Raw genomic sequence first — 142,803 nt, 5'->3', positions numbered from 1 at the left:
GAGCGCTGTTTGGTTTTTTGTATTCATAATTTTCATGCCCTAAGGTAACATCCCCACAGACAAACAGTAAGAGGGTCACCGTTTAACTACTTTACAACGTTTCTCAACATTCAATCAAATGTTCAGTTCAGTTGGTCTTAGTGTTTTATCTCTGACCAGAGTAGATCTAATACTGTATATGAAAGTAATCTGTCAGAGCTTTGAAGGGCCAGATGGTAAAAGTCTATCAGTATGACTTGATCACAGGGTATTAGGTGGTGTAGTCTGTACAGGGTGCATTATTTATCTATTGTTACAGAAAGCACAGCCTCCCGAGTGGGGCACTGCATCGCTGTGCCTCTAGAGGTCCTGGTTCGAGTCCAGGCTCTGTCGCAGCCGGCCGGGCCCGGGAGACCGATGGGGCGGCGCACAATTGGCCCAGCATTGTCTGGGTTAGGGGAGGGTTTGGCCGGCAGGGATGTCCTTGTCCCATCGCGTTCTAGCGACTCCTGTGGCGGGCCGAGCGTAGTGCAGACTGACACGGTCACCAGTTGTACGGTGTTTCCTCCGACACATCGGTGCGGCTGGCTTCCGGGTTAAGTGGGCATTGTGTCAGGAAGCAGTGTGGCTTGGTTGGGTCATGTTTCGGAGGAAGCACGGCTCTCAACCTTCGCCTCTAAAAACACATTTAAAAAAACAACCTAGAAAGCATACAGTCATAGGCTCTTTTCTGAAATGGCACCCTATGCACTATGTAGTGCACTACTTTCAGCGCACTATATGGGGAATAGGGAGCCACTTTGGGGCGCCGCCATAGTCAATGGGGATAGAGGCAGTGGGCCCACATGTGATTCAGGTATATTTCTCTCATCGCTACTGAAAAAGGCCATTTCAGGATGTATAGTACCTCGTTAACAACGGGTTCTGTTTACAATGAAACGGAACGTTCCCCTTGGAAACCCCCCTTGACGTCACATGCGTTACTGAGTGCTGCCACACAAGTAGGAAAGAGCACAAACTATGAACAGGGAAGTAATTATAAAGAAACGTTTTGCATTCATTCCAGTGAAAAATCCCAACATTTCATGTGTTGGAACTTACAGTACTTCCCATAGAAAGAGAGCGGGGAGAGCGGGAGAGCGAGAGGGAGAGAGAGAGGGGGGGAGAGCGAGAGAGAGAGAGGGGGAGAGCGAGAGAGAGAGAGGGGGAGAGCGAGAGAGAGAGAGGGGGAGAGCGAGAGAGAGAGGGGGGAGAGCGAGAGAGAGAGAGGGGGAGAGCGAGAGAGAGAGAGGGGGAGAGCGAGAGAGAGAGGGGGGGAGAGCGAGAGAGAGAGAGAGAGAGAGAGAGAGGGGAGAGAGCGAGAGAGAGAGGGGGAGAGCGAGAGAGAGAGGGAGAGCGAGAGAGAGAGGGGGAGAGCGAGAGAGAGAGGGGGAGAGCGAGAGAGAGAGGGGGAGAGAGCGAGAGAGAGAGCGAGGGAGAGCGAGAGAGAGAGAGGGAGAGCGAGAGAGAGAGGGGGAGAGCGAGAGAGGAGAGCGGGATGGGAGAGAGAGAGCGAGAGAGAGGGAGCGAGAGAGCGAGGGGAGGAGAGAGAGAGCGAGAGAGAGGGGGGGAGAGCGCGAGAGAGGGGGAGAGCGAGAGAGAGAGGGGGAGAGCGAGAGAGAGAGGGGGAGAGCGAGAGAGAGAGGGGGAGAGCGAGAGAGAGAGGGGGAGAGCGAGAGAGAGAGGGGGAGAGCGAGAGAGAGAGGGGGAGAGCGAGAGAGAGAGGGGGAGAGCGAGAGAGAGAGGGGGAGAGCGAGAGAGAGAGAGGGGAGAGCGAGAGAGGAGAGCGGGAGGGGGAGAGCGTGGGGGAGAGCGAGAGAGCGAGGGGAGAGGGGAGGGAGGAGAGAGAGAGAGGGGAGAGAGAGAGAGGGGAGAGAGAGAGAGAGAGAGGGAGAGCGAAAGAGAGAGAGAGGGGGAGAGCGAGAGAGAGAGGGGGAGAGAGCGTGAGGGAGAGCAAGAGAGAGGGGGAGCGAGAGAGTGAGGGGAGAGCGGGGGGAGGAGAGAGAGAGGGGGAGAGCGAGAGAGAGAGGGGGAGAGCGAGAGAGAGAGAGAGAGAGGGGGAGAGCGAGCGGGGAGAGCGAGAGAGAGAGAGAGGGAGAGCGAGAGAGGAGGGGAGAGAGAGAGAGAGGGGGAGAGAGAGAGAGGGGAGAGGGAGAGAGAGGGGGAGAGCGAGAGCGAGGGAGCGAGAGCGAGGGAGAGAGGGAGAGCGTGAGAGAGAGATGGGAGAGAGACAGAGAGGGGAGAGCGAGAGAGAGAGGGGAGCACGAGAGAGAGAGCGAGTGAGAGGGGAGAGCGAGAGAGGGGAGAGCGAGAGAGAGGGGGAGAGAGCGAGAGAGAGGGGGAGAGAGCGAGAGAGAGAGGGGGGGAGAGCGAGAGAGAGAGGGGGAGAGCGAGAGAGAGAGGGGGAGAGCGAGAGAGAGAGGGGGAGAGCGAGAGAGAGAGGGGGAGAGCGAGAGAGAGAGAGGGGGAGCGAGAGAGAGAGGGGGAGAGCGAGAGAGGAGAGCGGGATGGGAGAGCGTGAGGGGAGAGCGAGAGAGAGGGGGGAGCGAGAGAGCGAGGGGAGGAGAGAGAGGGGGAGAGCGAGAGAGAGAGGGGGAGAGCGAGAGAGGGGGAGAGCGAGAGAGAGAGGGGGGAGAGCGAGAGAGAGAGGGGGAGAGCGAGAGAGAGAGGGGGAGAGCGAGAGAGAGAGGGGGAGAGCGAGAGAGAGAGGGGGAGAGCGAGAGAGAGGGGGAGAGCGAGAGAGAGAGTGGGGAGAGCGAGAGAGAGAGAGGGGAGAGCGAGAGTGGAGAGCGGGATGGGAGAGCGTGAGGGGAGAGCGAGAGAGAGGGAGAGCGAGAGAGCGAGGGGAGAGCGAGGGGAGGAGAGAGAGAGAGGGGAGAGAGAGAGAGAGGGGAGAGAGAGAGAGAGAGAGGGGAAAGCGAAAGAGAGAGAGAGGGGGAGAGCGAGAGAGAGAGGGGGGAGAGAGCGTGAGGGGAGAGCAAGAGAGAGGGGGGAGCGAGAGAGTGAGGGGAGAGCGAGGGGAGGAGAGAGAGAGGGGAGAGCGAGAGAGAGAGAGGGGAGAGCGAGAGAGAGAGAGAGAGAGGGGAGAGCGAGAGAGAGGGGAGAGCGAGAGAGAGGGAGAGCGAGAGAGAGAGAGAGGGAGAGCGAGAGAGGGAGGGGGAGAGAGAGAGAGAGGGAGAGAGAGAGAGGGGAGAGCGAGAGAGTGAGAGGGGAGAGCGAGAGCGAGGGGAGCGAGAGCGAGGGAGAGAGGGGAGAGCGTGAGAGAGAGATGGGAGAGAGACAGAGAGGGGAGAGCGAGAGAGAGAGGGGAGCACGAGAGAGAGAGCGAGTGAGAGGGGAGAGCGAGAGAGAGGGGAGAGCGAGAGAGAGGGGAGAGCGAGAGAGAGGGGAGAGCGAGAGAGAGAGGAGAGCGAGAGAGAGAGGGGAGAGAGAGAGAAGGAGGGGAGCGAGAGCGAGGGGAGCGAGAGCGAGGGGAGAGAGAGAGAGAGATCACTTAGCAGGGAAGGAAAAATAAGGTAGAGAGGGAGGGGGGAGTGAAGAAGGGAAAGAGCAGCTTGTTTGTGGAGGAGGATGAAGTAGCTGGTGAGGGTTCTGACGTCAACGCTGTTCCTCTGGCACCCTGCCACAGGCCCCGAGGTCTGACAGGCCTGCCAATAACGCACACACACACAATGTTGTAAAACTAACCTTGTGGGGACACACCATTCAGTCCCATTCAAAATCTTCTTTTCCCAAACCTATACCCCATCCCTAACCTGAACAACTAAGCTGAGCTCCTAAACCTCATTCTAACTTTAACCCTAAACCCCCGAGAAATATCATTGGACTTTGTGTGGAACCCAAAAACACACACACACACACACACACACACACACACACACACACACACACACACACACACACACACACACACTAGACCGGAGTAAAATACATTGCTGTGTTTCAATTTCACCTGAATAGTTGTATCTGGAAGTCTTTTTGTATTGCAGACATTTTGCAGTGCACTTGTGTTGAATGACTTAGATAATTGTACACTAATATGGATCAAAACAAAGTAGCACACGAGACATTTCCAAGTAGGCCTATTAACTGACCGACACTGATGAATGCTTAAAATACAAGTCATTATTTCTGCCCATTGTTTACACACAGGAACAGTGCCAAGAGATGTTCCCCTGTACAGAGTGGGATGATTCCTTTCCCTGGCACACACACCATCTCCCCTCTTTCCTTTCTTTCATCCCTCCTTTTCTTTCCCTTTAACAAGCTTCATTCCCCTGTACAGAGTGGGATGATTCCTTTCCCTGGCACACACACCATCTCCCCTCTTTCCTTTCTTTCATCCCTCCTTTTCTTTCCCTTTAACAAGCTTCATTCCCCTGTACAGAGTGGGATGATTCCTTTCCCTGGCACACACACCATCTCCCCTCTTTCCTTTCTTTCATCCCTCCTTTTCTTTCCCTTTAACAAGCTTCATTCCCTGTACAGAGTGGGATGATTCCTTTCCCTGGCACACACACCATCTCCCCTCTTTCCTTTCTTTCATCCCTCCTTTTCTTTCCCTTTAACAAGCTTCATTCCCCTGTACAGAGTGGGATGATTCCTTTCCCTGGCACACACACCATCTCCCTCTTTCCTTTCTTTCATCCCTCCCTTTCTTTCCCTTTAACAAGCTTCATTCCCCTGTAGAGAGTGGGATGATTCCTTTCCCTGGCACACACACATCTCCCTCTTTCCTTTCTTTCATCCCTCCTTTTCTTTCCCTTTAACAAGCTTCATTCCCCTGTACAGAGTGGGATGATTCCTTTCCCTGGCACACACACCATCTCCCCTCTTTCCTTTCTTTCATCCCTCCTTTTCTTTCCCTTTAACAAGCTTCATTTGGTTTTTCAACTCGTGCTCAGAGGTTTGCCATTGACCGTTCAGTGTATGAGAACCTACACACGGGAGACTCTGGGGAAAATGGACCCCTGTCTCCGTGGACCCTTGATCCCACTCACAGCCGTTATTACATAGTGATCTAGTTTCCCATTCATGGCCAGTATGTGTGGATAGGAGATGTGGAGCTCAGTGCACTGCTTTGTGGACAGCTTCTAGCAGCTTCCACTGACACACACACACACACACACCTCAATGTTAAAATGTTGACCGCCACGTCTTAGTAAAGCTACATCTTTCACTATAGAACTCCTATACTACTACTGTTGTAACAACTGCAGTAACTACTGTATTACTACTGTACTGCATATCATCAATGACAAGACCATGGATTGACCCATACCCTCTCCTTAGATGATGGGCAAGCCCAGTGAGCCCACGGGAACCCGGCAGCACCAGAGTCACCCGGAGGAGACCGAGGAAGAGCTGAGGGAGCACCAGGCCCTCTCTCCCCAGGACGGAGGCTTTCCGTGTGGGTTCGCCATCAAACAAGAGCCCCCAGACCCCCAAGAGAACCAGGAGGAGGACATGCAGCAGGAACTGCTGTTCAGACAGGTAGGAGGAGTGAGTGTGAGAGAGGGAGCTACCACAGGTCAATAGGATGTGCTAGTGATGTCATCCTACTTCCAGGGTCAGGGCCTACTTCGGGGCGGCATGGTAGCCTAGTGGTTAGAGCATTGGACTAGTAACCAGAAGGTTGCAAGTTAAAACCCCTGAGCTGACAAGGCAGTTAACCCACTGTTCCCAGGCCGTCATTGAAAATAAGAATTTGTTCTTAACTGACTTGCCTGGTTAAATAAAGGTAAAAAAAAAAAAAAAAAATGTTTCAAGATCATCATCAATTTATCATCCCGTCAGAACTGTGTCAGTTCGTCAGGGCCTGGACTCCACAAGGTGTCAATGTTCCACAGGGAGGCTGGTCCATGTTGACTCCAATGTCAGTTGTCAAGTTGGCTGGATGTCCTTTAGGTGGTGAACCATTCTTGATACACACGGGAAACTGTTGAGCGTGAAAAACCCAGCAGCGTTGCAGTTCCTGTCACAAACTGGTGCTGTCTTGCCCATTCACCCTCAATTGCACACATACTCGATCCATGTCTCCCAGGCTTAAAAATCCTTATTTAACTGTTCTCTTCCACTTCGTGAGAGGGATCACACCATTCACCTGGATTCACCTGCTCAGTCTTTGTCATGAAAAGAAGAATATTGTGTATACTCAGTGAACACCTGGTAGGAGTTGTAGTTCTCATGAAATGGTGGTAACTTTTCGGCTTCTTCTTGGCCCCCAAATATGTTGAAACCAACATATGGTAAGTAAATTCACTCGCAAACAAGTATACATTTTGATATATATCTTAAATGACTGCATTTCCATGACTTTGACAATGCACATTTGAGGCTCATTCTCAGCGTACAAAACAAGCACTTTCATATCGGTATTGACTTTATGGCACACACACACACACACACACACACACACACACACACACACACACACACACACACACACACACACAATTATCTTGTTTATCAGTAGTTGTGTTTATTGAATGATTCACTTGGGTAATAATATGCTATTTCCTGTCCCAGCATGCTATGTTTCTGACACAGAGTCCTTCTTTAATGAGAGGAAACCATGCATCTTTTAAATCCACTTCCTCTGCTGCAGATAGATGTCATGTGTTTCGGTTCACCTCACGTAGCTTGACTGCCGCCGTGTGGCCAAATGTTGTAAATACATTATAAAGAGCAGGTGATGTCACAATAGCCATCGGTGGCTGTGTCTGTTGCTATCATGCAATGTTGTTCTATCCCTTCTTTCTCTTTCCACCGGCTCTTTTCTCTTTCTCTCCTCCTTCTCTCTTTCTCTCTCCTTCTCTCCTCTCTCTCAACCCCTCCTCGTCCCCCTCTTTCCTCTCTCTGAGCAGCAGGCCATATTGTTGGAGCAGCAGAGAATCCACCAGCTGAGAAACTATCAGGCTTCCATGGAGGCAGCCGGTCTGTCAATCACCTTCCCAGGTCACCGCCCCCTCTCCAGGGCCCAATCGTCTCCGGCCTCCGCTTCCTCCTTCCCCATCTCTGTCCCGCCTCCTGAGCCTCCCACCAAACCTCGCTTCACCACAGGTTAGTAGTAATGCTCTTCTCTTTTATATCAATCAAATGTATTTGTAAAGCCCTTTTCCATCAGCAGATGTCACCAAGTGCTGTTCAGAAGCCCAGCTTAAACCCTAAAACAGCAAGCAATGTAGATGTAGATTCATTTTTATATATTTCTCTTTGTCTGTCGCTCCTTTATCCCTCCTTATTTTGCTCTGTCAGTTTGTTGTTTCCACTTGTGTGTGTGGATGTGTGTGTGTGTGTGTCAGTGGTAATATGCGTGTGTTCATGCTAATGTCCTGGGTTCTACCTGCAGGGTTGGTGTATGACTCTCTGATGCAGAAGCACCAGTGTATGTGCGGGAACACACACACCCATCCGGAGCACGCCGGGCGCGTCCAGAGCATCTGGTCCAGACTGCAGGAGACGGGACTTAGGGGACAGTGTGAGGTACATTCTAAAGCCTTCAACCATCCTTCTCTTTGCTATTCTCTGTTATAGAATCATTTTTATTTGTATTTGTATTCTTCAAACAAGCGTGAATTTAATTCATTTCTGTTGCTAGGAGTTACCAACTGATGCATAAACATACATCATTGCTTATCCTTTCCATGTACTTTGTCATTTGTGATTCACTTAAACACAGAGAATCCATTTTGTGTGTGTGTGTGTGTGGGTGTGTGTGTGTGGGTGTGTGTGTGGGTGTGTGTGTGTGGGTGTGTGTGTGTGTGTGTGTGGGTGTGTGTGTGGGTGTGGGTGTGGGTGTGTGTGTGGGTGTGTGTGTGTGGGTGTGGGTGTGTGTGTGTGTGTGTAGTGTATCCGTGGTAGGAAGGCCACTCTGGAGGAGCTCCAGACAGTCCACTCTGAAGCCCACGTCCTGCTGTATGGAACCAACCCCCTCCGACAGAAACTAGACTGTTCAGTCACGCCCATGTTAGTCAGATTACCATGTGGAGGAGTGGGGGTGAGTCTTCATCCTCCTTTCTTCTCCTCCTCCTCCTTCTTTCTCCTCCTTTCTCCTCTGCCTCCTCCTCATCTTCGTTTTCCTCCTCCTCAATGGTCAAATCATTAACCCCGTTTTATATTTTGGCAATGAACCCGTTTATCTACTTCACCAAAGTGAAATGAACACGTGGCTCATGGATACAATGTGTATGTCTCTGTGTCCAGTATGAAGGAAGATAGAGGTAGTTTCACGAGTCAATGCTAACTGGTGTTAGCACAATAAATGGGTGTCTATGGTAACAACTATCATGCTAGCTTATGGTCACATGCAAGCTGTTACCACAGACGTCCAGTCATTGTGCTTATGCTAGTTCCTTCTTTCAAATTGCACGCAGACATAAAAATGGTCTCCACAAATTTGTCTGACTCTGGGCAAGTAGATAAAGGGCTGCATTGCCAACATCCCAAAGTGTCCCTTTAACTGTGACGATGATGATGATTGCAGGTGGACAGTGACACCATCTGGAACGAGGTCCATTCCTCTACTGCAGTTCGTCTGGCTGTGGGTTCTGTGGTGGAGCTGGTGTTCAAAGTGGCCACTGGTGAACTGAAGGTGAGTCCTCTCTATCCTCTTCTCCTTTTCATCCCTCTATCCCTCCATTAAGGTTAGGTCTCTACCCTCTTCTCCTTTTCATCCCTCTATCCCTCCATTAAGGTTAGGTCTCTACCCTCCTCTTCTCCTTTTCATCCCTCTATCCCTCCATTAAGGTTAGGTCTCTCTACCCTCCTCTTCTCCTTTTCATCCCTCTATCCCTCCATTAAGGTTAGGTCTCTCTACCCTCCTCTTCTCCTTTTCATCCCTCTATCCCTCCGTTAAGGTTAGGTCTCTCTACCCTCCTTCTCCTTTTCATCCCTCTATCCCTCCGTTAAGGTTAGGTCTCTCTACCCTCCTCTTCTCCTTTTCATCCCTCTATCCCTCCATTAAGGTTAGGTCTCTACCCTCCTATTCTCCTTTTCATCCCTCTATCCCTCCATTAAGGTTAGGTCTCTACCCTCCTCTTCTCCTTTTCATCCCTCTATCCCTCCATTAAGGTTAGGTCTCTACCCTCCTCTTCTCCTTTTCATCCCTCTATCCCTCCATTAAGGTTAGGTCTCTCTACCCTCCTCTTCTCCTTTTCATCCCTCTATCCCTCCATTAAGGTTAGGTCTCTATCCTCCTCTTCTCCTTTTCATCCCTCTATCCCTCCATTAAGGTTAGGTCTCTATCCTCCTCTTCTCCTTTTCATCCCTCTATCCCTCCATTAAGGTTAGGTCTCTACCCTCCTCTTCTCCTTTTCATCCCTCTATCCCTCCATTAAGGTTAGGTCTCTATCCTCCTCTTCTCCTTTTCATCCCTCTATCCCTCCATTAAGGTTAGGTCTCTCTACCCTCTTCTCCTTTTCATCCCTCTATCCCTCCATTAAGGTTAGGTCTCTCTACCCTCTTCTCCTTTTCATCCCTCTATCCCTCCATTAAGGTTAGGTCTCTACCCTCTTCTCCTTTTCATCCCTCTATCCCTCCATTAAGGTTAGGTCTCTCTACCCTCCTCTTCTCCTTTTCATCCCTCTATCCCTCCATTAAGGTTAGGTCTCTCTACCCTCCTCTTCTCCTTTTCATCCCTCTATCCCTCCATTAAGGTTAGGTCTCTACCCTCCTCTTCTCCTTTTCATCCCTCTATCCCTCCATTAAGGTTAGGTCTCTACCCTCTTCTCCTTTTCATCCCTCTATCCCTCCATTAAGGTTAGGTCTCTACCCTCCTCTTCTCCTTTTCATCCCTCTATCCCTCCATTAAGGTTAGGTCTCTCTACCCTCCTCTTCTCCTTTTCATCCCTCTATCCCTCCATTAAGGTTAGGTCTCTACCCTCCTCTTCTCCTTTTCATCCCTCTATCCCTCCATTAAGGTTAGGTCTCTACCCTCTTCTCCTTTTCATCCCTCTATCCCTCCATTAAGGTTAGGTCTCTACCCTCCTATTCTCCTTTTCATCCCTCTATCCCTCCATTAAGGTTAGGTCTCTACCCTCCTCTTCTCCTTTTCATCCCTCTATCCCTCCATTAAGGTTAGGTCTCTACCCTCCTCTTCTCCTTTTCATCCCTCTATCCCTCCATTAAGGTTAGGTCTCTACCCTCTTCTCCTTTTCATCCCTCTATCCCTCCATTAAGGTTAGGTCTCTACCCTCCTCTTCTCCTTTTCATCCCTCTATCCCTCCATTAAGGTTAGGTCTCTCTACCCTCCTCTTCTCCTTTTCATCCCTCTATCCCTCCATTAAGGTTAGGTCTCTATCCTCCTCTTCTCCTTTTCATCCCTCTATCCCTCCATTAAGGTTAGGTCTCTACCCTCCTCTTCTCCTTTTCATCCCTCTATCCCTCCATTAAGGTTAGGTCTCTCTACCCTCCTCTTCTCCTTTTCATCCCTCTATCCCTCCATTAAGGTTAGGTCTCTATCCTCCTCTTCTCCTTTTCATCCCTCTATCCCTCCATTAAGGTTAGGTCTCTATCCTCCTCTTCTCCTTTTCATCCCTCTATCCCTCCATTAAGGTTAGGTCTCTACCCTCCTCTTCTCCTTTTCATCCCTCTATCCCTCCATTAAGGTTAGGTCTCTATCCTCCTCTTCTCCTTTTCATCCCTCTATCCCTCCATTAAGGTTAGGTCTCTCTATCCTCCTCTTCTCCTTTTCATCCCTCTATCCCTCCATTAAGGTTAGGTCTCTCTACCCTCCTCTTCTCCTTTTCATCCCTCTATCCCTCCATTAAGGTTAGGTCTCTACCCTCTTCTCCTTTTCATCCCTCTATCCCTCCATTAAGGTTAGGTCTCTCTACCCTCCTCTTCTCCTTTTCATCCCTCTATCCCTCCATTAAGGTTAGGTCTCTCTACCCTCCTCTTCTCCTTTTCATCCCTCTATCTCTTCTCCTTTTCATCCCTCTATCCCTCCATTAAGGTTAGGTCTCTCTATCCTCCTCTTCTCCTTTTCATCCCTCTATCCCTCCATTAAGGTTAGGTCTCTATCCTCCTCTTCTCCTTTTCATCCCTCTATCCCTCCATTAAGGTTAGGTCTCTCTACCCTCCTCTTCTCCTTTTCATCCCTCTATCCCTCCATTAAGGTTAGGTCTCTCTACCCTCCTCTTCTCCTTTTCATCCCTCTATCCCTCCATTAAGGTTAGGTCTCTCCCTCCCTCTTCTCCTTTTCATCCCTCTATCCCTCCATTAAGGTTAGGTCTCTCTACCCTCTTCTCCTTTTCATCCCTCTATCCCTCCATTAAGGTTAGGTCTCTACCCTCCTCTTCTCCTTTTCATCCCTCTATCCCTCCATTAAGGTTAGGTCTCTCTACCCTCCTCTTCTCCTTTTCATCCCTCTATCCCTCCATTAAGGTTAGGTCTCTCTACCCTCCTCTTCTCCTTTTCTTTTCATCCCTCTATCCCTCCATTAAGGTTAGGTCTCTACCCTCCTCTTCTCCTTTTCATCCCTCTATCCCTCCATTAAGGTTAGGTCTCTACCCTCTTCTCCTTTTCATCCCTCTATCCCTCCATTAAGGTTAGGTCTCTACCCTCCTCTTCTCCTTTTCATCCCTCTATCCCTCCATTAAGGTTAGGTCTCTCTACCCTCCTCTTCTCCTTTTCATCCCTCTATCCCTCCATTAAGGTTAGGTCTCTACCCTCTTCTCCTTTTCATCCCTCTATCCCTCCATTAAGGTTAGGTCTCTCTACCCTCTTCTCCTTTTTAGGTCATCCCTCTATCCCTCCATTAAGGTTAGGTCTCTACCCTCTTCTCCTTTTCATCCCTCTATCCCTCCATTAAGGTTAGGTCTCTACCCTCTTCTCCTTTTCATCCCTCTATCCCTCCATTAAGGTTAGGTCTCTACCCTCCTCTTCTCCTTTTCATCCCTCTATCCCTCCATTAAGGTTAGGTCTCTACCCTCTTCTCCTTTTCATCCCTCTATCCCTCCATTAAGGTTAGGTCTCTCTACCCTCCTCTTCTCCTTTTCATCCCTCTATCCCTCCATTAAGGTTAGGTCTCTACCCTCTTCTCCTTTTCATCCCTCTATCCCTCCATTAAGGTTAGGTCTCTACCCTCCTCTTCTCCTTTTCATCCCTCTATCCCTCCATTAAGGTTAGGTCTCTACCCTCTTCTCCTTTTCATCCCTCTATCCCTCCATTAAGGTTAGGTCTCTACCCTCCTCTTCTCCTTTTCATCCCTCTATCCCTCCATTAAGGTTAGGTCTCTACCCTCCTCTTCTCCTTTTCATCCCTCTATCCCTCCATTAAGGTTAGGTCTCTACCCTCCTCTTCTCCTTTTCATCCCTCTATCCCTCCATTAAGGTTAGGTCTCTACCCTCTTCTCCTTTTCATCCCTCTATCCCTCCATTAAGGTTAGGTCTCTACCCTCCTCTTCTCCTTTTCATCCCTCTATCCCTCCATTAAGGTTAGGTCTCTCTATCCTCCTCTTCTCCTTTTCATCCCTCTATCCCTCCATTAAGGTTAGGTCTCTCTATCCTCCTCTTCTCCTTTTCATCCCTCTATCCCTCCATTAAGGTTAGGTCTCTCTACCCTCCTCTTCTCCTTTTCATCCCTCTATCCCTCCATTAAGGTTAGGTCTCTATCCTCCTTCTCCTTTTCATCCCTCTATCCCTCCATTAAGGTTAGGTCTCTACCCTCCTCTTCTCCTTTTCATCCCTCTATCCCTCCATTAAGGTTAGGTCTCTACCTTCCTCTTCTCCTTTTCATCCCTCTATCCCTCCATTAAGGTTAGGTCTCTATCCTCCTTCTCCTTTTCATCCCTCTATCCCTCCATTAAGGTTAGGTCTCTACCCTCCTCTTCTCCTTTTCATCCCTCTATCCCTCCATTAAGGTTAGGTCTATCCTCCTTCTCCTTTTCATCCCTCTATCCCTCCATTAAGGTTAGGTCTCTACCCTCTTCTCCTTTTCATCCCTCTATCCCTCCATTAAGGTTAGGTCTCTCTACCCTCCTCTTCTCCTTTTCATCCCTCTATCCCTCCATTAAGGTTAGGTCTCTCTACCCTCCTCTTCTCCTTTTCATCCCTCTATCCCTCCATTAAGGTTAGGTCTCTCTACCCTCCTCTTCTCCTTTTCATCCCTCTATCCCTCCATTAAGATTAGGTCTCTCTACCCTCTTCTCCTTTTCATCCCTCTATCCCTCCATTAAGGTTAGGTCTCTCTACCCTCCTCTTCTCCTTTTCATCCCTCTATCCCTCCATTAAGGTTAGGTCTCTACCCTCTTCTCCTTTTCATCCCTCTATCCCTCCATTAAGGTTAGGTCTCTACCTTCCTCTTCTCCTTTTCATCCCTCTATCCCTCCATTAAGGTTAGGTCTCTATCCTCCTCTTCTCCTTTTCATCCCTCTATCCCTCCATTAAGGTTAGGTCTCTCTACCCTCCTCTTCTCCTTTTCATCCCTCTATCCCTCCATTAAGGTTAGGTCTCTATCCTCCTTCTCCTTTTCATCCCTCTATCCCTCCATTAAGGTTAGGTCTCTACCCTCTTCTCCTTTTCATCCCTCTATCCCTCCATTAAGGTTAGGTCTCTCTACCCTCCTCTTCTCCTTTTCATCCCTCTATCCCTCCATTAAGGTTAGGTCTCTCTACCCTCCTCTTCTCCTTTTCATCCCTCTATCCCTCCATTAAGGTTAGGTCTCTCTACCCTCCTCTTCTCCTTTTCATCCCTCTATCCCTCCATTAAGATTAGGTCTCTCTACCCTCTTCTCCTTTTCATCCCTCTATCCCTCCATTAAGGTTAGGTCTCTCTACCCTCCTCTTCTCCTTTTCATCCCTCTATCCCTCCATTAAGGTTAGGTCTCTACCCTCTTCTCCTTTTCATCCCTCTATCCCTCCATTAAGGTTAGGTCTCTACCCTCCTCTTCTCCTTTTCATCCCTCTATCCCTCCATTAAGGTTAGGTCTCTACCCTCCTCTTCTCCTTTTCATCCCTCTATCCCTCCATTAAGGTTAGGTCTCTCTACCCTCCTCTTCTCCTTTTCATCCCTCTATCCCTCCATTAAGGTTAGGTCTCTCTACCCTCCTCTTCTCCTTTTCATCCCTCTATCCCTCCATTAAGGTTAGGTCTCTCTACCCTCCTCTTCTCCTTTTCATCCCTCTATCCCTCCATTAAGGTTAGGTCTCTACCCTCCTCTTCTCCTTTTCATCCCTCTATCCCTCCATTAAGGTTAGGTCTCTCTACCCTCCTCTTCTCCTTTTCATCCCTCTATCCCTCCATTAAGGTTAGGTCTCTACCCTCCTCTTCTCCTTTTCATCCCTCTATCCCTCCATTAAGGTTAGGTCTCTACCCTCCTCTTCTCCTTTTCATCCCTCTATCCCTCCATTAAGGTTAGGTCTCTACCCTCTTCTCCTTTTCATCCCTCTATCCCTCCATTAAGGTTAGGTCTCTACCCTCTTCTCCTTTTCATCCCTCTATCCCTCCATTAAGGTTAGGTCTCTACCCTCTTCTCCTTTTCATCCCTCTATCCCTCCATTAAGGTTAGGTCTCTCTACCCTCCTCTTCTCCTTTGCATCCCTCTATCCCTCCATTAAGGTTAGGTCTCTACCCTCCTCTTCTCCTTTTCATCCCTCTATCCCTCCATTAAGGTTAGGTCTCTCTACCCTCCTCTTCTCCTTTTCATCCCTCTATCCCTCCATTAAGGTTAGGTCTCTCTATCCTCCTCTTCTCCTTTTCATCCCTATATCCCTCCATTAAGGTTAGGTCTCTCTATCCTCCTCTTCTCCTTTTCATCCCTCTATCCCTCCATTAAGGTTAGGTCTCTCTATCCTCCTCTTCTCCTTTTCATCCCTCTATCCCTCCATTAAGGTTAGGTCTCTCTATCCTCCTCTTCTCCTTTTCATCCCTCTATCCCTCCATTAAGGTTAGGTCTCTCTACCCTCCTCTTCTCCTTTTCATCCCTCTATCCCTCCATTAAGGTTAGGTCTCTACCCTCCTCTTCTCCTTTTCATCCCTCTATCCCTCCATTAAGGTTAGGTCTCTACCCCTCCTCTTCTCCTTTTCATCCCTCTATCCCTCCATTAAGGTTAGGTCTCTCTACCCTCTTCTCCTTTTCATCCCTCTATCCCTCCATTAAGGTTAGGTCTCTCTACCCTCTTCTCCTTTTCATCCCTCTATCCCTCCATTAAGGTTAGGTCTCTCTACCCTCCTCTTCTCCTTTTCATCCCTCTATCCCTCCATTAAGGTTAGGTCTCTCTACCCTCTTCTCCTTTTCATCCCTCTATCCCTCCATTAAGGTTAGGTCTCTACCCTCCTCTTCTCCTTTTCATCCCTCTATCCCTCCATTAAGGTTAGGTCTCTACCCTCTTCTCCTTTTCATCCCTCTATCCCTCCATTAAGGTTAGGTCTCTCTACCCTCCTCTTCTCCTTTTCATCCCTCTATCCCTCCATTAAGGTTAGGTTTCTCTATCCTCCTCTTCTCCTTTTCATCCCTCTATCCCTCCATTAAGGTTAGGTCTCTCTATCCTCCTCTTCTCCTTTTCATCCCTCTATCCCTCCATTAAGGTTAGGTCTCTCTATCCTCCTCTTCTCCTTTTCATCCCTCTATCCCTCCATTAAGGTTAGGTCTCTCTACCCTCCTCTTCTCCTTTTCATCCCTCTATCCCTCCATTAAGGTTAGGTCTCTCTACCCTCCTCTTCTCCTTTTCATCCCTCTATCCCTCCATTAAGGTTAGGTCTCTCTACCCTCCTCTTCTCCTTTTCATCCCTCTATCCCTCCATTAAGGTTAGGTCTCTCTACCCTCCTCTTCTCCTTTTCATCCCTCTATCCCTCCATTAAGGTTATGTCTCTATCCTCCTTTCTCCTTTTCATCCCTCTATCCCTCCATTAAGGTTAGGTCTCTACCCTCTTCTCCTTTTCATCCCTCTATCCCTCCATTAAGGTTAGGTCTCTCTCCTCTTCTCCTTTTCATCCCTCCTCCATTCTCCTTTTCATCCCTCTATCCCTCCATTAAGGTTAGGTCTCTCTACCCTCCTCTTCTCCTTTTCATCCCTCTATCCCTCCATTAAGGTTAGGTCTCTCTACCCTCCTCTTCTCCTTTTCATCCCTCTATCCCTCCATTAAGATTAGGTCTCTCTACCCTCTTCTCCTTTTCATCCCTCTATCCCTCCATTAAGGTTAGGTCTCTCTACCCTCCTCTTCTCCTTTTCATCCCTCTATCCCTCCATTAAGGTTAGGTCTCTACCCTCTTCTCCTTTTCATCCCTCTATCCCTCCATTAAGGTTAGGTCTCTACCCTCCTCTTCTCCTTTTCATCCCTCTATCCCTCCATTAAGGTTAGGTCTCTACCCTCCTCTTCTCCTTTTCATCCCTCTATCCCTCCATTAAGGTTAGGTCTCTCTACCCTCCTTTCTCCTTTTCATCCCTCTATCCCTCCATTAAGGTTAGGTCTCTCTACCCTCCTCTTCTCCTTTTCATCCCTCTATCCCTCCATTAAGGTTAGGTCTCTCTACCCTCCTCTTCTCCTTTTCATCCCTCTATCCCTCCATTAAGGTTAGGTCTCTACCCTCCTCTTCTCCTTTTCATCCCTCTATCCCTCCATTAAGGTTAGGTCTCTCTACCCTCCTCTTCTCCTTTTCATCCCTCTATCCCTCCATTAAGGTTAGGTCTCTACCCTCCTCTTCTCCTTTTCATCCCTCTATCCCTCCATTAAGGTTAGGTCTCTACCCTCCTCTTCTCCTTTTCATCCCTCTATCCCTCCATTAAGGTTAGGTCTCTATCCTCCTTCTCCTTTTCATCCCTCTATCCCTCCATTAAGGTTAGGTCTCTCTACCCTCCTCTTCTCCTTTTCATCCCTCTATCCCTCCATTAAGGTTAGGTCTCTATCCTCCTTCTCCTTTTCATCCCTCTATCCCTCCATTAAGGTTAGGTCTCTACCCTCTTCTCCTTTTCATCCCTCTATCCCTCCATTAAGGTTAGGTCTCTCTACCCTCCTCTTCTCCTTTTCATCCCTCTATCCCTCCATTAAGGTTAGGTCTCTCTACCCTCCTCTTCTCCTTTTCATCCCTCTATCCCTCCATTAAGGTTAGGTCTCTCTACCCTCCTCTTCTCCTTTTCATCCCTCTATCCCTCCATTAAGATTAGGTCTCTCTACCCTCTTCTCCTTTTCATCCCTCTATCCCTCCATTAAGGTTAGGTCTCTCTACCCTCCTCTTCTCCTTTTCATCCCTCTATCCCTCCATTAAGGTTAGGTCTCTCTACCCTCCTCTTCTCCTTTTCATCCCTCTATCCCTCCATTAAGGTTAGGTCTCTCTACCCTCCTCTTCTCCTTTTCATCCCTCTATCCCTCCATTAAGGTTAGGTCTCTACCCTCCTCTTCTCCTTTTCATCCCTCTATCCCTCCATTAAGGTTAGGTCTCTCTACCCTCCTCTTCTCCTTTTCATCATTCTATCCCTCCATTAAGGTTAGGTCTCTACCCTCCTCTTCTCCTTTTCATCCCTCTATCCCTCCATTAAGGTTAGGTCTCTACCCTCCTCTTCTCCTTTTCATCCCTCTATCCCTCCATTAAGGTTAGGTCTCTACCCTCCTCTTCTCCTTTTCATCCCTCTATCCCTCCATTAAGGTTAGGTCTCTACCCTCTTCTCCTTTTCATCCCTCTATCCCTCCATTAAGGTTAGGTCTCTCTACCCTCCTCTTCTCCTTTTCATCCCTCTATCCCTCCATTAAGGTTAGGTCTCTCTACCCTCCTCTTCTCCTTTTCATCCCTCTATCCCTCCATTAAGGTTAGGTCTCTACCTCTACCCTCCTCTTCTCCTTTTCATCCCTCTATCCCTCCATTAAGGTTAGGTCTCTACCCTCCTCTTCTCCTTTTCATCCCTCTATCCCTCCATTAAGGTTAGGTCTCTCTATCCTCCTCTTCTCCTTTTCATCCCTCTATCCCTCCATTAAGGTTAGGTCTCTCTATCCTCCTCTTCTCCTTTTCATCCCTCTATCCCTCCATTAAGGTTAGGTCTCTCTATCCTCCTCTTCTCCTTTTCATCCCTCTATCCCTCCATTAAGGTTAGGTCTCTCTATCCTCCTCTTCTCCTTTTCATCCCTCTATCCCTCCATTAAGGTTAGGTCTCTCTATCCTCCTCTTCTCCTTTTCATCCCTCTATCCCTCCATTAAGGTTAGGTCTCTCTATCCTCCTCTTCTCCTTTTCATCCCTCTATCCCTCCATTAAGGTTAGGTCTCTCTATCCTCCTCTTCTCCTTTTCATCCCTCTATCCCTCCATTAAGGTTAGGTCTCTCTACCCTCTTCTCCTTTTCATCCCTCTATCCCTCCATTAAGGTTAGGTCTCTACCCTCCTCTTCTCCTTTTCATCCCTCTATCCCTCCATTAAGGTTAGGTCTCTCTACCCTCCTCTTCTCCTTTTCATCCCTCTATCCCTCCATTAAGGTTAGGTCTCTACCCTCTTCTCCTTTTCATCCCTCTATCCCTCCATTAAGGTTAGGTCTCTCTACCCTCCTCTTCTCCTTTTCATCCCTCTATCCCTCCATTAAGGTTAGGTCTCTCTACCCTCCTCTTCTCCTTTTCATCCCTCTATCCCTCCATTAAGGTTAGGTCTCTCTACCCTCCTCTTCTCCTTTTCATCCCTCTATCCCTCCATTAAGGTTAGGTCTCTCTATCCTCCTCTTCTCCTTTTCATCCCTCTATCCCTCCATTAAGGTTAGGTCTCTCTACCCTCCTCTTCTCCTTTTCATCCCTCTATCCCTCCATTAAGGTTAGGTCTCTCTACCCTCTTCTCCTTTTCATCCCTCTATCCCTCCATTAAGGTTAGGTCTCTCTACCCTCTTCTCCTTTTCATCCCTCTATCCCTCCATTAAGGTTAGGTCTCTCTACCCTCTTCTCCTTTTCATCCCTCTATCCCTCCATTAAGGTTAGGTCTCTCTACCCTCTTCTCCTTTTCATCCCTCTATCCCTCCATTAAGGTTAGGTCTCTACCCTCCTCTTCTCCTTTTCATCCCTCTATCCCTCCATTAAGGTTAGGTCTCTACCCTCCTCTTCTCCTTTTCATCCCTCTATCCCTCCATTAAGGTTAGGTCTCTCTACCCTCCTCTTCTCCTTTTCATCCCTCTATCCCTCCATTAAGGTTAGGTCTCTACCCTCCTCTTCTCCTTTTCATCCCTCTATCCCTCCATTAAGGTTAGGTCTCTCTATCCTCCTCTTCTCCTTTTCATCCCTCTATCCCTCCATTAAGGTTAGGTCTCTCTATCCTCCTCTTCTCCTTTTCATCCCTCTATCCCTCCATTAAGGTTAGGTCTCTCTACCCTCCTCTTCTCCTTTTCATCCCTCTATCCCTCCATTAAGGTTAGGTCTCTACCCTCCTCTTCTCCTTTTCATCCCTCTATCCCTCCATTAAGGTTAGGTCTCTATCCTCCTTCTCCTTTTCATCCCTCTATCCCTCCATTAAGGTTAGGTCTCTACCCTCCTCTTCTCCTTTTCATCCCTCTATCCCTCCATTAAGGTTAGGTCTCTACCCTCCTCTTCTCCTTTTCATCCCTCTATCCCTCCATTAAGGTTAGGTCTCTACCCTCCTCTTCTCCTTTTCATCCCTCTATCCCTCCATTAAGGTTAGGTCTCTATCCTCCTTCTCCTTTTCATCCCTCTATCCCTCCATTAAGGTTAGGTCTCTCTACCCTCCTCTTCTCCTTTTCATCCCTCTATCCCTCCATTAAGGTTAGGTCTCTATCCTCCTTCTCCTTTTCATCCCTCTATCCCTCCATTAAGGTTAGGTCTCTACCCTCTCTTCTCCTTTTCATCCCTCTATCCCTCCATTAAGGTTAGGTCTCTCTACCCTCCTCTTCTCCTTTTCATCCCTCTATCCCTCCATTAAGGTTAGGTCTCTCTACCCTCCTCTTCTCCTTTTCATCCCTCTATCCCTCCATTAAGGTTAGGTGTCTACCCTCCTCTTCTCCTTTTCATCCCTCTATCCCTCCATTAAGGTTAGGTCTCTCTACCCTCCTCTTCTCCTTTTCATCCCTCTATCCCTCCATTAAGGTTAGGTCTCTACCCTCCTCTTCTCCTTTTCATCCCTCTATCCCTCCATTAAGGTTAGGTCTCTACCCTCCTCTTCTCCTTTTCATCCCTCTATCCCTCCATTAAGGTTAGGTCTCTACCCTCCTCTTCTCCTTTTCATCCCTCTATCCCTCCATTAAGGTTAGGTCTCTACCCTCTTCTCCTTTTCATCCCTCTATCCCTCCATTAAGGTTAGGTCTCTCTACCCTCCTCTTCTCCTTTTCATCCCTCTATCCCTCCATTAAGGTTAGGTTTCTCTATCCTCCTCTTCTCCTTTTCATCCCTCTATCCCTCCATTAAGGTTAGGTCTCTCTATCCTCCTCTTCTCCTTTTCATCCCTCTATCCCTCCATTAAGGTTAGGTCTCTCTATCCTCCTCTTCTCCTTTTCATCCCTCTATCCCTCCATTAAGGTTAGGTCTCTACCCTCCTCTTCTCCTTTTCATCCCTCTATCCCTCCATTAAGGTTAGGTCTCTACCCTCTTCTCCTTTTCATCCCTCTATCCCTCCATTAAGGTTAGGTCTCTCTACCCTCCTCTTCTCCTTTTCATCCCTCTATCCCTCCATTAAGGTTAGGTCTCTACCCTCTTCTCCTTTTCATCCCTCTATCCCTCCATTAAGGTTAGGTCTCTCTACCCTCTTCTCCTTTTCATCCCTCTATCCCTCCATTAAGGTTAGGTCTCTACCCTCTTCTCCTTTTCATCCCTCTATCCCTCCATTAAGGTTAGGTCTCTACCCTCTTCTCCCTTTTCATCCCTCTATCCCTCCATTAAGGTTAGGTCTCTACCCTCTTTCTCCTTTTCATCCCTCTATCCCTCCATTAAGGTTAGGTCTCTACCCTCTTCTCCTTTTCATCCCTCTATCCCTCCATTAAGGTTAGGTCTCTACCCTCTTTCTCCTTTTCATCCCTCTATCCCTCCGTTAAGGTTAGGTCTCTCTACCCTCTTCTCCTTTTCATCCCTCTATCCCTCCATTAAGGTTAGGTCTCTATCCTCCTCTTCTCCTTTTCATCCCTCTATCCCTCCATTAAGGTTAGGTCTCTACCCTCCTCTTCTCCTTTTCATCCCTCTATCCCTCCATTAAGGTTAGGTCTCTCTACCCTCCTCTTCTCCTTTTCATCCCTCTATCCCTCCATTAAGGTTAGGTCTCTCTATCCTCTTCTCCTTTTCATCCCTCTATCCCTCCATTAAGGTTAGGTCGCTCTACACTTTTCCCCCCCTTCACAAAGAATGCACTCAATCTCTCCCCCTCATGGATGGAGTTGTGGGTAATGTAGTTGTTGCATCTGGTTCCCAGAACGGCTTTGCTGTGGTTCGACCCCCTGGACACCATGCAGAAGAGAGCACTCCCATGGGCTTCTGCTACTTTAACTCAGTAGCCATCGCAGCCCGGCTGCTCCAACAGAGACTCAACGTCTGCAAGATCCTCATAGTAGACTGGGTGAGCTTGTGCTGGTCCTTTACCTGACCTTTTAAAGAGAATGTGGGTTTTGTAAATGACTGTAGAATTACCATTGGATGTAAGAGGAAGAAAAAATTGGACAATGGTCATCTGATTGGCCATGTGTGCTGTCCATTAGGATGTTCACCATGGCAACGGGACCCAGCAGGCATTTTACGACGACCCCAACGTGCTGTACCTGTCTCTCCATCGATACGACGATGGAAACTTCTTCCCTGGCAGCGGAGCACCCGACGAGGTAATGGTGACACATCTCATGGAAACGTGTGTGTGTGTGTGTGTGTGTGTGTGTGTGTGTGTGTGTTCTCATGGCTATTCCACCCATCCTTCCTCTGTCAGGTGGGCAGTGGTCCAGGAGTAGGTTTTAATGTTAACATGGCCTTCACCGGGGGGCTGGAGCCACCTATGGGAGATGCAGAGTACCTGGCAGCCTTCAGGTAACACACAACACTTACCCCACCAGACATGCCACCAGGGGTCTTTTCACAGTCCCCAAATCCAGAACAAATTCAGGAAAGCGTACAGTATTATATTGAGCCATTATTGCATGAAACTCCCTTCCATCTCATACTGTTCAAATAAACAGGAAACCTGGTTTCAAAAAACAGCAACACCTCATGGCACCATCCTCTCCCCTATTTGACCTAGATAGTTTGTGTGTACAGTATATATTGATGTGTAGGCGGCCCGTGTACAGTATGTATTGATGTGTAGGCGGCCCGTGTACAGTATGTATTGATGTGTAGGCGGCCCGTGTACAGTATGTATTGATGTGTAGGCGGCCCGTGTACAGTATGTATTGATGTGTAGGCGGCCCGTGTACAGTATGTATTGATGTGTAGGCGGCCCGTGTACAGCATGTATTGATGTGTAGGCGGCCCGTGTACAGCATGTATTGATGTGTAGGCGGCCCGTGTACAGCATGTATTGACGTGTAGGCGGCCCGTGTACAGTATGTATGGGCGTGTAGGCGGCCCGTGTACAGTATGTATGGACGTGTAGGCGGCCCGTGTACAGTATGTATGGACGTGTAGGCGGCCCGTGTACAGTATGTATGGGCGTGTAGGCGGCCCGTGTACAGTATGTATGGACGTGTAGGCGGCCCGTGTACAGCATGTATGGATGTGTAGGCGGCCCGTGTACAGCATGTATTGATGTGTAGGCGGCCCGTGTACAGTATGTATGGACGTGTAGGCGGCCCGTGTACAGTATGTATGGGCGTGTAGGCGGCCCGTGTACAGTATGTATGGACGTGTAGGCGGCCCGTGTACAGTATGTATGGGCGTGTAGGCGGCCCGTGTACAGCATGTATGGGCGTGTAGGCGGTCCGTGTACAGCATGTATGGGCGTGTAGGCGGCCCGTGTACAGCATGTATTGGCGTGTAGGCGGCCCGTGTACAGCATGTATTGATGTGTAGGCGGCCCGTGTACAGTATGTATGGGCGTGTAGGCGGCCCGTGTACAGTATGTATGGACGTGTAGGCGGCCCGTGTACAGTATGTATGGACGTGTAGGCGGCCCGTGTACAGTATGTATGGGCGTGTAGGCGGCCCGTGTACAGTATGTATGGGCGTGTAGGCGGCCCGTGTACAGTATGTATGGGCGTGTAGGCGGCCCGTGTACAGTATGTATGGGCGTGTAGGCGGCCCGTGTACAGTATGTATGGGCGTGTAGGCGGCCCGTGTACAGTATGTATGGGCGTGTAGGCGGCCCGTGTACAGTATGTATGGGCGTGTAGGCGGCCCGTGTACAGTATGTATGGGCGTGTAGGCGGCCCGTGTACAGTATGTATGGGCGTGTAGGCGGCCCGTGTACAGTATGTATGGGCGTGTAGGCGGCCCGTGTACAGTATGTATGGGCGTGTAGGCGGCCCGTGTACAGTATGTATGGGCGTGTAGGCGGCCCGTGTACAGTATGTATGGGCGTGTAGGCGGCCCGTGTACAGTATGTGTGGGCGTGTAGGCGGCCCGTGTACAGTATGTGTGGGCGTGTAGGCGGCCCGTGTACAGTATGTGTAGGCGGCCCGTGTACAGTATGTGTGGGGACGTGTAGGCGGCCCGTGTACAGTATGTGTGGGGACGTGTAGGCGGCCCGTGTACAGTATGTATTGATGGCGTTCTGTTCTTGTCTATTAATGTTGTGTGTTATGTTTATGTGTTTTTACATGTATGTCGTTCTGTCCTTAAGCTGTTCCTCTGTGTTATGTCATGTTTCATGTGGACCTCAGGAAGAGGAGCTGCTGCTTTCACAACAGATAATGATTCTAATAAAATACCAAATATCAAAAAACACACATGCACTGAAGTTGCGAAACTGACCAACCACCCCCCCCTCTTTCCCTCTCCCTAGGTCTGTGGTGATGCCCATAGCTAATGAATTTGCTCCTGACGTGGTGCTGGTGTCCTCAGGCTTCGACGCCGTTGAGGGTCATCCTCCTCCCCTAGGCGGTTACACCCTCACCTCCAAATGTACGTTTATGTGTAAAGTAGCACTGGTGCAATGATGTCTGGATCTGTTCTTTTGTTAGCTGACGCCTGAGGTCCAGACACAACATGACAGACAGAAGATGTGGACACCACTCATTTAACAGGGTGTCCACATACTAGTGTCATGCACTGTATTCTTTGCTGCTGTGGTATATACAGTGTATTCTGGAAGTATTCAGACCCCTTGACTTGTTCCACATTTTGTTGCGTTACAGCCTTATTCTAAAATGGATTCAATAAAAAATTTGCAAATGTATACAAAAAAAACTAATACATACCTTATTTACATAAGTATTCAGAGCCTTTGCTATTAGACAAAACATTTTGCTCAGGTACATCCTGTTTCCATTGATCACCATTGATTGGACTTGATTTGTAAAGGCACACACCTGTTTATATAAGGTCCCAGTTGACAGTGCATGTCAGAGCAAAAAACAAGCCCCCAAGAATCTTCCTAGAGCTGGTTGCCCGGCCAAACTGAGCAATCGGGGGAGAAGGGCATTGGTCAGGGAGGTGACCAAGAACCCGATGGTCACACTGACAGAGCTCCAGAGTTCGTCTGTGGAGATGGGAGAACCTTCCAGAAGGACAACCATCTCTGCAGCACTCCACCAATCAGGTCTTTATGGTAGAGTGGCCAGACGGAAGTCACTCCTCAGTAAAAGGCACATGACAGCCCGCTTGGAGTTTACCAAACGGCACCTAAAGACTCTGACCATAAGAAACAAGATTCTCTGGTCTGATGAAACCAAGATTGAACTGTTTAGTCTGAATGCCAAGCGTCATGTCTGAAGGAAACCTGGCACCATCCCTACGGTGAAGCATGGTGGTGGTGGCGGCATCACATCTGGAGGAAACCTGGCACCATCCCTACGGTGAAGCATGGTGCTGGCAGCACCATCCCTACGGTGAAGCATGGTGCTGGCAGCACCATCCCTACGGTGAAGCATGGTGCTTGCAGCATCATGCTGTGGGGATGATTTTCAGCGGCAAGAACAGAGAGACTAGTCAGGATCTAGAGAAAGATGAACAGAGCAAAGTACAGAGAGATCCTTGATGAAAACCTGCTTCAGAGCACTCAGGACCTCAGACTGGGCCAAAGGTACAGCTTCTAACAGGACAACCACCTTAAGCACACAGCCAAGACAACATAGGAGTAGCTTTGGGACTGAATGTCCTTGAGTGGCCGAGCCAGAGCCTGGAATTGAAACAGATCGAACATCTCTGGAGAAACCTGAAAATAACTGAGCAGCGACGTTCCCCATCCAACCTTAGCGCTTGAGAGAATCTGCAGAGAAAAATGGGAGAAACTCCTCATACAGGTGTGCCAGGCTTGTAGTGTCATACCCAAGATGACTCGATGCTGTAATCACCAACGGTGCTTCAACAAACTACTGAGTAAAGGGTCTGAATACTTATGTAAATGTGATATATTCAGGTTTTTTTAATACATTTGCAAAATTTCCAAAAACCTGTTTTTGCTTTGTCATTGTGGGGTTTTGTGTGTAGAGTGATGAGGGGAAAAACTATTGAATCCATTTTAGAATAAGGCTGTAACGTAACAAAACGTGGGAAAAGTCAAGGGGTCTGAATACTTTCTGAATGCTCTGTATTGATGATCCCTCTCTCTGCCCCTCCCTTCACACACACACACACACACACCCTCCCCTGCAGGTTTTGGGTACCTGACACGTCAGCTGATGACCCTGGCTGAGGGTCGCGTGGTGCTGGCATTGGAGGGAGGTCACGACCTCATGGCCATCTGTGACGCTTCCGAGGCCTGCGTCTCCGCTCTGCTGGGCAACCAGGTGAGGGAAGGAGGGAGAAAGGAAGGAAGTGGGGGGGGGGAGTCAGGAAGGCTAATGATAAGACTAGATAATTTATAGTGGTCTGGTGAAGAACTGAAAAGGAGAGGGAATGGATGAATGGTGAAGATGGACTGGTGTGTGTCCAGTTATCAGATACACACTCTCAAACGGTGCTTTGTGTTGTCCACAGCTGGATCCTCTCCCTCAGACGCTTCTGGAGCAGAGACCCAACCACAATGCTGTGTGCTCAATAGAGAAGGTTATAGAAACACACAGTGAGTACCAAGCACAGTTTCCTATCTGAGATTAAAGAGGCAGGAAGTTCTCCCTCCACTTACTCCAGTCTTAAAGGTTGAGTAAGTTAGATGTTTTTGTCCACAAGTTGACCCATATTTCTATTAGATGTACTGTAAATAGTTTATGATTAGTGAATGCCGTAATTTAATTATTTTGTTAGATACTGCTCCTTTTTTTAGCTGAAATCAAATTGTAGCTATCGCGCTAGCTGTTCAGGCCAAACCTAGCATTGAATCATGGGAATTTGTTGCACTATGCAGAAATCCTCTTTCTTCCAAGGCACGTGTTGCTTGGCAACCCCGGACTTGCCAGGGCAGGCCTGCCCCTTCCTGGGCCTGGGCTATAGCCAGTGTGAGAAACTAAATAAATAGGACACTCTGACTCACACAACAGGATAGTGCCAGACAAATCAAGGAATGTGAACTTCAAAGCGTGATGTAGTTTTATTGGGATTTGCAGCGGTTGTTGGTAAGTAATGAATCTGCAAGCTTCTGAAGTTAACTGACTGATCCTTTAACATTGTTCCCTCTCTATCTTCCCTCTCTCCTCCATTCCTCCCTCTCCCCTCTCTCTCGCTCCCTCTCCCCTCTCTCTCTCGCTCCCTCTCCCCTCTCTCTCTCGCTCCCTCTCCCCTCTCTCTCTCGCTCCCTCTCTCTCTATATCGCTCCCTCTCTCTCTCGCTCCCTCTCTCTCTCTCTCGCTCCCTCTCTCTCTCGCTCCCTCTCTCTCTCGCTCCCTCTCTCTCTCGCTCCCTCTCTCTCTCGCTCCCTCTCTCTCTCGCTCCCTCTCTCTCTCGCTCCCTCTCTCTCGCTCCCTCTCTCTCTCGCTCCCTCTCTCTCGCTCCCTCTCTCTCGCTCCCTCTCTCCCTCTCTCTCTCTCGCTCCCTCTCTCTCTCGCTCCCTCTCTCCCTCTCTCTCTCGCTCCCTCTCCCTCTCGCTCCTCTCGCTCTCGCTCTCCTCTCTCCCTCTCGCTCCCTCTCCCTCTCTCTCTTGCTCCTCTCCCCTCTCTCGCTCCCTCTCCCCTCTCTCTCGCTCCCTCTCTCCGCTCCCCTCTCTCTCGCTCCCCTCTCTCTCGCTCCCCTCTCTCTCGCTCCCCTCTCTCTCGCTCCCCTCTCTCTCGCTCCCCTCTCTCTCTCGCTCCCTCTCCCCTCTCTCTCGCTCCCTCTCTCCCCTCTCTCTCGCTCCCTCTCCCTCTCTCTCGCTCCCTCTCCCCTCTCTCTCCCTCCCCTCTCTCTCTCGCTCTCCCCCCTCTCTCCCTCCCCTCTCTCTCCGCTCCCTCTCCCTCTCTCTCTCCCCTCCCTCCCTCTCTCTCTCGCTCCCTCTCCCTCTCTCTCTCGCTCCCTCGCTCTCCTCCCTCTCCCCTCTCTCGCTCCCTCTCTCTCGCTCCCTCTCTCTCTCTCGCTCCCTCTCCCCTCTCCCTCTCTCTCTCTCCCTCCTCTCGCTCCCTCTCCCCCTCTCTCTCTTGCTCCCTCTCCCCTCTCTCTCGCTCCCTCTCCCCTCTCTCTCTCGCTCCCCTCTCTCTCGCTCCCCTCTCTCTCGCCCCCCTCTCTCTCCCTCTCTCCCCCCTCTCTCTCGCTCCCCCTCGCTCCCTCTCCCCTCTCTCTCGCTCCCTCTCCCTCTCTCTCTCTCCTCTCCCTCTCTCTCTCGCTCCCTCTCCCTCTCTCTCTCCTCCCTCTCCCTCTCTCTCTCTCCCTCTCCCTCTCCTCTCTCTCCCCTCTCTCTCTCGCTCCCTCTCCCTCTCGCTCCCTCTCCCCTCTCGCTCCCTCGCTCCCTCTCCCTCTCTCTCTCCCTCTCTCCCCTCTCTCTCGCTAACCTCTCCCCTCTCTCTCTCGCTCCCTCTCCCCTCTCTCTCGCTCCCTCTCCCCTCTCTCTCTCGCTCCCTCTCCCCTCTCTCTCTCGCTAACCTCTCCCCTCTCTCTCTCGCTCCCTCTCCCCTCTCTCTCTCGCTCCCTCTCCCCTCTCTCTCTCGCTCCCCTCCCTCTCCCCCTCTCTCTCTCTCTCGCTCCATCCATCCCTCTCCCTCGCTCCCTCTCTCTCCCTCTCGCTCCCTCTCGCTCCCTCTCTCTCTCGCTCCCTCTTTCTCACTCGCTCTCCCCCTCTTTCTCTCTCGCTCTCCCTCTTTCTCTCTCGCTCTCCCTCTTTCTCTCTCGCTCTCCCTCTTTCTCTCTCGCTCCCTCTCCCCCTCTCTCTCTCTCGCTCCCTCTCCCCCTCTCTCTCTCTCGCTCCCTCTCCCCCTCTCGCTCCCTCTCCCCCTCTCTCTCTCTCTCTCTCTCTCTCGCTCCCTCTCCCCTCTCTCTCTCTCGCCCCCTCTCTCTCTCTCTCTCTCTCTCTCTCGCTCCCTCTCCCCCTCTCTCTCTCTCGCCCCCTCCCTCTCCCCCTCTCTCTCTCTCGCCCCCTCTCTCTCTCTCTCTCGCTCCCTCTCCCCCTCTCTCTCTCTCGCTCCCTCCCTCTCCCTCGCTCCCTCCCTCCCTCTCTCGATCCATCCCTCCATCCCTCCCTCCCTCCCTCTCTCTCGCTTCATCCCTCCCTCCCTCTCTCTCGCTTCATCCCTCCCTCCCTCTCTCTCGCTTCATCCCTCCCTCCCTCTCCCTCGCTCCATCCCTCCCTCCCTCTCTCTCGCTTCATCCCTCCCTCCCTCCCTCCCTCCCTCTCCCTCGCTCCCTCTCCCCCTCTCTCTCCCTCGCTCCCTCTCCCCTCTCTCTCTCGCTCCCTCCCTCTCCCTCGCTCCCTCCCTCCCTCTCCCTCGCTCCATCCCTCCCTCCCTCCCTCTCTCTCGCCATCCCTCCCTCCCTCTCTCTCGCTTCATCCCTCCCTCCTCCCTCTCCCTCGCTTCATCCCTCCCTCCCTCTCTCTCGCTTCATCCCTCCCTCCCTCTCTCTCGCTTCATCCCTCCCTCCCTCTCTCTTGCTCCATCCATCCCTCCCTCCCTCCCTCTCCCTCGCTCCATCCCTCCCTCCCTCCCTCCCTCTCTCTCGCTCCCTCCCTCTCTCTCGCTCCATCCCTCGCTCCCTCCCTCTCCATCCCTCCCTCCCTCTCCCTCGCTCCATCCCTCCCTCCGTCTCTCTCGCTCCATCCCTCCCTCTCGCTCCCTCCCTCCCCTCCCTCCCTCTCCATCCCTCCCTCCCTCTCCCTCGCTCCATCCCTCCCTCCGTCTCTCTCGCTCCATCCCTCCCTCTCGCTCCCTCCCTCCCCTCCCTCCCTCTCTCTCGCGCCATCCCTCCCTCCCTCTCCCTCCCCCCTCCCTCTCTCTCGCTCCATCCCTCCCTCTCCCTCCCTCCCTGCCTGCCTCCCTCCCCTCCCCCTCCCTCCCTCCCTCCCTCTCGCTCCCTCCCTCCCTCTCGCTCCATCCCTCCCTCTCGCTCCCTCCCTCCCTCCATCCCTCCCTCTCGCTCCATCCCTCCCTCCCTCCCTCTCTCTCGCTCCATCCCTCCCTCCCTCTCCCTCGCTCCATCCCTCCCTCCGTCTCTCTCGCTCCATCCCTCCCTCCCTCCCTCTCTCTCGCTCCATCCCTCCCTCCCTCCCCTCCCTCCCTCCGTCTCTCTCGCTCCATCCCTCCCTCCCTCCCTCTCTCTCGCTCCATCCCTCCCTCCCTCTCCCTCGCTCCATCCCTCCCTCCGTCTCTCTCGCTCTATCCCTCCCTCCCTCCCTCCCTCTCTCTGGCTCCATCCCTCCCTCCCTCTCTCTCGCTCCATCCCTCCCTCTCGCTCCATCCCTCCCTCCCTCTCGCTCCATCCCTCCCTCTCGCTCCATCCCTCCCTCCCTCCCTCTCTCTCGCTCCATTCCTCCCTCCCTCTCTCTCGCTCCATCCCTCCCTCCTCTCGCTCCCTCCCTCTCGCTCCATCCCTCCCTCCCTCTCGCTCCATCCCTCCCTCCCTCTCGCTCCATCCCTCCCTCCCTCTCGCTCCATCCCTCCCTCCCTCCCTCGGCTCCATCCCTCCCTCCCTCCCCCCTTCCTCCCGCTCCATCCCTCCCTCCCTCTCTCTCGCTACATCCCTCCCTCTCTCCCTCCCTCCCTCCCTCCCCTCCCTCCCTCCCTCTCTCTCGCTCCATCCCTCCCTCTCCCCCCTCCCTCCCTCCCTGCCTCCCTCCCTCCCTCCCTCTCCAGGTAAGTACTGGCGCTCCATGCAGCGTGGCTCCCCCAGGCTGGGCCTGTCTGTGCTGGAGGCTCAGAGAGGAGACTCTGAGGAGGCTGAGACCGTCAGCGCCATGGCCTCTCTCTCTGTGGCCAACAAACAGAGGTAGGTCACCATAGCTACTATCAGTTCTATTGAGATGCACCCGTTTTGCTAACGCACCTTTCTCTCCTCTTGTTCCCCTTAGCAGGTCGGAGGAGGAACCCATGGAGGAGGAAGCACCATTATAGCGGGGGAAGCATAAGGGCGTCGCACCGTGACTGTCGGCCTCTGCAGCTCGGAAGACTACCTTCTGGAGAGTCTCGACTGTCCCTTTCATTTAGTCCCTCCGCGCCGTGCCTATCACCTTGATTGGCAGCTCCTCTGCCAATGAGAGAGAGGGATGGGCTTCAGAGTAGGGAGTCAATGGGGATACGATATGAAGGACGGAAGTGACAAAGCGCTGCAGCCAGACAGCTCAGCGTGGTCAGCTCACCGTGACTCTGAAGAGACTGAGGCAGCCCCAGAAGACACCCCAGCACCGAGGCAGTGGGTTCTCTGAGTGGAGGCGGATAATAGAAGGCTTACTCCTGAAGGAAAGATCTGCTGCTTTACAGAGCTCCCCCGTGGACAAATACAGAGACAGAGGACAGGACAAGTCTGGCTGTCACACACAGCGTGGACATTTATTTTCTCTCCTGCTTTTGTCCCCCTAAATGGAGGACATACTACTGATGGAGTTGGTGGTTACTGATGAGAGATGGCGGACAACAAAGCCCCTAGGAGAATTGTCGGGCTGTCATTGACTGAGGACAGTAGACTTGACTGTGGTTGGCCGTTGAGCAAGCGGCCTTTGCCGTTATTGGATGATGAGGCTATTGGATCTTTGCCTTATTGATGCAGCTGGTAGTTCTGTGATGGTCCACCAATGAGAGAGTGCCTTTGTGAAGCTCTGATGGATTTCAGGATTGTGTCAGAAATGAAGCCTTAAATGATGATCCTGACCAGGGGAGAGAGAAATCCATTTTCCTGTTTGACAGAGGACGGGATGGTGGACAAAAGGATCTTTCAGCATGTTTACCAGGATTGTGATGTAGACAGACAGTCTCTCACAGACTCTTTTAGAGGTCATTATACCTTTGGATTGATATATTTTTCTGTAAAAATGCTTCAAAAAGGTAGTTGCAAGCAAACATTTGAAACGTTCAACTTCCAGTTGATTCGTAAAGCACTGTTGAAGGTTAGCATTTAGCCTTATGTAGCTTCCCTTTATCACATAACCAATCGCTAACGGAGAAAAGCATGTCTCACCAGAAAGACCTGTCGGTTGCAAGGTTAGAAAGTTATCCAAAAAGAACTAGTCAAGCAAAAAAAAAGCCAAAGCATGAGTTTGCATCCAGCTCTTTCGTACCACTAGTAACAGCAGGCACACACAGTATTACTACTGGCTTTTCATACCAAGCACACTGTTCGAGAGCTCACGGATCAAACATGTATGTCTCAACTTTTTTGTTAAATAATTATTGAATTCCAATGTATTGTTTGGCAACTACCTTAGTTAATAGTTACTATAAACATCTTGTCATGTATATTGAATTGAACATATTGTGAAGCCGAGTGTTAATTTGCCATCTTTGAAACTATCATTTTCACATCAAGCTCGTCAATTGACTATAACATCATCAACTTTTTCTTAATCAACGATCTCAAGTGGGTGACAATTCTATTTTTGGCATGTATGAAAATCTCTAGTTTTGAACATACTTTTTATATTTGCGTATTTGTCATTTTGCGTTGTTACTCTGTACAGTTGATGTGCCACTTGCTCTTAGTGTCCTCGTCATGCATTGGGATGGAGATCAGCCTTTCTACTTTATACCATGATTCCAGCAATTGTCTATTTACTTACAGAATGATCCTGTTTACAGAGAGGTTCGACATGGAAAACCTAGAAATATATTATATCCGTAGCCTACATGAGAGCTATGACGTTGTGAAAGAGAATAGCTGTGGCAAAGATGGTCTCACTCCAGTAAATAACTCTAAAAACCTTATGTGGGGGTTGAGGTTGACTGCACTGTTTTAAACTGGCCCTGGTTGGAGCAGCCCTGCACTCAGCAGCACTGGATTTGGTCTCTGTTCCACACATCACTCTGAACACAAAAAGGGGAACACACTGATTTGTTTTTGTACTGTATTGTTCCTGGCTGCACTGTAGCTAGACGAGACTAGACTAGCATGGGGCATTTTAAAGACACTTCGCTTTCGCGTTTGACTTCATTGGGACCAACCAAAATGACATACCGAGGTTACTTTTGACACCATAACACACTGTTGTTGATTTGATAGCATGGTTACTGCTGTCCTGCCATGGTTACTGCTGTGTTGCCATGGTTACTGTACATTAGCATACCTCAACTTCAGAAAATGTTATGACATCACTTCTTCCTGTCGTAGCTACATTAGTCAGGTTGTCAAGAAACCGGAGTCATGATATTAGTGGGTTGGGATGGTCTCATTGTAGTTCAAACTATTCTCATCCCTAGTAAATAACTATTTTTAGTTTTCAATCATTTTCTTACACTAATTTTGGTAGTGTCATGTTTCTTTTTCATGATTTAGTAAACATTCTATTTTTTGCTTTGCTTTGTGTTTGCTCTCAGATTCACCATTCCTATGAATTGTTTCAGAGCCCCAGGGTTTGGTATGTTCCTTTAAAAAACATTTCTTTAATGTTTTTTTCTTTTTCTTTAATGGCCTCTAATTCTCTGCATGGTTTGTCTGTCCGCATGCCTGTCTGGCTGTACGTCTGTGTAACACTGTATTTGCACAGTAGAAGAAAACTGGAGGACTAAATCCTATCCCAGAAAACCCAGCGTGAATGTCTCTTCTTCTTTTGTGTACTAAGGATACAAAGGACTTGTCAAAATGAATTCCACATTAGATTTTTTTTAAATAATTAAATGCTCAGTTTTTGTAGGGAAATTACCCAGCACTTAAACAAGATAATGGACAATAGACTTGACTGTGTTTAGAGTTAGAGGAATATGGATTAGCTAGGCTAATCTCCGGGTGTATTTATGCTGGCTTCACATGCTCATGGGAAATGGGGAAGTGGAACAATTAGGTCCGACATGATTGTGTTTAAGTGCTTTTGAAGTCGGAAAAATTCTTCAACCAATAGGATTTTAGCTATCTTATCAAGGTTGCTAATAATAAAGTTAGCTATCTTATCAAGGTTGCTAATAATAAAGTTAGCTATCTTATCAAGGTTGCTAATAATAAAGTTAGCTAGCTTATCAAGGTTGCTAATAATAAAGTTAGCTAGCTTATCAAGGTTGCTAATAATAAAGTTAGCTAGCTTATCAAGGTTGCTAATAATAAAGTTAGCTAGATTGCTGAACATTGACAATATGGTGAGGTCGTAGTTGTCAAACTGATTTGTTATTTTTTGGTTGAAAAGGTCAAAGGTCAGTGGTTAAACATAACTCGCCAACCTGGGCAACAACATTTTCAGAGTTTCCCACTTGAAATTCCGACTTGGAGGGTTGCTCAAGTGAAACTTCTCAGTTGGAAATAGGAACTTCCGATTCCACATGAACGTGGCATTACATCCAATCTAGACTGCTTGTCTCTCCCTAAGAGTGTTTCTAGGGTGTTGGTGACAGACACACAAAGTAGACAATGGCTAAAACATCGGACCTTTAAAACACTCCATATGTGGTTGATTGGGAAGGGAATTTTCTGCAGACTCTTATCCACTTAAGCCAGTTGTATTTAAAACCACTGTGGTTAAAAGGAGCTATTCTCGGTTTACATATGTAAATGTTAGTTATTTTTGTTTTCTTTCCATTCCATTGTTACAAATGATATCTTGTTGGGACCGATATGCTTTTGACATTTTGTCTCAGACATAAACTCTCAAATTTATTTCTGAAAATGAAGTTGTCTTGTGTGTTAATTGTGATGCTATATTTATGAATCCAAAAATGGTTACCAGACCTATGTCAAGTCAATATGTTCTTGAGTATCAAAGGCCCTGTCCAGAAACCACAACCGTCCTAGGCACTGGTGTAGATCTGGGCCAGTATTCATAAAGCGTCTCAGAGTAGAGAGTCCTGATCTAAGATCAGTTTGGCCTTCTTGATAATGAATTAAGATTGCTGAACAGAAGACCCAAGATCAGCACCCCTACTCTGAGACGTTTGATCTGTACGACCACTGAAATGATTAGAGACCCGGAGAGAGTTTGGGGAGAGAGTCTCTTTGTTTGCTACTCGCTGGGTGAACCATGTACCTGCAGGGGGGTCGTAACAGCAGTGTGACACATTGTACTGTAACTTCCCCTGCTACTCGCTGGGTGAACCATGTACCTGCAGGGGGGTCGTAACAGCAGTGTGACACATTGTACTGTAACTTCCCCTGCTACTCGCTGGGTGAACCATGTACCTGCAGGGGGGTCGTAACAGCAGTGTGACACATTGTACTGTAACTTCCCCTGCTACTCGCTGGGTGAACCATGTACCTGCAGGGGGTCGTAACAGCAGTGTGACACATTGTACTGTAACTTCCCCTGCTACTCGCTGGGTGAACCATGTACCTGCAGGGGGTCGTAACAGCAGTGTGACACATTGTACTGTAACTTCCCCTGCTACTCGCTGGGTGAACCATGTACCTGCAGGGGGTCGTAACAGCAGTGTGACACATTGTACTGTAACTTCCCCTGCTACTCGCTGGGTGAACCATGTACCTGCAGGGAGGCCGTAACAGCAGTGTGACACATTGTACTGTAACTTCCCCTGCTACTCGCTGGGTGAACCATGTACCTGCAGGGGGGTCGTAACAGCAGTGTGACACATTGTACTGTAACTTCCCCTGCTACTCGCTGGGTGAACCATGTACCTGCAGGGGGGGTCGTAACAGCAGTGTGACACATTGTACTGTAACTTCCCCTGGAGTTTCACTAGATGTCAGCGGAGAAACACATCTGAGGAAGAGAACAATATGAGACCGACCGTTTGTTCGCCGCCCAGATATCTGTTTGGCTTCACATCAGTTATTCATCACAAAATACATCAAAGCCATACATTACCAGGTGTATTTCAACAGCATCGCCATAGGAACTACAACCAGCTATCACAATGTTAGGAGAAAATAATCAAATCTAGTTGTAAATAATCTAGTCTCTTTCTCCTAATGTGAAACACTAACAATACTCGTGTTTCGTTCTCAACACTGAACTGTGAAATGGTGAGGCACTATCCTGATTAAACCAGACTTAATGCTGTGCAGGCTAACCAGGCTTTAACCAGGCTGGTTAATGACTAATATGTAAGGGAAATGTGAGGACAGCTCTGGTAGATACTGAACACCTAAAGGCCTACAAGTGCAAAGGTAATGCTAGAAGATAGAGGCCAATGCTCTATAATAATTTTGCATGTACTGTCGCTTAGCAGCAGGCTGGATGCTTCTAAATCGGTGTGATGCATAATTACTTTCAGAGAGAGAGAGAAGAGGGACACCCACACATCCTTGCCCGTGCATTTCAGTGTACCACCCTACCCCACTCAGCCTGCTCATAACAACTAGGAGAGCCCATGATAATTATCTTGTGTAATGTGTGTGTTAGCCTGGAGGGCGGACATGCAGTGCAAACTTCAAGTGTATATTGTGTCTCTTCTCTCACCTACTCTGGCACAACACATTTACATTTTAGTCATTTAGCAGAGGCTCTTATCCAGAGCGACTTACAGTGAGTGTGTTCATCTTTAAAATAGCTAGGTGAGACAACACATCACAATCGTATCAAGTGCATTTTCCCTCTAAGTATTTGTTAGCTAGTAGGAAAAGTGACTTTCTTTAAGATCCTCACCAGTGGAACACAGATGGACGCGTTCAATAGGAATCTGAAAGAAACGTTTTTATTAGTCATGCACACTCAGGCTCATGGCTGTTTCCTAAGTGATGCTGTAAGCAATGGTAATAGGCTGGCTTTAGCAGAGATGAACAGGTGCTGTAGTGGCAACCAGGATCTGGCAACCAGACCAACATAAGCTTTGGATTGGGGATCGGATCGGTGTTATCTGGTGATTCATCTTGTTGGCAACTTACATAAACATGAATAGTACATATATCTGTCTTTATACTATGGACATGGCCAGATTACCAACCGGGCACAAGCCCCGGGCCCCGGCCTTCAAGGGGCCCCCAAAAATTATTATTACGAAGAGAAAATTCAGCAGTTTAAGAGCTAATTTCCTGCGATTCTACACAGTATATTCTTCTCTCTGCCCTATGGTAAAATGTGTAGAATTTCAGGAAGTCTGCTGGGCCCCAAATGCGGTAGTCTGTCCCTTTTTATAGCAGTAATAGTTCCTCCGGGACCTAAGTTTTACGTCACTGGTTATTTGGATGAGATGATCTGATGCTAGATTGAGATTGTGTCATTAAGTGATTGTAATAGCAATATTAGACATAATAGACACTCCCTTTTTATTATTATTATTATTTTGGGGAAATAACTTTCGACATGTGGCTCATTCACATGGTACTGTAAAGCAGACTAGTATTTTAATATATGAGATGGTTTTGTGGTTATTACTGAGTACTGCCTTGTCAGGCACCGTTAGGCCAGCTCAGAGGTTTTAGGGGTCGTCACTAGTTACCAGAGCCACAAAGTCATAAACCCTGCCTATTTCTTCAATTTCTCTTATTAAAATGTTAATCCTAACCTTAACCACACTGCTAACCTTATGCATAACCTTAAATTCATCTCGTAAAAAAATGTGGGAAACAAAAATAGTGTTGGTCTTTAATTTTTTGCCAATTATGACTTTGTGGCTATGGTAAGTAGTGGAAACCAGTTTTAGGGGTTTTAGATTATTGACCATCAGTTGAAGGAGATCTAGTGATGATACAGGCAGCATGTCTGATGTACCCAGTATGTCTTGTGGTTTCAGGTGAGTAAAGATGTCCTTAAGTGCATAACAGTGTTATTACACATGTTAAGTGAATGTATAAACAAGTAGGGGTAGGCAGGTAGCCTAGTGGTTAGAGCTTTGGACTAGTAACCAGAGGTTGCAAGTTCATATCCCCGAGCTGACAAGGTACAAATCTGTCGTTCTGCCCCTGAACAGGCAGTTAACCCACTGTTCCCCAGTAGGCCGTCATTGAAAATAAGAATTTGTTCTTATCTGACTTACATTTTTTTTTTTTTTTTTTAATAAATGTAAAATAAATAATTAAAATAATGGTATCAGGGAAATAAGTGATGCTAAAGTTACAGATAGAGAAATATACCTACAGTAGTAGGATCGTAATTTGAGCCCAGCAGGAAAATAATCCTACAGCAACTGGAAATGTGAATTATTATATGGATTATCATTAATGGACATTTTATGCAGGGGTTGATACCTTTTTGGTTAGAGCAACTTTCAAGTGGACATGACAAACTTTAGAAGCCTTTTTAAACCTTGAATCCACGACATGTTTGCATTTCCTGCTGTGCGGGGAAATTCTCATCAACAAAAGAGTGATCAAATTAAGATCAAACAGCTGTACTGTGTTGTATACTTAGTGCCTAGCTAGCCAACTGGCTAGGTGGTACGTCATAGTGGGATATGAAATTAGCCATCTGCAACCTAGAATTTGAGTGGAAATGTATCAGTTTTTCACTGTTTATTAATGTGACAGAAGTGTTTTGCACAAGTTTAAATCCTTTAAGAGAATGAGAATTGACATATTTGTGATTGAGTTGATTGACCATCAGTAGGAGACCTAGTGATGATAGAGGCAGCATGTCTGATGCACCCCGTCTGTTTTGGGATTTCAGAATAGAGAAGTACACGTTGTAAACTGCTACATGTGACAATAGGACCCTCTTGCTTCTCCAATAGGGTCGACATGTTGGATGAGAGTAGAAGAGGTTAAGACACAGGGGCTATGCCAGGAATCTGGGGAATCCCATTGATCCCAGTGTGTCCTGGTATGGCTCCGAGCATTCCCGCAAACGTTCTGGGAAACCCAAGCCAGCTACCTGACGGGGTGAAACGTGACACCTGTTGGAACATGGTAGACAGAGACAGGAGAAACTGCACTACGGGTTCTGAGAGAGAGTTAACCTGGGGGAAGGGATCTCTCTCGTTCCTTTCCTTCTTTGTCACATTGTTTTCTCTTTCCTTCTCCTTGTGATTCCTCTCTCTCTCTCGCTCTCCCACTGCATGGAGGAGGTGGAGGTTGCATTTGCCCTCTGACCCCTCTCTAACTTCCTGTGATGGGGCCACTCAGTAGCAGCAGGGGATTGTGGCTGTCGGTGGAGAGGCCAATAAGAGCCCTCCTGAAACTCCTCCAGATCAAGAGCATCACTACCCGAACGCCTGTTCTTCATCCGTTACCCTGGCAACAACACAGCTCAGCAGGAGTTCTCTTGGCCAGAAAGTGTGTGTATGTGTGCGTGGGTAGCCAAGATTCTTCCGAGCTGTTCAGCAAGCCTCCCTGCTGTACGTTGCCATACAATTCTAGCAACTGCTAGATAGATAGAGATGGAGTAAAACAAAAGAGCTGGAATAGTAAATGTTTACTGCATGGCCTAAATGCAGAATTGATTTTTCTCTCTGTCACTGAAGTTAATCTCAAACTGGTCCTTGGACAAGATTCTGTCATCTATTTTAGAAATACCTTAGAGGATTTGGAATGGTGTGTGTGTGTGTGTGTGTGTGTGTGTGTGGACAGGAGTAGGCACCGTTACATTGGTGTGGGTTATATTTATTCATAGTTGTGTTGATCCACAGGCTTAGATGGTTTCATCTCTCTCTGTCTCTCTGTCTCTCTGTCTCTCTCTCTCTCTCTCTGTCTCTCTCTCTGTCTCTCTCTCTGTCTCTCTCTCTCTCTCCCTTCTACACTGGTGAATTAAGAACACGTCTGGGTTTTTGTGTTCTGTTCCTACAACCCACGTGTGTGTGTGTGTGTCTGACAGTGGCCCCATGTTCTCCATCCCTCCTCCTCCTCTGTTCACTGAAGACACTTCTCCTTCTCTTAAAATGAGTGGGCTTTAAGGCTGAACATTGAATGTTGTAGGATCAGTCAAAGTTCGACACATGTACAGGTGTAGGCAGGACAGCAGGCTAGAATCACTCATGCAGATCAATGTCTAACAGGGCATATTATTCAAATGACTCATTGTCGATCACTCATATTGTGTAACACCACCAGTCACTGCAAAAAAAGTACTCTTTCAATAACTTTTTGAATGTATCATTGTTTAACTTCCAAAACACACTTTGTGACTTCAGCTGTATGACAACCCAGGGCACATCTTGATGCTGTTAAGAGCCAGTCACACCAACCCCTGGCATGACTTCGCCTGGAGCCCTCCATGAAGATCACAGCCCCCTCACCAGGTGCTTCAGAAAATGAGGGCGTCTTCTTCTTAGCATTTTAGCAGCGTTGCTTGGCAACGGAAAATTAGCCCTGGCTCTGTCAAACACAACATTGTGATTGGGCAAAATGGTCACTTGTTGTCAGTCGAATTCTGATAATGCCTGTTGATCCAACGACAATGTTTCCCTGCTCAGAACATGTGCTCTTCAACAGGAGCGGGGCTTGAGGGGGGCACTGATTTGTGTGTTCACATGAAAGATATGCCTGTCTTGCTTTGTGTTGTATCTATTCATCACACACACACACACACACACACACACACACCTTGCGCATTCACACTTCTCCTTCGTTGCTATGGCTTCGGGAGTCATATCTCTTTGTGTACAATTGATGTCTGCCCGTCAAGGCTGTTGTCTGACAAAGATATTGTCTTGAAAAGATGAATCATTTTGCTCCACACTGTATGTGCTGCCTTGAGACTACTGATGGAGGGAGATTCATATGAGAGTCCAACACAATTCTCTTCAAATCCAGCAGCTCAAACAACTGAAGACGATCGGGAATCTTTCTGGCTCAACCTTTTTGATCGAAAACATTGACATCCTCAACATCGACATCCTATTTATGAAATGCTCAGACCTGAACTAAATTGCATTGTTGTCGTGTACAGCATATGATACTTCACATCACGGCTGTTGAGGGTTTGCAGTGTTGCAATTCTGTGCACGTTTCATTTTCAATTTCATTTTGATCATGTTGATCATGTTGATTGTGCTTATAGACAGCAAAAGGCAGTACCTCCAATATTTCCTGCTTTTTAAAAATCCAGGAGTCAAGAGAGCGGTTCTTTGCCAGAATACGCCTACACACCCCATGTGTTCTCTTTCTCCCTCTGAGAACACACACACACACTGCATGTTCACAGATACATATACACATATTCATACATAGAAGCATGCATTTCAAAGAGCGATTGAATAGGCTGCTCAGGGTCAGCTCCCCAAGGGCTCCCAAGAGATACATCCCATGGTCTTTATATGGTATGACAGAGCAAATACCACTCACTTACTTTAGATCCTGTTCTAACCATCCTATACCAACTTAAGATATGTTGTATAAAGCACACGTGGGAATTAATAAACATTTCAAATGTGTACTTGTATTGTTTTGTCATGTATCTTTCAATGTGTCCTTCCATTATCCATCTATTACATGGTAGTTAGTGTTTGCAGCAGCAGTAGTAGTAGTAGTAGCAGTAGTAACAGTAGTAGTAGTAGTAGTAGTAGTAACAGTATTAGTGGTGGTAGTGGTAGTAGTAGTAGTAGTAGTAACAGTAGTAGTGGTGGTAGTAGCAGCAGTAGTAGTAGTGGCAGCAGTAGTAGTAGTAGCAACAGTAGTAGTAGTAGTAGCAGCAGTAGCAGTAGTAGTAGCAGCTGCAGTAGTAGTAGTAGCAGCAGCAGTAGTAGTAGCAGCAGCAGTAGTAGTAGTAGTAGTAGTAGTAGTAGTAGTAGCAGCAGTAGTAGTAGTAGTAGCAGCAGCAGTAGTAGTAGTAGTAGTAGCAGTAGCAGTAGTAGTAGCAGTAGCAGCAGTAGTAGTAGCAGCAGTAGTAGTAGTAATAGTAGCTGTGACAGTGTAACTACCGATATCCAAATAAAGGGATATCTTTTTCATATAACATCAGTATTTATGCAGTATTTATTATTACTACCAGCCCTATGAGACGGTGAGTTCCATTTCAGGGTGATTCCTCCTCTGCCTGTAGCAGTGTTCTCTCCACAGACCGCACTGTGAGTCAGTATCACACAGAACCCACGCCTGCACCCACACACACCCACCGGCCGTATGCACACACACACACACACACACATACTCTCCAACAGTTATGTTACAGAACAGTGGCTATGTGAAATCCTTCAACGAGACTCATTTGACTGTTACTAAGGTTTCAGCTGCAGCTGTCATCCTCCTGGGTCTGGTGGGTTCTTGGCCCTTCACCAACTACAGATGCAGGTTATGGAGGTAGTCAGAGGGGGATTCCCACACATTCCTCTCTGTGTGTGTGTGTGTGCGCACGTATAATGTGATTGTGTGCATGTGTGTGCATGCATACAGTATATGATTGTGTGTGTCGTACCTGGCTGACTCTAACTTTATGTGACAGTTGTGGGCCTTTTAAAGAGGCCTCTATCTGAGGTCACAGGGTTCTCCTGAACAGAACATCTCCTTTTGTCCTGGGCGTTGTAAAGCACATTCCACAGCAAGAGGCTGACCACTCAGCAAGAGGAACAGGATTCGCCGCCCGCCCAGGGCGTCCACCAAAATGCCTGCAGAAAAAATACCAGCCCACCTAAAACCAGTAGGATGAATGTTCCAGCAGGATGAGTGTTCCAGCAGGATGAGTGTTCCAGCAGGATGAGTGTCCCAGCAGGATGAGTGTTCCAGCAGGATGAGTGTTCCAGCAGGATGAGTGTCCCAGCAGGATGAGTGTCCCAGCAGGATGAGTGTCCCAGCAGGTTGAGTGTCCCAGCAGGATGAATATTCCAGCGCACCCAGCAGGATGAGTGCTCCAGCAGGATGAGTGTTCCAGCAGGATGAATGTTCCAGCAGGATGAGTGCTCCAGCAGGATGAATGTTCCAGCAGGATGAATATTCCAGCGCACCCAGCAGGATGAGTGTTCCAGCAGGATGAATGTTCCAGCGCACCCAGCAGGATGAGTGCTCCAGCAGGATGAGTGTTCCAGCAGGATGAATGTTCCAGCGCACCCAGCAGGATGAGTGCTCCAGCAGGATGAGTGTTCCAGCAGGATGAATGTTCCAGCGCACCCAGCAGGATGAGTGCTCCAGCCACCGAGTCTATATTATTGTGTACTTTGTGTGCCGGTGTGGGAAGTGTGTCCTCTCTTGTCTTCTATTGTTTCACTAACTGTCGCTGACTGTTTTTGTAAAGAGGGAGGCCGCCCTCAACAAGACTCTCCAAGCTTTGCCGCAGAAAAGAAAACATTGGGATGATTGGCAGAGTTGTCTATTGCAGTTGTAAAATACAAGGTTCTCTTTGAAATGGACAACCTCCCGAGAATGGTAGGAATTGTACTAAATCGGTCACATTCTTCCAATCGTGACACTGCAGAATCTCTAGGACTATTTACATACAGCTAGTCCTGTATTGAATTGAGTGATTTTGGAAAATGATATTAAAATAGAATAGTGAATCATCATGAACCATAGTCCAGATGTAGAGAAGACATAAGAGAGTGAACAGACCCTCTTTCTAAAAGGCTGCACATCTACTTCAGCAGTAAAGTTTGAGGTTATACATGACACCCCCAGGACATGGTGAAACTGGTTCCTTGCTTGCCCTTCCTTTTGAAACACCTACACGCCTCCAAGCCAGAGACACAACAGGGATGGTGTAATTAATACGGGGCCATATTAACAAGACCCCCCAAAAATGATACTGTCTAATATGGGTTCTTGTTGTGCTCTGTCAATGTTCTGTGCTTGCATGCAAAGCATTCTCCCTAAACACATGACAACAGTCCTCTTCTCATTTTGCCCAGTGCCCAACAACTTTCTCTTAGAGAGCACTCTTTCCTTCCCAGAGGTGATTTGAAATGGAATTAATCGTAAATTCTGAGTGACTTAACTGTCTAATAGCCTCTTCCCCCTTTCTCTACATCATACTCTCTCTCTCCCCCCCCCTTCTCTCCATCATACTCTCTCTCTTTCCCACCCTTTCTCTCATCATACTCTCTCTCTTTCCCCCCCTTTCTCTCCATCATACTCTCTCTCTTTCCCCCCTTTCTCTCCATCATACTCTCTCTTTCCCCCCTTTCTCTCCATCATACTCTCTCTCTCTCTTTCCCCCCTTTCTCTCCATCATACTTCTCTCCTCTCCATCATACTCTCTCTCTTCCCCCCCTCTCTCCATCATACTCTCTCTTTCCCCCTTTCTCCATCATACTCTCTGTCTCCCCCCTTTCTCTCCATCATACTCTTTCTTTCCCCCTTTCTCTCCATCATACTCTCTCCATTTCCCCCTCTCTCCATCATACTCTCTCTCTCTCTCTCTGTCTTTCTCTCACCCCCTTCTCATCTCTCTCTCCCTCTCTCCCCCTCTCTCTCCATCATACTCTCTCTCTTTCCCCCCCTTCTCTCCATCATACACTCTCTTTTCCCCCTTTCTCTCCATCATACTCTCTCTCTTTCCCCCTTTCTCTCCATCATACTCTCTCTCTTCCCCCCTTTCTCTCCATCATACTCTCTCTCTTTCCCCCTTTCTCTCCATCATACTCTCTCTCTTTCCCCCTTTCTCTCCATCATACTCTCTCTCTCTCGCTTTCCCCCCTCTCTCCATCATACTCTGTCTCTCTCTCTGTCTTTCTCTCACCCCTCTCTCCCTCTGTCTCTCTCTTACTCTCTCTCCCTCTCTCTCTCTCTCTTACTCTCTCTCCCTCTCTCTCTCTCTGTCTTTCTTTCACCCCTCTCTTACTCTCTCTCTCTCTCACCCTCTTTCACTCTCTCTGTCTTTCTCTCACCCCCCTCTCTCTCTCTCTCTCTCTCTCACTCTCTCTGTCTTTCTCTCACCCCTCTCTCTCTCCCTCTCTCTCTCCCTCTCTCTCTCTGTCTCTCTCTCTAACAGTCAGTCTCTTTTCGTATTCCGGTGAAGAAGAGTATATTTTCCACCCACCCAGATTTGAGCCCTTTAGACACCAATACATTACCTGAATGTAAATGACTATAGTGTGAGCCAGCCACTCTCTGGGAATGTTGCTAAAACATGCAGTGAGATGTTTCAAGATACACAGCACAAAGACTCGATAACGCATACTTTCATTACATAAGTCAGTTACTCTGTCTTTTTCCATACACTTGTCACATACTGTAGGCTACACAGAAAAACATTGGAATCCTTACATCTAGAGTAGCTTCAATAACATTGGTCTAGTTTCACCCGTTCGGGTTAGGTCGAGGCTCAGCAGGTCTTCTGATCCATGGATTTCTCCCCAAACTGCTGGTTAATTCATTCTAATTAGATTTGACCCTTGTGACTCTTGAGGTTAAATAATTCCCATTGATTGTGTGCTGCTTGCTGTTGCTCAGATAGTGGATGGAGCAGAAAGACACTGTGGCTGTTATAGAAGGGTTATAGCTAGTCTCTGTGTCCATACAAGGCCTGAATTAAGAACACATCTTCCTAGTCACAAGGCTGTCAATATTATAGCTGATGAAGGAAGGGAAATGGGTAATGACGTTCAATACTAAGATGTGAATTGTGTGTGTGTGTCGGCGCTGGAGTGCTTTGCGTGGGGTATGGAGTGGTCAGCTGGCGGGTGTTTTCTGGGTAGGTACTGTGGGGGCTAAAAGCTCTGGAAAGCAGTGTGTGGGAAGGAAGCCTCCTCTCTCTCACACACACACACACAAGCCGACACGCACACGCCGACACGCACGCACCGACACACACGCTCGGGAGTGTTAAGCTGAGGGTGGGAGGCGATAGGTAGTTAAGCTTGCTTGCAGCTAGCCCATTGATCAGTATGTACTGAGACTGCCACAACAGACACTGCTCACAGACAGACTGACCAACAGACAGACAGATGGACAGACAGACAGAGGACAACACCTATACTCTGTAGGCTACTGCAGAGCGAGAGAGAGAGAGTGAGATTGCCACAACAGGTTTCCATAGACTGCTGTAGAGAGAGAGAGAGGGAGACGGACAGATGAGAAAATAGAGAGAATTGAAAATCAGATAATGAAAGAACGGTGACCAGTGAATGGAGAGAAGAGAGAGAAGATAAATAATAACAGAAAAAATATGCAAAACAAGACTAAGACAAAAAATGACATTGTGAAGAGAGCGAGAAAGAGTGAGAGAGAGAGAGAGAGAGAGAGAGAGAGAGAGAGGAGCCAGAGCACGTTGTTCGGAGTGTTCTGAGCAGACACTGTCTGGACCATGTGCACAGGTAAGAACTCACTATCTCAGCTGTGTCTGTGTCTGTGTGTGTGTGCATACTGTATGTGTTTGTATATGTGTGTCTTTGTATTTGGAGCACTGCAGACGACTCACAGCTACAGCTGTGTTAAATTTGCCTAGATATTGCTCTGCAGTCAAACAGTCACGCTGCTGATTACTCTGAAATCCTATCAGTACTGTTCCGCTTACAGCACTCTTTCAAAATGAGCTCTACCGATCATGTTGTAGAAATGTGATAAGGATATTTGTCTTACCAATGTCTCCAGTCTTGTTGAGATGAAGGAGAAGGAATCATTTACCATTGACAACAGCTGCTAAGGAAAAAGGGTGTTTGTGCGTGTGTGTGCGTGTGTGTTCACTTATGATTTGTTCCTGGACATTTCTTTCGGAAGCAATGATATTGGAAAAGTCGTGAGTGTGCCGGTGTGTGTGTTGGGGGTATGGTGAAGGCTGAAGAGGGTGGGGCCCAAGATAGGTGGTTGATATTGCCTTTTTTTTAGACTTGTCTAAGTAGATTTCACGTTAGTGTTCCTTATAGCAGAGTTTTGCCACCTTAGAATCTTTGGTGTCTTTTTTGTGTTTCTTTATGAGTGTCTGTGGGTTTAGACTTGGCAGTGAAAGAGCAGGTGTGTTAGGGGGAATAAATAACAAGTAGTCTGCCACTCACGCAAGAAATTATTTTACAAATGCAGATTGACCACACAAATAATTATCTCTCCCTCTCTCTCTCTCTCTCTCTCTCTCTCTCAGTCAATTTCTGAGATGTTGACTTGCATTACCTTTTGACTTCTTTGATCTTCAATTTCTAATTGATTTGAAGCAATCGGTGTGTCATTTACTTGCGACAGTATACTCACAGTCTCGATGAACCGTCTGTCTCCGTCTTCATTATCAGATGTCGAATAACCAACCATGGCATGAAAAACACATTTGATTGTGACATTGGTTAAGCCTATATTGACCTACAAGAGACCCCTCCCACGACTGGCCTGGGGAGTTTCGGAAGTGTTTGCGGTAGACAATGAGATCAGCGGTAATTATGGAGAATGTATGTCTTCTGTGGATAGGCACCAACTTGCCTTCGCGGAAGGCATTGCGAAGCGCGGCACTTCCGACCCATAGCCTTGGTGTGCGGTCCATAAAAGAAAACCCTCGAGGCGCATGGCAGGCAGGCTCAGGATATGGACGGGGAATCGACACGGATATGGACGGGGAATCGACACGAGGAGGAGGAGATGAGAGGATATTGGTAAGACATCATGAGGTAGCCTTGGCTACATTCTCGATAATGCACATTTTACGCGTTTGTAAGAACTTTCCTGTCCACTTCTTGGAAACAGAAGTCGGTTTGTTTCTCAATGTTTTCTCAGATCAGCTACAACTCGACGTGGACCGTTCAACACAATGCAGTCACAAAAGGTAGGCTGGTTGAATGGATAAAATGTTTTCTTTAGCTTAGGGGTTGAGCTACTTTAGTGGTGAGAATAATGGCTAGATTTTCTGAAATCTGGTTGTTCTGAAAATAATGTTATATAATGTTTGCTTGCAGGGCAAAATAGAATGCCAACATTCCAATGCGCTTATCACATTTGTTTATTCTGTAAATTAAACTGATGAAAGTTGTAAGAGTATTCTACGTTATCATTAATGTTGTTAAAGCAATGCTATAACGAAGCTATAGATAGGCTACTGCAGAATTATGGGACAAGTTGTGGTCCGGTGTGTGTGGTAGGTAGCGCAACAAAGTGTGTGGTCTCGCGGCTTGGCGCAGCCAGGGTCTCACGGTCGGACGAAGTTGGCTCCAGATCACTGGAATGCGCCGAGCGTTTTGATCTCTTTTATAAACACAACGGTCGCTCATTAACTAAATGACACTTTTCTATTTTAACATAGAACCGTGAACCAACCATAATGTTAAACGAAACTGGTTTTGAGAAAGGTTTCTGGAGTTAACTGTTTTCTTTTTGCCTTTTGGAGGGGAGAGAATGGACAGCCTGGTCTCATAGACTAGACGTAACATATCAACACTCAAATCAGCATATTTTAAGTTTGAACATATTAACACTCAAATTAGTATATGTTAAGTTTGGTATGATTATATAAGATGGAAGGTTACTTAATGCAAAAATGAAAGGAGGGTGGTATAACACAAACCCAAAGGTTCATCGCAATGGTTGCGTTCGAATCTCATCACGGGTGTCTAACAACAAAGGTTGTGTGTTCGAATCTCATCACGGACAACTTTAGAAATTTAGCTAATTAGCAACTTTGCAACTACTTACTACTTTATAGCTACTTTGCAACTACTTAGCATGTTAGCTAACCCAAAGCCTTAACCTAACTCCTAACCCTAACCTTAAAGGAAAGATTCGCCCATTTCAGAGTGATGTTCTATACATTCCTGGGGTCATTTCATGTGTATCTGAGCTATTGCCATTCTAGCAGGTAGAAATTAGGCCGGTATGACGTAGCATTGTGATAAAGCTGCTCTCACAACACTGGAAGTTAATAAGAATACAACTTTTGGATTGCGAAAATGACTAACGTACATGTCCGATTTCAATACAGGTCGATGTCAATACGGGTGGTTGTCTTCTCTTGAATGAGCTATTACAGTATTCCTACCTTGAGAAATGTGTAATTTAACAGAGGGTCCACCACATTGTCTGCCTCTTCAGTCCAGGGTGCATTGCATGGTACCATTGCATGGCCATTGTGAATGTCAGACTCCACTCTGTGAGGCACATCGATCTGCAGGTTGAACATGGTGACATTGTAGTCTCCTAAATTGATAGTGCAGTTTGTTTAGGCTATTTTGCAGCCAACTAGCTACTTCACATGCTGATATTGACTTTGGTATTATTGTGTGGAGCTACATTTGCTAGATAGCTAGCCAGTCAGCAAAAAGAGAGGATTGTATTGTGGGTTTTGTAGTTGACTTGAGCTGCAACCGATTTCCACAACGATTTTCACTTGTTGCTACCAACCTTATTATAACGATAAAAATAAATATTTGTTCACAAAATATATGGTTTAGCACTGTAAATTATAGGAATTAGTGGTTTTTATTTTAACCCTAACTTTAACCCATAGCCTAGCTAACGTTAGCCACCTAGTTAACGTTAGCCACAACAAATTGGAATTCAAAACGTCAAACGTATTGCAAATTCGTAACATATCATACGAATTGTAAATCATAACATGTACGAAATGGATGATGGACTTCCACAAATGAAAACTTATCATACTAATATGAGCATCTCGGATGTTCGTTTACTATGTTACCTCTACCCCTGAGTCTAGGTTGGAGGGGTGGTATGTGAGGAGAGGGGGAATTCTTGTGTGTTTTGGAATGCGATTACCCAGGGGAGAACCCATGACTGAAAAGAGGGAGAGAAGGGGCCACAAGGAAGAATGAGGCAAGTTCTGAAAGGACGACGCACATTCCTCGGCTTCCTCATTAGTTCTAAATGGCATTTGGGTTGCTGACATGTTGTTTCTTCTTCACATGATACTGTCTATGCTGATGGATCTGCTGACTAACAGCCCAGTGTCCAAGGGAAAGTAGTCAGATGACGAAGACCAACTAGGCTACTCGCACTCTCACCTATTTTACACCAAAACTACTGTTTCTTTCACTCAGGTCAGCCTTTTAAAGAAATAGAAAAAAAGCACATGATTATGCTACCAGCAGCACATTTCTTTGTTTGCACTGCAACATTGTAGATATAGCCTGAGCCTAATGTAAAATGCGTTCACAGTTATAGGTTAGTTTGGATTTCTGGCCTGTTTTTTTTTCAATCCTTTCCAACAGGTGGAGAGGTATGGTAGGCTACTGAGCTACAGGTGTAGGTTATTAATTTGACCAGTTTCTCAGAACAGGAAAATAATCCTGCAGCAACAGGACATTTAAATTATTGTGTGGATTATAATTAAAGGACATGTTTTTAGGTGTTGATACAAACTTTAGAAGTATTTTAAACCGTGAACACACTACATGTTTGCATTTCCTGTGACAAATGGGTGGTCAAATTAAGATCCAACACCTGTACAATGGTTTCGCTTAGGGTCAAAATACCTGACAATGGAATCTCCTAAATATTCCAACTATCCACTGTCATAAAGAAGGTAGACAAAATGTACATTTTATCAACGCATATTGACAGTTAGCCTATGCTCAGTGGTGTAAAAGTACTTAAGTAGTACTTTAAAGTATTTTTTACTTAAGTTGTTTTTTGGGGTATCGGTACTTTACTATTTATATTTTTAACAACTTTTACCTTTACTTCACTACATTCCTAGAGAAAAATAATGTACTTTTTACTCCATACATTTTCCCTGACACCCAAAAGTACTGGTTACATTTTGAGTTCTTAGCAGGACAGGAAAATGGTCCAATTCACGCACTTATCAAGAGAACATCCCCGGTCATCCCTATTGCCTCTTATCTGGCGGACTCACTAAACACACATACTTTGTTTGTAAATTATGTCTGAGTGTTGAAGTGTGCCCCTGGCTATCCGTAAATGTAAAAAACAAGAAAATCATGCCATTTGGTTAATATAAGGAATTTTAAATTATATAATTGAAAGTATAATTTAGCAATTACATTTACTTTTGATACTTAAGTATATTTTAAACTAAATACTTTCAGACTTTTACTCAAGTGGTATTTTACTGGGTGACGTTCATTTTTATTTGAGTCATTTTCTATTAAGGTATCTTTACTTTTAACTCAAGAACCAGAAGATTGCTGTATCGAATCTGCCGTTCTTCCCCTGAACAAGGCAGTTAACCAACTGTTCCCCGGGCGCCAAAGACGTGGATGTCGATTAAGGCAGTCCCCCCCCACCTCTCTGATGGAAGACACATTTCAGTTGAATACATTGTTGGACAACTGACTAGGTCTCCCCCTTTCCAATTGGGTACTTTTCACACCACTGCCTACGCTTCCCCAAATATTTCAAGTAGATAAATGCAGAAATGAAAATATGAGACAGACATAATAGATATCAGTAATATATATATATATATATATAATAGTGTAGCATAAAAGGCATATGTCTACCAGAGTTTACTATGGTTAGAGCAGTAATGGTGGTGCTGGATTAGCATAAAATCATCTGAGATTGTCCACTCTTTGACGCCTGCCTACAAAAGCTATCGCCCACTCACAAATGACAATTATTCCAATGAGCAACCCGATCCTGAAGTGGGATTCTACCAGCTCTCAGCACCCACATCAGATTGGAATGACTAGTCTACCACACATTCCTCAACATTTCATGTTGCAATGAAAAGAGGAGAACTTGTGGTGTGTTTGGTGTGTAGACTTGTGGATGTGTGTTACAGTTAGTGATGTGCAGGTGGCAGTGTCTCCTGTACTGTAGGTGTGTTTGGTGTGTGTGTAGACTTGTGGATGTGTGTTACAGTTAGTGATGTGCAGGTGGCAGTGTCTCCTGTACTGTAGGTGTGTTTGTCAGATGTTTGAGGTGGATGACTTGTGTGCGAGGACGAGTGAGTGTCCATGTGGGCACTGTTTCCCTCCCCATAGGGGCATTGTTTAACTGTTTCCCTCCCCATAGGGGCAGTGTTTTACTGTTTCCCTCCCGATAGGGGCAGTGTTTAACTGTTTCCCTCCCGATAGGGGCACTGTTTCCCTTCCCATAGGGGCAGTGTTTTACTGTTTCCCTCCCGATAGGGGCAGTGTTGAACTGTTTCCCTCCCCATAGGGGCAGTGTTTTACTGTTTCCCTCCCCATAGGGGCAGTGTTGAACTGTTTCCCTCCCCATAGGGGCAGTGTTTAACTGTTTCCCTCCCCATAGGGGCAGTGTTTAACTGTTTCCCTCCCCATAGGGGCAGTGTTTTACTGTTTCCCTCCCCATAGGGGCAGTGTTTTACTGTTTCCCTCCCCATAGGGGCAGTGTTTAACTGTTTCCCTCCCCATAGGGGCAGTGTTTTACTGTTTCCCTCCCCATAGGGGCAGTGTTTAACTGTTTCCCTCCCCATAGGGGCAGTGCTTAACTGTTTCCCTCCCCATAGGTGCAGTGTTGAACTGTTTCCCTCCCCATAGGGGCAGTGTTTTACTGTTTCCCTCCCCATAGGTGCAGTGTTGAACTGTTTCCCTCCCGATAGGGGCACTGTTTCCCTTCCCATAGGGGCAGTGTTTTACTGTTTCCCTCCCCATAGGGGCAGTGTTTTACTGTTTCCCTCCCGATAGGGGCAGTGTTTAACTGTTTCCCTCCCCATAGGGGCAGTGTTTAACTGTTTCCCTCCCCATAGGGGCATTGTTAACTGTTTCCCTCCCCATAGGGGCATTGTTAACTGTTTCCCTCCCCATAGGGGCAGTGTTTAACTGTTTCCCTCCCCATAGGGGCAGTGTTTAACTGTTTCCCTCCCCACAGGGGCATTGTTTTACTGTTTCCCTCCCCATAGGTGCAGTGTTGAACTGTTTCCCTCCCCATAGGGGCAGTGTTTTACTGTTTCCCTCCCCATAGGTGCAGTGTTGAACTGTTTCCCTCCCCATAGGGGCAGTGTTTTACTGTTTCCCTCCCCATAGGTGCAGTGTTGAACTGTTTCCCTCCCCATAGGGGCGGTGCTTAACTGTTTCCCTCCCCATAGGGGCATTGTTTTACTGTTTCCCTCCCCATAGGGGCGGTGCTTAACTGTTTCCCTCCCCATAGGGGCATTGTTTTACTGTTTCCCTCCCCATAGGGGCAGTGCTTAACTGTTTCCCTCCCCATAGGGGCAGTGTTTTACTGTTTCCCTTCCCATAGGGGCAGTGTTGAACTGTTTCCCTCCCCATAGGGGCAGTGTTGAACTGTTTCCCTCCCCTTAGGGGCAGTGTTTTACTGTTTCCCTCCCCATAGGGGCAGTGTTTAACCGTTTCCCTCCCCATAGGGGCAGATGAGGGCGGCGCACAATGGGCACAGCGTCGTCCGGGTCGTCATTGTAAATAAGAATTTGTTCTTAACTGACTTGCCTAATTAAATAAAGATTAAACAAAAAAAATCCATCTCTACACGCTTACATGCACATAACTCCTCCACTTTGAACAGCCAAGTACCCTTGGCTCCGGGTTTCCATGGCAACACACTGCAGAAACGCAGCGCAGGAAGAACCAATGGAAAACTACCGTAGATGAATTGTATTCATTTATTTGATTTTAACACTGACACAATGAATGATCAAGAGTCAGATGCAACACAATGTGATTTGCTCTGAACTTGAGATCATGGCACCATTATTCTTTTCATGGCACTTTCTCTGGGTCAGTTGCTACACGGAAAACCAACTCCCCTTGTTTTTCTCAATGAGTGTCTTCTTCCAAGCCTCCCCATTCACATATATGTCAGAGTTTCTTGCGCCTCCGGACCAGTCGTTGACTGAGAAAGCCCAGCCCCCTAATGCTACCGGCTCCTTTTAAAGAAGTCTGCCATCTCCATGTCACACTGAGTGACTTTCTGTCACACATGCATACTGAAGTATGTGGATTCATTGAGAGATAAAAGACTGCGAAATATAGGATAGGAGAAGTACACGATGGACACAGGTGAGAAAAGAGCCAAAGAACATACAAGTAGAAAGAAATAGGGAACACTGGGCCCTGCCTCAAGACTGACACATCTACAGCTCATTACTTATTGAAAACACTGGAATGCTGTTTCACATGGAATCTCTCTCTTTCTTCCCCTCCCCCTTTCTCTGCCCCCTCTCTCTTTCTTCTTCCACCCCCCCCTTTCTACCTCCCCTCCCTCTCTCTCTCTCTGCCCCCTCTCTCGTTCTCCGCAGAGGAAAGACTGGTGACAAGGAAAAGAGCTGCCACTGAGAGAGAGCGAGAAGGAGAGAGAGAGAGTGTGTGTGTGAATGGTGAAGCTGGACTGAAAGAGATACCAGGAGCCCTGGGTCTGGGAATCAAACACAGTGAGTACAAAACCTGTTGGGGTGAGTGTATGTCATCGTGGTTATGTATCCGCTAGATGTTTTACTAGTTGTACAGGTCTCTCATGTGTGCAGCAGTGTGCATGTGGTTGTAACTATTGTTATGTATGGTAATGTTTAGGGCTTGGTGTCACTCGTACACCCTCTGAGCATATGGCTGTGTTATGAATGAACGGACTTGGCCTCTGGAGGAACAGCATGTGCCATGTTCTATAGGACCCTGACTTTATCAATGGGCTACATGAGAGAGACCTGGCATTGGCTGGGGACAGGAGCCAATCAAAATACAGCATGTTAGTTGTAGAAGTCCGGATGAATGAATGAGTCAGAGATGATGAAGGTGAGTGTGTTGGTGTGCGTGTGTGTATGAAGAGAGTTGTCCGACTGACCCCAGCTCACACACTGAACCAGTTGGTTGATTGCAGGCCCATAGCTGTGAGAACCCCATCGGGACAATGAACAGGGCTAAAATTAGCAGTCAAGGCCACCTGTCTGCAACACGGCCAGAGAGGAAACAGGAAGGAGACGGAGAGGGGGAAACAGGGGCCATTAAGGGCACAGCTCACACTTACCCCTGCAGAAAAGTTGCCTCTCTCTTCAAATACCTTTCACGTCGCCAGCTCTCACAGAGGAGAGAGGGAGGGGAGTGAAATGGGCCATGACTGTTGGTTTGTGCTCACATGGTGGTGGAAAGACATATTCAGTGTTATGAGTTCTGCTAACTGTTTAACATCTTATCATGCCCAGCTAGTTTCCTGGCATGGAGTCTCCCTTGTCTCTTACCTGCTGCCCCTACCTTTCCCCCCAATCTCTAGGACAAGGGGAGGTCTAGGAGAATTCAATCATCATATCATGGGTAGTAGGAACCTAGCCATAGACTGCGTTTGCAGAACTGATTGTAAATGGAACTAGCATTTAAAGCCTCCATCCTAAGAAGCCTGCGAGTCACATGATCCATCTCATGGTGGACTTGACTATTAATTTAGTGCTCTATTCAATCAGATCTGCTTTGGCCGACATCTGCATAGCGGTTGTTTTGGCGGTGTTGGTGGTGGAGCTGTCAAATCCACAAGCGGCTCCTGGCGTTATACCAGAAGCGGACGTTGCCATTGGCTGAACGGAGTCGCATTAACAGAAATCCCATGCAGCCTTCTTTACAAGTTTGAACACTGGATTGTGTATTACGTTCAATGATTTTTCAATTTGAGCGTAATTATTTCTATATAGCCTAAATGTTCTCATTCTGAATTTCTAACGCGTGGGTGTGGCTTCATGACAATTATCTCAAGAGCAGCTGCTCACCGATTTGAGGGCTTCAACCCAGTTCCACTTCCAACACCGCCAAAACATCTGCTATGCGGGTGTCTGCAATCGCTGTTTAACGCTTGATCTGATTGAATCTAGGCCTTGGTGTTGTCTGCTCTGTCCATTATAGCCAGGCAGGTCAGAGGGGAAAACAGAGAAGTCAGTGGATAGCAGTTAAGTTGTCTTGACATTTCAAGGTCATTTCAGATTGAGTCAACATCTGCAGCGTTTAACATGAATTTTCGTTAGCGCTCCACTGGCACGATCGTATTGAATCCTAGCCGCCTGACTGTTGTCTCTATACCCATATATGGCAGTTGACCACCCAATTCACTTACCTGGGACTCAAGATTTCAACCAAAGAGATACAGTAATAGAGGAGGCCACCCCATAGAGGTAGATAGAGGATTCATCATGGACATCGACATTGCCATCATCCACCTTTTTAAAGTAGTCAAGTCGTAAACTGGGTGGGGATTCCTATGGGTTGTAACCTCAATGGCGCTACCCAAGCTGTCACAGATGCTATAATGGCACAGATATAAAGATGAGTCCTCTATCAATCTCTATGGGCCAGCCAGGTTCAGTGGCATCATGGAAAAGTGCTTTGTCACTGTAGTGACTAGTCTACTTAACAACTGCACCTGGATCAGTGTCATAATGATTAAATCAGCAGTTCAGAGCAGAAATGTCTAGGGCACACCTGGTGTCCCTGGTCTAAATCAGTCCCTGATTAGAGGGGAACTGGCTTTGAGGTCCAGGGCATCATATTGTATAATCTCCCTCCTAGTGCGACCTATAGCATGTGTAAAATTCACTCCGACACCATAAAATAAAGTCACACTGCACAAACACATGTGGGGGAGGGGCTACATGTGTGGGGAAAGAACAAGGTTTATCACTATAACCTGGGGATTGCTGTTAGGTTAAGGTGGGGTAGAACCTTGCTCCCCTGTTTGACTTTCCATTCTCTTCAATCCAAGGCCACCAGATTCCCTTTGATCGTCTGTTTCCACGTCACAACAGGCTGATTAAAGGAGAATCAATCTCCCTCCAACTAGAAGTCCTCAGTATAATAATAAAACAGGAACTATTAACCTGGAAGAGATGTGGTCAACTGAGCTCCATTGGCTGCATGTCAGTTCTATGCAACTGACCTCTCTTCTCTGTTCACTGTATAGGTATGAAGCTGCCTGGACCGGATGATGGCGCTGCTATACAGACTGGCTGCACCTTGCAGAAAAACTCCCTCTTTGTAGATGAATGAGTGGCCCAGTCAGGATGACTTACTGCAGGGGTCTTAACACACAGTACTCCATCTCAGAGGCTAAAAACAGACACACCCTTAACAAGGCCTTATTAGATTACTAGTGATCCTCTGCTGAATGTGTTTAAATAAGTCACAAGCTCCCAGGTATTCAGTGCTCACCCAGTGACAAGAGACGACCGTCTTCGCTTGGACTGTGCCAAGCAAGGTTGGCCATTTTGGGTCGGTGTCTGTCAGCTGCTCAGTAGTCAGTGTAGATCCTGTGGGGCAGTCAGCAGCTACATCTGGCTACTGGGTCGCTGATGGCTGCCATGTTCTTCATGTCTCAAATATTGTGCATGTATCAATTACATGTACTGTGATTGATTTAGTATAGCTTGTATTCTGAATTTACATACAGCCATCTTTAGTTCAGTTTGCTGGTAGGTTGTTGACCTGGCATACAGTGTAGAATTCTGTGTGGTTGATTCTACAGCTACATTGTCTGCTGGGTTTTAGGCCCTACTCAAATAATCACTCTAACTTGTCACTTAATCTCACGGTAAGTATTTTCTCCCAATTCAGAGAACGTGTGACAATGATTGTGTATCATCAAATAAATACAAGTTCTAGAAGCAGAGTTGTGATTCCTAATGTATTGAGGTCCGCTGGAATTGGATTGGGCCCTGTTTTGTCTAGAAAGAACATTTTACTGGGTTCCTTTGTTCACTGTGGCCTTAATGTACATCGTCTTAGAAGTTGAAACACTGCAGCACAAAATAAATTAATGCAAAATAATTAATTATTTCTGCAGACACTGTACGCACACTGGTGAAAGCAATTACATCCATGGATTATTTGACAATTGTGTTTAATGACTCATCATAAAACATTCTTCAAAACAATAAAACAATTTTAAATGTCAGTTTCTGTACAACGCTTGCTAAGCAGTTTTATTTATATATAGAAAATGTACGAGGAGTTGTGTTAAAATGACAAAACTCCTTCAAATTTAATGGCAGGTACTCTGGAAAAAAATAACAGCATTCCATCAACAAATATTTTCAAGCAATAAATATGTATTTATAAATAGTGTAAATTTACATCAAGATTAGAAACATAACAAAAATCACAAATCAAACTTTATTCCTTAAAAGGAGAAGTTTTAAACAACCAAATCTGTATTTTGATGTTAATGGCATGTTATAGTAGTCCACATTTTTACACGATTTCACTTGTTTGAGAAACTTAACACAACCAGCGAATCATTTCCTCATCCTTGTTGTGCAGTATGGGGGCCCTGAAAAAACGTGATGCAGGTCTTTGAAATTGTGTCACTCCGCAGTACTATATTCCATTGTGTGCGTCTCAAGACGTTTCCCATATCCAGCGGTTTCATTCTCCGTGTAGACTGCTGCAACAGGTAACTGTCAAAATAAAGCGCCTTAATAGGGTGTTGGGACAACAAGAGCTGCCGGAACAGCTTCAATGCACCTTAGCATAGATTCAACAAGTGTCTGGAACTTCCTGTGTGGAAGCATCTCCTTTCAATATACTTTGCACCCCTCATTTACGCAAGTATTTTGGCTGTGACCTGTAGAACGGTATCGCTTGAGTCGCAACAAAATGGAATATAACGTTGCAGATAAAGTTCAGAATGATGACGTCATCTGTACACAGTGTTTCCATTTCAAAAAGGACATATTGGGGTGTTTTTGGAGCGTTCATCTTTCAGAGCCCACATACTGCACAATGAGGATGAAGGAATTCAATTGCTGGTGGCGGTAAGTTTCTCAAATCCAAGTGAAATGGCAAAAAAACTGGACCCTTCAATAAACATGCCATTTACATCAAAAACATATTTGGTTATAAAAAAAAGCTAAATTCTCCTTTAGGTCAATGTGCAACCCATTTTTCTTTGTGACTTGGCTATTGATTTTCCCCAACATTTTTCCTCTTTTTTTTTTTTTTTTTACCTAATAAACAACCAAAAACTGAACATCATAGCTCCAAAATAACAAAGATAAAACATAAGCTGTAAAAAAAAATTAAAAAAGACAATCACCTAAACTCTTCACATTACAATTTTTTTGTAGATTTTGCCATCCAAAGAGTCTTAAAATTACTATCTACCATAGAAAAAGACCAGTTAGGCTAGTGCTCCTTAGAGGGAAGGAAAACACCTGGAGAATTCAGGAAAACAAAGGGATCACATCTCAGCCTGTTAACAGAATTTAAAAAAGAGAACAGGTTGTCCAGTCAGTAGTCTTTTAGGGTGGTGTTGCCAGTTGTGACAGATACAATATCTACAACACATCTTCACTCAATAATTCCCACCCCTTTCCCATGTCCAATGTTTTTGGATTAAGTTCTCCATTAAAGAGCTGAACCATTGTTACAAGGGGGGGGGGGGGGTGGAGTCCTGTGTTGGGAAGTGCGCTCTCTGGCGCCCCCCAGGGGGAAGAGGGGGGTTGACACGGCGCACTTTACAGGTTGCATAGACACACGCAGCCGCTGCTGCCTCCAGCCGTCGCTGTGGAGACTCGACTTTCCTGAATATCAGAAATGGTCCATTTTTTTCCTTTGAAATGAAAGATCCTGTAATGCTTGGACGCCCCAGAGAAGCTGAAGGGATGTCTAATGTCAAGATGAAGATGAATGCAGAGGGGCCTGGCGAGAAAGAGGGAGTTCAATACCGATTCAGAGCATGAAACAGGAAACAAAAAAAGGCATTTTATAGAATTCCATTTATTGAAATGCACATGGAACTCTTTGACACAAACACTGGCCAATATACCAATCAAATGAGGAAGTAGTCCTTTAATAGGATCTCTACGTACATCCCAACAATGTCAATAGAGCCAAATCAAAGTGTGACTTACTAGTGTGAACTGGTCGTAGACCTGCATGAGATCGTCCATCCGGTGTTTCTCTACAACCACAAAGTTGTCCAGCTCGGCGCTGCCTTTCCGGGCACAGTCCTGGCAGTGAACCACATACTGCTTCTGCTTCCTGGAGAGGAGCTCGCTCCGCACAAACAGCAGGTTAAACACCTCCACCTGGAACACAGTCAACCACCACACACCAATCAGTAGCGCAGTCTATCAACACACGTCAGCAACTTGGGATGGGCATGAGTAATAGATTAGTGGACCTGAGGTGCAAACTCCACCTTGAAGCTGTTCATCCCTACGGAGCTGTGAGGGAACGGCACCACAGTACCTCCAGGCTCTGATCAGGCCCTACACCCAAACAAGGGCACTGCGTTCATCCACCTCTGGCCTGCTCGCCTCCCTACCACTGAGGAAGTACAGTTCCCGCTCAGCCCAGTCAAAACTGTTCGCTGCTCTGGCCCCCCAATGGTGGAACAAACTCCCTCACGACGCCAGGACAGCAGAGTCAATCACCACCTTCCGGAGACACCTGAAACCCCACCTCTTCAAGGAATACCTAGGATAGGATAAGTAATCCTTCTCACCCCCCTTAAATGATTTAGATGCACTATTGTAAAGTGGCTGTTCCACTGGATGTCAGAAGGTGAATTCACCAATTTGTAAGTCGCTCTGGATAAGAGCGTCTGCTAAATGACTTAAATGTAAATGTTCAGTCATATCCCTGTAAGCCGGGATTCATTTAGAATTTTAACACCCCTTGAAGTAGAACATACATACATGTACATACTACCGTTCAACAGTTTGGGGTCACTTAGATTCCCTTGTTTTCCATTAAAATATATATTAAATGAGTTGCAAAATGTAAAGGAAATAGTCAAGATGTTGACAAGGTTATAAATAATGATTTTTCATTGAAATAACTCCTTCAAACTTTGCTTTCGTCAAAGAATCCTCCATTTGCTTTGGCATTCTAGTTGTCAATTTGTTGAGGTAATTCTGAAGAGATTTCAGCACATGCGTCCTGAAGCACCTCCCACAAGTTGGATTGGCTTGATGGGCACTTCTTACGTACCATAAGGTCAAGCTGCTCTCACAACAGCTCAATAGGGTTGAGATCCGGTGACTTTGCTGGCTACACCATTATAGACAGAATACCAGCTGACTGCTTCTTCCCTAAATAGTTCTTGCATTGTTTGGAGCTGTGCTTTAGGTTGTTATTCTGTTGGAGGAAATTGTCTCCAATTAAGCGTAGTCCACAGGGTATGGCATGGCATTGCAAAATGGAGCGAGTCTTCCTTTCAAGATCCCTTCAACCCTGTACAAATCTTTACCACCACCAAAGCACCCCCAGACCATCAGTTTGCCTCCAAATGCTTGAGATGGCGTCAAGCACTCCTCCAGCATCTTCATGTTTTCTGCGTCTCATGAATGTTCTTCTTTGTGAGCTGAACACATCAAATTTAGATTTGTCTGTCCATAACACTTTTTCCAATCTTCTTGTGTCCAGTGTGTTCTTTTGCCCATCTTAATATTTTAGTTTTATTGGCTAGTCTGAGACCTGGCTTTTTCTTTGCTACTCTGCCTAGAAGGCCAGCATCCTGGAGTCACCTCTTCCTTCACTGTTGACGTTGAGACTGGTGTTTTGCGGGTACTATTTAATGAAGCTGCTAGTTGAGGACTTATGAGGCGTCTTTCTCAAACTAGACACTAAATGTACTTGTCCTCTTGTTCAGTTGTGCACCGTGGCCTCCCACTCCTCTTTCTATTCTGGTTAGAGCCAGTTTGCACTGTTCTGTGAAGGGAGTAGTACACAGCGTTGTACGAGATCTTCAGTTTCTTGGCAATTTCTCGCATGGAATAACCTTCATTTCACAAAACAAGAATTGACTGACGATTTTCAGAAGAAGTTCTTTGTTTCTGGCCATTTTGAGCCTGTAATTAAACCCACAAATGCTGATGCTCCAGATACTCAACAGTCTAAAGGCTGCCAGTTTTATTGCTTCTTTAATCAGAACAAGTTTTCTGCTGTGCTAACACAAATGCAAAAAGGGTTTCCTAATGATCAATTAGCCATTTAAAATGATAAACTTGGATTAGCTAACACAACGTGCCATTGGAACACAGAGTGATGGTTGCTGATAATGGGCCTCTGTACACCTATGTAGATATTCCATAAAAATAAAAAAAAAGTAGTTTCCAGCTACAATAGTCATTCACAACATTAACAATGTCTACACTGTATTTCTGATCAATTTGATGTTATTTTAAAAGGCAATTTTTTTTTGCTTTTCTTTCAAAAACATGGACCGGTAGTGTGAGAGCGAAAGATATATAGCCCATTCAAACACAATGAATAACAGATTCACTACATGGAACAGTTCCCCAAAATAAACCCAATGGAGTTTGTTCTGTCGTGTCTGTCCTATATCTGAGAGATAAGAACTATCTATATATATATAGTGCCTTGCGAAAGTATGCGACCTTTTGCCACATTTCAGGCTTCAAACATAAAGATATAAAACTGTATTTTTTTGTGAAGAATCAACAACAAGTGGGACACAATCATGAAGTGGAACGACATTTATTGGATATTTCAAACTTTTTTAACAAATCAAAAACTGAAAAATTGGGCGTGCAAAATTATTCAGCCTTTATGTTTGAAGCCTGAAATGTGGCAAAAGGTTGCAAAGTTCAAGTATATATATCCTTATTTTTGGCACTAAACTGACTCCATATATACTTCCATTCATTTTTTCAACTGGTATCGGGGCACCTTCAGTTAAGTCTTGTGAGGCCTGTGCGCATCCTAGAGCAAAACCTTTCCACAAAGGGGTCATATCTGGGCAGCAGAGTAGCCTAGTGGTTAGAGTGTTAACCGGACTAGTAACCGGAAGGTTGCAAGTTCAAACCCCCGAGCTGACAAGGTAAAAATCTGTCATTCTGCCCCTGAACAGGCAGTTAACCCACTGTTCCTCAGCCGTCATTCAAAATAAGAATTTGTTCTTAACCGACTTGCCTAGTTAATTAAAGGTTAAAAAAATAAATAAAATATATATATATATATTAGTGTGTAGCCCAAACTGATAATCGGCTGTACAGACTTCAGACGAGTCAATATGCTTTTGGGGTCCGAAAAGAAAAATGGAGAACACCATGTTTGTGAGTCTTATCTTTCCATATAGGGGCTGTGTCCCACAAACAAAAATGTGCTTACGGTTAGGCATAAGGTTAACAGTGTGGTTAGGGATAAAGGTTTAAAAATAGATTTTATGAAACTAAATTGTAGAAACAGGAAGGGTGTATGATTGTGGCTGTGGTAACTAACATTAATGACAACCCTACCTTGCAAACTGCTAGAATTGGTTATTCAACTCTATTACCCCCTAAACATACAGGTTCCACACTAAAAACACGACTTTGATAAAGACATTTATCAGAATCATTAAGCCTAGGCCTATTCACCAAACAGATGTCCTGGCCATAATTCATCCCCATGCAGTGTTCAATGGAGAACTTTTAACCCATTAAAAACATTCCAAAGAACAGGCATAATAACTAAATAGAACTTCTGTATATCCAAAAAGTTTGGGTCTGTAACCCTGAACTGGCCAAATTGAGCCCCGTTTAAATCGATCCCTGAGAATAACTGTTCCAGACACAAGACGCACTATTCTGTTCTGTTTAATAAATAAAAAAATTACTATAAAATACACATGGCCAAACAAGTCAGTTCGTCAAATTTCTGCCCTGGTCAACTGTAAGTGCTGTTATTGTGAAGTGAAAACATTTTGGAGCAACAACGGCTCCGCTGCGAAGTGGTAGGACACAAGCTCAGAACGGGACCGCCGTGTGCTGAAGCTCGTAAAAATTGTCTGTTACCGATTGCAACACTCACTACCAGCTTCCAAATGGCGTCTGGAAGCTACGTTAACAGTTATTGTGCTCATCTGGAGCTTCATGAAATGGGTTTCCATGGCTGAGGAGATGCACACAAGCCTAAGACGACCATGCACAATGCCAAGCGTTGGCGAGAGTGGTGTTAAGCTAGCCGCCATTCGACTCTGGAGCAGTGGAAACACGTTCTCTGGAGTGATAAATCACGCTTCACCAGTTTGGGGAAGGCCCTTTCCTGTTTCAACATGACAATACCCCCGTGCACAAAGCGAGTTCCATACAGAAATGGTTTATCGAGATCGATGTGGAAGAACTTGATAGGCCTGCACAAAGCCCTGACCTCAACTCAATCGAACACCTTTGGGATTAATTGGAACACTGACTGCGAGCCAGGCCCAATCGCCTGACCTCACTGAGGCTCGAGGCTGAATGGAAGCAACTCCATATTAATGCCCATGATTTTGAAATGAGATAGCCGATGAGCAGGCGCCCACATACTGTTGGTCATGTAGTGTAGGTGTCTTGACTTTGATAAGCGTGCGGGAAAGAAGAGTTGTCTGCTAAATTAACAAAACAAGGCTATGCCATTCTACAAGCAAGCGCCACATTGCTGAGGTTACTACTTTTTCTGTGTTCCACGATATAATATAAACTGTTAATATTACAGTTAAAACTCATCTTAAAATGGCATTTATTCACTGAATAAATAGAAGGCAATTTAGCAATTAGGATTCGTTATCTGTAATGGTTATGATATTAGGCATTGTTGTTCACTGTTTGCAAATAGATAAGTGCTTTTTTCCCCATTTGAGTACTGGAAAAAAAATATGAACAGTCAAAACATGTAAAATGACCATTCCTATCTGTAATACAATCAACGCACGCACACACACCCACACACACGTACGTCCGTAACAGTCAACCAACACACACACTGAAGTCAAAAACGGTAATTTACTCAGTCGTCAACACATAATCCTGTCAGTTACTCACATGATAGTCATGGACTGTAGTCAATTTCTCAGTCGTCAACCAGAACATTACTGTCAGTTACTCAAAACAAACCTATCCTACTGACAATGTAATGACTGTGTGGGGTAGCAGCTTGGGTAAGGGACAAGGGGTTGAAATGGGCCAAAGCCCCTGACGTACCTCGCAGATGGTGCAGTAGTGCGCAGGCTCATCCCTGTTCCTGCCCTGCAGTACCGTCTCCTTCCCTGCTGCGGCTAGAGCCTCCTTCACCGACTGACACTGCTTCAGAGTCCTCAGCAGGCAGTACCTACATCAATCACACCATGACATTAAAAGAAACCCAGACACCTACACGTTTTAAGGTTACGTTTTCCAGCAGCCACATCATCAATATGCACGTCATCATCCAATCTGAAGCCCTCTTTTCAGGGATGCAAACTGCTGAGGGCACAAAAAGGTAACACTTTTTTTTTTGTTGCACTGAGACATGCAAAAAAATCCTTGCTAGGGGGAAATGCTGGTTTTAACTAATTGAACAACAAAATAACATGATCGTCTGTGTGTCAAATAAAGTGTTTAATGTGAACCTAACTCAGAGCAAAAAAATGTAAGGAAAGCAATCCAAATATTATTTGTTGCCTAGACTTTACTGCAAATGACACTCGAAGTCTTGAGGGAAAAAAAACAATGCAGTAATATTGCATTTAGCCAGGACAGCCTTTTTAATAGAACGCTTGTGACCACACACATCTACATCTAAATATTGCACATGGGGAAAAAACTATGTAGAAATAGAATGAAACAAACAGGCATTCTATTTTTGCTCTAATATAGTGGCCCGCCTAGTAGACGATCAAGTGCACAAGGCAACATTTGTACATAAATGACGTTCAGAGTAAAAAATGTAATATCCCCCCCTCACTCACACTAAAGTTTTACTGTCAAATTCAACACAACAAAAGCATCATCTTTGGGCTACACTGCACGTTATTACATTGTACACTTTCTGCCTGTGGACATCTGTTCTACAATGTACCAGCAGAGCATGATACCCTTTGTTGACATAATTGATCTCTTTCAGGCAGAGTACACCTGGCACACCTCTTTTTATCCACTGCAAGGAGTCATATACCAGTTAATAATATAGCGAATTGGTTAGGTTACTAACGTTAGCGCATCTAGCTAGCTATCGGACTTCATTAGGCAGCAAATTTTCAAAAAACAAACTCAATTATTTGATCAGTTAAGTTGGCTAATGTTGCTCGACATTTTTCTGGCTAGCTAACGGTGAATTCGATCCAGCTACCACAGCAAGATATTTAATAATGCTTACAATTCTTGATCCACCCCACTTTCTCCCTCACCTCAAAAACTTTCCTAACGCCAGTTGTTTTTCAGTTGCAGCTCATGAAGTACGCTTCCTCACCTTCTCACCCCATCTCCGTGGTCAAACCTCTCACCTACCTCTTCGTTATGGTTCAGGGATGCGCTACTGTAACTGGCAAACTGCCTTTGCACCCTACTGCTCTCTTTCCAGATCGCACGCTGATTCTCTAACTAGCAAATTGATCATCTCTTCTCTCTTCAGTCGTGTGCTGCGCTGCATTCCGTTGTTATGTGGATGATTGGCTGAGCCTTGGATACAGCCAGTATTGCGCCTAACGCACATCACTCGTTCACTTACAGCCAGTTGTGATCCAAAGCACCGCCCCCTCATCGGATCTATACGAATAACATAGGTCACCTGTTTTGGCGTATTTCACTGAGAGGAGACTAGTTTGCATCCCTGTGTCACTCTCCACCCCTCATGACAGACTGGACACACACAGTTGTAACATGTGGCAGGAGAGATGCTCACAGGGTGAAACTAAACTGTAAAAGACGGTGACGTACTTGATCATCTGGAAGAGCTTGTGGTCGGACACCTTGATGTTGCGGGCCATGTTCCAAGAGAGGTGCACCATGGGTACATGGGACTTGACGCTCTGGAGCTTGTTCCACTCGTAACGCTCCACGGCCAGCTTGTACTGGTGGGCTGTGGATGTTGTGAAATGAATTACAACACTTTACAGGTCTAGAAACAGCTGACAAACTGATTCTGGAGTCAACTATCACTAAGAGATAATATCCATGTATTATTGTATTCATAAATATATATATTTTTTAAATTACTAAGTGTTTTTACAGTAACCGAAGGAGCAAACAAAAGCTGCATCAGAGGCTTACCACTGAGGGGTCCTACGTTCCAGGCAATGTTGTTGCACCAGCCGATGGCCTGGACCCAGTGGACGGTGCCCGTGTTGAGCCACACCAGGTCCCCCGGCCGCTGGATGAACCGGTAGACAGGCACATCTGCCTCATACAGGTCCTCCAGGTTGGGCCACCACGAACCCATCAGGAAGTTGATGTTGTTTCTGATGGAGAGCGAGGAAAAGAGCGAGGGGGAGGAAAGAGCGAGGGGGGTATTTGTCAGTATTTTCTCATTTCTGTAAGAGATGTGGAATTAGGACTCGTATTAAAGACCATCTAATTTCAGTCTTTTCTGTCTTCCGGGCCATTCCTTTGTCTGCATTTAAAATCAGAATAGTTTTGTTGTGGAAGGCCAGAGAGAAGAGATGGGTTAGTTAGATCTCTCTTGTTTCATTAATGCCCTCATTCCTGGATTCAATTCAGCTCCTTTCCTTCTTTTCACTCTATATCTCCCTGAATCACTCCTTTTTCATTCAGACAGTTTGCTCTTCGTGTTCAAAGCGAGCCACAAAAGAAACCGACCCTCATATTGACACCCCATCTGATGTCCTTCTTTTCTCTGCTGTTCTCGCAGACCCCCCCTCACTACCCCCATTTCACATTCACTGACATCACTATTTTATAATGTATTATCACTAGCCTCTATGGTTGTTAGGTCCTTACTTTTCACAAAAGTTGCTCATCACTCCCCAGTAGGGTTCTGGCACAGCAAACCACTCACAGTCCCCAGGGCCGATGTTGATGTTGACAGAGCAGAAGTTATTGTGTTCCTGATGACCTGGACCACAGAGACAAAGCAAGACCAAGTTAGAACTGTATTATGTCCCCCCCCCCCCAAAGAAAATCACATAGAAATGTTATTTATAGATCTGTCATTCTCATTAAAAGCAAGTCTAGAACGCGCTAGATCTGTGAGAAATGACCATGCTTCCCATTCTTAACTTTTGTTTTGTTCACCAGTTTTAAAACAGCTGAAAATACAATATTCTTGGTTATGGAAAATATCTTTCACAGCGGTTTAATGATTCTCTACACTGTACTTGCTTGTCTTGGCACAAAGTGAATTAGGCAAACTATTAGAATTTCAACCAGGAAATTGTAGAGGGATTACTGCATAGTGCAACTTTAACAGTCTGTCTTTGTAACTCATAAGTATCCATATAAAAAAGCACTAGAAACTGCAACAGCTTGTCCTATAAAATTGTATCGCTGTACCGTGCCCTTGCCTAATATGTACAGTGTGTGTGTGCGCATCTACCTGGTATCCTGCTGCCGGGGACCTTCATGTAGAGCTGGACAGTGTTCATGCCCAGGATGGTGTGTCCTACGTGGCTGAGCAGATTGCCAGCAGACACCACCCTGGCGAACGCAGGCAGCTTACTCAGCTCCTGCAGCTGTAGCTTCCACCTGGGGGACGAGGAGAAAGGGGGTGTGTTCAGAGGCGGCAATGGAGTTTAGCAGAATTTTGCAACGTGTGACCAATGCCATGTTTGACCACACAAGCACGTACTTTCTTTCGTCCGACACGTCGATGTTGGTCCCAAATTTGATGTGCTTTAGGGGACCCCTCCTTTTGCGTGCCACACTGAACACAGCAGGAAGAAATAATGATTAGAAAAGGTTCAAAGGTTGTCAATCTATCAGTGAGAAATCCTGACAGGTGTGTGTTGCTCACCTCTCTGCTGATGCTGGCTCAGCGTCTGAGGGCTCCTTCAACGCCTTCTTCTCATTCTCCTCCTGAGAGTAGAGAGGATCCCATTCAAAAAGACACCGAGCATTGGGAAACAGGTCTGTGTGCGTCAGGGTTTCCAAATTTCTAAATGAAATCGCATCTTAACAGTTTTGGTACATGATCAAAAAGAGCTACTATTTTCATTTCTCAACTGGTAATTGAAGCGCGCCTCCCATTCACTATGAAAGTGCAGGCCAACAAGCTATCAGCGGGTCATCCACCACTTTACAATGTGAACTGGAGGCAATATGCATTTTGAAAACATACTTAAAAATGTTGAAACCTGAATGTTTATTTTCATTTCAATAATAAAGTTGTTTCTCAAAACCACTGTCTCGTGGTTAATCAAAAAATCGGAAATAAAATGATACAAATCTAAAAGTGAAGTCAACTACGGCGAGATCACCAGCCTGCCATATGGACACTTATATCCCGTGATCCATTGGCAGCTAAAGAAATGGCTGCATGGAACTCAGAGCTTATAGACCAATACAGCAGTAGGCCTATAACGTCCATTGCTCTTTCACACCGATTGGTGATTAGAGGGGGAGATTGTCGGAAAGATTGATCAAAATCGCGTACTGCAAGGAACTACAGTATAGTTTTAATATATTATCATTCACAGTGGATGTAAAAAAAACGGCAGCAGGACAGGTACGTCTATGCATCCTCCCTCAACATTATCAGGACAGAGAAACCAGACAAGCTCACATGGACTCCAAACAAAACAGAATTAAAAACATTTACAAATCTCGTAATTGGTTACGAAATAAACCAAAACTTGTTTCTCACAAGTGTAGCAGGTTGTCAACTCTGCAAACAACGTTCCCACTCTTAAGAATGGTAAATGACTCTTTAATACAAGCGAGGGCTGGGCTACATGATATATATCGTTTGACAATAGAAAAATGTCTATCGTTTCATATTGTGCTCTATCGTTTATTTTGTTTTGTCGCAAATCACTCTTTACGGCAAATTTGCAACACAAACAAACATGGAAGAGAGTGAACGTGACACAGAGCACAGAGACACGGAGCTCGTACCTAAAAGAGGGTCAACGTTGGTCGCATGGACGTGGTTTGGGTATGAAAAGTCTGACACCGACCAGAAAACCATCCAACGCAAAATATGCAGCAGGACGGTCCCGACAACAGGCTCAAACACCACTAACCTCTTACCCCCTACGCAAGAATCATGTGAAACAGTACGGAGAGAGTCAACAGATGAGACCCAAAAAAAACTATTTCTAAATTGAATTGACAGAAAATGTGCTATATCGTGACATGTATTGTTATCAGGATATGCCATTTTGGCCATATCGCCCAGCCATAATACACGCAATACCATAAAACAATGTTACCAAATGACAGGGATTTACGGTACATTTACTACTGGTGATGGCATATCACTGCAGAGAATACCAAGACTGTGCACAGTTGTCATCAAGGCAAAGGATGGTTACTTAAACTAATTAAAATATATTTGAGATTCTTCTAACACTTTTTTGGTTACTACATGTGTGTTATTTCATAGTTTTGATGTCTTCACTATTATTTTACAATGTCGAAAACTGGAAAATTAAAAACCCTTGAATAAGTAGGTGTTGCTAAACTTTTGACTGGTACTGTATGTAATGGGGAATTGATCAAAAAAAGAAAAATATTCACACAATGAATGCATAAGATTCTGAGAGTCATTCTGGAGAGCGACTCGCCTCTACCTTCGCCACACCCCCCCCTCCCCTTCTTGTCTAAACATTTAAAATTATACTCAACCAACACTATCTTCATATTTGAGATGTTTTTCTACTGACAGCCACAACTCAGAGGCTCATTGCCACACGCGTTGCCCACATGACGGGCTTCCCGAATAGGCATAGGCCTAGAAGCTTGTGATTTGAAACAATCAGATATTTTTGTCAAAATAAGCTAATGATCCTCGATCCCTCTGTGGCCAAGTCATGCTCTCTGGTAAAGTATTTTGAATGATTACAGACAGGTGTAATTATTACATGTATTTCCATTTACTTCACTATTGGACCCACCACTATGCCATCTATCTACTGTTCTATTGGTTTTCAGATCAACTTTCTTTAGTTGTCCAGAAGCCAAGGCACCATCCTAGTCATATTAACACCACATCCTAGTTGTTGCCTCTAGATTCCCCCTCTTTCTAAGTTTCTAACAGAGATTTTCATCTGTCACATATGGAACTGCTACCAGGTGACCTGTTTAGAATGGTGTTTCCCAACTAAAATGATGTTTTATTGTCTGCTTCATTACAGGAGTTGCATGTTCTGTTAAGCTGCATTACCGTAATCTACATGCGATTTCTGTCATTCTGAGCACAGTGGCCTTACTGGAATACGCACCCAGTAAATTTAAATCTTTCTATTCACGTTCTCCAGCGCCACATATTCCTAACGAAAACCCTGGGTGTATGCATGTTATGTTATGTATGCATCTCCCTCTACTAACCCGTAGTGACTCCTGGAAGGAGGCAGCCTGGTACTGGGCATATTTGGCGATGGTGGTGTGACCTCGGCCACTCTCACAGCGCCACATCTTCTTGGTACCACTCAGGTCCCAGTTCTCGTCAGCGGGCTGAGACAGCTGGGTACGACACTCAACCAGATGGTCTGGGTTAGCCTCCACTAGGGTCTTAGTAGAGAACAGACCCAGGTCTGAGAGAGGAGGAAAGAGGTAGGAGATGATGAAAAAGAGAGCGAGAGAAAGAGTGAACAAGGGGTAGAAGCAGGCACTCATTCAAATAAAGGGCCTGGAAACCTGCTAATGCTCAAGCTGCATTGGGGCTTGCATAAGTGCAACATCAAAGTTAATGGTCGGCACCAAGGACTCCTTCATGGGGCATTTCTCAATTGAATTGGTTCAACTCCTGCGTCCTCTCTCGCCTCCTTTCGAAAAAGGTCAAAGGTAATTGAGGAGAGGCGGCAAAGAGAGGGAAGATTTTAAAGCTCTGAAGGAATCAGGTAGGATATTCATAATCATTTATTTTATTTAACTAGGCAAGTCAGTTGAGAACAAATTCTTATTTACAACGACGGCCTACCCTGGCAAAAACCTAACCCGTTGGGCCCTACGGGACTCCCAATCACGGCCGGTCGTGATCAGCCTGGAATCGACCCAGGGTCTGTAGTGACGCCTCTAGCACTGAGATGCAGTGCCTTAGACCGCTGCGCCACTCTGGAGCAGCAGTTGATGAAAGATGGCTATTGAGGAGGGGAGGACTCATCCGTTCAACTACTAACAAATTTACATCTCCTCCACCACTTATCAGTTTCAAGGTCACTTTGGAGAGAGGGTGGTGGAAGGACTTTTGCCCAAATGAGAAAAGGCAAAACCGGGTATTCTAATGGCAGTCCTAACCAGCAGGTGGCAGTAGAAATGGCAGACTAACCCAGTTTGAGCGCCCCGGCAAGCCCTCTGATGACGGTGACAGGGTTGGAGGGGTTTGTGCAGAACTGGTGCAGCGGAGGGAAGAAGGCATCCCTCTTATTCTCCAGCTGGGGATCAAATACACAATAAAAACATATTTTTTTAAAGGACATTCAATATTATTTCAATTGAAAATATACAAGTCTTCAAAACACCACCTTTTGAATGCTGAGTGTATATACATTTGTAAGATTCTCATTAGAATCACAACATTGACTAAATCATTCCCCTTTCATTATTATACTATGACGAGAAGTCTTTCTTCCATACTCACATAGATGCTTGGTGTGGGGGGGTTGAGTTTGTCCTTGGGCAGGACTGGGGAGGGGGGAGGGGGCAGGCGAGGAGGGGGACACTTATCCAGCAGTATACTGCTGCTAGACAAACCGTTCTTCCCCAGGTTTCTGAAAGAAAGAAAAACAGGGAAAGGAGAGACAAATAGAGAACAAGGTACAAACAAGATTAGCTTCTTGGTTTTACAGTATAATCTCTGCTCTGACAGTTCCCTCGACCAACAAATTCAATACTACATCTTCCCAAAAGAGGGAGACAATCAAAAACTCCCTAAAGCCCAAGAAAAACTGGTACAGGGCCCCCCCAGTCTAACCTGCAGGCCTTGAGTACGTCCGTGGAGGAGGGGTAGATGGACACGGAGGAAGAGGATGATGGGGGGGTGCGGGCATGGGGTGGCGTGGGTCTGCGACATGTGGCAGGGGGGTCCGCCTTCAACGGGCTCTGGGAGTCCTCTGAGATGCCCCCCTTGCCGTTGCCATTGACGACGGTGGCGGGTCCGGCTGATGATGATGTTGCGGTGGTGGTGGAGGGGCTGTTGAGGCCGTGCGGGCCCGTTGTCTGGCCGGGCTCGATGGATTTGGGCGAGGAGGTTGCGGTGGACATTGCAGAGATGGGGGAGGAAGCGGCCGAGGAGACGGCCGGGTGGATGTTGTTGATCTTGTTGTGGGGGGCGGAGGTGGTGGGGTCGCCCCCCTTAGGATTGTCTGAGCTGTGGTGAGGGGACTGGTTGCTCGTCCCGCCGTCTCCCGCCGCCGACTGTACGTGATTGGATAAGCGTTCCGCCGCGGCAGTGCTATTGGCCGTCGTCGTCTCCCCAGGCTCTTTTGTTGCCGTGGCTGCAGGGCCGTTGCCGAGGGGCGTGCTCTCTTTGGTAGCAGGGGTGCCAGGTGCTCCACCTGAGGTAGCAGAGTGAGAGGGAGAAGGGGGGGACGGGAGGTGGTTGAGAGCCTGTTGCCGCGGCGACGGGACGGAGGAATGTCCAACCTGATTGTGGGGCGTCTGTGGGTGCGAGAGGGGGTGGGTTGACCCCCCAGAGGAGGAAAGAGACCCATCCCCATTAGGACCCGCCCAATGTGGAGCGGATCCCTTCTGAAGCCCCTGTAGAGAAAGGGGAGCAGGGAGGGAACCCCACTGTTAGATCAGAATAAGGACTATAGCTAAAGAACATTTAGTAGGTCTGGTTCTCTCCTCACTAAGGAACATCTGAGATAACTGAGCAAGAACTAGCACAGAAAATAATAGCAGTTCACTCAGAGCCTATGAGCTTCAAATAGACCTGACGAGAGTGAACAGGTAGAGTCCTACCTGAGTGGAGTTTAGGTGCAGGGCCCGGCGCGCTGTGTCCTGTGATTGGGTGCTTGTGCAGGTGTGAGGTAGTAGTGCGCCGGGCTGCAGGTAAGGCACGTCTCCGTTGGGTCCTGTGGCAGCCACCAGGTCATCATCATTATTATTATTGCCCACAGAAAGTGTGTCAGAGTGTCCGTGTGGTGTCCCGCCTGCCAGAGGCCCGTTGGCCAGTGGTCGAGGGGGGCAGGGAGGCCGCAACAAACCCTGAGGGGCCAGGTGGGGCCGGGAGAGGGGCAGGCTAGAGTGTGGAGGGGGAAGAGAGTTGGTAGCTGAGGGGCCATTGGTGAGGGAGGAACGCAGCTGTCCAGATGCATTCTGTCTCATCTGTAGAACACAACATCAGGGTTTAGTCTAATTAACAACAGCACTTTTAGTGGATTAACATGAATTAGTCAATATATTACTCTACATTAGAATAATTAGAAGGGGCATACAGTATACTGCTTGCAGGCCATCAGGTAAACATCTGGGGGTAATAAGTGTGCGTGTGTGTACCTGCTGCTGGTGCTGCTGCATTAGGTTGAGTTGTGCCTCCAGCTGCTCCAGCATCTGCAGCTGTAGGGGCTTCAGACTGGCCCGGTTACTCCTCAACTGGTCCAGGAGCTGGGAGCACCGAGGACGTAGAGATTAGTGTGTGTATGTGTAGAGACGGAATCAGCAGGGGGGCGCAGGTGAGGGGCAGGGTGTGTTAAGTGTGTTTTTACCTGCAGTTTCTGTGGTGACAGGTACCAGTTGGGGACAGGCTGCTGTGCCGAGTTACTAGCCCAAGACTCTGGCTGGCTCTGCAAAAGGAGTGTTTGAGAGTTAGGAGTGAGAGATTCCTCATCTTCAGCCAACCTAAAATATTTAAAATGGATGCAAGTGGTATTGTAACGTACTGCTCACACGATTTCCTATGCTACCTGATAGACAATCATGTCTGTTCTACAAAAACACAGACCTCCATCTGAATATAGTGTAATATACCTTGGCTGGGCTGGAGGCCCTCCTCCTCTTGGCAGGGCTGGACTGGTCCTCCCCCTGGCCCATAGGGCCCACTTGTGGGGGCAGAGTCTGGCCCGATCCCCCCCCCTCCGAGCTGTGCTGGGGCTTACACGCCTACAGCAAGGGAGGGAAGGGGAGGAGGAGGGAGAGTGAAGGGGTTGCAAGGGAGGGCAGTGAAGGGTGTTGAAAACATGATAGAAGGTAAAGTAGTGAGGTAAAGTGCATAGAAAGACAGGAGGGATGCAGGAGAAGAGAGAAAGGGACAAGAAGGGGGTAGATCCCAGGCAGACAGGAGGGATGCAAGAGAAGAACGAAAGGGACAGGAAGGGGTAGATCCCAGGCAGACAGGAAGGATGCAGAAGAAGAGAGAAAGGAACAGGAAGGGGTAGATCCCAGGCAGACAGGAGGGATGCAGAAGAAGAGAGAAAGGGACAGGAAGGGGTAGATCACAGGCAGAGATGGAGGGATGCAGGAGAAGAGAGAAAGGGACAGGAAGGGGTAGATCCCAGGCAGACAGGAGGGATGCAGGAGAAGAGAGAAAGGGACAGGAAGGGGTAGATCCCAGGCAGACAGGAGGGATGCATGAGAAGAGAGAAAGGGACAGGAAGGGGTAGATCCCAGCCAGAAAGGAGGGATGCAGGAGAAGAGAGAAAGGGACAGGAAGGGGTAGATCCCAGGCAGACAGGAGGGATGCAGAAGAAGAGAGAAAGGGACAGGAAGGGGTAGATCCCAGGCAGACAGGAGGGATGCAGGAGAAGAGAGAAAGGGACAGGAAGGGGTAGATCCCAGAAAGACAGGAGGGATGCAGGAGAGAGAAAGGGACAGGAAGGGGTAGATCACAGGCAGACAGGAGGGATGCAGGAGAGAGAAAGGGACAGGAAGGGGGTAGATCCCAGGCAGACAGGAGGGATGCAGGAGAAGAGAGAAAGGGACAGGAAGGGGTAGATCCCAGGCAGACAGGAGGGATAAAAGGAGAACAAGAGAAGAGGGTCGCAGGGAAAATTAAAGGGCAGGTAGCAGGGAGCAGAACGCAACGTGAAGGATGGAGAGGAAGTGACAGAATAAAGGGATAGGCAGTTAGAGAGGGAAAACAAAAGCAGGAGGGTGATGTTGGGACCTCAAAACACATATTTCTTCCCTGCATTTTTATTTTTTACAAACAATCTGCAATGATACCCTGAAGACGACCGGTAGAGTGGAATTTCTCATCACAAACTGTCAACCCTTCCACGTTGACAGAGTCTCACCAACAAAGACGCTTGGCCATACAAAGGCTTTGCCTGCTCATACCACAACGCTAAACCCTTGACAGTTGCAGCTCTTAAAACTAAATCAAAATGTTCAAAAAGACAACTCCAGGTGTGAATTGTCATCCTCCATTCGACATGAAAATGGATTTGTTGAAAACATGGGTTGTAGTCATAATCAGAACACCTGAAACCATGTCAACCTGTTTTTTTTATGAATACAAGTGAAAGAAAACCATCCTCTCCCGTCTCATCCCCAAAACAAACATCTGAAGACGGCTTCAGTTTGTATAGTCTGATGCTGAGAATTATACTCAACGAACACACACACACACACACACACACAGTAGAACTAATGTTGTCGATAATGAAAGTGAATGAATGGTACTGCAACACTAGGGGTCGCCGCTAGGTTTCAGAGGCAGCAAGGCACCCGATGACATCAGGATGAATGATAGGTAGAATATCAACCTGGAACTATTCTACTGAGACACAACCTCACCAATCACAACGACAATCAACTGACGTCTTGCCGCTATTCAACAATCGTCTCAGTGGAGAATAGAGTATTTTTTTAAATATGTATTTTTATATTGTGTAAATACACTGGATCTCAATAAAAAAGTGTATTATTTTTGAATAGAGAAATTAAATTAAACCAATTTAATTAAACCAAATTGGTTCTTTGAGCTGTGAAGCCATGATAACAGATACTGGTAGACAGTGGGTAGTGAGGTTGGCCTGTGGCTGTGTCAGGGAGATTGGGGAAGGGAGGAGGGGATTGGGATGGGCAACACCTCCCTTGATCCTGTCAGTCATAACAAAAGCCCTAAGCAGTCATAACATTTGTATGTCATGTCTCAAGCCACTATGACTCGATCGCTGCCTTAACAAGCTGCACCTAAAAACCACACCAGGTACAGCTATATGAATGACTGTTACCAGGGGTTTTTCCAGTCACTGTAACGTTTCCAGATAGTGAGCATAACTTGGTTAAACTGGTTCTTATGACTGCTCTAGGGCATCGGTTACTCCACAGGAAGACTCATGGAGAAGCTCCAGGTGATGTGTTGCCCGTTGGCGGTGGGGGTGGTGTGTGTAGAGGGTTGTGTGTGGGGGTGTGGGGGGAGTGGTCTATCTGGTCTCACCTGCGGTGCAGTGTTCAGGCCACCCTGCCTGGAGGTTAGCTCTGCTGGGATTGGTAGACTCCAGGCCTCATCAATAAGAGGAAGCATTTTACTTTTACTCTGTAGACTAGTGACCTGGGGGTTACTCAACTGAGCCTATGGAATGGAAAACGTGTGAAAACAACATTTTAATGACTTAAAATGATCTTGCGATCAAAATGTTATTGTCTTGTTACGGTCGCTCTCATGTAGCCGGTTAGCTACTAGCTTGGCCTATCAGTGGCCTCATCTGTTACTGAGGATTGAATATGTTTGCCCATTATGGTCTTTAGTAGAGTGGTCAACCAAACAGGGAAGTCATGTTGGGGGTCATATGTGCACTTTGAATGAATTTACACAACACATAATCATTAAAACAAACCATCACGTTGTCTTAATGCCAGGGAATTATGCTCAAATTACTGGTGACTGGAGAATGTTCCCTCATTCATACATAAAGATGAATGTGGGGGTTATGTTTTTACATCAAAATGGACAAGACACATGGGGTATGGGACTGGAGGAGCCAGGTTCCACTGTGAACACACACAGATTTGCCTTTTGGTATTCAGAAAATGGTTTCCACAATCTGTAGTTCAGAATAGTCAAGTTTGAGTAGCCCAGCAGCTCGGATCATAGGTCTCTCCAGCAGTGGGATTCAAAGTGGGTCTTTAGACCTCTCCCACCCAGTCCAATCAACTCTTAGCCCCTGAACACCCATTTTAGTCCTGAAAGGATGGGAGCAAACATGGTAGTCAACAAGAGGGCTAGATTAAACCATTCCCACTTTGCTGACACCTGTCCAAATTCTTTCAGATCTCCAACAGGTGAAAAAAAGAAGCACCCAACCAGTGGTCAGTGAAGTCAGGAGCATCCCCTCCCCTAACCATCTTAGCGGTAGGGAGCTAGGGGTTGATTTGGGACTGAACACCTCCCTCCCGAGTCTCTCCCCCTGTCCTCACCTGCAGGCATTTGATGCGTTGTGTGAGCGCGGTGGCGTTGGAGCAGGCCTTGCTGCGCATGGCGTTGATGTAGCACTTTATGGCGTCATGCGGCTGGCTGCAGGACTCGTAGAGTGTTCCCAGGTCCATCCAGGCAGCCGCATGGCCATGGTCCAGCTGCACTGCACAGATGTACGCCTGCAGAGCATCCATGGGCTGATTCTGTTGCTGGTACAGAACACTAATGGAGAGAGGAAATGATTGAGGAGAGGGGGACAGGGAGAAAAAGGGGTGGGGAGGGGGTTGAATATTGAAAAAGAGGCAGAGAAAGAGGGGTAGAGAGATTAAATATTGAAAAGGGGGGGGGGGTAGCGAGGACAGAGCGGTGAGTGGTAGAGGGTTAAATACATAAAAAGAGAAGAGGACACAGTTGTAAGAGGTGGAAAGGGTGACAGACAGAATGACAAAGGAGGGAGAGATATGTGATGGTGAGTGGGAGCGTGATAGCAGAGCAAAACAAAGATGGATCGAGAGAGAAGAAGTACGGTCTAATGCGTACCCTATTGAACACCAAGTGTCTGCACTGGCTTCTGATTTGTCTATGGACTGCCTGTAGGAGACAAACGCATCCTGGACCTTGCCAATACTGGAGTAGCACCTGCCCAGGAAGTACCAGGACTGTCCCGAGTTGGGGTCTGCTTCCAGTGATTTCTGCAGACACTGGATGGCATAGCTGTCCTTGTTGGCTCGGTCTCCTAGCTGCTCCACCGTGTGGTGCATCCAGCCTAGTAGAGGGGGAGGGGAGAACACAGAACAATCGGTCAACATTTCCATCACTAGCCATCATCTCATCCATCCATTTATTCAGTGCCAGACCCAGTCTTTCTTTAATCAGCTGTGTGTGGTCTTACCGAGCTGCTGCAGGGTAGTGGCCTTCACCTGTGCTGGGAGATTCTCTGTCTGCAGAAGGGTCTCGTACGCCTCCTTGGCAGCCCGGTATCTCTTCTGCAGAAAACGGGAGAACGAGAGCGTGGGAAGGAGAACGAGAAGAAAAAAGGAGGGTGAGAATAACGTGCCATATTTGACAGATTAAGCAGTGTCCCTAGCCTGCACCGAGACATTTTACTCCCAACAGACTGCTGGATGTAATGACTCTGCTGCAGCAACGTCCTACTGACACAGCAGAACACTGACTGACCCACAGCTCTGCACTCCTGGGGTGCTACTGCAGTCAGTCAGCCAACATGGTCCGATTATTAAGAGCTGCTGCTTAAGCCAAAGCAGTGTGAAAGACGAATCACACGGGCATACGAGAGAGATAGGGACTCATGTTACCATGGCAACCACACGGAACTGGCCGAGAGGGAAACCCATCCATTTTCTATGATGCGTGGTCATTTGATCACAACACAAGGCTCTCTCGGATCAATTAGCCTAGCTGATAAAACGCTAGCTAGCATAGAATAGTTGTATAGTTAATATTTTAGGGTAAGTAACTTCTTCAACAGCGTTGTTGAATACTTATTGAAAAGGAAAGCACGTAGCTACAGTACAAACAATTCAATGAGATAAGAGGAAAAGGACGAGGCTTACCTGAATCTCATACAAATGGGCGATGTGGAACTGAACTGAGGAAGAGAAGGACAAAAAAAATACAAATTGTTGGCTACTTTGGAGAAAAATTCCAACATTCAGCATCAAAATTCTGGTCAAAATGGAACGACTCCAGTAAAACAGAAATGATTGCAGTTAATCCACTGTGTTGAACAGATGAGCTGCTAGTCTCCTCCGGTGGCAGCAGGTTGACTTGTCTGTAGAGCAGTACTGTGTGTCTGAGCAGAGTGAATGAGCCCAACCAGACTGATACACAGAGGTGAGACTGCCCTTGATGTACCCATGTGTGTGAGAAAGACAGAGAGAGGATGTGTGTGTGTGTAACAGAGATAGAAAGGACGCGTGTGAGAGAGAAGGAGAGGATGTGTGTGTTTGTCCCTGTGCCTGATTGGAAACACTCCAGCGGGACGGGTATAGGGGTCTCCTAGGTAACAGGTTCCAGGCGAAAGGAGCCAGTAGAGGGGGAGAAAGCCGAATAAAGTAATATCATGCAGTGTAATGTTTTCGGTATGCTAGATAAACCCTACCACGCCACCTCCTTTCACTCTGAACAAATAGATTGTTACAGTTGTTGGGTTTGCTACAGTGCATTCTGAAAGTATTCACACCCCTTGACTTTTTCCACATTGTGTTGCATTACAGCCCAAATTTAAAATAGATTAAATTGAGATGTGTTGTCACTGGCCTACACATACATGTCACATGGCGGCAGGTAGTCAAGTGGTTAGAGCGTTGGACTAGTGACCGAAAGGTTGCAAGACCGAATCCCCGAGCTGACAAGGTAAAAATCTGTCATTCCGCCCCTGAACAAGGCTGTTATCCTCTCTAGGGTATGTGGGACGCTAGCGTCCCACCTGGCCAACATCCAGTGAGATTGCAGAGCGCCAAATTCAAATACAGAAATACTCATTAAAAAAATCAAAAAAATCAGAAAAGGTACAACTATTTTACATTGGTTTAAAGATTAACTTCTTGTGAATCTAACCACGGTCAGATTTCAAAAATGCTTTACGGCGAAAGCATACCGTACGATTATTTGACAACATAACCCAGCAGACAAATCATTAAACTGTAACCAGCCAAGTAGTAGAGTTACACAAGTCAGAAATAGAGATAAAATTAATCCCTTACCTTTGATGATCTTCATATTGTGGCACTCAGAAGACATTCATTTATTCAATAAATATTCCTTTTGTTCGATAAAGTCCCTTTCATAGCCGAAAACCTCCGTTTTGTTCACGGATTTTCTTCAGTAATCCACAGGCTCAAACACAGTCACAACAGGCAGACAAAAAAAATCCAAATTGTATCCGCAAAGTTCATAGAAACACGTCAAACGATGTTTATATTCAATCCTCAGGTTGTTTTTAGCCTAAATAATCTATAATATTTCAACCGGACAATAACGTCGTCAATATAAAAGGTAAACAAGAAAGGCACTCTGGTCGCATGCATGAAAAAGCTCTGACACAGCAGTGTCCACTCATTCAGATTGCTCTTACTCCCTCATTTTCAGAATACAAGCCTGAAACAATTTCTAAAGACAGTTGACATCTAGTGGAAGGCATAGGAACTGCAGTTTGAGTCTTAAGTAATGGCATTGAAGAAAAATACAACAATAGAAAACCTGAGAAATCCATTCAGGAAGTAGGTTTTCACCTACCAAATCAATTCTGTTATACATTATTTTAACAGTTTTAGAAAAACTGAGTATATACTAAGTATATGCATATCCTATCTTCTGGGCCTGAGTAGAAAACTGTTTAATTTGAGCATGGTTTTTATCCAAAATTCCAAATGCTGCCTCGTACCCTAGAGAAGTTAACCCACTGTTCCTAGGCCATCATTGAAAATAACGAATGTTCTTACACTGACTTCCCTAGTTAAAGGTAAACAATTCATTTAAAAAGTGGCACTTTATTTATTGCCTGAATATGAGGCAACTTAGCAATTAGAATTTGTTATCAGTAGGGATGCACAATATATCAGTGAACATATCGGACGATATTAGCTGAAAATGCCAACGTCGGTATCAGCCCAATGTGTAGTTTAACACCGATGTGCAAAACCGATATCAATGCTGACATGCATACCTATATAATGTCGGTAGATGACGCCAAAGTAACAACAGACACACGCAACACAGCATTCCTAACCTAGCCCACAATGTCTGCTGTGTGGATCGAGCAGTCAACAAGTTGAATAGTCATTTGAAGGAGTAACAACATTTCAGCGGGTCAATTCAAAGGCGAAATCCATTAACGCCAAGATAATAGAATTCATTGTCTTTGACAATCAACCGCTCTCTGTCGTGGGCGATGTAGGCTTTCGCGACTGGTCGAGCACCGGTACGCACTACCAAGTGCGTTATTTTTCCCTACCGGAGTTACACAGTAGTAGCATCACTGCTGTTAACTTGACGACATACAACGGAACGCCGTTTGGGTCTTGGCGTGTCAAAAAGGATGCACGTCAAATAACACTATGACGCATTAAATCCGTTTTTAATTTGACACGTCAAATAACAGTTCTATTAAATTTTGTGCTGTGAATTTGCACGTGCCACCACTACTATCAGTAGCACTGTCAAAGCTGTACAAAAAAAGCAAACACCGGCCACAAACAATGTGTTTACAATACCCCTTTGGTAAGAAAGCATTATTTGTTCGACAGCAACTTCTGGGGTAGCTAGCTAGCACCAATACAACCAACCTGAAGACAATGACCAGTAGAAACTGCAGTCATTTTTACTATTCTTAGCAATGATTTAGGAATCCTTGTAAGTAGTAGCTAGGTAGCCACTTGTTGTTCGCCTATTGAAATTGAACTTCAGTTCATGAAAATAAATAGCTAGCCAGCTACTTAACCCTGTTGCCCAAAGCTAACGTATAAGCAGCATTGTCCCATCATCTGGCTTTTGAAGCTCGACCAGATCATTTTTTGTTGTGAAGCTAGCCACAATAAGGATTAGGCACAAGTGTAATATGCAGTTTGCCTTCAAAATAAAAAAGTACCTCTTTGAATGTGATGTAGAAGGTTACAATTGGTGGAATCATGACATTTATACTAGATAATGTTAAACAAGGTTGGAATGTGAAGCAATGAAATGCGGTATCAGTCTACTCTGACACTCACAGAACACAACTGTAAAGAGTTTACGCAAACATTGGCATTGTAGCTCTTATCGCAGGACTGTGACTGTGTGAAATCACCTCCCCAGTCAGCCTATTGTGTGTATTGACATACATGTTGCAATGTACAGCTTTACCTAAGGTTTGAGGATCAATGAAATGGTGTATCAGTCTACTCAATACCCAAGATATTTTTCTCCAACATCGTCCTCAGAGTTATCAGACTCCAAAACATCCACGCAGTATTGTTTTTCCTCAGGAATAGTGTTCAATACACATAAGTTGACAAAATGTGGCTCAATTCATAGTTATTTCAAAGTCCCGCAATAAGAGCTAAGACTAATGTTTTCTGGGTGTCACGGAGTAGACTGACACCCCAATGCAATTCTAAAGTATAATACATCCAGTGTGATTTAAAAATCAACAAGTTGATTTTATAACATTCCAACCTCGTTTAGCATGATCTATTAAATTATGGCATAATTCCACTATTTGTATTAATTTGAATCACTGTCAATGACATACTTCTAACCACAAAGTCCACTATTGTGGCTAATCCTTATTGTGGCTAGCTTCACAGATGCGTTCGACCACCATTAATTAAATAAGAACTGTCTTATAAATTAGGGTTATTTTAGATGACACCTAGATATATAGTTAGCCAACTCCTAATTGTCCCTAGAATTTCTAAGCATACAGCCGGAGGCAGGGCTTTCTCCTATAGAGCACCATTTTTATGGAATGGTCTGCCTACCCATGTGAGAGACGCAGACTCGGTCTCAAACTTTAAGTCATTACTGAAGACTCATCTCTTCAGTGGGTCATATGATTGAGTGTAGTCTGGCCCAGGAGTGTGAAGGTAAACGGAAAGGCACTGGAGCAATGAACCGCCCTTGCTGTTTCTGCCTGGCCGGTTCCCCTCCCTCTCCACTGGGATTCTCTGCCTCTAACCCTATTATAGGGGCTGGCTTACTGGTGCTCTTCCATGCAATCCCTAGGAGGGGAGCGTCACTTGAGTGGGTTGAGTCACTGACGTGGTCACTTCCTGTGTAGGTTGTGTTAATTTAAGTGTGCTCTCTCGAATTCTCTCTCTCTCGGCAGACCTGAGCCAGAGGACCATGCCTCAGGACTACCTTGCATGATGACTCCTTGTTGTCCCCAATCCACCTGGCTGTGCTGCTGCTCAAGTTTCAACTGTTCTGCATGCGGCTATGGAACCATGACCTGTTCACCGGACGTGCTACCTGTCCCAGACCTGCTGTTTATTTGACCCTGCTGGTCATATATGAACATCTTGGCCATGTTCTGTTATAATCTCCAGTCTCCAAGAGGACTGGCCACCCCTCAGCCAGGTTCCTCGAGGTTTCTTCCTAGGTTTTGGCCTTTCTAGGGAGTCTTTCCTAGCCACTGTGCTTATACACCTGCATTGCTTGCTGTTTGGGGTTTTAGGCTGTAATGTTTCTGTACAGCACTTTGAGATATTAGCTGATGTACGAAGGGCTATATAAATTTGATAGAGGACTGAGGGTCTTCCAAATATTGAACGTGTGTAAATAGTTACCCATGTCATTTTGTAAATGGGGGGGGGGGGGGTGTTTCAAAATGTATACCTTCACCAATTTGGCCACTTGGGCTACCTGTGTGGGACACCTGGGTGACTTCATGATAAATGTCATGTAGAACACTCATTTTGGAAGTTATCATTCTGAAACTTTGCACAAGTACTGTTGTCCTCTTATATTTTTCACTGAAATTGTCCCCATCATCCTATCTGAATTTTATCTTGTTCGTTTTAAAGATGATACAACAATAAAAATATAAAACGTATGTTTCTTTCCATTTTATTATCTAAACCAGATCTACTGTGTTATTCTCCTACATTCAATTGACATTTACCCAAACTTCAGAGTGTTTTCTTTCAAATGGTACCAAGAATATGCATATCCTTGCCTCTGGGCCAGAGCTACAGGCAGTTAGATTTGGGTATGTCTTCAGGCAGAAATTGAAAAAAAGTAGGGGGGTAGCTCTAAGAGTTAATGTCCTGGAGTGGCCTAGCCAGTCTCCAGACCTTATTCCCATAGAAAATCTGTGGAGGGAGCTGAAGGTTTGAGTTGCCAAACGTCAGCCTCGAAGCCTTAATGACTTGGAGAAGATCTGCAAAGAGGAGGAGTGGGACAAAATCTCTCCTGAGATATGTGCAAACCTGGTAGCCAACTACAAGAATCGTCTGACCTCTGATTGCCAACAAGGATTTTGCCACCAAGTACTAAGTCATGTTTTGCAGAGGGGTCAAATACTTATTTCCCTCATTAAAGTGCAAATCAATTTATAGCATTTTTGACATGCGTTTTTCTGGATTTTTTTGTTGTTATTCCGTCTCTCACTGTTCAAATAAACCTATCATTAAAATTATAGATTGATCATTTCTTTGTCAGTGGGCAAACGTACAAAATCAGCAGGGGATCAAATACTTTTTTCCGCTCACTGTATCTCACATTGTGGAGTTGCAAAATATATATATTTTTTTATATCAGTTTGAGCACTCCATTTCGCATGCCCATCCCTACTCTCAATCAACATAGTTGGCCAATTTGTCCAGTACATTTCTGTAGTTAAATCTCAAATGAACATCAACATTTAAACATGCATATTTAAAAAAGGAAACTTGCATTACCGTATTAGCTTTATTCACACTACTTACTTTCAGCTTTGGACAAAGTGCAGGGGTTGGAGTCAATCAAAGCCAGCTGGAAATGCTGTCGACAGAACAGAATATCAAGGCATTAACATCCACTGAAGGACAAGAAATACACAGAAACAAAAGAACAATGCAAAAGGTAATTCCTATACATGAATCCCCATGCACTGAGACACTCCTTTTCCCTGACTATCAGACTCAGACACAAGGAAATCAATTCTTCAGCAAGCTGCCTCTCCCCTTGGTCACTTTCTGCACTGCAATTAGAGAGCAGGAGAGAACGAACAAGGGAGTGTGCAACTGATGGAGATTGCACACTGTGCAAGTCCTCTTTACAGTCCCCCATTGATTTTGTTAGTCTCACCAAATATTAAAAAATGCAAAACATTTCTTTCCGCCCCATGGCAAAATGAGTAGAATTGCATGAAATGAACTACTTTGTGCATAGGATCCCCCAAAAGGCCTGGCTGCATGTGTGGGTATGGATGTGGGTACACAGACCAATGAGCCACTGAGAACCCCATAATGAGTTCAGATTTTTGGTGGCCCATCCCTGATCAATAGAAAAAGGTGCCAACCTATAAAAATAAAAAGATTCATTCTACACTAATGTTCCTCCCTGGATGTCCTGTGGGAAATGTTGTGGTGGCTCCACTGGTGGAGGAGAGAGTCAGGCTGAGTACCTTTAGGCTTGACTCGTAGTCGGTGTTGACCTTAAACATGAGGCCGAGTCGCAGGTGGATCTCCTTGGCTCGTGAGAAACTGGGGTCGATGTACAGCACCTCCTGGAAAGCTTTAATCGCCCTGGGGGAGGAGAAGAGATAGAGACAGACACAGAGTGAGTGAGAGGATAAGTATATTCCAAGTTAGAAATGGGAGAGACACCACTCAGAAGATGAAAGAGAAGAGTCAGCGCTGCAGTACTGAACAGAGACCACAGCCCTCCAGAGCCAGCATGAATAAAACTGGAGATCATCCTGGTTTCTTCACAGCGTGATTAAAACTGGAGATCTTCCTGGTTTCTTCACAGCGTGATTAAAACTGGAGATCTTCCTGGTTTCTTCACAACATGATTAAAACTGGAGATCTTCCTGGGGCCTCCCGGGTGGCACAGTGGTCTTAACCACCAGAGACTCTAGGTTAGAGCCCAAACCTAAAGCAAGTGCTCGATGTGCCACCAGAGACTCTGGGTTCGAGCCCAGGCTGTGTTGCAGCCGGCCGCGACCGGGAGGTCCTTGGGGCGACGCACAATTGGCCTAGCGTCGTCCGGGTTAGGCCGTTAGGGATATCCTTGTCTCACCGCGCACCAGCGACTCCTGTGGCAGGCCGTGTGCAGTGCATGCTAACCAGGTCGCCAGGTGCATGGTGTTTCCTCAAACACATTGGTGCGGCTGGCTTCCGGGTTGGATGCACGCTGTGTTAAGAAGCAGTGCGGCTTGGTTGGGTTGTGTTTCGGAGGACGCGTGGCTTTCGACCTTAGTCTCTCCTGAGCCCATACGGGAGTTGTAGGGATGAGACAAGATAGTAACTAACAATTGGATACCACGAAATTGGGGAGAAAAGGGGGTGAAATGTATTTTTTTTAATTTAAAAACTAGATCTTCTGGGATTTTTCACAACTGGATCCCTCATTACATTATGCGCTACTGTCCACCAGGGCCATAGGGGTCATGGTCAAAACTAGTGCAATAGTAAATGAAATAAGGTGCCATGTGGGAAGCAACTGGTGATGGTGTCACCATGGCAACCATACACATTTTTTCCACACACAAACACACACATTATAACTGTTGTAACACCATAATCTAGTCCTCCATACTTAGGTTGTACAAGACAGCTACTCACCACTGAAAGGCGTTGTAATGGAAGTAGACCATGCCCAGGCCATATAGGAAGGCAGCATTCTGGAAGAAGCAGATGCACACAGAGCACCATTAAGACTAATTAGTTACAGGCCACACACACACACACACTACACAAAAACAACGCTTTCAAAATGGCAGCAGCCCAGACATGTCGTCTGTATAGGAGCCCTTCCAGAAACCCACTCTATAAGGCATCCGTCTTAATCTGTCGTCATTAGTTATGGACCATTCATTTTAACCACAAGCAATATAAGTCTTTCTTTGTGCAATGACTGGTTACAGCACTACAGATGCCTTTTGGGGATCGTCTCTGCTGGCCGACACTCAAATGGAATCACCATGTAGGCCTACCAAATGCTCACATCTCACCACCGATTTCTCGACTGAAACAGAAAACGGCAGAGAATGAGTCTAATCTGAAAGCCACAACCCACATCGTGCCTCCATACAAACCCCTGAATCATAACCACACACTTCCTGTGTCTGGTTGGTCGGCCGGAGCGATGTGAATGGGTTAAGGTTGAGGATGAACATGAGCAGAATATAATCTGCAGTAGAAGTAGACATTACTACTATAAGAGCTCCACAGATAAGAGCGTGAGGAAAGGCGTCCGCATGCTTCCCCATCAGAAACTGTTGGGAACAGTTTGTTCATATACAGTGGGGCAATAAAGTATTTAGTCAGCCACCAATTGTGCAAGTTCTTCCACTTAAAAAGATGAGAGGCCTGTAATTTTCATCATAGGTACACTTCAACTATGACAGACAAAATGAGAAGGAAAACAATCCAGAAAATCACATTGTAGGATTCTTAATGAATTTTTTTGCAAATTATGGTGGAAAATAAGTATTTGGTCACCTACAAACAGGCAACATTTCTGGCTCTCACAGACCTGTAACTTCTTTAACCTCTCTGCGCACCGAACCCGTTAGCGGAAATAAATTCGACAACATACGGTGATCACTACATAAATAGTCATATTAAACATTCATGAAAATACAAGTGTCTCACATGGTTTGAAACCCTAGAATCTTGCTGATCCAACTGCGTTGTGAGATTTAAAAAATGATTCATGGCAAAAGAATACGCTGCGATTATCTGAGCACAGACCCCATATCAAACTACTTATTCAGCCAGCACTTGCGTAACAAAATCACAGATTGAAGATCTTGCTCTGGTTGCAATCCCAAGGCTCATTGTTACACAATGAATTGTCTTTTGTTCGGTTAAATCCATTTTTTATAGCCTAACACAAAACATTTTGCGAACGCGTATCTCGTTGAATTTCGTGTCATTCAATTTTCAACGTAACATAGACAGACTTTCCCTGACTTTATCCAGTCATGTTTGGTTTCCTTGCAATCAACTGTTTGTTTGTAACACAACCAAACCTGATGGGTCATTTTGCGGGAACTATTGACCCGGAAAAACCAATTGGAAGACAAGTGACGAGCCCATTGTGCAACAATTATATGACCAGTCTCGTTGATTGACTGTCTTTTAACCGAATGACCACTGATAGTCTTGAAATCAAGCTGGGTAGATAGACAAATAAGCAGAGGTAAACGGCAATATCCCATGATTCTTTGTTGTAAGAGAAACCTTTCCATTTAACGCTGGTGTAAGGACCGTTCTTTCGCCATTGCCAATTCAACTGTGAAGGAGCAAAGCTTATTACGCACAGCAGTATTTCGGTGACTTGCATCTTCAGCTGTTTATTTATCCAACATCATGACGAATAAGTCAAGGAAAGCTAATCCTAGATATACGAACGTAGAAGCAATTTTTAGAGGAAATTCATTGTGAAAGTGAGAGATCTGCTTTTTGAAGACTTCATTTTGAAGACTGAAACTGAGGCATATTTTTTGAACGGAGATGACATTGTTTTGGACTGGTAAGTTGCGCTCATGCTAATGCCGTTGTTTGAAATTAATATAAAATATTATTTGTGATTGTTTTTAAATTTTATTTGCAATATATAAAGATGTAATGAAATGGGTAAAGTACACATTAGCTAGTCATTGTGAGTGAGGGTCTGTTTGTTTGTATGAGAATGACCACAGACAGACAATATATATACATAAAAATAAAATGGTATTGCGTAGAATGCAAACCCATTCATCTCAACACAGCCCACATGCTTCCTCCAATCAGTCTACATTAGAGGGAGCATCAAGGAGCTTGCTGGCTACAGCACCAAGCCCTGTCCCTTCTGCCACAAGTGTTCATCTGCCCAAATATATTTGTGCAGGCATGGATGTGCCTAAGGGCCAAAAGGGCACAGCATGGAGGCGTTGCTGTGTTGTTTGCAAGATAAAGTGTCCAATCACATGCTCACTGACCTCTCTGCTCTACATCAGAAAGAGACTGCTATGGCATCTGGCATCAGCAGCAGAATATTGTCTAGAGTTTTGGCAAAGTTGGTGGGGTTATATGGCAAAGTGGGTGGGGGCTAGGGTCAGTATGTCTGGAGTACTTTTCCTGTTTTATCAGGTGTCTTGTGTGAATTTAAGTCTGCTCTCTTTCCCTCGGAGGACCTGAGTCCTTGGACCATGCTTCAGGACTACCTGCCATGATGACTCCTTGCTGTCCCCAGTCCACCCAGCCTTGCTGCTGTTGCAGGTTCAACTGTTCATTTTTAATCGAGGTGCTGTCCTGTTGCACCCTCTACAACCACTGTGATCCCCACCCGGCACAGCCAGAAGAGGACTGGCCACCCCTCATAGCCTGGTTCCACTCTAGGTTTCTTCCTAGGTTTTTGCCTTTCTAGGGAGTTTTTCCTAGCCACCGTGCTTCTACACCTGCATTGCTTGCTGTTTGGGGTTTTAGGCTGGGGCTATATAAATAGATTGATTTGATAGAGGACTGAGGGTCTTCCAAATATTTAAAGTGTGTAAACAGTTACCCATGTTATTCTGTAAATGTATATACATTTTTTTCCATATATTTTATCATTAATTACATTTGTTTCAAAATGTATACCTTCACCAATTTGGTCACTTGGGTACATTTGGGCTACTTGTGTGGGACACCTGGGTGACTTCATGATAAATGTCATGTAGCACACTCATTTTGGAAGTTATCATTCTGAAACTTTGCACAAGTACTGTTGTCCTCTTATATCTTTCACTGAAATTTTCCCCATCATCCTATCTGAATTTTATCTTGTTCATTTTAAAGATGATACAACAATAAAAAGAAAAAACGTGTTTTTTTCCATTGTATTATCTAAACCAGATCTATTGTGTTATTCTCCTACATTCAATTCACATTTATAAACTTCAGAGTGTTTTCTTTCAAATGGTAACAAGAAATCAAATCAAATTTTATTTGTCACATACACATGGTTAGCAGATGTTAATGCGAGTGTAGCAAAATGCTTGTGCTTCTAGTTCCGACAATGCAGTAATAACCAACAAGTAATCTAACTAACAATTCCAAAACTACTGTCTTATACACAGTGTAAGGGGATAAAGAATATGCATATCCTTGGTTCTGTGCCTCAGCTACAGGCTGTTAGATTTGGGTAAGTCTTCAGGCAGAAATTGCACAAAGTAGGGGGGCGCTCCAAGAGGTTAAGAGGCTCCTCTGTCCTCCACTCGTTACCTGTATTAATGGCACCTGTTTGAACTTGTTATCAGTATAAAATACACCTGTCCACAACCTCAAACAGTCACACTCCAAACTCCACTATGGCCAAGACCAAAGAACTGTCAAAGGACACCAGAAACAAAATTGTAGACCTGCACCAGGCTGGGAAGACTGAATCTGCAATAGGTAAGCAGCTTGGTTTGAAGAAATCAACTGTGGGAGCAATTATTAGGAAATGGAAGACATACAAGATCACTGATAATCTCCCCCGATCTGGGGCTCCGCGCAAGATCTCACCCCGTGGGGTCAAAATGATCACAAGAACGCTGAGCAAAAATCCCAGAACCACACGGGGGACCTAGTGAATGACCTGCAGAGAGCTGGGACCAAAGTAACAAAGCCTACCCATCAGTAACACACTACGCCGCCAGGGACTCAAATCCTGCAGTGCCAGACGTGTCCCCCTGCTTAAGCCAGTACATGTCCAGGCCCGCCTGAAGTTTGCTAGAGAGCATTTGGATGATCCAGAAGAAGATTGGGAGAATGTCATATGGTCAGATGAAACCAAAATAGAACGTTTTGGTAAAAACTCAACTCATCGTGTTTGGAGGACAAAGAATGCTGAGTTGCATCCAAAGAACACCATACCAACTGTGAAGCATGGGGGTGAAAACATCATGCTTTGGGGCTGTTTTTCTGCAAAGGGACCAGGACGACTGATCCACGTAAAGGAAAGAATGAATGGGGCCATGTATCGTGAGATTGAGTGAAAACCTCCTTCCATCAGCAAGGGCATTGAAGATGAAACGTGGCTGGGTCTTTCAGCATGACAAAGATCCCAAACACACCGCCCGGGCAACGAAGGAGTGGCTTCGTAAGAAGCATTTCAAGGTCCTGGAGTGGCCTACCCAGTCTCCAGATCTCAACCCATAGAAAATCTGTGGAGGGAGCTGAAGGTTTGAGTTGCCAAACGTCAGCCTCGAAGCCTTAATGACTTGGAGAAGATCTGCAAAGAGGAGGAGTGGGACAAAATCTCTCCTGAGATATGTGGAGGGAGTTGAAAGTCCGTGTTGCCCAGCAACAGCCCCAAAACATCACTGCTCTAGAGGAGATCTGCATGGAGGAATGGGCCAAAATACCAGCAACAGTGTGTGAAAACCTTGTGAAGACTTACAGAAAACATTTGACCTCTGTTATATACCCTTTGTTGGCAATGACAAAGTATTGAGAAACTTTTGTTATTGACCAAATACTTTTTTTCCACCATAATTTGCAAATAAATTCATCAAAAAGCCTACAATGTGATCTTCTGGATTTTTCTCTCTCATTTTGTCAGTCATAGTTGAAGTGTACCTATGATGAAAATTACAGGCCTCTCATCTTTTTAAGTGGGAGAACTTGCACAATTGGTGGCTGACTAAATACTTTTTTGCCCCACTGTATTATGACGTGTTTGTTCATTGTGAGCTTTGGCAATGGTGTTTCAGCTTTTCATTTACATTACATTTAAGTCATTTGGCAGACGCTCTTATCCAGAGCGACTTACAAATTGGTGAATTCACCTTATGACATTCAGTGGAACAGCCACTTTACAATAGTGCATCTAAATCATTTAAGGGGGGGGGGGGGGTGAGAAGGATTACTTTATCCTATCCTAGGTATTCCTTAAAGAGGTGGGGTTTCAAGTGTCTCCGGAAGGTGGTGATTGACTCCGCTGTCCTGGCGTCGTGAGGGAGTTTGTTCCACCATTGGGGGGCCAGAGCAGCGAACAGTTTTGACTGGGCTGAGCGGGAACTGTACTTCCTCAGTGGTAGGGAGGCGAGCAGGCCAGAGGTGGATGAACGCAGTGCCCTTGTTTGGGTGTAGGGCCTGATCAGAGCCTGGAGGTACTGCGGTGCCGTTCCCCTCACAGCTCCGTAGGCAAGCACCATGGTCTTGTAGCGGATGCGAGCTTCAACTGGAAGCCAGTGGAGAGAGCGGAGGAGCGGGGTGACGTGAGAGAACTTGGGAAGGTTGAACACCAGACGGGCTGCGGCGTTCTGGATGAGTTGTAGGGGTTTAATGGCACAGGCAGGGAGCCCAGCCAACAGCGAGTTGCAGTAATCCAGACGGGAGATGACAAGTGCCTGGATTAGGACCTGCGCCGCTTCCTGTGTGAGGCAGGGTCGTACTCTGCGGATGTTGTAGAGCATGAACCTACAGGAACGGGCCACCGCCTTGATGTTAGTTGAGAACGACAGGGTGTTGTCCAGGATCACGCCAAGGTTCTTAGCGCTCTGGGAGGAGGACACAATGGAGTTGTCAACCGTGCACGCTACATTTTTTTCCGTGGCAAGCTGAAGTTGAGCCAAAGTCTACGCCTCTTCGTCCAATTATAGGAATTCTTCAAATAAGTGTTTGTCATCAAGGATAGACGACTTGTTTTCATGCACATTTCACCTGAGAAACACTGCACCAAACATCTTATATGTAAATTACACGACTAAAATCTGACAAAAACATCCAAATTAAATGAAAGACCTTGAGTTAGCTTAATTCTGACTATTTTGAGGAAGTGTATACTGGCTACTGCATCTAAAGAGGGACAAACAGAGCTATTGTCGCCTTCTCTATTTTTTCCAAGCGAAGGTCTTTTAACTTCTTGGTGACAGGGGGCAGTATTTTCACATCCAGATGAAATGCATGCCCAAATTTAACTGCCTGCTACTCACCCCCAGAAGATAAGCCATGAATATTGTTAGTAGATTTTGATAGAAAACACTGAAGTTTCTAAAACGGTTTGAATCATGTCTGAGTATAACAGAACTTATGTAGCAGGCGAAACGCAGAGGAAAAACCATTCAGATGTTTTTTTTAGGTCACTCTTCAATGGGTTTTCATTGGAAATCCAGATTTCTAAGGGACCTTCTTGCAGTTCCTACCGCTTCCACTGGATGTCACCAGTCTCTAGAAATTGGTTGAGGTTTTCCCTTTGTGTAATGAAAAAGTAGCCCTGTTCAAAACGAGGGTCACTTCAAGTGTACTGTTTGTTAGAGGCGCGTGACCAGAAAGGTAGCGTCAGTTTGTTTTCTTCCTGTATTGAACACAGATCATCCAGTCTTCAAATTGTATTGATTATTTAATTTTAAAAAATACCTAAAGTTGTATTATAAAAGTAATTTGAAATGCTTGGCAATGTTTACAGGTAACCTTTGAGATATTTTGTAGTCACGTTGCGCAAGTTGGAACCGGTGTTTTCCTGGATCAAATGCGCAAAATAAATGGACATTTTGGATATATATCGACGGAATAAATCGAACAAAAGGACCATTTGTAATGTTTATGGGACATATTGGAGTGCCAACAGAAGAAGCTCGTCAAAGGTAAGGCATGATTTATATTTTTATTTCTGTGTTGTGTCACGCCTGCAGGGTTGAAATATGTTCTCTCTCTTTGTTTACGGAGGTGCTACTCTCAGATAATAGCATCGTTTACTTTCGCCGAAAAGCCTTTTTGAAATCTGACATGTTGGCTGGATTCACAACACGTGTAGCTTTAATTTGGTATCTTACATGTGTGATTTCATGAAAGTGGGATTTTTATAGTAAATGATTTGAATTTGGCGCTCTGCATTTTCTCTGGCTTTTGGTCAGGTGGGACGCTAGCGTCCCACATATCCCAGAAAGGTTTTAAGGGAGTTTGTGAGCACATTTGTTCAGTTTGAATAGGCGCTGGCCGAAACCAAAGCATGCAGAACCTTTCAAAGTGTGTCCGTCAGTAGTATTTTCTCACCTTCCAGTAGTCGGACTGTAAGCTGTAGTACCTCTGGTATGCTGATAATGCTGTGAAAAAGAAAGAAGAGGGATATTAAATACCAGACATACCAAAAGGTTAACACCAACTAACTTTGCTATAAGACCAGCTTTGTTTTCAGCAATGTCAAGTTGGGGTCAACTGCATCTAACTGAAATTAAGTTTAATTACATTTTTAACCCAGGTGGGGGGACTAGGTAAAAATAACAAATAAAAGGGAGGAAATAGAGTGTGACAGACACCATGTTACCATACTGTTTTTATGCACAATTCAATTTTATAAATATGGATAGATAACTTGTTCTTTCGACACGGCGGGATCTTTTTGTTTCTCTAAAATTAATTATGCGAGAAATGCTGGTGGAAATGCCTTTATGCACAAATACTGATTTTAATAACATTCATATGGAAGTAAACTTGGGAGTCATGCGATGATATGGTGCTTGGTCCTCCCACTATGACTTGAGAAACCATGCAGTTTATTAGGCTACAGATGAAATAACCCACTGGGCACACACTGGTTGACTCCACGTTGTTTCCACATCATTTCAATGAAACGACATTGAACCAATGTGGAATAGACATCTGTGCCTAGTGGGAACTCCAGATGAACTTCACATCGTGCTGCACGGTGATCTTCTGATACAATACATTTCAAGGGGTTTTGATCGATGCTTGACTGCCATTTGACAAATATTCTCACAGTAATCTCATTGGGTAGACTAGCCTACCTGCACTCTGCCAGCTGTTGGCTGGAGCCCATGTGCCAAGACCAGAGTAGACATGGGTGTTGCACGCTATACTGAAACCTCTGGACTTTTTCCAATACTACAACATGAAAAATGGTTTGGGACTATCATTTTTGTTACCGTTGGTACTTCTGTCAAATGTGTCTCACGGTTCAACAGTCTATCAGTGCAGCCGATGTCCACCTTATTAAAGTGTGAAAGCACCCTGCCTGCTCCACTTGACTTTAGGCTGCACTGGGAGTCTGGAGGGCATCATGTTAGCTCCCCGCTGATGCTGCACAGAAGTTAACACACTTGAATAATGCCACACATCATGTAGAAATGTTGACTTAATGTTCGCAAAACAATGTCCATACGGGGGGGGGCGAGAGCTCAAGAGGGGCGTCAACTCACCTTTAGCGTACTCCTCCAGGAGGAGGTTGAAGTGGCCTAGCTGGCAGAATAACTCTGGCTCCACTTTTCCTTCAGCCTTCAAGATGAGAGAATCATAGGAACGAACGGCCTGGGGACAAATAAAGCAAGAAGAAACTCAGCATGAACACAGACAGCAGTATCTCTTACCAGGAAGTCTCACATGGCATGAGTCACAAACAGCCCTCTATTCCCTACATAGCACACTAATCTTAACCAGAGCCTCAAATGCCCTGGTCAAAACTAGTACACAAATAAATAAATAAATATATATCTTTTCAATCAGTTATCAATGTCCATATAAATGGGAGCGATGGTATGGATTTCCATTCATTGTGTGTGTTGGACCATGCTTTGATTTGGACTTCTTCCACTGGAAAATTAAAAAAACACAGCGAGATGCGCATCACTCACAGGGATGGCTCTGCCTGAGGCCTAATCACACATATTAAACACACCCACTCCTGGAGGACTACTGCTGAACTCTAGAAACCCATAAACAGTGTTACCTTGCACTCTCAGTAACAGCCCTCTGAGGACATGGCTTCTGAAACAGAGCACAATCACTAAATATACACAAACAGCAACTAAGAAATGCACCAGAACATTCCTTCAGATAGTCGGTCACACACACACCTGCAGAACACACACACACACTTACAGTTGAAGTTGGACGTTTACATACACTTAGGTTGGAGTCATTAAAACTCTTTCAACCACTCCACAAATGTCTTGTTAACAAACTATAGCTTTGGCAAATCAGTTAGGACATCTACTTTGTGCATGACACAAGTAATTTTTCCAACAATTGTTTACAGACCAATTGTTTCACTTAAACTCACTGTATCACAATTCCAGTGGGTCAGAAGCTTACATACACTAAGTTGAATGTGCCTTTAAACAGCTTGGAAAATTCCAGAAAATGTCATGGCTTTAGAAGCTTCTCATAGGCTAATTGACATCATTTGAGTCAATTGGAAGTGTACCTGTGGATGTACTTCAAGGCTTACCTTCAAACTCAGTGCCTCTTTGCTTGACATCATTGGAAAAGCAAAAGAAATCAGCCAAGAACTCAGAAAAATAATTGTAGACCACCACAAGTCTGGTTCATCCTTTGGAGCAATTTCCAAATGCCTGAAGGTACCACATTCATCTGTACAAACAATAGTATGTGAGTATAAACACCATGGGACAACGCAGCCGTCATACCCCTCAGGAAGGACACGTGTTCTGTCTCCCAGAGATGAACGTGCTTTGGTGCGAAAAGTGAAAATCAATCCCAGAACAACAGCAAAGGACCTTGTGAAGATGCTGGAGGAAACAAGTACAACAGTATCTATATTCACAATAAAACGAGTCCTATATCGACATAACCTGAAAATCCGCTCTGCAAAGCCAATACTCCAAAACCGACATAAAAAAGCCAGACTAGGGTTTGCAACAAGATGGTACTTCTTGGAGAAATGTCCTCTGGTCTGATGAAACAAAAATAGAACTGTTTGGCCATAATGACCATCATTATGTTTGGAGGAAAAAGGGGGAGGCTTGCAAGCCGAAGAACACCATTCCAACCTTGAAGCATGGGGTGGCGGCATCATGTTGTGGGGGTGCTTTGCTGCACTTCACAAAATAGATGGCATCATGAGGTTGGAAAATTGTGTGGATATATTGAAGCAAAATCTCAAGACATCAGTCAGGAAGTTAAAGCTTGGTCACAAATGGTTCTTCCAAAATGGACAATGACCCCAAGCTTACTTCCAAAGTTGTGGCAAAATGTCTTAAGGACAACAAAGTCAATGTATTGGAGGGCCATCACAAAGCCCTGACCTCAATCTTATACAACATTTGTGGGCAGATCTGAAAAAGCATGTGCGAGCATGGAGGCCAACAAACTTGACTGAGTTACACCAGCCCTGTCAGGAGGAATGGGCCAAAATTCACCCAACTTATTGTGGGAAGCTTGTGGAATGGTACCCGAAATGTTTGACCCAAGTGAAACAATTGAAAGGCAATGCTACCAATTACTAATTGAGAATGTAAACTTCTGACCCACTGGGAATGTGATGAAAGAAATAAAAGCTGAAATAAATAATTCCCACTACTATTATTCTGACATTTCACATTCTTAAAATAAAGTGGTGATGCTAACTGACCTAAGACAGGGAATTTTTACTAGGATTAAATGTCATGAATTGTGAAAAACTGAGTTTACATACACCTTAGCCACATACAGTTGAAGTCGGTAGTTTAAATGTAAGTGCATATTAGCCAAACACTCACAAGTGGAATGACTCTTGCCTAAGAGATCCGCTTAGCTTTTTTCATGTTTAATTCACTGTTGCCAATTCTGATGTCACTTACAGTTAGGCCCTATATCTGGGTGGCTCTTAGATCAGTCACTCACCAAGCGAGAGAAAGAGAAAAAAAGTATGTTTGAACAAGACCGATTCAAAACTGTTTGCAAATCGAACACTTAAAGAACGTTGATAATGACCAGCCAATGATTAACTCGATGACAGCATTAGGTATTTGTCTCTGAAACGTGCGTGTCCGTGTGTGTTTGGGGAGGGTGAGGTGGATAGAACGTCCACTTGTCACTCAACTGGACTACCAAGTTCAGGGGAGTTTGTGCTGTGACAGTGAACTAATAACACTAGTGAGTGAAGAGATTCACGTATGCCCTTGGCCTACTCAATATTCATCAACGTTGAGGGATAGAGGGCAATACTGTGGTGTGTTAGATCATTCAGAAGGCAAGGAATGGGCTGGGGAAGAACAGAACCTAACGTGGGTATACTATCTGTGTACTGCCACTAACTCCATTACAAAAGGAGTTCCCTCTGTGGGACCAGTCATTTGGTTACATCCTGTGTGTTACGCAGACCAGACGAGAGACGTGCGTAAATGTCTGTTGTACCGCATATGGCAAAACAAAAAGGGGTACGTTCCAGAACCTAAAATTGACCCCGCCAAATGCAGGTAGATTTTGGCATTGGCAGGTAAGATGTTTATTTCACCAGCCATATTGGCAAGTGGTCAGGGCTCTACAGTACAAGCATTTCACTCGCAATTGTGAATAAAAAAATTCAAAGTCAAGCATGAGCACATTTATAGATACAATAAATGCTGCAGTTACTGTGGTCAGTGTCGTTTTGTGCCATAGCTCGTAGCTAATCACACAAAGCACAACGAATCACACAGTGAAAAGGTATTTACCCCTTTCTGAAGGGCTCTACTTTTGCATCAAAATAAATTATACTGAATGCGGGCAGATCAAAACCTAATAGATTAACTCCACACATACTTCATATTATGCAACACCCAATGCCTGTGTGAAAAATTAATTGCCCCCTTAAACACAATAACTGGTTGTGCCACCTTTAGCTGCAATGACTCCAACCAAGCACTTCCTGTAGTTATTGATCCTTCTCTCATGTCGCCGTGAAGAAATTTCAGCCCACTCTTCCATGTACAACTGCTTTAACTCTGACTTGTGGGTTTTCAAGCATGAACTGCTCGTTTCGATTTCAAATGACTGGGAATACAGACATGCATCTGCAGGTCACAGATAAAGAAATAGATGGGCATGGATCAGAAAACCAGTCAGTATCTGGTGTGACCACCATTTGCCTCATGCAGCGTGACATCGCCTCTGCATAGAGTTGATCAGGCTGTTGATTGTGGCCTGTTGTCCCACTCCCCTTCAATAGCTGTGCAAAGTTGCAGAATATTGGTTGGAACTGGAACACAATGTCGTACAGGTCGATCCAGAGCATCTAAAACACACTCAATAGATGACATTGTCTGGTGAGTATGCAGGCCATGGAAGCACTGGGACATTTTCAGATTCCAGGAATTGTGGACAGATCCTTGCAACATGGGGACATGCATCATCATGCTGAAACAAGCTGATGGTGACGGATGAATGGCACGACAAAGGGACTCAGGATCTCATTATGGTATCTGTGCATTCAAAAAGCCCATCGATAAAACACAATTGTGCTTGTTGTCGGTAGCTTATGCCTGCCCATACCATCACCACCATTGGGCACTCAGTTCACAACATTGACATCAGCAAACCGCTCGCCCACACGACGCCATACACGCCATCTGCCCGATACAGTTGAAACCTGGATTAATCCGAGAATATCACACTTCTCCAGTGTGCCAGTAGCCATCATAGGTGAGCATTTGCCCGCTGAAGTCTGTTACGACTCCAAACTGCAGTCAGATCAAGACCCTGGTGAGGATGATGAGCACACAGATGAGCATCCCTGAGACGGTTGCTGACAGTTTGTGCAAACCCACAGTTTCATTAGCTGTCTGGGTGGCTGGTCTCAGACGATCCAACAGGTCAAGAGGAGCCGGATGAGGTGGTACAGGGCTGGCGTGGTTACACGTGGTCTGCAGTTGTGATGCCGGTTGGACATACTGCCAAATTCTCTAAAACAACGTTGGAGGCAGCTTATGTTAGAGAGATTAAACATTAAAATTCTCTGGCAACAGAACTGGTGGACATTCCTGCAGTCAGCATGCCAATTGCAGATATCTGTGGCATTGTGTTGACAAAACTGCAAATTTTAGAATGGCCTGTCCCCAGCACAGGTTGCACCTGATCATGCAGTTTAAATCAGCTTCTTGATATGCCACACCTGTCAGGTGGATAGATTGACAAAGGAGAAATGCTCACTAACAGTGATGGAAATAAATTTGTCCACAAAATGATTTCATTTCACCTTACATGTTGCGTTTATATTTTTGTTCAGTGTGCATATGTAGCCTGAACAATGACAAATAGACCTTTATTCTTCTCCACCAAACTTCACAGTTGGCACTATGCAGTCGGGCAATAAGCGTTCTCCTGACATCCGCCAAACCCAGATTCGTCAACCGGACTGCCAGATGGTGAAGCGTGATTCATCACTCCAGAGAACGCGTCTTCACTGCTGCAGTGTCCAATGGTGGCGGGTTTCACACCACTCCAGCCGATGCTTGGCATTGTGCATGGTGAGCTTAGGCTTGTGTACGGCTGCTCAGCCACGGAAACCCATTTTCTCAAGCTCCCAACAGACATTTGTGTTGACGTTGCTTCCAGAGGCAGTTTGGAACTCTTATAAATCAATACACAGAAGTATATATTTTTAAACCTGCATATTTTGCTAAAAGAAATCCAGGTTAGCAGGAAATATTAACCAGGTGAAATTGTGTCACGTCTCTTGCGTTCATTGCACGCAGAGTCAGTGTATATGCAACAATTTGGGCCGCCTAATTTGCCAGAATTGTACGCAATATTGACATAACATTGAAGGTTGTGCAATGTAACAGGAAAATGTAGACTTATGGATGCCACCCGAATAGTTCTGTATTTCACTGAAAGAATAAACGTCTTGTTTTCGAGATGATCGTTTCCGGATTTGACCATATTAAATGACCTACGGCTCGTATTTCTGTGAGTTATGTTATAATTACGTCTATGATTTGATAGAGCAATCTGACTGAGCGGTGGTAGGCACCAGCAGGCTCATAAGCATTCATTCAAACAGCACTTGTGCGTTTTGCCAGCATCTTGTCGCTGTGCTTCAAGTATTGCGCTGTTTAGGGCTTCAAGCCTACCAACTCCCGAGATTAGGCTGGTGTAACCGATGTGAAATGGCTAGCTAGTTAGCATGGGTGTGCGCTAATAGCGTTTCAAACGTCACTCGCTCTGAGACTTGGGAGTGGTTGTTCCCCTTTCTCTGTAAGGGCTGCGGCGTTTGTGGAGCGATGGGTAACGATGCTTCGAGGGTGGCTGTTGTCGATGTGTTCCTGGTTCGAGCCCAGGTTGGGTCGAGGAGAGGGACGGAAGCTATACTGTTACACTGGCAATGCTAAAGTTTTGATTGATGTATTATATTAAGTTAAAATAAGTGTTCATTCAGTATTGTTGCAATTGTCATTAACTTAAAATAAATAATAATTTAAAAAATTAAAAGTTTTTTGTTTGTTTTTTTTTTTTTTTACATAAAATCGGCCGATTAAATCGGTATTGTTTTTTTTTTGATCCTCCAATAATCGGTATCTTCGTTGAAAAATCATAAATTGGTTGACCTCATATTTTATTTTTTATCTACCTGCCAGTGGCTGATGGACCAAAAAGTACGTTTTGGGCCCTGGTACTTTCTCTTTGAACAGCTGAATAGTCTCAGCGTGATTGAGTGCTTGGGGATGTTGGTTTGTCGAACGCCTTCTTACGTCACCATTCAGATTGACTGGAGGTTTGTTTATAGTGGAAAGGGGGAGGGGCCAGGAGAAATGACAGACAGCACAGCTGAGGGAGGCCAAGCCCAGAATTTAACAATCATCACAGATGATGAAATCAATCTAATTAAATTTAGCTGCGGCTCAGGCTTTATGAGAATGCGCGCACACACACCACACAGTAGGCTTAACAAGCATTCAAGTTCATATGACAAACTAGATGAAAGTGTGCGGTTTACTCCAGTAAAGCGATGATGCCTCATGTGGCACTGGTACACAATGCTGCAGGAACGAATATTGGTGCTTGGTAATGAGCTCCCACAATGCATCTGTTATTTCCTAACAAGCAACACGTCTCATGAAAGTAACACAAATACAATGATAAGGGACAAAGCAAACAAGCTGTAAATGCGATTTTATACCAATAAACAAACCACAATTGATTCCATAACATGTAGCGCTCAAAGTCACAGCTGGAACAAATAAAAAATACAAATGGGTATGCAATCAATTTATTGTAAGTGTGTGCGGATGGGGATGTTGATTCATTGATCTAAAATCAGTTTATTCCCAAAAAAGGATCATGATGAGGGTGGCATGAAACATTAATTTTGTGTACTTGTTTGGGGGACAGTAAAAATCTCAGAAGTACCCGCTATTATGCTTCTTCATTTTAATGTCATCCTCATGCATTGAAGTTAATATGCAACACTCATTCAATGGTACACTTGTGCACATCCCAAACATGTGGTCCCATGTTTCATGAGGTGAAATAAAAATACATAGAAACATTCCAGTCGCATGAAAAGCTTATTTCTCTCAAATGTTGCACATAAATTTGTTTACATCCCTGTTACTGAGAATCTCCTTTGCCAAGAAAATCCATCCACCTGACATGTATGGCATATCAAGAAGCTGATTAAATAAACATGATTATTACACAGGTGCACCTTGTGCCGGCAACAATAAAAACCTACTAAAATGTGCAGTTTTGTCACAACAACGCCACATGTGTGCTGACTGCAGGAAAATCCACCAGAGCTGTTGCCAGATAGTTGAATGTTAATTTCCCTACCATAAACTGCTTCCAACATCATCTTAGAGAATTTGGCAGTACATCCAAACGGCCTCACAATCGCAGACCACGTGTAAGCATGCCATCCCAGGACCTCCACATCCAGCTTCTTCACCTGAGGGATCCTCTGGGACCAGCCACACAGATAACTGATGAAATTGAGGAGCATTTCTGTCTGTAATAAAATCCTTTTGTCGGGGAAAAGCCCATTCTGATTGGCTGGGCCTGTCTCCCCAGTGGGGGGCTGCACCCCTGCCCGGTCATGTGAACTCCATAGATTAGGGACTAATTAGCTGCACCATAGAGTGACCTTGTTGCATAACTGCCTGGTATGGCAACTGCTCCGCCTCCGACCGCAAGTGTGGCAACTGCTCGGCCTCCGACCGTAACACACTAGAGGGGGTAGTGCGTACGGCCAAGTACATCACTGGGGCCAAGCTCCTGCCATCCAGGACCTCTATAACAGGCAGTGTCAGGGGAAGGCCCTAAAAATTGTCAAAGACTCCAGCCACCCTAGTCGTAGACTGTTCTCTCTGCTGCCGCCCGACAAGAGGTACCGGAGTGCCAAGTCTAGGTCCAAAAGGCTTCTTAATAACAGCTTCTACCACCAAGCCATAAGACTCCTGAATAGCTAATCAAATAAATGGCTACCCAGACTATTTGCATTGTCCACCCCTCTTTTACACGGCTGCTACTCTCTTTATTATCTATGCATAGTCACTTTACCCTACCTACATGAACATATTACCTTGACTAACCTGTGCCCCAGCACATTGACTCTGTACCGGTAGCTCCTGTATATAGCCTCGCTACTGTTATTTTACTGCTGCTCTTAAATTATTCTTAACTTATCACTTATTTTTCTTAAAACTGCATTGTTGGTGAAAGGCTTATAAGTAAGCATTTCACTGTAAGACCCGTTGTAGTTCTACTCTTTCTATTTCTATGTAGTTGCCACTTAATCCAGTGGCGGCGATACAATGACCCAGTTCTGTCAGTGGAGTTGAACTCTGCATTATCTGGGCGTAGATAGCTGTGCAACAGAGCGACTGTGCACCGTTCCAGACAGGGCAGACACTCAAAACTAATAAAGCTATAGAATAAAATAATTAGTGGTAGAACACCTCACAGCAAAAAAAATAAAAATAAACAAACAAATCAGGAGACAAGTGATATACAAATGGAACTCAAACTAATTGAGGAAAAAGGTCACAGTTTACAAAAAATAAAGTGACACCGTCTAAGAAATGTTGAGTCAGTAGCTTCACATAATGCTACTGGTTTTATCATCATAATGTCCAAACTTATCCCTGGTGGTCAATGCGCAATATAAACCGCTGATGGAGGTGGGCTCCATCAAAATACAAATTTTAGAGAGTAGCAAGAATTGCAAAACCAGGTGCAATGCAGCAGAAACGCCTACGGGTCATTCATTTAGCGCATGAAAAATATGTTCCATTAATGTCAAGATTTAAATTGACCACATCCCTAGGAGTGTGTCATGTGATGGCTGGGGTGAATACCAGGGTGTAGGGTAGCTAGTAATGTTACATGGGGCAGTTTGGCCAAGGGCTGCATTCCCCAAAGTGCAAGGGGCTGGTTTCAGTATGTGACATCCCGGTAGCATCTGCCCACCCACTTCTCAAAGTAGGGATATAAGGAGTACCTTTAACCTATACAATATGAATCTAAGCAACCTTTAAAGTGAGACCTAAAAAACGACATGACATTTTAAAATGAACTGTATCTCCGCTATGAAGAGAGAACGGGGTCATTCCTTCATTGGACCCCTGCATCACTTTGGAGATAATAAATGTGGACAGAATGCATGGGTATAAAGTCCCAGCTAAATGCCGAGACAGTGCAGTCTTTCCCCCATATTCCTTTTTATTAAAATAAATAAATCTAATAATTTGGGATGTTAAACGTTCTCAGTGTAAAATTAAGACGACTAAACCAAGATAAAGTATGTAAAAACATATATATATATATTTTTTAAATAAGATCACCTTCGATAACTAACGTTCACCAAAATACAAACTACACGGTGAGGAGAATCAAATTCTAAAAATGTCATGGCATGAGGTCCCCATTGATTTTGTTACATTTGAGTCACTCAAATAGTGTAAGAACACAGGATAAGCCATGGCAAAATGTGCAGAATTGAAGGAAATTAGCTTTAAAACTGCATTTCTCTCAGACACATGGTAAAACATGTAGAATTGCAGGAAATTAACTTTTGTCTCTGCGGCAGCTCCATTTAGCCACAGCTCCATTAGCCACACTCCCACTACAAAGCCAACTTTGCCACCGCTGCTGAAAAAAATACCAGGGGTAATAATGCAGGGAGAAGAGAATGGCTGAATTGGTGAGGGTTTGAACTGGCTGGCATAGTGGTGTGGCCAGTTTGCCATCATCTCTCCAGTGATTTGAATTTGCAATAGAATATGCATTTTTGTTTACGTTGCCAGCAAGCCTACTTTCTAAGCACACTGGGAAGCCAATCACTTCTTTTTGGTGGCAACATAGTATGGGGATAGAAGCTTCCTCCAATTGTAAACACCAACTGTGAAAATAAAAAGTTAAACATAAAGAGCAAAAATGTATAAATGTGTGTGCAACTTTGTCCTTTGTTCACTGTCCAATGTGCTAGCTACAGGTTGATGCTGGGATGCAAAACCTAGCTACGAAGGGACCCATCCACAGAGGGTCAATGAAAACTGTCAACAAACCAACATAAGCCACACGGCTTAAAGGGGTCAATCAAAACCTGCCAACGAATTGCATGCAATTTCGTTCGATATATGTTTTAATTGAGCTCACCACATAGCTAGATTTCGGTGTCACTACTCCCTGTCCCGCCATCTTGGACCGGCCCAAGCAGCCATGACTAGCTAGCTATCCAAACAGCTAACGTTAGTTAGCAGCCGTTGGAACATAGCGAAAGCCCGTGTCGAGCTCTTCACAATCAACACCAACTCCGGGGCACGAAAACGGCTCAAATTCATGCATACATTTTGCACGAGCCAGATACACAGTGCAGCAAGCAAACATACTTTCCTGGCACCATGGGACGTCTACTCCATAATAGAACGTTAAATCGCCATTAAAACAACGTAGCCTTCCTAAACGTTAGCTAGTTCTCTGACCAAGTTCGGTCACTTTATCACACTCGGTAGATGTGGCTAACGGGCTACAAAACGTTACCTAATGCTTACATCACAGTAATGTTATCTGTAAAAAGCCTAATTCTATATGTCCCTGACCATTGAATCTCTAACTAGCTAACATTCAGAATGAGCTGGCCAACTCCAGGGTCCCAACAACGCACGTCCACAAGCTAGTTAACGTTATCAAACTAGCAGGGGACTAGCTAGACATTTGCTAGCAGGCTAAATTAAAAGGTTAGCATGTGGTGGTTCGTATTATCAATATAAATGACTAGCCCGCAAGTAGGTACTTCAGATGTTCTATTACACAGCCAGCTAGCTTACTCAGCTACCAGGCTTGTTAGCCATTTCTACTGCACCCAATACAAACCAGCTTGGAAGAAACATTTGAAATGACAAGCCTTTGTGACAAACAAATAGCTAGGTTGACGAGTTAGATAAATGCAAGGCCACCCTAATAACGAAAATAGCCAGTTGGGTTACTGAAATGTGTTTATGCAATGGAAAAGCCGTTCATTTTCACTATTGGATTAGCTTGCGAGGGAAAGAAGTCGGGTAGGAACGCTGCGTAGCCGCAGGGTCGCTCTGCGCACATCGTGTGATGGGTGTATGGTTAACCAGAGTCCGTGCTCTCACCTGAGAGTGGACTGGCTATGTTAGTTAGTTTAACATAGTTACACGTATTACTATGTGGGCAAGAATGTAGAAGGTGCAAGTGTTGTGGTTCAAGGACCGGCTGGTCCTGTGTGTTTGCAACTTAGCGAGCTACCTTCAACAGTAAGGCCTTCGTTCTGGCGCCATCTTCATGAAGCCTCTGAAATCCAAACAGTGAGCTGCAAGCAAGAAGACAACACAGGCGGTTCAGTATCACTTGCACTGCCGTGCAAATGGATTTAACGTATAAAAACGGCAAACGCGTGTACAGAATATTACGAATACACCAGAGGTGTGTGCAGGGCTTTGACTCCGACCTGTCAATTCCGACCAAGCTGTCCCTCTCTTGGGCTGTCAGCGTCGGAAAGTCCTCCTCGGTTTCACTGGCTTTTCCCGCCGCCATTTTCTTTTCCTCATCACCACCAGAAGCCGAGCCGAGACTCCGAGCAGCAGCGCAGGCAGCAACAGCGAGCGAGACTCCGCACGATTGCATGGAATCGCGACGAGAGGGCGAACGAAATACTCCACCAAATCAAAGAAGAAAAACTAAAAATGTATTAAGATAGAATAAACTTTTCTCCACGATCAAAACGCAATTCAAAATGGTAAATCCTTTCAGGAAAACAAGTACCCCTCCAAAAAGTATTCGCGTCACATTTTTAGGCACCGTTTATGCAATTAATCAAATGTAATGCATGAAGTTCAATTCTTGCAGTTTGAAAATAGTATTATTTGACCATAAAATTCCCCACAGCCACCAGCTTAAAGTTGTTATAATTGTGTCACACAAGCAAGCGAACCCACGCGCCGCCGTAGTCACGCCTCTCCTACCTCTTCAGCCAATAGATATGTCTGAATGTCAGCATATGACATTAAGTTTTTTTTTACCCATCTTCATTTATCTTTTTACAAACCACAGAAATCAATTATACATGTTCATTATTTTCTCAAAATCAATAATGTATATATTGTATATGTATTCAAATTGATTGATTTGTTTTGCAAAGTGCATAAATAACAATGTTAAATAGCTACATGCAAACTGTCATATTACTAAATACATTTAAGAGTGACAACTGAGAAATTTGTGCAAATACTTGATACCAGTATTATTTGCTGTTGATGGGTAAGCATGTCTAAATAAAACGTTGCAATGATGTGTGGAGGTAAGAATGCTGATTTGGACTGTGTGACTACTTTATTTTTCTCACCCTGCAATGTTCACATCACAATAATCATCATCCTTGCCCGAGGCCCCACATTCCTATACATTTTTGTGGTTGATACCAATTTGATCTGTTTGCATTTTTTTGTACTAGCTAGTTCTACTGTATTTGTGTACAGGATATCTACTGTGTTATGAATTACATTCTCACGTTTGTACATGTCTTGAAAAATAAATGAATAGCAATCATTCTTGTTGGTGTTTTTTCCCCCCAGCTGTGGACATTTTCAAAATACCCAGACTCATTTGTTAGACAAGACATATCCATCCAATGTAAAATCCTCAAATCTAATTATCCAAATAGCTTTTTTGATATATCATAAAACCATTTGAACATATTACTTTATAAAATATTACTATTTATTTTGATATCAATTGATTATATATAAGTTACAGTATTTGATGTAGATTTGAATTTGAATCAATTTAAATATGCAAGGGATGAAGTGATAGCTATTTTGTGTAGAAATTGAATCAAATGTGAGGGAAATTGATCATTATTATGCTTCCAAATGAAATTGTCAACATTCTGCAACATTTCAAAGAAAGAGCAAAGTGTTAAAATACTGACGTGGCAAAGCATCATTCTGTAGGCGGGGCCAGCAGAGGTTTATAAAGCTTAGGGGCGGGGTTTGCATACAGCAGTCAACATCATGATGTAATTTTCTCCAAAATGGCGGATCGCAAAGAAGGTTAGTGCTAGTCCATGTTTATGGATTAAATAATCTCGAATTATAACAACGAATCAGATATACTATATATAGATAGTTCCAATATCAAGAAATCTAAACACTCAAATATTGCTATTCCTTCAGCTGCGGCTTTTGACAGGGGGACTTTACTGACTAGATGGCTAGCTTTGTTGCTAGCAATTTAGCCTAATTTCAAAAACAATGGCATGCAATCGCCCATCGACCCAAATACCAGCCATTGGCATTGTGACTGAATTTGGACCTGAAACCTGCCTGCCCTAGGTTGCCTAGATGATAGAAAGTGAAAGCAAAACAGTTTAAATTCTTTGTATGTCATTCCTTCATCCCAGATGACATCTTATCAGAAAAGGATGAGCCGGAGAGCGAGGATGAGACCTATGAGGTGGTGGACCTGACAGAGTACGCCCGGAGGCACCAATGGTGGAGCATGATGTTTGGGAATAACTCTGGTCCCCTCGAAGATAAATACTCTGTGACCACGCAGATTGTGATGGGAGGGGTCACTGGCTGGTATGCAACCCAAATTGGGGCTGATTTTAATTAGGGCCAATTTCAAGTTTTCATAACAATCGGTAATCAGCATTTTTGGACACCGATCATGGCCGATTGCGTTGCACTCCACGAGGAGACTGCGTTGCAGGCTGACTACCTGTTATGCGAGTGCAGCAAGGAGCCAAGGTAAGGTGCTAGCTAGCATAAAACATATCTTATAAAAACAATCAATCGTCACATAATCACTAGTTAACTACACATGGTTGATGATATTACTAGTTTATCTAGCTTGTCCTGCGTTGCATATAATCGATGCGGTGCCTGTTCATTTATAAATTAATCATAGCCTACTTCGCCAAACGGGTAATTAACAAGCGCATTCGCGAAAAAAGCACTGTCGTTGCATCAATGTGTACCTAACCATAAACATCAACGCCTTTCTTCAGGGTCAGGGTATATGCAGCAGTTTAGGCTGCCTGGCTCGTTGCGAACTGTGAAGACTATTTCTTCCTAACAAAGACAGCCAACTTCGCCAAACGGGGGATGATTTAACGAAAGCGCATTTGCGAAAAAAGCATAATCGTTGCATGAATGTACCTAACCATAAACATCAATGCCTTTCTTAAAAACAATACACAAGTATATATTTTTAAACCTGCATATTTAGTTAAAAGAAATTCATGTTAGCAGGCAATATTAAACGAGGGAAATTGTGTCACTTGTCTTGTGTTCATTGCACACAGAGCATGGGTATATGCAACCGTTTGGGCCGCCTGGCTCGTTGCCAACTAATATGCCAGAATTTTACGTAATTATGACAACATTGAAGGTTGTGCAATGTAACAGGAATATTTAGATGTATGGATGCCACCCGTTAGATAAAATACGTAACGGTTCCGTATTTCACTGAAAGAATAAACGTTTTATTTTCTAAATGATAGTTTTCGGATTTTACCATATTAATGTCCTAAGGCTCGTATTTCTGTGTGTTATTATGTTATCATTAAGTCTATGATTTGATATTTGATAGAGCAGTCTGACTGAGCGGTGGTAGGCAGCAGCAGGCTCATAAGCATTCATTCAAACAGCACTTTTGTGCGTTTGCTTGCAGCTCTTCGCAATGCTTCAAGTATTGCGCTGTTTATGACTTCAAGCCATTCAACTCCCGAGATTAGGCTGGTGTAACCGAAGTGAAATGGCTAGCTAGTTAGTGGGGTGCATGCTAATAGCGTTTCAAACGTCACTTGCTCTGAGACTTGGAGTAGTTGTTCCCCTTGCAGAGGGGAATTTGGATTTTTGGAGCGATGGGTAATGATGCTTCGAGGGTGGCTGTTGTCGATGTGTTCCTGGTTCGAGCCCAGGTAGGGACGTGGAGAGGGACAGAAACTATACTGTTACACTGGCAATACTAAAGTGCCTATAAGAACATCCAATAGTCAAAGGTATATGAAATACAAATGGTATAGAGGGAAATAGTCCTATAATTCCTATAATAACCTCAAGCTAAAACATCTTACCTGGGAATATTGAAGACTCATGTTAAAAGGAATCACCAGCTTTCATATGTTCTCATGTTCTGAGCAAGGAACTTAAACGTTAGCTTTTTTACATGGCACATATTGCACTTTTACTTTCTTCTCCAACACTTTGTTTTTGCATTATTTAAATAAAATTGAACATGTTTCATTATTTATTTGAGGCTAAATTGATTTGATTGATTATATTAGGTTAAAATAAATGTTAATTCAGCATTGTTGTAATTGTCATTATTACAAATAAATACTTTTTTTTTAAAAATACTTTTTTAGTCCCTATGGGACTCCCAATCACTGCCAGTTGTGACAAAGCCTGGAATCGAACCAGGATCTATAGTGATGCCTATAGCACTGAGATGCAGTGCCTTAGTTCACATCAACTAAGGCACCACTCGGGAACACCAATGACATGACATGTTACAACGTGAACGGAGTGCCACTTCACATGCAACCCAACAATCCTCACTCATTTTCCTTTCTGCACCTTCTCCTGCAGATAGCGAATCACAGTGGCTATGTGCAGGTGGACTGGAAGAAAGTGGAGAAGGACGTGAACAAAGCAAAGAAACACCTGAAGAAGAGAACCAAGCAAGCAGCCCCTGAAATGAACTCCTTCTTTGAGGAGGTAAAGGTAGTAATAACACTGCCTGACTAATCATAACTTTATGGCTATTGTGCCTATAGTATTTTGATTCTAAAAGGTGAACATGTCTGAGATGTGTGCGTGCTCATTGGTCCTTTATTTAACTGTTCATTTATTCTGTGAGACCAACACTGGTACCTGGGTGTGGGAGCTGCTTTTTGATTCAATTGGATTGCCAGTCCGCTTGAATCTCAGTGCCTTGCATTGCATGTACTTATGAGGAAAAAAAGGTATAGTTAATTATCATATTTTGGGGGAAATAGCTAAGTTCATAAATACCTGAGTCATCCGTAGCCATTTGATGGACTAATAATGCAGCAACAGCGCCCTCTAGCGAACTCACACTGTAAAAGCACATTCCTGGATTTATCACAAGCAGAAACAAAAGTATACCCTGCGTATATGATTCTTATTTTTCCATCTATTATCACTTATAACCCTTCAGTTATTGGAGGTGACCTCCCACAGTCTGCTTGTTTTCTCTCCTCCTTCCCCTCTCTGCAGGCCACAGAGTTTGTCAAGAAGAACATTGTCCTGTCCAGCGGGTTTGTGGGTGGATTCCTCCTGGGCTTGGCCTCCTAATGGCGTTGGGGCCAATTCACGACTGAGGAAGTCGTTACATCGGAAGAAGAAAGCTGTCACTGTGAACTGAATCTCCACACGGGATGTTGTCATTAACTGTGAATCGTTGTCTTTCTCCCAGCACAGAACTAGTCATGAAACGGGTTTGGGAGGAGGCTGAACATGTGAAGCTGCCACTTTATGCCCCCCTGGCTGCTCTCTTCCATTACTGCCCAACTGATCAGAGTCGAGCTTGTCCACCCTCTTTTTATTCTATTTATCTGGTGGTTTCTGATCCAGGATCAGTTGTTTGGGCCTGTTGAATATGACATTTTTATACTTCATAATCAGCACTACCCCCAACATCAATGTATGTGAAAATGTCACGTTTCTATGTTTTGAATCAGCTATATTATATATATATTTGTTCACTGTCATATGGTGTGCATCATGTGATTTGAATCAATCACTGAGCAATGCCTACTCATAACTGGTTGAAATCATGATGCACACCGGATGATGCCATTACAGAAACTAATTTTGACTTCAAAACATAGAAACATGACATTTTCACATATGTTGATGTTATGGTAGTTCTGGAGATGATGAATATAATGTTGAAAATGTTAGAAATGTCCCTTTAAGTGCACAACGCAACACCTCTTGATACACTATGATATACTGTACCACACACTGGACATAGGATTACTCGGCCCCTGTCTATCTGGTGCACTCTTTTACCTGGAAGAACAGGTCTAGGATCAGGAATGTGTCCCAAATGCCCATAGTGCACTACATTTGACCAGAGCCCTATGTAGGAAATAGGGTGCCATTTGGGACACTGGCCAGCTCTCCCTATACTCAGACCAAAGTTTTACCACCATGTGCTATTCAACAAAAGGTGTCTGCAGACCTGTTGTTACGGGCTTAATATACCAACACCTGATCACTGCACCTTTGCTGGCTAATGTACTGTAGGTATATCTGTGTGCAGATTAGCGTTTTTCATAAAGAATCTTGTTCTGGGGGCAGCTCTGCAGAATGGTCACTAGCTGGCACAGCCACAAAATCTGATTTTAAATCTAACTGTAACCACACTGTTAACCCTAACGCCTAACCTTAAATTTAGACCAAAAAGTTAAATGTAGTTTTCATGAATTTTTACAATCTAGCCAATTCTGACTTTGCAGCTGGCCTATCTAGCAGATTCGCTTAGTTCTGCCTCCAGGACAAGACTCATTCCAAAAAATGTGAACCTGCTATCAGTGTAGTAATAGGAAAACATGTGATTTAGTCATGTGTAGAATATACTATCAGTTTTATAGATAGAAGGAAATGCACAGTATAAAGTCAGTGTTCAGTTGCTTATGAGTTGTTCCATATTGTGTCTTTAACTATTAAATATTCCTTGTCAGGAGTATGATTTTCCATTAGTTTCTGTACTTCACCAAGTGCACATTAACTTCTTACTGCCATTAACCTCTATATGTTCTGACCTCCTGAATGCTGTTTTGAAATCTTGATAACCAACCAACCATAACTATGGATTTGTCTTATGTTTCTGTTTTGTCAAATAAAGTTGCCTGATTTTTGTTGGTTAGCAATGTTAACAGTTGTGTGTGTGGTCACTGGACTGCATGGCAGACATGCATACAATCAAGGCTTGGTGTGTACACTGAGTGGATTAACAGTATCTTGACATGTTTAACTTCTCAACAATATATTTATTTGGATTATTAAAGCCAGCATGACTTTCAGATTTCAGTATCTCTATGGCTGCCTTTACACAGGAAACCCAACTCCCATCTTTTGCCAAATTATTGGTATTTTGGCCAATCAAGTCAGATTTTTGCCAGTAATTTCGGCAAAAGATCAGAATTGGGCTGCCTGTGTGAGTGTAGTTTATGAGTTCTGGTAATGCAAATGTCCAGATGTTATGATGTGAATAGAAATGGATGCTTCCTTGTGTCAGCATGGAGGATGGGTTTGTAATAACTACCATGTATGTCACAGCAACAATGAATGAGCATTGTCACAATAGTAAGATATTTCACCACTATGTACAGTGCCTTGCGAAAGTATTCGGCCCCCTTGAACTTTGCGACCTTTTGCCACATTTCAGGCTTCAAACATAAAGATATAAAACTGTATTTTTTTGTGAAGAATCAACAAGTGGGACACAATCATGAAGTGGAACGACATTTATTGGATATTTCAAACTTTTTCAACAAATCAAAAACTGAAAAATTGGGCGTGCAAAATTATTCAGCCCCTTTACTTTCAGTGCAGCAAACTCTCTCCAGAAGTTCAGTGAGGATCTCTGAATGATCCAATGTTGACCTAAATGACTAATGATGATAAATACAATCCATCTGTGTGTAATCAAGCCTCCGTATAAATGCACCTGCACTGTGATAGTCTCAGAGGCCCGTTAAAAGCGCAGAGAGCATCATGAAGAACAAGGAACACACCAGGCAGGTCCGAGATACTGTTGTGTCCCACTTGTTGTTGATTCTTCACAAAAAAATACAGTTTTATATCTTTATGTTTGAAGCCTGAAATGTGGCAAAAGGTTGCAAAGTTCAAGGGGGCCGAATACTTTCGCAAGGCACTGTATGTGTATCCATCTACACTGTGAGATCTGCTTTTGAAAGGTACTGCATGTAGAAAGAGACAAAAGGAAGATACTCACCAAATCAATCTGAAATAAGTACCAATTGTCCATTTTTGTTTTGTTTACCTCTGTCACAGAGTACAATATCAATGAATAAATGAAACATTTTTTGGTTTATATTAAATGCACATTGAAATGGGGTTTTGTCCTGATAGGCTTTCTGTAGCTTGGGATTTAGTTCTGGGATATATAAAGTACTCTTTGTCAATTGACTTGACAAAAAACCTTTCAAATAAAATTGTATTGATTTATTGTGTAATTTCATAATGTCCTGTCAGAGGCATATTGATTTGTGTAAATAATGACTTCAATGTCTATTGAGCTGAATGAAGCTGAAAACCTAGGCAGCCATGATGTTACCTCACCAGAGTGCCTCTCTCTACTGTGTCTTACTGTAGCTGCCAGCACCACACTACCACTGGTCCCTCCCTGTTGCTATGGAAACTGCTCTTTCTCTTTCTCTCTTCCTCCTGCTCTCTTGTGGTGTGGTGTGTCCTTCCCTCTTTCTCGCTGCCTTTCTCTGTTCTCTCTGTTTCTCTCGCTTTCTCTTTCCAGTCCTGCCTTTTTCTTTGTTTTTACCTCTATCTATCTGTGAGTGTGCCCATGTGTAATGGGAGAGGGGGATATTAGAGTGGGGGGAATGAGATGAGGCCCACTCTCCACCATCCGATGACCACATCACCAACCAATCGGATCATCAATAGCCCGCCATGGAAACTGCAAGGGATGTTTTATAATAGCAGCTCGCCCTAGTGGCACCAGATACCGGTACACCTCAGTCAGGCTGTTCAAAGCAATTGTGTTATTAATCCATTGATCATAATATAAGGGCTGCATCTTCATACTTAAACCTCTCCTCATATCTCCTTTATCTGCACAAAAGATAGGAAAGGCAAATTCGATATGGTGCATGCATATATATATATATTTTTTTACATTTTACCTTTATTTAACTAGGCAAGTCAGTTAAGAACAAATTCTTATTTTCAATGACGGCCTAGGAACAATGGGTTAACTGCCTGTTCAGGGGCAGAACGACAGATTTGTACCTTGTCAGCTCGGGGGTTTGAACTTGCAACCTTCCAGTAACATTCCAGTTACTAGTCCAACGCCAGTTACTAGTCCAACGCTCAAACCACTACCACGCTACCCTGCCGCCCCAATACATATACTAGGTACTGGCTTTCACCAGTTACTTCATATTAGTAGAGGAAAGGCAGGAGACAGGAAACAAATTATAGTATTGAGATACAACCTAATCCATGCCTTCAGGCAGCTGGCTCCAAAGGGTTCAAGCCATACAATAGTTAACTCTGTCACAATCAGTTTGTTGAGAGCTGTCATTAGTATGGTTACGCAATACCCTCTCTGTTGTACTCGTCAGTGGACAAAGTCAGAGATGAAACGTCAATGCATGTTAGAATAGCAATGTTCATTATTCATAGTACAATAATTCATAGTAATTAGTACAGTGAGAAGCTGCCTTTTTATACGAAGCATGGGTTATTAAACAACTGATAGTTAGAGACCATTTTAGGCCTATCACACAAATTATTAATGAGAGAAAAATTGATCAAACGGGACCAATTTCTCCCTGAGTTGGAGTGAAACTGTCATCATAATGCTAGCCTGGGTAGACTGAAATATATTTTTGTTTCTGAAGGAAGATTCTGTGTAAAAGTACATTTATTTCTTATGTATTTGGGGTATAATACAGAGCCTATGACTAGTGGGTATTGGATATTGTCACATTATTCCTGCATTGCATCTAGATTTGGAGTTCTTTATCATATAATTAGGAATTAGAATACTAGAATGGATATGAACCTTCTTATGATGGCAGTGAGGTCAGCCATTTTGGTCAGGGAGTTGGTCAACCATGGTTTGCCAGTGCTGTTGTAAGATATTGTGTAAAATAATGAATTTGACCAACTCTCTGACCAAAATGTATAATTATATGACTATATTTTAGGTTGACAATAATTCTATTACACAATTTCAGATATATCATGTGCCTTACTTTTATTTCCCTCCATAAATAACATCAGGATAGACATTAATTCCAATTAGACTGGTTTGGATTTCTCCCTGGCTGCCATTTTCACCCATTCTGGAACTTTTAGGGTTCATGACATAACCCCTCTGGTCATTTAATAAGATCTATTTTTTCCTGTATGACCACCTCAAGGGGGCAGTGTCAACCAATCCAGAGTGGCTCACTCATCTGTGACGTTGTGGCCGAATAATACAAATGCATTGGCGCAAGTGTCAACAATGTGGCCCAGGGATCAGTCAAAAGTAAAGCAGTGCATTCACTGCCATTAAGCCAATGAATTACCAGGTATTTACTGAAAAGGTATGTGGTAAAATGGTAGTTCTATTGCAATAACCTATGACTTAGGCTACATGGTTGTTTCTTTGGGATTCAATAGTACAAGAACCGCTAGGCACCTTATTTTAATGTTTTATTAACCCACCCCCTCTTCAGAGGACACACATCTTCTTACAGCTTTTCTGCTACATATACTTATATTTTATATACACTTTTATAACAACAAGTTAGCAATTTTGTTTCATTCTTATCAGACAGCATCTAATGCAACTCCACAGACAGAACCAGCCCCTCCCTGTAAGCACTAGGCTGCTGGCTACGTTCAGCAGAGAGGCGAATGTGACAGATCCAAGATGTGGCTGTGACATGACTATGCCTAACAGGTCTAATATCTGTCAGGTCTCTTATCACCTATGATTAGAAAGTATCTCTGGATGCACACCTGAACAACAGACATCACTTCAAATCTCATCTCCTGCCCAGAGTGTCGAATGCATAGGCCCATTTATGTTGAGGCAGAGCAAAATAATGTCCAGCCAATGTGAGGCCATCACTTGCAGGAATTTGGTTGTACTTGCTTTTTTAATGCATGGCAACAAGGGCTTATAGAAATAGGGCATTTGCTAATATATATATTTTTAAATCATATATTTCCAATAGTCAACTCCTGTGTTTCCAATGCTGCTATGGATGCTGGTCTTTTTTTGATACCCTTATTTATAGACGTGCAATATTGGTCCGGACAAATCTGTATCAGATGGAAACTAATAATTAATACACAATACACGATAAATATTATTGCGAGGACAGTGAAAGGGTTGTGGAAACGCTGACGTAAGGTGATGGGCTTTTGATGGTGTCAACGCGTGCGCGCGGTGCATTGAATGCGACCGTGGATTGGTGGAATGGGGAGTGTGAAACCGATTAGGAAACTGCGCCTTGGGGGACTTGGAGGGTGGCGCCCCGCACGTCATGTTGGCTCAAGTGGCATTGGAATTAGCAAAGAGTCTGAGCGCGCCTACGAAGCCATTATGGCTCTCCACACACCAGTATCATAACCTAGAGAGGGAGGAGTCTTCCATTTCTGGAGCCGGAGAAGCAGCATCCCAGACAGCGTAAAAATTGGAGTAACGGTGCTCGAAGGAGACTGGAATACGAAATAATATAATTTTATTTTCAACATACCAACGAAATATACATGGATGCACATTTTACGAGATAAGCATGAAGGTCTTTGATTTAAGATCAGGTAGCTGCAACCTTGTTTTGCATGTGCGGTAATATTCCAAGACATATGTGATACGTTGGGTGTGCTCAGCGCAATAACGGCGCTAGCAAGCTATTTCAAACGGTAAAATAAATCCAGATTGCTAGGAGATAGCCAACCATTTTATAGTTAGCCAGCTAGCTTGCGGGGGAGCAAGCTGCCTACTCGAGCAGAGGCATCATCGGATGCGTCGACCAAGAAGAGGCATCTGGTAGGCATTAACCGACAATACAATCTCGGGGCATGCAAAGCGGTGTGTTTTGTGCAAACGGTTGATAAATCACGCGTCCCCGGCTCTGGCCGTGGGATTAACCAGCCGGGAAAGAAGGAGAAGGTGGGGCCGAGGAGTGTCAAAGACGGTCGAGTTTAACCCAGCGCATGTAGCTTGGCGCTCTAGCTAGCGGGCTAACATTACCTCTCCATCGGTTTTCCATTTGGGAAATTAATTTCGTAAAATAGAATTATTCGGCCATTGGAATTCTGAGAGCTTGCTGGGGTATTCCGTGGCAGTTCCCCCTCTCCCCCAACGAGGATCAGTCAGAGCTGTACACTTGATGCCATTGGCTTCTCTACAAATAATACCGTGTGGGGCGAATTTCACGGGGGTAGCATCCCCGTTTGCTTTGGACCATGGCGGACGACGACGTGCTTTTCGAGGATGTCTACGAGCTGTGCGAGGTGATTGGGAAGTAAGTGTCAGCATATGTTTATGAACTGAACAATGATAATAAATGAAACCTCTTGTTTGCATTGTATTGCGTGTCTGCCTGCCTGTTTTTTTTTTTCTGTATGGAAGCAATTGCCTTACAAATATTAATTGCTACTGCCATCATGACAGCTTGGCCTACTTGTAGGTGAGTTGGTCATACAGCACCTCACACTACCCATCTATTGTCAGGTCTATGTAAAATCCCTTCCACAGTAACTGGTTCAATAAGCATATAACATGATTGCATAAACGGTTCAATATATGGGAAACCAGTTAGGCCTACTGACTTGTTAGTTTGATTGGGTGAGGCCCAATAATGTATGGTGTTGCCCCTGTTTAGTTCAAGAGCCGAGTGCATTGTTTTAGTTGGGCAGGATATCTTCATTTAACATGGCAGGAGAGAATATCTGTTCAAAACAGAAGTTCATTGGCTCACATATATTCAAAACATTTCCCAATCTAGATAATTTTCATTCATGTTTTGTGCATCCATTCAGCTTAGTCAGACACATTATTTTGACGAGGCGGTACTTGGGTGACAGGTAGCCCAGCGGCTAGAGCGTTGGGCCAGTAATGAAAAGGTCACTGGTTCCTTCCAATACCCGAGCCGACAAGGTGGGAAATCTGACAATGTGCGCTTGAGCAAGGCACTTAACCCTACTTTGCTCCAGGGGTGTTGTACTACTATGGCTGACCCTGTTAAACAACACATTTCATGGCACCTGTCTGGTGTATATGACAATATACAACTAGGTCTATAACGATCTCCACAAGTACTACTGTCAACACCACTACACTCTTCTCTCAGATTCAGATGCAGGGTAATTATAGTCAATCATTTAGTATCATTGGCCATTTGAGACAAGACACAGGCTGCAGATTGTCATTGTGATGACATCACACACTACTTCTTGATCCTACTTTAAGAGAAGGAGCATAAGCCCCTGGGGAGGATGGAACTTCAACAGAATAGTCACATTCAGTGTTTTGGGTAGACTGCTGTGTTCTGTGGCTACACCGGTGTTCTGATATCATCATGCACTGCTAGTCATTGTCCCTGCCCTGTCAGTTACAGACCAGTCTATTGATCCCCACCAACCAGAGGTGGCCAATCCTATTGTTGATGGACTTTTAAGCATTGTACACGCAGTTAATGATCATGTTTATCCCTGATCTATTTAGCCCAGATTTGTCTTACAAAGAGATTTAGGAGGCAACCTAATTTTACCCTGGATTGACAATTAGTCTAAAATCTAAAGTAGCAACTCTGGGTTTAGGCCAATTCAGTAAAAAACAGATTTCCAGAATAAGTGAACAAATGTTGAAAGCATTCCCAGTTCCAACACTGAGATAATTGATAGGCCTAGAAGCAGTTCAGTTTTCTATCTGTGTCACACTATAAACATTGATTTGTAAAGCACATAAATCCTAACACGCATTCGTGCAGGAAGAACGTGTTTGTTGATTGAAGAGGGCCTCTTCTATTTGGTGCAGACCTCGTTTGCCCTCACATAGCTTACAACAATGTCATTTTCACAGATTAGTCTGGAAACCCAGATTTAAATGTATTGAAACTACCACCCACTCCAACCAATACCCCATTTACCCCGGATGAAGACTGGGCAGGCAGGCTGCTGTGGTCTTGGAGCTGGCCAAGCTCCCCTCCCCCTCTATGTTCAATCGAGACCCGTGTGTCCATTAGGGTCCAGGCTGAGACACATGCTGATTGCTCTTCAGCCCCTCAGGCTCTACTCTTTGTTTGGGGAGCTCTCTGCTTCGGTTACCTCCTCACTCTGACGGATCTAGGATCTGGTCTACTTTACCCAGTCCTGGTGTTAGATGTCATGTGATGGGTGACAATACTGGTCTCAGGACAGCTGGTAAATAAGTAGCCGCCCAGGGCCTACCTTGGTGCAGTAACGCAGAGAGGGCCTCTAGTCAGAGGAGCCTACACCATGACTATGTTATCACCATGATCAGAAAGGGCTTCATGGCCTCCTACCTTCCCCTTCCCAAAGTCATTTGTTCCTCCTTTCATCTTTCCTTTCTCACTCTTAGTTGTCAGGGCACAAGGGCGTCTTTCACCAAAACAGCTACACTACCAAAACAGCTACACTCTACATCACCAGGTTCTGTTTAGTGAAGCAAATCTTTTTCAATAAACTTGATTTATGTCCCAGATTTGTGGAAAAAAAGCCGAACAAAAAGCACGATTCCAAATCAATCCTCTCCACCAGCGATGCAGCCTAGTTTCTGACAGTGAAGCGATTGTCAGACAAAAGCACTGAGTACCAGCCAGTGTCTTTTAGGTAGAGAACTCTGCCAGCCTCTCCTGCAGAAAGCTGGGGATCATTTTCCTCAGCCCAGGATGTAGGGAGGGGATGCTGAGGAAGATCATTGGAGACAATAGAGGGTTCGAAATAGGATTGCCCCGAGGCTGGATATATAACTAATGTCAGCGGACTCCAGGGCTGACCTCCAATTTTTGTAAACCACACTCACTGTCAAGAAGAGCTAGGGAACCAACGAAGAGAGGCTTAGAAGAAGTCCTCTCCTGCTATCCCATGCTCCCTTTGGTTCAGATGTTTTCGTTCCCATGGTTGTTCATGGGGAGTTCAATGAACTGAAGACGTGCTGTTATCGCGGCTCAAGGGTCTGTATTGTCAGGGACGTCTAAAGCGGCGTTGACACGGCAACAAATGTTTGTCGCTTAGTAGGATGCGATTTTACAGCCAGTCATTTTTCTGTTTTGCTTCTCGTGTTGCCTATGCTTCCATGCATGGCTCTGAGAATCATTTCCATAAGTAACTAATATAGTCTAGGTGTGTTTTTACGAGATCTGTAGCCTTAAAAATAACTGTAAATGGAATACTCATTTCACACCTGGCCTGTCGCCCTCTGAGGAGGTTTGTGAACTATAACAAGACATTTTGTTTGACGAGAGGGAGAGACATTTCACTGACACTAGATCTGTGAATGATTGAAATGTTGTGGTGACACTTCCCAAAGTAGGTGTGACATGCTACCGACAGCGGCTGAACCGGTGTAAATAGACATGTCAGCCAGCGACATATGCAGGTGTTCGTGTTAGCTGATGAGGGAATAGTTTCTGGCTAGTACACGCACACATCCAAACACCTCTGCTATAATTTGTCTAAGGTTGGCACACAGTGGAGGTTTGGGGTTGGCACACAGTGGAGGTTTGGGGTTGGCACACAGTGGAGGTTTGGGGTTGGCACACAGTGGAGGTTTGGGGTTGGAGGTTTGGGGTTGGCACAGTGGAGGTTTGGGGGCAGACAGTGGAGGTTTGGGGTTGGCACACAGTGGAGGTTTGGGGTTGGCACAGTGGAGGTTTGGGGTTGGCACACATTGGAGGTTTGGGGTTGGCACACAGTGGAGGTTTGGGGTTGGCAGACAGTGGAGGTTTGGGGTTGGCACACAGTGGAGGTTTGGGGTTGGCACACAGTGGAGGTTTGGGGTTGGCACACAGTGGAGGTTTGGGGTTGGCACACAGTGGAGGTTTGGGGTTGGCACACAGTGGAGGTTTGGGGTTGGCACACAGTGGAGGTTTGGGGTTGGCACACAGTGGAGGTTTGGGGTTGGCAGGTGGAGGTTTGGGGTTGGCAGACAGTGGAGGTTTGGGGTTGGCAGACAGTGGAGGTTTGGGGTTGGCAGACAGTGGAGGTTTGGGGTTGGCAGACAGTGGAGGTTTGGGGTTGGCAGACAGTGGAGGTTTGGGGTTGGCAGACAGTGGAGGTTTGGGGTTGGCAGACAGTGGAGGTTTGGGGTTGGCAGACAGTGGAGGTTTGGGGTTGGCACACAGTGGAGGTTTGGGGTTGGCAGACAGTGGAGGTTTGGGGTTGGCAGACAGTGGAGGTTTGGGGTTGGCAGACAGTGGAGGTTTGGGGTTGGCAGACAGTGGAGGTTTGGGGTTGGCAGACAGTGGAGGTTTGGGGTTGGCAGACAGTGGAGGTTTGGGGTTGGCAGACAGTGGAGGTTTGGGGTTGGCACACAGTGGAGGTTTGGGGTTGGCAGACAGTGGAGGTTTGGGGTTGGCAGACAGTGGAGGTTTGGGGTTGGCAGACAGTGGAGGTTTGGGGTTGGCAGAAGGCCTTTGGGACGACTGAGCCTTTGTTTCGGCTCAGTTCCTGAGCTGGAGGAGTGTTTTAATCTCTCTGTTATTTCTACCTAATCTCGTTTAAGTAACTGGGTGGTTCGAGCCCTGAATGCTGATTGGCTGTGTCACGAACCGGCTCAAAGCCCGTAACAAAGGGAGACAACGTGGAGATGAGGAGTAACAAAATATATATTTATTAACTAAAGCAACTAAGGAAAATATACAATGGTGTGTGTAATCAGTAGTGTAAGTGAGTGTTTTGCATGCATGAATGTGATAATTTTGGGGCGGCAGTGTAGCCTAGTGGTAAGAGCATTGGACTAGTAACCGAAAGGTTGCAAGTTCAAATCCCCGAGCTGACAAGGTACAAAATCTGTCGTTCTGCCCCTGAACAGGCAGTTAACCCACTCTTCCTAGGCCATCATTGAAAATAAGAATTTGGTCTTAACTGACTTGCCTAGTAAAATAAAGGAAAAATAAAAAAATGCAGGGTGTTGAAAGGTGCCAATGCAAAGAAACCAAAGGCCACCAAGAACCACAACACAATCTACAAAGGTGTCTGCATGGAGAGAGTTTCCTCCATGAATGTGGAAGAGGTCTATTTATCCTGGGACACACCTGGCCCAGGTGTTTCCCATGTAGCTGACGACCCTCCCCAACTCCGCCCACCGGCATCCTAATAAGGAAACAAGAACAAAGACAGAATACGGCAGACAGAGTGGGAGGGTCGTCACAGCTGAAAGCTGTGGTATATCAGACCGTATACCACGGGTATGACAAAACATTTAGTTTTACTGCTATAATTACGTTGGTAAGCAGTTTATAATGGCAATAAGTAACTTCGGGGGTTTGTGATGCATGGCCAATATATGGGAGGTGACTGGGTGGGTGGGGAGGATTGCCAGTAGGGTCAAGCTCTGAGGATAACCTGCACCCTGCTATTTGACTACTACACTAAGTTAATTGTTCTCTGAGGTGTAGCTTACTGTACGCTTAGCTGAATGGGGTGTTCAGTCTCACTATCTAGAACATTCTGAATCCTCTGGATCCATACACAGTTGGCTGACAGCCAGCTAGTACCAGGCTCTCCTCTCCTCCTTTAAGAAAGTAAAAAGGAGGTGTGGAGGGACACCCTGTTGAGAGTATTGGTAGACATTACTCTGACCTATTGGTAAGCTATACGTCTACTGCAGTACCATTGGTAGAAGCCGACTGGGGCTTTTGGAAGCAAACCTTTTTTTAAATGTTTTCTTCCAATTTAGTTTGTGCATTTGTTTTTACCAAAATTATTCAATCAGAATAAACAGATTAAACAAAGCACAGTAGTCAAGGCGAGACCCTGTACATGAGCAGTGAACTAAGGCCAATTGCCTATTCAGACATTATTCTAACAAAGGATGGCGCAAGGCCTTACTCTCCACTGCATCCTTATCTGAGGGAAGTAAAGCACACGCAAACAGGTTATGCAATCCTACTTATTAGCCCATTGTGTGTGTTACATTTCAGTAAACACAATGACGTGCTCAGGCCGGGCATTTAAGCTCCAGTTGAAGGGGATGGGCGAGGCGTGGGTAATTTGAGCCATCTCTCCTCATAATGATTCTCTGCATGGGAATAGTAATGCAGACAAGTGCAACTGGAATCACACGCGGCTCTTCATTCTGGCTCTGGGGTACTCATTAGAGCCAGGAAGGATTGGAATATTGTCAGAATGGCTGGGAACTGGTGGAGTGATCAGTACTCTGACTCGCGTTGGCTCAGCTAATTAAACATCAACTCCTAGCCTACGTTTTAATGCTTTGGATCGCATTGAGCTCATTAAATGTAAGCATTTTTAAAAATGGTTTGTTTGCCGTTTTTCTACATACAATACACGCACTTGCTACATGTTAGGCTCACTACCATTTGTGCTTGTTTTATAGCCTCTAATGGGTTCTGAGCAACCATAACACTCAGGACATTTGTTACTGATAGAACATACGAAGGCTAAGCTATCCCTGAACAAACAGAACAAACCCTTCACCGTCTTTCTCGTACTGTGTATGTGTCTTGGGCCCAGTCATTCAGACAGTTCAGCCTCTACACCCTCATCTACAGGTCTACGATCTGTTCTCCCTCCCTCCAGCCTCCACCATTATGATGAGATGATGGAACTGACTCTAGGCATGCTGGCAAGAATCTCCGTCTGCCCGCACCTCCCGAGGCGCTTCTCAGCATTCTACATTCCATCTAACTTTCTCTTCTCTCCTTGTTTCTTGTCCTCACTATTTCTCAGGAAGTGTGTGGTCAGCTCCTCACAGAGTGTGGACTCTGGGGAGTTTGGCCTGGCTGATTTATTCTTACAGATGGGTTTGTTGACTGCTTTGAGAACAGGGGCCTCGGAGGTGATATTGAATTTGGTCTCTGCTTGTCTAAGGGCTCCTGGGCCTCTAGTGTCCGACTCTGGTTATTTTCCAAAAAGTGCCCAATTTTTATTTATTTCATCCTAATTCCTTCCTTCCTCCCTCCTCTCTCTCTCTCTACATCCCTATGTACTCTCACCTGCTTTCCTCTTTCCTTTGTTACTCCTCCTTTCCTACCTACATACTTTCCCCTCTTGCATAACACCATCGGATTGTGAAAGGGATGGTGTAAGTTAAAGAAGCACGATGGTTGGGTGCATTTAACTGGTAGTTCAGCTCTGACGACATGAATGTTTGGGGGTCCCACGTTCCTCCTCAGGCCCCCTATCCTACTGGAGTCTGGGAGAGAAGTGGAAATCTCTGCACTGAGACTGGCTTAATATCCTAGAGGTATTTCGGCCTGTGAATTTCAGATGCACTCCAGTACAGCAGGATGAATCCTAATTGCCCTCTATTAATATTCAAAAGGTTGTACTCTTCAAGTAACCGGTAAATTAAACCAAGCAAATATTTAGGGCTGTGTGATTTCTTCCACTTTCCTACCTCAACAGACACTTGGCATTTTAGAAGCTTTTCGGTGCTATTAGTGTGTACACAGTTTTGGCATCCGGGGACAAGTTAACTGAACTCTGACTCGTTGTTTTTAACACCATCATTGGACTGTAATCGGACTCTGACAAGAAAATAGTTAAGTATGAGTCACATTCTTAGCCTCCCTCAATGGAAGGCAACTTTTCCTTACTACTCACTAGGGGTGTGACAAATTGACAATTGTGCTTAAGGGTTAAACTGCCATTTAAACATTTTTTTTTTTATCATACAAATTTCACAATGCAGAATAATGGTCCGAATTCTGCCCGCTAGTGCCGGGCAATGCCGTTAAATCTACCGCAGTCATATACCATTGAAAGCGCCTCGGCTACGGTATGTTTGTATGTAAGGGTACACCACAGCTTTTTAAATACTGACACGAAACCTTCTCTGGAGATGGTTTCGAAGCGCCACTGAACGGGAATTGTATTTGTAAAGGATCTGTGCTTCTGAATGGCAGCTAATATCCATCACTCGGCCACCAGAACTGTCAATCAAATAATATCAAACTGCCTACCTACTGCCTGCGAACAGATCACTCCTAAATAAAGTACTTTAAGGTTCGTTAAATACCGTGACATTTACTGAGGCATTTAGTAGAAAGAAAACAAGACTGATTAGTTGCGGTACTTGTGAGAACAAACACTCGCATCTTTCATAGCGAGGGACCGAGAGAGATGGGAGGGGCACTGTATAGGCAGGTCAGCCACCAGGCTACTAGGCCTATCTATCGGCAATCAAAAGCAGTATCTCGCAATAGAATGCTGTATTTTGCAATTTCTTGTAAAGCAGGGCCTATCCACAATGAATAGGCTAGGATATTCTACATGCAACAGACCGAAGAGGGAACACGCACTCGCACCATTAGCGAAGAGGAAAGAGTAGGCAAGCCAGCTGCACCGCGATTATAATTTTGTGGGTAATAAAACATATTGTTATTCCGTTTTAGGGATTTGTTTTTTAAACGTTAAGGATCCACATTTCGTTTAAACGTTCCTACTCACGACCTGTCTCGACTCTTGGCTTTCTTCGGCTACCTCAGTTCCTTCTATCTCTCCCATTCTCTCTCGTTTCTCTAATGGCATTCTAGTTCCCATCCGAGGTAATGTGAGAAGGTGGCCAGGTGCTAACGGGTCGTACTAACACCGCAGGGCCGTGCTGAACGTGGGAGGGGGCCCATGTCTCGAGCACAGCTGTGCCTATGTCATCAAAGCGTGCCTACCCTCTCTCTCCTTTCTCACAGTCCTTCCCTGTGGAACGACACTCCTGTGTGTGATCGCTTGCCTTGGCGCCTTCCAGGGGTGGGGGGTTTGACGGGGTCAATTCCATTGGAACTCACTCAGTCCACATTTGACAACTAGGGAGATGAATTGCAATTCGATTCACAAATTCAAATTGGGCAGCTAGTCTATCATCTTCTGTGAGGATATTTGAATTCTTGAGCTTATGAAATTGACCTCAAACCCAACTGAGTTCACCTGGCTTTCGGCTCTTCACAGTGTCATGGAGGTAATGGGAGTTTTATCGACATTTAGGCTGGGCAATACTAGTCCAGTCCAATACTACACCCATCCCTGGCCTCTATTCCATACCACTTCAGTGTTTGCAGACCTCGGTGTTAACTCTATGGTAGAATGAAATCAAAACCCATATGAAGGCATGGTGTAGCCCACACCTTATTGCTTACAACTACCCTATCCCTTCAGTCTGCATACACCATAGGAAGGGCTTAGGGTGGAAGGGAACCAGTGTTACACCGTAGGGAGGAGCTAGGGGGGAAGGGAACCAGTGTTACACCGTAGGGAGGAGCTAGGGGGAAGGGAACCAGTGTTACACCGTAGGAGGGCTTAGGGTTGTTACACCGTAGGGAGGTGGGGGAAGGGAACCAGTGTTACACCGTAGGGAGGAGCTAGGGGGGGAAGGGAACCAGTGTTACACCGTAGGAGGGCTTAGGGTGGAAGGGAACCAGTGTTACACCGTAGGGAGGAGCTAGGGGGGAAGGGAACCAGTGTTACACTGTAGGGAGGATCTAGGGGGGAAGGGAACCAGTGTTACACCGTAGGGAGGAACTGTTAGGGGGAAGGGGGAAGAAACCAGTGTTACACCGTAGGGAGGAGCTAGGGTGGAAGGGAACCAGTGTTACACCGTAGGGAGGAGCTAGGGGGGGAAGGGAACCAGTGTTACACCGTAGGGAGGAGCTAGGGGAGAAGGGAACCAGTGTTACACCATAGGAGGGCTTAGGGTGGAAGGGAACCAGTGTTACACCGTAGGAGGGATCTTTGGGTGGAAGGGAACCAGTGTTACACCGTAGGAGGGCTTAGGGTGGAAGGGAACCAGTGTTACACCGTAGAAGGGGGAACCAGTGTTACACCGTAGGGAGGAGCTAGGGGGGAACTGTTACACCGTAGGGGGAAGGAAACCAGTGTTACACTGTAGGGAGGAACTAGGGGGGAAGGAAACCAGTGTTACACCGTAGGGAGGAACTAGGGGGGAAGGAAACCAGTGTTACACCGTAGGGAGGAGCTAGGGTGGAAGGGAACCAGTGTTACACCGTAGGGAGGATCTAGGGGGGATGGAAACCAGTGTTACACTGTAGGGAGGAACTAGGGGGGAAGGAAACCAGTGTTACACCGTAGGAAGGATCTAGGAGGGAAGGAAACCAGTGTTACACCGTAGGAAGGATCTAGGAGGGAAGGAAACCAGTGTTACACCGTAGGGAGGAATTAGGGGGGAAGGGAACCAGTGTTACACCTTAAGGAGGAGCTTGGGGGGAAGGAAACCAGTGTTACACCGTAGGGAGTAGCCAGGGGGGAAGGAAACCAATGTTACACCGTAGGGAGGAGCTAGGTGGGGAAGGGAACCAGTGGTTGTGTTTCGACTTGCGCCTTTGTCTTAAGGAGATAAATGTCTGTCAGCCAGGGCTGTCTTACAACCCCACTGGAGTGGGGGGTTTAGGGAGTCTCGCTCTGTTTTCACAGATGGAGTAATGTCTGGGGGATATTTTCTTTAGCATATGGGTCAGTCTTCACAGAGCCTCCACTCAGAGGCAGATAGCTGGGTTAATCATTATAGTAGGAGAGGCCCACACATGGTGGCTGTAACCCCCTACCTATTGGTTAGTATTTATAGGATTTTGAATTGTAGGCCTATTGTATTGGACACTTTTATGAATTAGCCTTAACTCTGTTTTGATGGAGTTGAGATCTCTGCCACTGAGTTTTATGCATTGCTGTTTAGTGATGGCTCTTATTTCTGTGTGTGTGTGTGTGTGTGCTGACGGATGCCTTTCAGTCACGCGTCTCTGTCAGCATCAGTGCCACAGCCTTTAAGATTATACTGAGTGGAACAGCTGAGCACTATGTGCAATGGGGACTTGAGGGTGTGTGTTTGTGTGTGTGTAAATGTGTGTTTGGTCTAGGTTTATTTCCTCTACTACTCTTTGTGTGTGTCTGTGTGTGTGTGCCCTTGTGAGGGTGCCTTTGTGTGTGTGTGTGTGCCCTTGTGAGGGTGCCTTTGTGTGTGTGTGTGTGCCCTTGTGAGGGTGCCTTTGTGTGTGTGTGTGTGCCCTTGTGAGGGTGCCTTTGTGTGTGTGTGTGTGCCCTTGTGAGGGTGCTTGTGTGTGTGCCCTTGTGAGGGTGCCTTTGTGTGTGTGTGTGTGTGCCCTTGTGAGGGTGCCTTTGTGTGTGTGTGTGTGCCCCACAGTCCCTTTGGGATGTACAACCTTGCACAGTACACTTCACTGCCTTATCATATCCTCAACCCAACCCACCACCCTGGTCCAAGGCCCCTGTCAGCAATGCTAGTTCTCCCTGCCTCGAGGCCTCTGTAATGGGGCTTTTATTTTCGTCTTCACAGCTGTGCTCACCACTGCTCCCAGGCGGAGGAGAGGAGGCTAGGCTACGTCGCTAGCTGCTCCATCTCCAGCATTAGGCTCCATCATATCCAGGGCTGTTGGGTTATTGTTATTGCACTGTGATGACTGAAGGCCAACAGGGAAGAACAGAGAGAATGTAAAGGTGCCAGATAATCCAAGAATGAATTCCAAATCGACCCCTTCCCCCTATTCCCAAGGTGTGTGTGTGTGTGTGTGTGTGTGTGTGTGTGAGAGAGAGAGAAACGTGACTAACCCACTGTGTTTTCTGTCTTCCAGGGGTCCCTTCAGTGTGGTGAGGCGCTGTATCAACAGAGACACAGGGCAGCAGTTTGCAGTGAAGATCGTAGATGTTGCCAGTTTCACCTCCAGCCCTGGCCTCAGCACAGAGGGTAAGGAAGAGTCACACTCATGCGCTGTGTGTGTGTGTGTGTGTGGGTAAAGCGCTGATGCATACTAACTCTCCATGCAGTTTCCTGCTGTTCTGTGTGTGTGTGTGTGTGTGTGTGTGTGTCACACTGTGGTGGCAGTGCCCTGGGTTTTGGCGTTCATGGTGTGCCATCTGTGATGCTCCGGTCAGAGCTGGGCCAAGGACAGCATCATAAGGAAATCGAAAGACAGAATTGTGTGTGAAAATATTGATAGCGTAATAAAGAGGGAAGAACCTAGTAAACTGATATAGAGTCTGGAAGAACCTAGTAAACTGATATAGAGTCTGGAAGAACCTAGTAAACTGATATAGAGTCTGGAAGAACCTAGTAAACTGATGTAGAGTCTGGAAGAACCTAGTAAACTGATATAGAGTCTGGAAGAACCTAATAAATTGATTTAGAGTCTGGAAGAACCTAGTAAACTGATATAGGGTCTGGAAGAATCTAGTAAACTGATAGAGGGAAAGAATACCTGCTAATCAGAGAGTGAGAAGAAGAGAGGGGGAGAAAGAGAGAAGTAGAGCAACAGAGAGGGAGAGGACCTCCAGTGTGTTTGAATGCTGAGAGATTGATTTCTGGCTGTAGAGTTGGGCTGCTTGGAACTTGTAAATGTCACTTTCATTTAAAACCCCACAGCGCTGGCAGAAAAGACAGTTGGATCCCCGATGAAACTAACCTCTGCCTCCCCTCCTGCTGTAGTTTTACAGAAACTCACAGAAACCAGTCGTGTTAATTGTGAGCAGTGACATTTTGAGTTAGCAAGCAGACTGGGCTTCATTGAACAGTGATGAGTGCGTGTGGAGAGCACATCTATCCTGCTACGCTATCCAGTAAATCCATACTGTTAGACTATACCCCCCTCAGTTACTACCATGTATCATCTGTTCTGTTTTCTCTCTCTCTCTCTCTCTCTCACTCACTCACTCTGGACTCTGGACTCTTACGTCATGAGTTAGGCCCGTAACAACACCGCACATACGTTTGTAGTCTCTGCAGATCAGTAGACTGGGGGGGGAGTGTGTAAATGAGGGCTGTATCGGGTGATGTGAACTGCAGAACAGAGGAGAACAACAGTGCAGTGTGTCTGACTGGGTCTAACTCCAGACGACGCCTCTCGTGCCACATGAGCTCCCACAGCTTCACTTTCTATTTTGCCCCTCTTCAGTGTGTGTGTACTGTGTTCTTTGCTACTTCCTTGTGTGTGCTTCCCGCGCTGCAGTCAAGCCTCTCCCTGTCTACACATGTGCACCCCTCCATGTTAATCTCCTTTGATGTTTATGTGGTTGGGGAAGAGAGGGAAGGAAAAAACTAACACGCGCCGGAGGTGTTTCCTCTTCTCTTAACCTCCCTCCTGCGCTTCGACTGGAGTCTGCCAACTTGGTCAGCGCGGTGGAGAGGTCAGGAGAAAGAGAGGGAGGGCACACACCTATAAGCTATGGGGCAAGATGAGGAGGAGAGGAAGAGTGTGTTGAAAAGGGGAAATGAGGACAAACGGATGCATCTCAATACTGAGAAATGGTTTCCATCTCTTATCTCTCCTGTTTCCTCCACAGATCTGAAGAGAGAGGCCAGTATCTGTCACATGCTGAAGCACCCTCACATCGTAGAGCTACTAGAAACCTACAGCTCAGATGGCATGCTCTACATGGTCTTTGAGTTGTAAGTTGGTTGTGTTTCGGCCATTTTGTTTCTTGAATGGTCAGCTATTGACTTTCGATTCTAGAATGGACTAAATTCTCGAATTTCTGTTCTAGATTTAACTTGATATTCTAGAATGGTCCCTCCCTATTGACGTTCTGTACTAACAGTGTAATCCAAATTCAATAAAGTTTTGTTTTATGTGATTTCTACCTCTCTGACATAGTATGGATACAGCTGACCTGTGTTTTGAGACTGTGAAGCGGGCGGATGCTGGTTTTGTCTACAGTGAAGCTGTCGCCAGGTAAAAGCCTGACTCTTAGGTTCCCTTATTTCCTCTCTGCCTCTGTAGTATGGACGGAGCTGACTTGTGTTTTGAAATTGTGACGCGGGCTGATTGAAGTCGTAGCCAGTTACACGCACGTCACATTGACATTTTCAACCAAGGTCTCATTTGAAGTAAGTGGCCTTGTATTCAGTGGTAGGACGATGAGAACCTTGGGGACTCTACATGACTGAAATGAAGTGCTTTTAGAAGGAGCTCTCTAAGAAGTAGTGGCGTTGCTAATTCCCTCACTCTCCTCCTTCCACTTCATTCTCTCTCCCCCTTTCTCTTCATTCTCTCTCTCTCCCCCTTTCTCTTCATTCTCTCTCTTTCTCCCCCCCTTTCTCTTCATTCTCTCACTCTCCCACCTTTCTCTTCATTCTCTCTCTCTCCCCCTCTTTCTCTTCATTCTCTCTCTCTCCCCCTTTCTCTTCATTCTCTCTCTACCCCCCCTTTCTCTTCATTCTCTCTCTACCCCCCCTTTCTCTTCATTCTCTCTCCTCCCCCTTTCTCTTCATTCTCTCTCTTTCTCCCCCCCTTTCTCTTCATTCTCTCTCTCAACCCCCTTTCTCTTCATTCTCTCTCTCTCCCCCCTTTCTCTTCATTCTCTCTCTCTCAACCCCCTTTCTCTTCATTCTCTCTCTCTCAACCCCCTTTCTCTTCATTCTCTCTCTCTCCCCCCCTTTCTCTTCATTCTCTCTCTGTCTCTCCCCCTTTCTCTTCTCTCTCCCCCCCCTTTCTCTTCATTCTCTCTGTCTCCCCCTTTCTCTTCATTCTCTCTCTGTCTCTCCCCCTTTCTCTTCATTCTCTCTCTGTCTCTCCCCCTTTCTCTTCATTCTCTCTCTGTCTCTCCCCCTTTCTCTTCATTCTCTCTCTGTCTCTCCCCCTTTCTCTTCATTCTCTCTCTCTCCCCCTTTCTCTTCATTCTCTCTCTGTCTCTCCCCCTTTCTCTTCATTCTCTCTCTGTCTCTCCCCCTTTCTCTTCATTCTCTCTCTGTCTCTCCCCCTTTCTCTTCATTCTCTCTCTCCCCCCTTTCTCTTCATTCTCTCTCTCCCCCCTTTCTCTTCATTCTCTCTCTCCCCCCTTTCTCTTCATTCTCTCTCTCTCCCCTTTATTCTCTTCATTCTCTCTCTCCCCCCTTTCTCTTCATTCTCTCTCTCCCCCTTTCTCTTCATTCTCTCTCTCCCCCTTTCTCTTCATTCTCTCTCTCCCCCTTTCTCTTCATTCTCTCTCTCTCCCCCCCCCTTTCTCTTCATTCTCTCTCTCTCTCCCCCCCTTCTCTTCATTCTCTCTCTCTCTCTCCCCCTTTCTCTTCATTCTCTCTCTCCCCCTTTCTCTTCATTCTCTCTCTCTCCCCCTTTCTCTTCATTCTCTCTCTCCCCCTTTCTCTTCATTCTCTTCATTCTCTCTCTCTCTCTCTCCCCCTTTCATTCTCTCTCTCTCTCCCCCCTTTCTCTCTCTCTCTCTCTCTCTCTCCCCCCTTTCTCTTCATTCTCTCCCCCCTTTCTCTTCATTCTCTCTCTCTCCCCCCTTTCTCTTCATTCTCTCCCCCCTTTCTCTTCATTCTCTCACTCTCCCCCTTTCTCTTCATTCTCTCTCTCTCTCCCCCCTTTCTCTTCATTCTCTCTCTCTCTCTCCCCCTTTCTCTTCATTCTCTCTCTCTCTCCCCCTTTCTCTTCATTCTCTCTCTCTCCCCCCCCTTTCTCTTCATTCTCTCTCTCTCTCCCCTTTCTCTTCATTCTCTCTCTCTCTCCCCCCTTTCTCTTCATTCTCTCTCTCTCCCCCCTTTCTCTTCATTCTCTCTCTCTCTCCCCCTTTCTCTTCATTCTCTCTCTCTCCCCCCTTTCTCTTCATTCTCTCTCTCCCCCTTTCTCTTCATATTCTCTCTCTCTCCCCCTTTTCTCTTCATTCTCTCTCTCCCCTTTCTCTTCATTCTCTCTCTCTCTCTCTCTCCCCCCTTTCTCTTCATTCTCTTCTTCTCTCTCTCTCCCCCTTTCTTCTTCTTCTCTCTCTCCCCCTTTCTCTTCATTCTCTCTCTCTCTCCCCCCTTTCTCTTCATTCTCTCTCTCTCTCCCCCTTTCTCTTCATTCTCTCTCTCTCTCCCCCCGTTCTCTTCATATTCTCTCTCTCTCCCCCCTTTCTCTTCATTCTCTCTCTCTCTCCCCCTTTCTCTTCATTCTCTCTCTCTCCCCCCTTTCTCTTCATTCTCTCTCTCTCTCCCCCCTTTCTCTTCATTCTCTCTCTCTCCCCCCCTTTCTCTTCATTCTCTCTCTCCCCCTTTCTCTTCATTCTCTCTCTCCCCCCCTTTCTCTTCATTCTCTCTCTCCCCCCATTTCTCTTCATTCTCTCTCTCTCCCTTTCTCTTCATTCTCTCTCTCCCCCTTTCTCTTCATTCTCTCTCTCCCCCCTTTCTCTTCATTCTCTCTCTCTCTCTCCCCCCTTTCTCTTCATTCTCTCTCTCCCCCCTTTCTCTTCATTCTCTCTCTCCCCCTTTCTCTTCATTCTCTCTCTCTCCCCCTCTCTTCATTCTCTTCATTCTCTCTCTCTCCCCCTTTCTCTTCATTCTCTCTCTGTCTCTCCCCCCTTTCTCTTCATTCTCTCTCTCTCTCTCCCCCTTTCTCTTCATTCTCTCTCTGTCTCTCCCCCTTTCTCTTCATTCTCTCTCTCTCCCCCCCCTTTCTCTTCATTCTCTCTCTCCCCCCCTTCTCTTCATTCTCTCTCTCCCCCCTTTCTCTTCATTCTCTCTCTCTCCCCCTTTCTCTTCATTCTCTCTCTCTCCCCCTTTCTCTTCATTCTCTCTCTCTCCCCCCTTTCTCTTCATTCTCTCTCTCCCCCTTTCTCTTCATTCTCTCTCTCTCCCCCTTTCTCTTCATTCTCTCTCTCCCCCTTTCTCTTCATTCTCTCTCTCTCTCTCCCCCCCTTTCTCTTCATTCTCTCTCTCCCCCTTTCTCTTCATTCTCTCTCCCCCCCCTTTCTCTTCATTCTCTCTCTCTCTCCCCCTTTCTCTTCTCTTCATTCTCTCTCTCTCTCCCCCGTTCTCTTCCCCTTTCTCTCTCTCCCCCTTTCTCTTCATTCTCTCTCTCTCTCCCCCATTCTCTTCATTCTCTCTCTCTCCCCCCTTTCTCTTCATTCTCTCTCTCTCTCCCCCTTTCTCTTCATTCTCTCTCTCCCCCTTTCTCTTCTTCTCTCTCCCCCCTTTCTCTTCATTCTCTCTCTCCCCCTTCTTTCATTCTCTCTCTCTCTCTCCTTTCTCTTCATTCTCTCTCTCCCCCTTTCTCTTCATTCTCTCTCTCTCCCCCTTTCTCTTCATTCTCTTCATTCTCTCTCTCCCCCCCTTCTCTTCTTCTCTCTCTCCCCCTTTCTCTTCATTCTCTCTCTCCCCATTTCTCTTCATTCTCTCTCTCCCCCTTTATCTTCATTCTCTTCATTCTCTCTCTCTCCCCCTTTCATTCTCTCTCTCTCTCTCCCCTTTCTCTTCATTCTCTCTCTCTCTCCCCCCTTTCTCTTCATTCTCTCTCTCTCTTTCTCCCCCCTTCTCTTCATTCTCTCTCTCTCTCTCTCCCCTTTCTCTTCATTCTCTCTCTCCCCCTTTCTCTTCATTCTCTCTCTCCCCCCCCTTTCTCTTCATTCTCTCTCTCTCCCCCCCTTTCTCTTCATTCTCTCTCTCTCCCCCTTTCTCTTCATTCTCTCTCTCCCCCCTTTCTCTTCATTCTCTCTCTCCCCCCCTTTCTCTTCATTCTCTCTCTCTCCCCTTTCTCTTCATTCTCTCTCTCTCCCCCTTTCTCTTCATTCTCTCTCTCCCCCCTTTCTCTTCATTCTCTCTCTCTTTCTCTTCATTCTCTCTCTCTCCCCCTTTCTCTTCATTCTCTCTCTCTCTCCATTTCTCTTCATTCTCTCTCTCCCCCTTTCTCTTCATTCTCTTCTCCCTTCTTCATCTCTCTCTCCCCCTTTCATTCTTCTTCTCTCTCCCCCCTCTTCTCTCTCTCTCTCTCTCTCCCCCTTTCTCTTCATTCTCTCTCCCCTTTCTCTTCATTCTCTCTCTCTCCCCCCTTTCTCTTCATTCTCTCCCCCTTTCTCTTCATTCTCTCTCTCTCTCCCCTTTCTCTTCATTCTCTCTCTCTCCCCCCTTTCTCTTCATTCTCTCTCTCTCCCCCCTTTCTCTTCATTCTCTCTCTCTCTCCCCCTTTCTCTTCTTCTCTTCTCTCTCTCTCTCCCCCCTTTCTCTTCATTTCTCTCCTCCCCCCTTTCTCTTCATTCTCTCTCTCTCTCCCCCCCTTTCTCTTCATTCTCTCTCTCTCCCCCCTTTCTCTTCATTCTCTCTTCTCTCTCCCCTTTCTCTTCATTCTCTCTCTCTCCCCCCTTTCTCTTCATTCTCTCTCTCCCCCCCTTTCTCTTCATTCTCTCTCTCTCTCCCCCTTTCTCTTCATTCTCTCTCTCTCTCCCCCCCTTTCTCTTCATTCTCTCTCTCTCTCTCCCCCCTTTCTCTTCATTCTCTCTCTCTCTCTCTCCCCCCTTTCTCTTCATTCTCTCTCTCTCCCCCGTTCTCTTCATTCTCTCTCTCTCCCCCCTTTCTCTTCATTCTCTCTCTCTCCCCCCTTTCTCTTCATTCTTTCTCTCTCTCCCCCGTTTCTCTTCATTCTCTCTCTCTCTCCCCCTTTCTCTTCATTCTCTCTCTCTCTCCCCCTTTCTCTTCATTCTCTCTCTTCTCTCCCCCTTTCTCTTCATTCTCTCTCTCTCCCCCTTTCTCTTCATTCTCTCTCTCTCTCCCCCTTTCTCTTCATTCTCTCTCTCTCTCCCCCTTTCTCTTCATTCTCTCTCTCTCCGCCTTTCTCTTCATTCTCTCTCTCCCCCTTTCTCTTCATTCTCTCTCTCCCCCCCTTTCTCTTCATTCTCTCTCTCTCCCCCTTTCTCTTCATTCTCTCTCTCCCCCTTTCTCTTCATTCTCTCTCTCTCTCTCTCCCCCTTTCTCTTCATTCTCTTCATTCTCTCTCTCTCCCCCTTTCTCTTCATTCTCTCTCTCCCCCCTTTCTCTTCATTCTCTCTCTCTCCCCCTCTCTTCATTCTCTTCATTCTCTCTCTCTCCCCCTTTCTCTTCATTCTCTTCATTCTCTCTCTCTCTCCCCCCTTTGTCTTCATTCTCTCTCTCTCTCTCTCCCCACTTTGTCTTCATTCTCTCTCTCTCCCCCCTTTGTCTTCATTCTCTCTCTCTCTCTCCCCCCTTTGTCTTCATTCTCTCTCTCTCTCTCCCCCCTTTGTCTTCATTCTCTCTCTCTCTCCCCCCTTGTCTTCATTCTCTCTTCTCTCCCCCTTTGTCTTCATTCTCTCTCTCTCTCCCCCCTTTGTCTTCATTCTCTCTCTCTCTCCCCCCTTTCTCTTCATTCTCTCTCTCTCTCTTCATTCTCTCTCTCTCTCTCCCTTTCTCTTCATTCTCTCTCTCACCCTTTCTCTTCACTCTTGTCTTTTAGTCACTACATGAGACAGATCTTGGAGGCGCTGCGGTATTGCCATGACAACAACGTGATTCACCGTGACGTGAAGGTAAGCTCCCCTACCCCAGATCGCCAGTCCTACTTCCCCCTTATCTAAACAGCACTGTTGTCAATGGCATCTATTGATTTCAAACCGAATGAAGTAACCATTGGTGATCCACCGTCTGTCTCCTCGTATTGAGTGTATATCGACTAACCCAACGACATCAGCTTAGCCCATTGGGTTGTAGTAGTAGGCTAACTAGTAATGAAGGTGAGTTAAGCTGGGGCTGGATTAGTGTTTAGTGTAAGGAGAAATCCTTCTGAAACCCTGTTTGACAGGCCAGACAGCACGGCTTCAGTGATTACTATAGGATTACCTCTCTAAAATACAGTAGGCCACAATGCCAGACCAGATGGGGCAAGCCCTGCCCACAAACAGACACATTTGGTGACTCCCAGAGGGGATAAGGGGAGCTTTTGCTTGTGTGTTAATACCAATGTCAGTAAGTCAGTCTGTTTTTGTGTTTACACAAAGTTACACCTTCCCCCTGTGTTGAGTATTTAGTGTGTAATGAAATATATGTTTTTGTTTGTTGTTGTGCGTGTATTTGTCTGTTTGAATACTTGTGATTTGGGTTGTAAGAAGTGTGTGTGATGGTGCCGGTGTGTAGTAGACTGCTGTAGTGGTAGTACCTATTACCACCAGTAGAGGGGACTGTGTGATGCTTATCAGCCATTCAGTTTTCACACCAAGGTGTGCCCAGCACGCCACCCAGCTCCATCAGCCCGCCTCTCAGCCTCCTGGCCAGGCCCCTCCCTGCTCCGCCCCTTCAGCTTCACATACCCATCCAGACTAATGAACCCCAGCAGAGTGATACTGATATACATGTTCATGTAGAGGAGGTTGCCCACCACCTACATGTGAGCTTAAATCGTATATATTCATTTGCTTTGTACCGTGTTATATCAGATATGATTGTGTCACATACTATTGACAATATTAGTTAACCGACAGACACAGGCATTTACATTACCATTCAAAAGTTTGGGGTCCCTTAGAAATGTCCTTGTTTTTGAAAGAAAATCATATTTTTTTGTCCATTAAAATAACATCAAATTGATCAGAAATACAGTGCAGACATAGTTAATGTTGTAAATGACTGTTGTAGCTGGAAACGGCTGATTAAATTATTATTATTTTAAATGGAATATCTACATAGGCATACAGAGTCCCATTATCAGCAACCATCACTCCTGTGTTCCACTTTATATAATGTTTACATACCCTACATTACTCTTCTCACATGGAGATGTTAGATATTGCTGCATTGTCGGAACTAGAAGCACAAGCAATTCGCTACACTCGCATTAACATCTGTTAACCATGTGTATGTGACCAATAAATATTGATTTGATGGCACATTGTGTTAGATAATCCAAGTTTATCATTTTAAAAGTCTAATTGATGATTTAGAAAAACCCTTTTGCAAGGGTTGCACAATTGAGCAAGAGGACAAGTACATTAGTGTCTAGTTTGAGAAAGTTGGAGAAACAGACACCTTACAAGTCCTCAACTGGCAGCTTCATTAAATAGTACCCGCAAAACACCAGTCTCAACCTCAGTGAAGAGGCGACTCCGGGATGCTGACCTTCTAGGCAGAGTTCCTCTGTGCAGAGTTCCTCTATCTAGTTGAGGCTGGGGTTTTGCGTTGAGGCTGGGGTTTTGCGTTGAGGCTGGGGTTTTGCGTTGAGGCTGGGGTTTTGCGTTGAGGCTGGGGTTTTGCGTTGAGACTGGGCCTCTGTTCGCCTATGTAGATTTTCCATAAAAAATCTGCTGTTTCCAGCTACAATAGTCATTTACAACATTAACAATGTCTACACTGTATTTCTGATCAATTTGATGTTATTTTAATGGACACATTTTTTTGCTTTCATTTCAAAAACAAGGACATTTCTAAGTGACCCTGAACTTTTGAACGGTAGTGTATATCACTTTGATTCAGGACATCTGGTCAGGTCCATTCTTGGAAACTGAGTCTAGTTCAAGACATTGGCCCTTGTCACATGCATCAGTTGTTGAGTACATGGTATACATTATAATGTAAATAGAGCTAAAGTCCATGAAGGTAATCAATGAGGTCTGTAAATTCACTGCTTTGCCACTATGGCTGCGCCTGGGCGGAGGGTGGGGCTAATCAGACAGAGGCTGGTCCTGGGCTCATGGGAGGGGTTAATGACGGTGTTGGGGGAGGTGACGGACAGAGTTCCGTCTGAACTCTTACAACGAGCTGTTGGAAGTCCCGTCGTTAAGGAAGTGGAGCCGGTTGCCGAGGCTCTGTCCGAGAGCTTTCACGACAGCCTTGCGCACCGAGCCCGACAACAGGAAGTACATCACAGGGTCCAGGACGGCGTTGAAGGCGGAGAACAACATGACCTCATTGGTCCTGTCCACCAGGCGCAAGTAATCGCAGGATGGGGATTGGCTGAGCTGGGAGAGGACGTAGAATGGGCGGAAGGCGTGGTAGGGCCCGAAGCAGACGGTGAACAGGAAGAGCACGAAGAAGGACTTCCTGGCGGCGCTACCGTAGCGGTGGGCATTGGGGAGGTAAGGTTTATCCCTGGACACCTTGAGGAGGCGCATGGCTATCTTCCCATAGGAGACCACCAGCAGGCAGAACACCCCCCAGAACAGCAGCACCAGAGCCATGTTGAAGTAAGCCTTCCCCTTCGCCCCACGCCTCTGCTTATACTGGAAACACTTCCCAGGTTCCTCGTTTCCCTCCGACATGGCGATCATGGGCACGGCCGCCGCCAGTGACAGCCCCCAGAGCGCCCCGCACGCCACCCAGCTCCATCCCCCACCTCTCAGCCTCCTGGCCAGGCCCCTCCCCGCTCTGCCCCGCCCCTTCATCTTCACATACCTATCCAGACTAATGAACCCCAGCAGAGTGATACTGATGTACATGTTCGTGTAGAAGAGGTTGCCCACCACTTTACAGACCAGGGGGCCGAGGACCCAGCCGTTGCCGTTAGCATGGTAGAGGACTCTGAAGGGAAGGCAGGCCAGGAGCACCAGGTCAGCTATGGCCACGTTGATGAGGAACACCCGGACAGAGTTCCTCCTGGAGTGGAGAAAGACGAAGACCCACAGGGCCAGGAGATTACCTACCAGACCCAGGAGGAAGAAGAGGGAGTAGAAGAAGACCAGGGGGAGGCGCAGGGCACCGTCATCTAGATTACATAGGGTCTGGTTTGGAGAGGAGGAGGTAAAGGGGGATAGGTGGCATTGGAGAGGGGGAAGGAAGAGGAGGACAGGGGCAAAGAGGTGTTGGGAGAGGAGGTGGAAAGGGGGGAGGAGGGAAGAGTGGTCATTGTGTTGAAGCTGGGGTGTCTTTAGGCCCAGCAGATCTTCAGTGCTGTGGGAGATAGAGGGAGGGAGAGGCGGGGGTGGAGAGATGTTTTTTATTGATAAGGATGAAAAACGGAGAGAGATGTCAATGCATTAACAAAAAAGTGGGCTGTTAACAGGAAGGGACTTTGGCGGTTTGCATTGAAAAAACACTGTAAAAGCACTCAAAGAACTAATCTATTTTGAAATGTCACCACATTAACCACTTCCCTTTCACAATGTTGTATTTCAAGTAACTCCCCTGTAGCAGGAAAATAACTAATGAAAGATCAACCACTACTTGAAGTGCAATTATTGTATTGTACCTATGACCTATCTTGGATTCACCACCTAGTAAAGAACATGGTCTGCCTTTAGGTTTTCACAGATTCACACACACAGGTTCACTGATGTCTTTATTAAGACAGGATCTCACTCACCATCCAGATTCCCTCCATGTCAGAGACTCTGCAGCTGTATTTTGACTGTCCACTGTCCAGAATGTGTGTGTCGTTACATATCCTTTAACAGCCCCTGGTCCTACTGTCCCTTGGTTGTCAGGTTCAGTGGGATCGTGTTGGGACTTCTCTGGTTACTCTCCTACACACTTTTTTCTTTCTTTGTCTCTTTTGCTCAAAAGTATGAGTCTGTTACTCTGAGCTCTCCTCCCTTCCTTCACTCTCTCGCTCTCTTTCCTCCTCTCTCTTCCTCTCTCTGTGCCTCGATGTTCTTCTCTCATGCCTCCCCAACCACCCCTTGTCAGCTGTTAGCAGCCGTCAGAACCCTCAGACCACAGACCCCATCCTCCCCCTCCAGTGTGAAGTGCAGAGTAGGGCAGGAAACCAGCGCTGTGAGACCACACACCCTGACTGTCACGTACTCCAGCGCTGCTCTCTGCTCCTCATCCTCCACCTCTTCTCTCTATGTTCTCCTGTCTCCTCTCTTCCTCCTTTCTCTGGTGTTCTCTCTCTCTGTCCAGTGTCGTCTTCCTCCTTTCTCCTCTTCCTTTCTCTGGTGTTCTCTCTCTCTGTCCAGTGTCGTCATCCTCCTTTCTCCTCTCCTCTTCCTTTCTCTAGTGTTCTCTCTCTCTGTCCAGTGTCATCATCCTCCTTTCTCCTCCTCCTTTCTCTAGTGTTCTCTCTATCGGTCCAGTGTCGTCGTCCTCCTTTCTCCTCTCCTCTTCCTTTCTCTAGTGTTCTCTCTCTCTGTCCAGTGTCGTCATCCTCCTTTCTCCTCTCCTCTTCCTTTCTCTAGTGTTCTCTCTATCTGTCCAGTGTCGTCGTCCTCCTTTCTCTTCTCCTCTTCCTTTCTCTAGTGTTCTCTCTCTCTGTCCAGTGTCATCATCCTCCTCTCTCTAGTGTTCTCTCTCTCTGTCCAGTGTCGTCATCCTCCTTTCTCTAGTGTTCTCTCTCTCTGTCCAGTGTCGTCATCCTCCTTTCTCTAGTGTTCTCTCTCTCTGTCCAGTGTCGTCATCCTCCTTTCTCTTCCTCCTTTCTCTAGTGTTCTCTCTCTGTCCAGTGTCGTCCTCCTCCTTTCTCTAGTGTTCTCTCTCTCTGTCCAGTGTCGTCCTCCTCCTTTCTCTAGTGTTCTCTCTCTCTGTCCAGTGTCGTCATCCTCCTTTCTCCTCTCCTCTTCCTTTTTCTAGTGTTCTCTCTCTCTGTCCAGTGTCGTCCTCCTCCTTTCTCTAGTGTTCTCTCTCTCTGTCCAGTGTCGTCATCCTCCTTTCTCCTCCTCCTTTCTCTAGTGTTCTCTCTCTCTGTCCAGTGTCGTCATCCTCCTTTCTCCTCCTCCTTTCTCTAGTGTTCTCTCTCTCTGTCCAGTGTCGTCCTCCTCCTTTCTCTAGTGTTCTCTCTCTCGGTCCAGTGTCGTCCTCCTCCTTTCTCTAGTGTTCTCTCTCTCTGTCCAGTGTCGTCCTCCTCCTTTCTCTAGTGTTCTCTCTCTCTGTCCAGTGTCGTCATCCTCCTTTCTCCTCCTCCTTTCTCTAGTGTTCTCTCTCTCTGTCCAGTGTCGTCATCCTCCTTTCTCTTCCTCCTTTCTCTAGTGTTCTCTCTCTCTGTCCAGTGTCGTCATCCTCCTTTCTCCTCTTCCTTTCTCTAGTGTTCTCTCTCTCTGTCCAGTGTCGTCCTCCTCCTTTCTCTAGTGTTCTCTCTCTGTCCAGTGTCGTCGTCGTCCTTTCTCCTCCCTTCCTCCTTTCTCTAGTATTCTCTCTC

At 45.6% G+C, this 142,803-nt stretch overlaps 4 protein-coding genes, 1 long non-coding RNA gene and 1 pseudogene across 8 annotated transcripts in view; 4 read left to right on the top strand and 2 right to left on the bottom strand.

The window, feature by feature from the left end:
* LOC135543314 (histone deacetylase 4-like) overlaps positions 1-34,143 on the top strand; it is a 92,142-nt gene extending 57,999 nt beyond the window's left edge. Inside the window, exons 12-24 of the mRNA XM_064970490.1 lie at positions 5,311-5,511; positions 6,885-7,080; positions 7,370-7,503; positions 7,868-8,017; positions 8,504-8,611; positions 21,333-21,476; positions 21,616-21,735; positions 21,837-21,934; positions 23,847-23,965; positions 25,658-25,791; positions 25,982-26,066; positions 30,193-30,325; positions 30,408-34,143. Of these exons, the coding sequence (XP_064826562.1) occupies positions 5,311-5,511; positions 6,885-7,080; positions 7,370-7,503; positions 7,868-8,017; positions 8,504-8,611; positions 21,333-21,476; positions 21,616-21,735; positions 21,837-21,934; positions 23,847-23,965; positions 25,658-25,791; positions 25,982-26,066; positions 30,193-30,325; positions 30,408-30,450 (1,665 nt within the window). The 3' untranslated portion in view covers positions 30,451-34,143. The remainder of the gene's footprint in view (positions 1-5,310; positions 5,512-6,884; positions 7,081-7,369; positions 7,504-7,867; positions 8,018-8,503; positions 8,612-21,332; positions 21,477-21,615; positions 21,736-21,836; positions 21,935-23,846; positions 23,966-25,657; positions 25,792-25,981; positions 26,067-30,192; positions 30,326-30,407) is intronic.
* A 12,777-nt stretch (positions 34,144-46,920) lies between these two features.
* LOC135543013 (uncharacterized) lies at positions 46,921-56,159 on the top strand. Its single transcript, XR_010456170.1, has 3 exons — positions 46,921-46,970; positions 53,343-53,474; positions 55,979-56,159. It is a non-coding gene; the product is annotated as an uncharacterized LOC135543013 (long non-coding RNA).
* Positions 56,160-56,902: 743 nt separating this feature from the next.
* LOC135543313 (lysine-specific demethylase 6A-like) lies at positions 56,903-107,019 on the bottom strand. 2 transcript variants are annotated; one of them, XM_064970487.1, is made up of 29 exons: positions 106,525-107,019; positions 106,323-106,386; positions 95,054-95,162; positions 93,891-93,940; positions 86,508-86,566; positions 85,346-85,466; positions 84,666-84,720; positions 78,813-78,847; positions 78,131-78,224; positions 77,779-78,004; positions 77,241-77,460; positions 76,261-76,395; positions 73,848-73,979; positions 73,586-73,663; positions 73,377-73,484; positions 72,840-73,205; positions 71,848-72,632; positions 71,515-71,644; positions 71,203-71,308; positions 70,263-70,468; positions 67,729-67,790; positions 67,564-67,638; positions 67,312-67,460; positions 66,717-66,831; positions 66,030-66,217; positions 65,697-65,838; positions 63,984-64,110; positions 58,926-59,102; positions 56,903-58,713 (listed from the first exon to the last, which is right to left on the bottom strand). In XM_064970487.1, exons 1-29 carry the CDS (start codon positions 106,698-106,700, stop codon positions 58,687-58,689), a joined length of 4,317 nt encoding a protein of 1,438 aa, XP_064826559.1. In that variant the 5' UTR covers positions 106,701-107,019; the 3' UTR covers positions 56,903-58,686. The 2 variants fall into 2 exon arrangements, with proteins under 2 accessions (XP_064826559.1, XP_064826561.1); XM_064970489.1 differs by lacking the exon at positions 76,261-76,395.
* Positions 107,020-108,068: 1,049 nt separating this feature from the next.
* Positions 108,069-112,986, top strand: LOC135543312 (FUN14 domain-containing protein 1-like). 3 transcript variants are annotated; one of them, XM_064970486.1, is made up of 4 exons: positions 108,069-108,124; positions 108,475-108,682; positions 110,656-110,803; positions 111,320-112,986. In XM_064970486.1, exons 1-4 carry the CDS (start codon positions 108,106-108,108, stop codon positions 111,395-111,397), a joined length of 453 nt encoding a protein of 150 aa, XP_064826558.1. In that variant the 5' UTR covers positions 108,069-108,105; the 3' UTR covers positions 111,398-112,986. The 3 variants fall into 3 exon arrangements, 1 of the variants encoding a protein (XP_064826558.1); XR_010456199.1 differs by lacking the exon at positions 108,475-108,682 and having other exon boundaries at positions 108,084-108,124; positions 110,669-112,986; XR_010456198.1 differs by lacking the exon at positions 108,069-108,124 and having other exon boundaries at positions 108,564-108,655; positions 110,669-112,986.
* A 4,494-nt stretch (positions 112,987-117,480) lies between these two features.
* Positions 117,481-142,803, top strand: part of LOC135543309 (peripheral plasma membrane protein CASK-like) — a 63,593-nt pseudogene continuing 38,270 nt past the window's right edge.
* LOC135542902 (probable G-protein coupled receptor 34) lies at positions 138,771-141,185 on the bottom strand (the record flags this gene model as incomplete). Its single annotated transcript, XM_064970045.1, has 2 exons — positions 138,771-140,621; positions 141,034-141,185. Coding segments are annotated over 2 exons (1,290 nt in total), but the record flags the coding sequence as incomplete, so codon positions are not given.

This window comes from Oncorhynchus masou, chromosome 7 (assembly GCF_036934945.1).
Source record: "Oncorhynchus masou masou isolate Uvic2021 chromosome 7, UVic_Omas_1.1, whole genome shotgun sequence".
NCBI lineage: Eukaryota > Metazoa > Chordata > Actinopteri > Salmoniformes > Salmonidae > Oncorhynchus > Oncorhynchus masou.
The sequence above is the reverse complement of the archived record's forward strand: the minus strand, read 5'-3'. Positions and strand labels throughout refer to the sequence as shown.

Excerpts from the sequence above, each read along its gene's own strand:
- LOC135543313 (XM_064970487.1), bottom strand. The coding sequence starts at position 106,700 with ATGCAATCGTGCGGAGTCTCGCTCGCTGTTGCTGCCTGCGCTGCTGCT. Across the intron at positions 71,645-71,847 it reads GACGTACTCAAGGCCTGCAG|AAACCTGGGGAAGAACGGTT; the intron begins GTTAGACTGGGG and ends TCTTTCTTTCAG. Across the intron at positions 67,791-70,262 it reads CCTTCCAGGAGTCACTACGG|GAGGAGAATGAGAAGAAGGC; the intron begins GTTAGTAGAGGG and ends CTCTACTCTCAG.
- LOC135543312 (XM_064970486.1), top strand. Across the intron at positions 108,683-110,655 it reads ACCCAAATTGGGGCTGATTT|CCTTCTCCTGCAGATAGCGA; the intron begins TAATTAGGGCCA and ends TTCCTTTCTGCA. Across the intron at positions 110,804-111,319 it reads CCTTCTTTGAGGAGGTAAAG|GCCACAGAGTTTGTCAAGAA; the intron begins GTAGTAATAACA and ends CCCTCTCTGCAG.